Source organism: Hyalella azteca, unplaced genomic scaffold (assembly GCF_000764305.2).
Source record: "Hyalella azteca isolate HAZT.00-mixed unplaced genomic scaffold, Hazt_2.0.2 contig4874, whole genome shotgun sequence".
Classification (NCBI taxonomy): domain Eukaryota; kingdom Metazoa; phylum Arthropoda; class Malacostraca; order Amphipoda; family Hyalellidae; genus Hyalella; species Hyalella azteca.
In genome coordinates, this window is record NW_025935084.1 from 117,122 (window position 1) to 231,580 (window position 114,459).

Consider the following 114,459-nt stretch of genomic DNA (forward strand, 5'->3'; position numbering starts at 1 on the left):
GCAAACTATTATTTAGGTAAAGTAACATCTCTACTTCTCTAGCTTCTAATAATACGAAAAGTTTGTTTACAATAAACAGATAAGTGGATCAAGTTAATTAATGTAGCTAATTATATACTCTACAGATATAATACTCAACAACAATTTCTACTGACCTAAATATTCTCTAGCAGTTATCTTAGATTAGGCGCAATTATTGGAATGCAATGTGATAAATTAAATTTAGTGGCAAATGATGTTCACTACCTTACTCGATCCGCTATGATGCAGACCAAAATTCAAGAGTAAGCAGGCAGATGGACTGGCCAGATGGAAAAGCTTGGGATTGCTGTAAAACGACTGGTAAACAGACTGCTTATTTAGGACAGTGGCAACACGCTCTTTGCATTGCATCAATTGTTATAGTGAGATGCAGTCTAAATCGCACCAATACCTTGTTGTTTGGGTCACCTTAACATCAGTTATTGGACTGCTGACAGCAGCTGTCAGCCAATTATTCCTGCAAACACCAGACAAGAAAGACTGGTGGATGGCAGCCATGTACGATGCAATGTACTTGTGAGCCAGCATTACATTGAAAGATGAACCAAGGTTCATGTGTCTCACTGCCAGGTTAATGAGCCAAATAGAGGCTGCTGAGCAAGTGCACTCTTCCATGCATTTTTCAGCAAGCAGGTGCAAGATGGAAGGAGCGTCTAAAATAACACAATCAGCACCCGCTTTACCGATCAGCACCCACTTCACTTATCAGTACCTGCTTCACTGTTCATCACCCGCTACATTATTTACTCATTTTATAAAAATCTGCTGGAATTCAATTTAAATTTTCATTAGCTTCAATATTCTGCATTTCTGGCCAGTCACAGGCTGAGCATAAAGTAGAATCATAGTTAAAAGCATCTTCAGATTTATTTCACCATCCTTACTCCACAGGGCTCCCTCTTTATTGGAACTTTGCATAGCAGCTCTCGGACAGCATTCTTGTAGCACCTTAGTTTGGCCACAGACCCACTCTCTTCTGGGTCTGATGTCATGGTGGTTCAGCATGAGCATGGATAGTGAACCTGGCCCCCTGGGGCAAGGACATCCTCCTTCTGTGCTGCAGTGACGTGCGCTACTCTCCTTGTCAAGCTCTGGAGATGTCAGAGACGAGGCTTGTTTCTCAGCCAGAACTTTTCTTACTTTGCGCCCAAGTAATTTTATTAAAACTGGATTATCCATTAGAACTGGACCATTAAATAATCTTTAAATCCACCAATTTTTTGTTGATGACTGATATTAGTATTCTGACTCATTTCTTCATCTGATTTTCTCAAGTTTGGGTTTGTCTACCTACAGGTGCAATGTTTGTAGCCAGCCAAGGATGACCACGTCAGCCATGAAACTTTCCAGTGAACTCAAAATATAGCCTATTCAGGTTTTTAGTAGTCAACCTTTTCTTATTTTACTGTAACATTGAGTTAGTTACAAAATTTCACTATAGGGGAAATTGCTATTGCTAGCATCTTTTTTATTTAAATTTACTGTTAAAAGATAGTTTACTGGACATATGATCAGTGCCAACTGTCAGCAGGGCTATGAGTTCTGTGCAACTGGCTGCCCCAATTGATCAGATTGAGATTATTTTGCATAAATTAGGCAGTTCATTGGCTTCAAAATGCTCATTTTGCATGAAAAAAATTTCATTACAACCTACATCTTCCTGAGCTCAAGTTGAGCTCTCATGTGCTACTCAGCCTTAATGTTATTTTCTCTTTCTGATATATACAAACAAAGCTATCCATATTTTATTTTTGAATCTAATTATTGTATTTTGTGAAATATTTTTTCTAGATGTCTTAGCTCTGAAAAGAATTACTTCAAAAATGTCAACACCTAACATTACGGCTCATCTTGTGAAAAAGCTGCGGCAGTTGATGAAAGATGCAAGCTTTGTCCCTAAAGCATTGCATGCCTACATTATCCCATCCTGTGATGCACATCAGGTATGTTTCACTGGATAATTTTTTTAATTGATAGAAATTGAGTGTAGAAATCCATGATTGTATATACCTATACAAGGGTTGGACAAATAAGGGAAATGCCTGAGAAATCAACAAAATAGGTACATTTTAGTATGGTGTAGGTCCACCTGTTGCAGTAATTACAGCCTCAATTTGTTGAGGTATTGATTAATACAAATTTTGATTTATTTCTGAAGGAATTTTAATCCATTCTTCAGCTGAAACTCTCTTAAGGCAATCACATTTTACCACTACTTGAGGGACCAATTCTGGAGGTTTTTGCACTACTCTAAAAGCTTTAATGCATTTGTATTTGAAACCAGAGGTTTTCTAATTGCAGCTCTTCCATAGAATCCAGATCTGTTTAGCCCTTTGCAGACAATCTGTATGGAAACTAGGTTCTGTAAGTGTCCATTGAGGTCTACAGTAATTTCAATAGCCATGGTCTTTCAATTGTCCCTCATAATGTGATTTGGGTACTACCTATGGTCTCTCTTCTGACACCTTTGATTTTCAGTCAGACCTGTGGTTTGCTGAGGACGTTTTTCTTTTTCTTTCAGAAGCAGTCATTACTTTCGAGACAGTTTCTCTAGGAATGTCAAGAATTTGGGAAGTTTCTGTCACACTGACACCTGCCATATGGCATTGACAATTTGGCCTCTTTGAAAGTCAGAGAGTTTTGCCATTTATAGGTTATAGACACTAGAATTTACTATATGTGCAAGGATCAGGCATCAATTGGCAGCATCAATAAACAGTAATATATAAAAATATGTCACATTCACATTGTTTATAACATGTTCAAAAGGAACAGTATCAAAACATCCGGTGTTTCCTTTATTTTGTCCAGCCATGATATATAGGTATATATATAGTGCAGAAATTATTATAAGATGGCAGAAATTTCTTGATTATATGCGTACAATTTATGACCAGAGAGTGCATTTGAATTTTTAAGGAGTTGAACAATTCTTAGATGACGTTGGTAGATCAAAAGGCAGATTTAGCAAATAATAATATATTAACGATGTTTCGAATGTAGCAACATTCATTCTCAAGTTAAGAGAAGCATTGAATAGTAAAATTTGGTTGGACATAAGTACATAATACACGTAAATAGGATACAACACAAAAATTTTGAGCCAGAAAGTCCTTACGCAAACAATCTCAAATTTTATTTTAGACAAATCCGGTAGCTTGGAAATCGATAGCTGGGGTCCAATTCAAAATTAAGACAGTTCCAGCAATCGTTGGTCGATTAATGTTGTGCACCTCCGCATGATGACGCTGGTGGGTTTCTCCAGCACGGTGCAAGCGACAGTCTTGTGAGTTTGTCTCAGGGGGCTTCTCTGCCCTCCAGGTTGAAGATGACAGGTGAGACGGTCTCAATGTCGTGGTTGTTAGTCCAAATACTCCAATGTAGTCCAAATGATGACATGGCCCCTGCCAAAAAGCTCAAGTTCTCAAAGAGGCCAGTGTAGTTCATAAATTTTGCTTCAAAGAAGGTTGTAGACTTCTTCATCATTTGGACTACATTGGAGTATTTGGACTAACAACCACAACATTGAGACCGTCTCACCTGTCATCTTCGACCTGGAGGGCAGAGAAGCCCCCTGAGACAGACTCACAAGACTGTCGCTCGCACCGTGCTGGAGAAACCCACCAGCATATCATCATGCAGAGGTGCACAACATTAATTGACCAACGATTGCTGGAACCATCTTAATTTTGAATTGGACCCCAGCTATCGATTTCGAAGCTACCGGATTTGTCTTGAATAAAATTTGCGATTGTTTGCGTAAGGACTTTCTGGTTCAAAATTTTTGTGTTGTATCCTATTTACGTGTATTATGTACTTTTGTCCAACCAAATTTCACTATTCAATGCTTCTCTTTACTTGAAAATGAATGTTGCTACATTCGAAACATCATTATTATTATTATTATTTGCTAAATCTGCTTTTTGATCTACCAACGTCATCTAAGAATTGTTCAACTCCTTGAAAATTCAAATGCACTCTCTGGTCATAAATTGTATGTTTATATATATAGGTAGGTATATAAATATATATCATTATGTGTACAAGTAATGACTATAGAATGCTCTACAATTTTCATGGAGTCTAAAAATTCTTTAGGTTACATTGGTAGATCAAACAGCAGATTTAGCAAGTTATAATAACATATCAATGACATTTCAAATGTAACAACATTCATTTTCAACTTGAGAGAAGCATTGAAAAACGAAATTTTGAACAACCTTCTTTGAAACTAAATTTACAGACTAAATTGGCTTCTTGGACAACTTCCACTTTTTGGCAGGTGCCATTATTGTTCTCCAACAACAATGTCTTGGAGAACTCTGAAAGCTGTAGTCTTCTGTAGTCTACAGAGAGGCCAGTGTAGTCTATAAATTTTGCTTCAACGAAGGTTGTAGACGTCTTCTTCAATTGGACTGCATTGGAGTAATTGGACTAACAAACACAACATTGAGACCGTCTCACCTGCCATCTTCAGTCTGGAGGGCAGAGGAACCTCCTAAGACGAATTCACAAGACCATTGCTTGCACCGTGCTGGAGAGAACCACTAGGATTTTCATCATGCAGAGGTGCAGAACATTAACCAACCAATGATTGCTAGGACACTCGTAATTTTGGACTGGAATCTGGCCATCTATTTCCAAACTACTGGATTTATCTAAACTTTGAGAGGGTTTGCAGATGGACTTTCTGGCTCAAAATTTTTGTGTTGTATACTTTTTACATGTACAACAAAATTTATTTATTCAAGGCTTCTCTTAACTTGAAAATGAATGTTGTTACATTCAAAACAACATACTATTACTTCCTAAATGTGCCTTTTGATTCACCAGTCACCTAATGAATTGTTCAACTCCAAGAAAATTGTAATGCATTCTCTGGTCATTAATTATAGGCATATAAACAAGAAATTTTTGCTGTACATATAATACTGATATACTGTTATTTAAATGCTAAATTTTAGATCTTTGATATATCTTTCTATATGTTTTGTAATGAAATTAACCCAGAACTAATATTATAACCCTATTACCAAAAAACTTCAATATTTTGCTTGCATATTGCCAGTCAGAGTACACAGCCGAGTGTGACCAGCGTCGAGCCTTCATATCAGGCTTCACCGGATCTATGGGGACAGCAATAGTGACTGACACAGCTGCTGCTCTATGGACTGATGGCCGGTATTACTTGCAGGCTCAGCAAGAATTGGATCAAACCTGGGTCCTCATGAAAGAAGGTGTGTTTACAATAATTGAAAAAATTTGCCTTATTTATGTTACAGCAAAACAACTTATTATATAGGTACTAGGGCAGTAGAGCAAGGTTACAGGCATGGTTACCATGGAAATGTTATGCCAGTAACCTGGGTCTTACTCCAAATGTAATATAGAATAAAATAAAACATCAGAACATGATATTATTAGGAAAGAAATTGAGGCATGTTAATGGGCTTTATGAAATATTCTCAATAGGCATGAACATTAAAATTGAAATAAATGAGTTTTTTTACAGATTTTCATGGAATCATGGTTGATTCTAGCCAAATGTGATAAGTGTTCCATGCTTGCTTAAGAAAAGTTTACTGCTTTAATAGTTTAATTTGTAGAAATAATGATTTTAGCTTAATTTGAATGACAAAATTGCATTAAGTAATGTATACTGCAATTGCCTTCTTCTCCACTTGATAACTGTCTTGAAAATACCATATATGTATAGCCTTGATCATTTGTTTTTTAACTCCGCCTACTGCAGTATTGTTCTTATAAAGTTATTGCTTTGTGAATGAAAACATAATTAAGAGTGATTACCTGCAATCATTTGGCCACTGAAGTTTGATTAAATTTGAAGTGAACAGCACCTGACAAAGTTCTCAATTGATTGATGTCTCTGTTTCATAGGGCAGCATGACACTCTGAGAGAAGGGCCATGGCTCGTCAATCATTTTAAAGGCTATATGCCTCAGCAAGGCTGTGTGGTGGGTGTAGATCCATTGCTACTAGATCAAAAGTGCTGGGTGGAGCTGGAGAAGGAGCTTCTGGGTGCTGGTCACCAGCTTGTTGCTGTTACATCCAACCTCGTTGATGTCGTGTGGGGCGCTGACAAGCCTCAGAGACCCAACAACCCTGTGCTTGTCCATGATGTGCGTTGCATGTACAACTACACATGTACATTATAAGGAATCCACCAAAGTATTTAAGAATTAACAACCAGAGCATATTTTTTATCTTACTCTTCACTTGTTTACAAAATCCTGCCCAGATGAAAGTTGTCATTATATTTGCAGAGTAGATATTATCTTTTTATTGTATTTAGGATCTTTAAGGAATTGTCACAATCGGAATGAAATGGGAAGCGAAGTGCATTGAAAAAAATTTAATGGTTTAGAAATGATCTTCTATTAGCAAATTTAATTAGTTATAAGCAATAGTACCTATATAAATTTATTTTGTATAATTTTCAGAAACACTGGACAGGAAAAAGTCATATAGACAAAATAAATGAATTGCGCAACACAATTAAGCAGAAGGATTGCTATGCTGTTGTCCTCACAGCTCTGGACGATGTTGCATGTGAGTTTCACCTAATCCTACTGCACGCAACTGTACAGTAATCCCTTGCTATATTGCGCTTTACATACCGTGGCTCAACTTCATTGCTGGTTTTCAAGAAATATTAATGAGAAAAATCATTCATTGATCTTTGACGGTTCATGGGCTGAGAAGTAAATATGCAGAGTTAGAGAGCCTGCAAACTTAATTGGCATGTAGGGTAAGAATTTTTAAACACTTGGAGCAAAAAAGTTACCAAAAAATTAATATAGAAATAATTAAATAAATACTATCAGTTGTACAATTTACCATCGGGTATTTCACCTATTGTCGCTGAGGTCTTAATGGTAACACCCACAATTGGTGAGAATATTTAATGATTATTGATTAATGTTAGTAATTGCCCACATCCATGTTTTTACTATTGCCAGTGTTTTAAAAAACGTTGCAAAAACGCCGATAGTAATGCAATGCAGTGCCCCCAATTTCCAGAGTAATAAATTTTATTGTTTGTGTGTAATCTGATAAATTACTCTGTATGTATTATTATAAGATTTATGGGGCAAAATTCAGTAAAATTTATTTTAAATGTAGAGCTAAGTTAAAGAAGATTGATCAGAGAACATCATCCACGTCTTGCAGATCTACTGAACATGCGAGGCAGCGACATCCCCTACAACCCCTTGTTCTTCTCATACATGATCGTCACACTGGAAAGCGTCACCATTTTCGTTGATGTCTCCAAGTTAACGGCTGAAGCAACGCAGCATCTGCAGCAGGAACCCTGCCCTGTTGAAGTTGCTCCCTATGAAGATCTCCTGCCACGCCTCACGCAGGTCCAGCATTAACAAAATTTTAGATGCCGTTATTCATAAGCAGTTTTTATATTTTGATTTAGTTTTATTTTAACATGCTTTTCCACCCACTCATTCAACAACATATATCGATGTTTTCAGGCTCTACCATCACCTTCCCCATAATTCATAGCAAACCCTCTCCATAATTCCGCAAAAGAACGTACTAGTTGTTTGCACTCCACTCTGCCACTCTTACCCACCTCAATACCAAGCCCAGAAGCTGGTGTACAAGGTCCATACAATCAAAAATACTTGTACCTACGAGTCAGCCAATCACTGACGGCTTTTCAGGCTAAACCCGCCAATCACAGACCAAGAATTCACTTGCACTTTACTTGCCGTTACTTGTACTTAGGCCTCTATGTGTACTTAGGCCTTTTTGCTTACTTAGGCCTGGCCTCTACGTGTACATAGGTCTCTATAAGTACTTAGGCCTCTACGTGTACCTAAGCAAGTTTTGCTACTACGACCTCAGGTGTGCTCGAGTGTGCCACCGGGGCAGTTCGTGTGGCTACCCACCACCTGCTCCCAGGCCGTAGTGGGCTGCGTGCCGCCCCACCAACGTCGCCTGCTCTGCACGCCCGTCGCTCTGCCCAGAGCTGTCAAAAACCCTACAGAAATACAAGGTGAGCGCATCTTGCGCAATGTATCTCTGGCAATGCTTTGAAACCATTGAGATAGCGTGAGGTGTGGGGACGTGTCGGGCAGCGTGGGGTGTCGGGCAGTGTGAGGTGTGGTGCAGCGTGATGTATCAGGCAGCGTGATGCCTCAGGCTGCATGAAGTAAGAGACAGCGTGAGGTCAGAGTGATATAAGGCATGTCACTCACGCCGCTGACGACTGCCACCGCAGGGCTGGAGGCTTGCCACGTCCGTGACGGTGCGGCGCTGTGCAGCTTCCTGGCGTGGCTGGAACAGGAGGCGCCGCAAGAGACGCAGACGGAAATGTCCGCGGCCGCCTACCTCGAGCAGTGCAGGGCGTGAGTCGGCAGCTGCTAACACATTCCATAATTTGAAGTAATTTGAATGCTGTATATGGTTTTACGTGTTATAAAGTTTCTCATGTCATTTAGATCGTGAAATATTTAGCCCGGTTCCTAATGGGATCAAGCTATAATTTTTCACATACAAAGAAAAATTAATATTTTAACATATTTTTTATTTACTACTATCACAAGTGATAATAGTATCACAGGAAACCAAAGAAAATTTCAGAAAATAATTCTCGGCATTAATGGGTTAAAAATAAAATAACATCGCGTGGCAGGAAGCAGGACAACTACCGCGGCCTGAGCTTTGAGACGATCACGGCGGTGGGCAGCAACGCGGCCAAGACGGAAATGTCCGCGGCCGCCTACCTCGAGCAGTGCAGGGCGTGAGTCGGCAGCTGCTAACACATTCCATAGTTTGAAGTAATTTGAATGCTGAATATGGTTTTACGTGTTATAAAGTTTCTCATGTCATTTAGATCGTGAAATATTTAGCCCGGTTCCTAATGGGATAAAGCTATAATTTTTCACATACAAAGAAAAATTAATATTTGAACATATTTTTTATTTACTACCATCACAAGTGATAATAGTATCACAGGAAACCAAAGAAAATTTCAGAAAATAATTCTCGGCATTAATTGGTTAAAAATAAAATAACATCGCGTGGCAGGAAGCAGGACAACTACCGCGGCCTGAGCTTTGAGACGATCACGGCGGTGGGCAGCAACGCGGCCATCACGCACTACCGCACCAGCCCCGCCACCAACAGGACGGTCACCACCCGCCACATCTACCTCGTCGACTCCGGCGCCCACTACAGGTGAGCCCGCCACATCTACCTCGTCGACTCCGCGGCCCACTACAGGTGAGCCCGCCATCTCTACTTCGGCGAACCAAGAGATCAGAATTTATTGACTTCATTTCCCGATTATTTATTTAGTGGACCCGAGTGCACTCGCGCTAATTTTAGTCCGTGTTATTTTATTCTTATCTTTCATTTGCCAGCGAATATTTGGCCGGCTTTTTACGGAAATGATTGATCCGCAGTGATGGCACCACGGACGTCACGCGCACGCTACACTTCGGGGAGCCGACAGCGGCGGAGCGCGACGCCTTCACGAGGGTCCTGAAGGGGCACATCGCTCTCGCCACCGCAGTCTTCCCACCCAAAATAAAGGTCTTGCCTCTGCTTTGTGGCTTTAAGCCATTGACACGAGTTAGTTACTTGATGTTTGCATCATTTGTGAGCTACATGAGTAATGCTGTTCATTATTATCTCGGTTCTGACCTCAATAGTAAGCTGTACAAGTAACGCTGCTCCTTATTGTTTTATAGCCTTTGCCCTCGGCCCTGACAGGGCAACCGTCTGGACAGTTTTGCACGGCAGTTCCTGTGGTCGGTGGGGCTGGACTATGGCCACGGCACTGGCCACGGCATCGGCATGTTCCTCAACGTACATGAGGGCCCCATGGGCATCGGCTGGCGGACCTACCCTGACGACCCTGGCTTGGAGGAGGGCATGTTCCTGTCTGATGGTTCGTGATGACCATTTGATGGTTGCGAGAACGCGTATGATGGTGTGGTCCTCAACTACCTATATTTCCTATGTTCTGTTTCGAGTCAAGAAGCAGTTTACTGTGTTAATGGGAGCGTCTACCCTAAATTTTATCTCAGTAATTTACAGAGGGATCAATTTGAAATTTGGTACACATGTGTAAACCCTAAAAATACTCAGGTTTTATTCGTGTCAATTTTTTGAAAAATTGAAAGAAAACGTGAAATTCTTAGAAAACGGCCAAAAAGGGGTACTTTAGCAAACCTATCTCCTCCTAGGATTTTCAAGCTACGATTTTCTAAGACCAGTTTGTAGCCATATCTACAAACTGGTCTTGAGGTTTTTTTTTTTTTGCATTTCTCTTTTTTGTGGGTGTGGGAGCATTTTGTCCGAAATTTTTCGAAATTTTCGATTTTACCTCCACTTTCCCCTCCTTTTTGCAAAATAAAATCCGAACTATAACGAACTTGGAAAAAAGGCCAAGTCCAGTTTGTAGATCTTTTCTTTGCAAATCGAACGGTATATGTCTCATTGATGTAGCTTCAAAACTCTAGGAGGAAATAGGTTTTCCGTGACAATAAGTGTGAATATTGAGGAGAGCGCGACAAAGTCCCGCGCGCACCACAATAATTGGATAGGCCAGAATGTCAGCTTTAAGATGAGACTAAACACGTAACTGCAGAACAACTCAAGTAGACACTATATTTAAAGAGCTCAGCAGCTAATTAATTCCTATCTAATTACTTGAAGAACTCCCCACCCGCCCCCCTTTCATGAAATGTCGTGAAATCATAAATCAACGTACAGAGATGGCAGTGGTACCGTTGGATAGGGCTGAATGTCAGCTTTAAAATGAGTATAAAAACCGAAAAAGGGAAAATTTTTAATTTTAGGGTAGACGCTCCCTTAACCATTCTACAATTATTCATGTGTACATTTTGGCCCTGTTGAATTGTCTCTTTTTATTTGAGAGCTTCTTAAGTGGGACCTCAAGAGGCTCTAAGCCTCTCGCTCCTACCTTTTTTCATTTGGGTTATCTGAAAGGAACCAAAACTTAGAGACTCTTATCCTGACATAAAATAACTGCCCAATGCAATTAACGTACAATGGCTTTCAAACACCTGGTCTCAAAAAATCAGTTACGTCCAGACAAAGATGAGCAGACGCCCTGTAACCTAATCCGTATTTGTCTGCGCTTCAAACATGTAGCTTTTCTTCTTAGCATCGTCTCATTGCCCAGAACCCGGATACTACAAAGCGGGAGAGTTCGGCATCCGCATTGAGAGCATCGTGCGCGTGGTGAAGGCGGACACTCCGCACCGCCACAACGATCAGGACTTCCTCACCTTCAAAGTGGTCACTCTGGCACCCATACAAGCCAAACTCATCGACGTCTCGCTGCTCACTAATGCTGAGGTTGCTTGCTTGCTTCCACTTCATAATTGCTACCGTCACCATTTTGATGTTATGGTTATAAGAAACCTCAATTTATGCCTTCGTTGTGATTTTATTGTCTGTCTCTATAACTTGTATGCGCGTGTGTCAGTTTACCGCATTGAACTACACAAATTTTCTTGAAGTATCATGAAAGATATTTTTAGGAAGTTTGAGAATGCGTATTTGCTAAGGATTTGAGTTGCAAATTCAATGCAGGTGGCTTGTAAACCGTAATTTTATCTTTCGATGGTTGGCGGACATCAGCAATAATCAAGGACAAAATACTATTTCTTCCACACTGTTGCAGTGATAATGCCGAGTACAACTATGATGTTGGTCTTTAATCTCCGATAATTAATTTTTATCAGCTGGATTGGCTGAACGCGTACCACGAGACCGTGAGGAAGGAAGTTGGTGCTGTTCTGAGTGCGCAGCGCGACCAGCGCGCGCTGGAGTGGCTGATGCGGGAGACTGTGCCTATAGCGCGTCTCGCCTGAGCTACTCTCCGCCGCACGTAGCATGGCTCATCTTCGTCATTAATGCGTGTCGGCACCTTATACCCAATCCATGTATCTTCAGTAGTATACGCATTTTTTAAATTTAGCTAACTATTTTTTCAGATCAATGAAGCAAATGGCAGGGTAACAGTTTTTACAAGACGCGACTTCGAAATTCTAACTTTGCACATTATAATTCATTTTACAGTATGCAGAAAATAAATGATGGACATTAATTGAGCGTTATGGCTTATTTTCCCCCAGTGTTCCTTCAAAGTTGTGTGGACTCATTTGCAGGTGGCACGTTTAAAATACTCATTTGATCGTTTGTTTTTTGTGCTCTCTATGAAAGTCCGCCCTTGACACGAGCTGAATCCAGTTCCGTGGATGCCCAGGTCAGCGTGTTTGCTACCTAATTCAAAATATTATTTTTTTAACTCACCGGCAAACTTCTCGGCGGATTCAAACGCAAAACGTAATGTTTGACGGATTTGAAAGAAATTACAAGTATATGTTTTTAACACATCTGTTAATTTGCGAATTTTTTCAAATTTTTGCTTTGTTTAGTTTTCTATTGATACGCAAAAACGCTATTTTTGCGTTATTGGAACGACCTGTAAAATTTCGTTGTAGTTTTCTTTGGATAAGTTATTTCGAGTTTCGCAGTGGGTTTCCCTTATTGTTCGATCTCAAAAGAACAAATTTGGTAAAGGAATTTACTCTAGATGTGAGTCGGCAACGCGTTTACATCCCTTCTTAAATCTCCCCTTAAGTTACTTTTTTTCGTGTCCATGTAAAGAATAGTCGATTTGGACTTCACACATCTATACAAATTAGTTGTTAAACTTTTATTTAGCGTTATTGTTTAGAGATCTTTTTAGCAACTTTCCAGTATAAGCGCGAATGAAAAGTAAAGCAGTTTTCTGCTGGGTTATAATTTTTAATTCAAATGGCAGAAAAGAATAGTGGAATGACGTTGCTGCTGTTTATGAGGCTCGTGCAGATCATTTTTGATACTTTATGTCAGCGCATGTGAATCATTCAATGTAATAGTTGTTTCCTATGCCCAATTTTTATCTTTTTGAGCCTGTTAAAATCTTGTAAAATATAGAGCTGGACGGATTTGAAGAGAAATCCCATTCTTGAACAGTGAGCACCTGGTGTACATGTTTTGTGGCCTTTTTAAAATAATATAATAGTGGTTTCAGCGTTTATTAGGCCGTAGGCCTTTCGCCGATTCTGAACATCGCAAAACGTTCACAGCATTTTGCGGTCTCGAAATCGCAACTAACTGCTTCAATTTTGCTTTACTTAACCGCCCGGCCTCCTTGCCGATTCTGACCAGAAACTGGCGCACAGAGCTGGGATCGAACCCGTGCCTCTCTGCGCCAATCCTGATACTCTGAACTTTAACCACTGATCCTGAAGAGAAAACTGTTAACAATATCACAAATATCACTGATTTTCACACTTAATTAACGAGTTGTTCAACCCTAATAAATTTCGATTTCGGCTTATGTTTCATAAAAGTTCGTCGAACTTGGCGATGATAATCGTTGAACTGAAAAATTATACTATCAATTCTTTCTTCTTTTAACAGGAACATAAGCATGATCATCCTAATAACTCTGTCTCGTGCCTCAAATTTGGAGGCATTGCTAATATTTAAATATGATCTGAATTTTATGAAGATCTGTTCAGAATTTAGGGACTTGAAGTAAGCAAAGTTCCGAGGACTGTCGATCATAGGCGTTTATGCTTCCAATGACATATTGTAAAATATTTGATTCGAGAAAAATAGTCATTCCTCACTAAAAATTATACATTATTTCTTATTTAATGAATGAAAAACTTTTCGGGAATTAGAAATATCCTTTTCCTCAACGTAACGCAAGAAACATGACTTTCAAAAACGTATCTCAATTCGGTATCCAGACTTTTCATACGTTTACTTCCATCATCAATAAGCAAATCATAGAAGAATCGAATAATAATTCGGTTTCAATAAAGAAATGATAGAAAAAAAAGATTACATCTGAATTGCTGCGGCATTGTTACATGTAAAAGCCCAAGTGAAAGCGTGTGAACATGTTGAAATACTTCTAGTTCATCCCTATGTGGGTCAGCGTTTGGTGTTACTAAAGTCCGCCAATAGTAAACAACGTCGTTTTTTATCCTGAAGCGGTTTGCGCCCTCTTCAAATCATTGAGATTATCTAATGACTCAGATACAGAAATTAAATACTTCACTATGAAATCAATAGTACTTGGATCTGACATGTTATAATAACTACCACCTGTACTACGTAGTGGTTTCTGTGAAGACTGCACTGAAGAGATCGTGATGATTGATCATTCGATCATTTCGATGAAGTGTTAGTAATACTAATAGTATAGTGGCCTACCTAGTTGTTTAACTTGTTAAACGAAAGTTGGTATTTTCTCCAGGCACATTGAACATGGAAAATACCATTGTAGGAGAATGGCTTCGATCGCTACGTTTAGAAGAACACACAGAATCATTCATAGATAATGGATACGATGATTTAGAGATTTGTAAACAAATTAGTGCTCCTGACTTAGATGCTATTGGCGTCATTGATTCTCACCAGAGAATCATTTTGCTTGAAGCAGTACAGAGACTGAGAGAAGAAGGTGCTGCTTCTGTTTATTTTACTGTTGAAGAAGCCCAAGCAGCAAGAGGATCTAATGCTAGATTACTCATATCTAGTAAAAGGTAGGTAGAATTTTTTATTTTAATGATTTTTGCTTATTTATCATAGACAGTAACTATCTAGCCTATGATAAATAAGCAAAAATTCATAGTTATATATAAGTTATACTTATACATATATCTTATGTAGTTATTAAGCAAGATTGGCTTAGATAAGTAAATTCAATTATTGGTAATGACATGCAATTACCTATTAATTTATTATAGCCTAATGAAATTCATGGTTTACTCAATTGGGTGAATTTTATCATGCTAGTGAATAAGTGAAATGAAGATGAAGCAATTTAATAGCTAAAACTAAAAGGGGTAAATTGCATTTAACATTAAGGCATAACTATCAGATATCTTTTTATTGGCAACTGACACTGAACTCACAATCCTTGACAGCTTGAGTCAGTGCAAGTAAGTTGACAACTTGGCAAGTTGACACTGACAGAGTGACAGACTGAAGGTTCTAGTAAAATCTGAAGACATGGCAGCAATAACCTGTATTTTTGGAAAAAAATTTAATATTGAATTATATTTTGAACATCAAAGTTTAAAAAAGTAACTGTTATTCAGATCATCAGATGTAAAGATTTATGTTGATTCTATCACTTCTATCTTTAAATAAGGTAGTTTTACTCCTCTCTGATTGGGTGATTGCTGTGCTGGTAATGTTCTGATGTTGATTTTATGTGAAATTCTGATATATCAACATTGCATCATGAAACTCAAACCACCCTGTGATTGATGTTATTTTAATGTCTGATGCCTGCTGGCAGGGCTGCAGGATTGTGATTTTCCTACTTATTTATGAAATCTCATGGTTTAAAAGTGACAAATTTTCAATACATCTGGCATATTGTGTCACTTTTGTTAACAATAAAATAGAAGTTAATTTATCTAGTGGGAATCTTGCGGCTCCAAAAATGACAGGAAAGCTTTAGTTGCAGTCATAATGGTTGATAGCTTCAATACCAGCGGTGCTGAGAAGTGGACTGCAATGAATTCTAGAGTAGTATTAAATTGAATAAAACTTATAGCATATTGAATAAGCCATCATCCAACCAATCCCAGTCTGGATAGGATGACATCGCAATCACAATTTTTTTTTGCAATATGTTAAAAGCTGTCTTGCCTACAAAGCTACTATTTTTGGAAATATTTTTACTTTTTATCATTGCAGACTGCAGTAGCCAAATTACTTACTTAGAATTACTTGAAAATTACTTGAAATTGTTTGAAAATTGCAAATCTTTGAAGATCTTGAATGGTTTTCAGCTTATCAGAAATATTTTTCAATGAAAATAAGAACTTCTTCAAATTCATCAATGAAAGAGAATAAGAAGTTAGTTTTCATTGCAAAATTGTTACTGTGGGAATTGCAGTGGGATTTTTTGTAACTTTGAGTGTAGGAAGACTTTATTTCTTATTGTGCAACCAAAAATGGATTAAGAGAATGTAATGTAAGAGAAGTTAAATTTTTTTATGTATTGGTACTGTCTTAAGTTTTAACTCAAGATTGTCTTCAGATTTTTTAGAGTACCATTTACCATTTGCTTTAAATTGTTGACCTTCCAGGTTTTCAATAATCACTGAAATCTGCAAATATTTTGTATCTTGTGTTGACTGCAGCTATATAAATTATTAATTATACTTTTTGAGGATTTGGCCATTAACTTTATTGAAGTTTATACTTTTAGGTCATGATTTGTATGTTCATAGTACTTGTTGTGAGAACATTATACTTTTAATGTATCAGTGTTGAAATTAATATTTCTTCATTTAGTGTGCAGATTATAACTGACTTCAACTTGTTTCAGGAACTTTCATGGTGGAATCTGTAGCATTTCTGGCAGCTCTGCGCTAACTCCTGGTGAAGGCAATCAACAGAGCCTCAGTGAATCAAGCACTGGTTGGTAACTCAGTTCAAATTAATTTTTTTTAATTTCTGTTGTATACAGTGAGATAAAAATTTGTTATTTATCCTGGTAGTTTTTAGTTTTAGTTTAGGTTTGGAATGTTTTTTCCTGCTTCATGCTTTAATTTAGGTATTTAAACTTAGTGTTTAAGTTGAATATTTCTTTACTACCTTGAAATGCAAATAAGTAGTTGGCAAGGCTCATCATTATGATTCTCCCCAAGTATTCCTGAATAAATTTTACTTTCACTTACAATTTCTAACATTTTTTCTGCCCCTATGCTTTTTGTACATGATTAATTCACATTATACATTTTTGATTTTTAAAGAAAGATTTTATACATCAAAGCTGAACTCTAATTTGAAAATTTTAGCTTTTTCTTTCAATTTTCACACACTTTGCCTGATTTTGCTTTAATTTTGCCCTATGATTCTGCCTCTGTGCATGTCTGATATTGCAACTCATGACTCAGGAGTGAGTCGTTGCGGCAGCCCGAGCAGTATTGATGCCTATGAAGCTGGCAGAGCCGAGCTGGTGCGTGTGCCTCATGGGCAGCTGCGCAACATGCTGGACAGACTACTGGAGAAGGACAAAGTCAACCTGGCTGTCCCGCCCTACACAACTTGTGTACGTGCAGGGTCATAAGTCTAACTTCTGATTGTTGCTCTCTCTCTTGCTCATAATCTCATTAGTTATATATTTTCTTTCTACTTATGAGCTTTTGGATCGATGCTTTTGCAAACCAACTAAAATTAATATTTGAAGGTTAGAATGTTGTTCAACTATAAAAATTATAAAGTAAACTATTATTAAACAAAGGTGAAAGTAACAAAAGTTTGTAACTCTTGTGTACATTTTATTCTAAAATATGAAGGAATGTAGAGGTGCTGGATGACAATGGCCTCGGATGCTGGTTCAGAATTTTTTTAGCAGCTAAGATGAACTATATACAAGCGTTGAAATTTTCTGCTTTTCTCATTTATATTAACAAATGAATTCTGTCTCTTTTGCAAAGCTGATTTATTGCTGTGTTGCAGGATGGCAGCAGAGGTGTGCTGGAGGGTCTGGCGTCGCGCTATGCAGACCAGTTCAGCACGCACTACCAGGACGTACTAGACCATCTAGAACAGCTACGCACGAGCGCGGTGGTCTCCACACACCCTGCCCCCGTGGCGGGAGGTGACCCTGGTGACATATTGACACCCATGAACATGGGTGGTCGCGTATCTATGTCATCACCCGGTGCCGTGTCGTGTGACGCGGTAGGCAAGACCTGCAGTGTTACGGGAGGCGTCGTCACGTCGGCATCATCAGGGCAGCTGTCATCACTGAGCTCATCGCCTGAGCACCAGTCCACCTCTCACTATCTTCCCTCGCACTTCTCGTCCACAGACCGCGCCATTTACGTGCCGGGCAAATATAATGTTAGTTGTCTTAGTTTCGATTTTGCACTTTCAAATCTTCTTGGTTTGTCATTCAGTGTAGGTATTTGCAATTATTTTTGGAATATTATGAATCTCAATGCACTGAGCGGCTCTTGGCTAAATTTATCTTAGTGGCTATGAAAATCCTAAAGAATCATAGTTTGCCTTTGGTATGTTTCCTTGCAAGTTTGTATTAAGCATTATTTTTGTACTAATATTAACTCATTTGAATTTATCTAATGAGTTCAGCTTATTTTCCCGGAGGAAAAAGACCTTCAAATCTCCAAGTTTTTTTGCTAGTACTAATGGTCACCGGTCACCAAAATCATTAGATTTGTTTCTTTTTTTGTTGCCAGAAGAGTTGGTCAGTAAAAGGCAACTTCTCATAATAACTTCCAGTTCAATCAGTCGCACTCTTTATAACTTTTACCATATAATTTAATTTAAAAATTGTTTTAATTTTGGCGTGGCCAGCCCTCGAGCTGCCTGTCAAAAAAATTGCACTGAAAACGGATTGGGAAAGCATTTATTTCCTCTGTAATATTTTTTTAACTTTTTCGCCCTAATATGAAATGAACTTCTTTTTGATCTGGGAGAATTTTCAAGTTAAGTAATAAATTACATGCGTATTTATGTTTCACGCCTGAAAAATTTACATATACTACATTTGGAGCTTCAAAATGTCACTAATTAAAACAAAGTTCTCGTTTATTTTTGCAGATATTTGAACCCGCGCTCGCAGTACATCTACGAGCTGCCGCCTGTTGGAGGTAAGATTCCCCACAGCTTTGACAATGAGCTGTGATGGAAAAACTCTGCTTATTAATCTTACTTCTTATTCAATAAAAACACGTTTCAATTAGCTTTTATGCCTCTCATTTTGTTTCTTGTTGAGGACTTGATGCTCATTTATAATATTGTTTAACATACAGTCTAAGAGGAATTATTTAACGAGGCAAGCAAAGTAAGAATGAGGTTATTTAATTGTTTATCCTCACACATTTCAACTGCAGTTCCTTTTTACTTAATTATAGTAGGAGAAACAAATTCTTTTGATGATATCATGCTGCAGTAATGTAGCATTGTTGGTTATAAAACTTAGTTCTTTGTACATACCAAAGAATCATCATTATTTTTAGTGCTACCAACTCTTGGTCCGTGAAAGCAACACTGAATGCGTGTATGATGGTGGCAGAGGCGGGACATATCAGTTCGGTGTATAGCAGGGAGCACTTGGGTGTGAATATGGAAAGGGGAATGGTTTGGTGTGAATGTGATGGGGTGTGAAGAGGTAGCTGTGGAGCGCCTGATGGTGGAATGCGAGGAGATTGAAAGAAGAGATATGATGAGGTGGCTCATAATGAGGTGCGGGCTAAGAGTAATGGCGGGGGACAGGCGAGGAGTGAACTGCAGTGGTTGTGGGTTTGTCAGAGGGAGTAGCTGTGCCTGTGATTTAGAGAGCGAGAGATACCTGGAGGGATGGATTAGGCTGAGCGGAAGAGGAGGGTGGCAAAAATAGAGTCATGATGGTTGCTGAAGTGAAAATAAAAATAAACGATAACCAAAACAAATCTCAATTTTTTAATCTACTATACATGTCCGTCTTTTGAAATTTAATGTATCATGGTCTGTTTGGAGGTTGGGGATAATAATGCTATGCTAGTGATTATAGGAATGTTTTTAATGTATGATCTTGAGTTGCGTAGGTGACCGATGCACCGGTCATCACTTCTTCTATTCCTCATCGTGTATGTATGTGATAATATATTTACATGATAAGGTGGTTTCTTCATGCGGGTGGCATTGCCAGTGTAAATGACAGGTTCTTTCATTGGTCAAATTTCTTCTAAAATTTCATTCATGATGCCCGTATTTACCCGTTTACTTTCAGCATCTGTAGCTACGCTAAAAAATTTTTGATAGCAGCAAAGTTTTCTCTGGTACAGTAATGTATTTATCATTTGCTTAGTTTTGATGTTTTTACATTTGACACATCCATCTATTATCATTTTCAATATCTTTGAACGTTGAACCAAATTCTATTCTGTCAATGAGAGATCCAAGTCAACTTGTATGTTGACTTAATTCAATATTTTTATGAGTTTTTGAGATTAATTGATTGCAGTCACTTCTATTTCTAAATCTCGTGTTGCTGAGCTGCTCCGACCCTAATCTTGTGTTGCTGGGCTGCCCCGACCCTAATCTTGTGTTTCTGTGCTGCCCCGACCCTAATCTCGTGTAGCTCAGCTTCTCCGACCCTAATCTCGTGTTGCTGGGCCTCCCCGACAGGCCGTGTAGGGGGCAAGCGTCGGCTGGGTCTGAGTCGCCTAATCAAGACGCTGCGTCGAGACCTCAAGAAGGCCACCCCGGGGCGCCTCAAGGGCCCCAGCCTCGCGCCTGCGCCCACACTCAGAGTCAGACTTTTGTTTATATTGGAATATTGCGATGAGAATATTTTTCATAGTATGAAGTTGTGTTAATTTGAAATGCAATCATGCTATCGATTTGTGGAGTAACAATAGTGCAATAGAAATTAGAAGGTTATAATGGGCAAATTTTAAAGGTCAAGAAGCTGTCATAGCTTGTAATTCTAAATTTTTGTGTTGATTGTTACTGCGTTACTGTATAAGCCATGGGGCCATGAGGATGGTGTTGTTAATTGCAGACGGAGGCCACACAACCTGCGTTAGGCACCAGCGCCAGCAGCAGCGGCTGTACCTCGAACACCACTCCTGTGACCGTGTTACCAGGCTACTACCATCACCATCACCAGTCTTCCTCATCATCCTCTACCACCACAACAACCACCTTACCACCTCCTCAACACCAGCACCAGTACTCTAACACCACCAACACCACGAGCCTCCCTGCCACCGACAGCACCAGCAGCTCCCCCCGAGGCTCGCAACACTCATCCCGCTCCAGCGGCGCACAGTCGACGGCTGCGCAGGGCAGCGCTGCGGCAGGGCATCCCAGTGGGTGTGTGTGGGTTAGGAGCACAGCGCCGCCTCCCCACACGGCACCCGTCACCCCAGCATCCACGACACCCCGAGACTCGGGGCTGCAGCTTGCCATAGCACGGCACCCGTCACCCCAGCATCCACGACACCCCGAGACTCGGGGCTGCAGCTTGCCATAGAGAAGGTCAGTGGAAAACTATCCCTACAAGAACAATGGGTTTCTGTTAGCTTTCTTAAGAATGTTTCCATGTTTTGTTTTTCATCTCAACGTGTGCAATGGAGGACAATGCTCAGCCAGGAGAACTCTAGAAATTTAAGAGGTCTAACATTTGCTACTGAATCTCTTAAGAGTCCTATATACAGTGGCTGCAAAAAAGTATCAGACACAAAGGGAAAACTTGATTTAATTAAAGCTTATTTAACAAAACATAAACAAACACTATTGTATTGTATTCACATGTGAAATACAAATATCATATCAATACAACAATTATCATCAAATGTTGACTTAATAATTGCAATTTCGTAAAAGTCGAGGTTCAAAAAGTATCCAACACATGGTAAAGAAGAATTTGATTCACCAATAATTTCTCATCCATTATGTTCGGGAGAATATTCTAGAATCAGAAAACGTTTGAATATCCTAGACTGCAAATGAACGTCATAGACATCTTTCTAACTGCAGTCATTCATTACTTAAAATCGTCATTAGAAGGTAGCCTAAATTTTTCTCTTCAACAATGCCTAAAACTGCAGAATTGTCTGAATCAACTAGAAAATCAATTATTCAGGTACACAGAGATGGTTTGGGATACAGAAAATTTTCATCCGTATTAAATATCCCAAATTCGGCAGCTGGTGATACTGTTGGAGGTGGAAATCATTCCATCTTTCTACTAGTCTGCCTCGTTTAGGGCGTCCTACAAAAATTTCTGATCGTACAGCTCGGAGTTAAGTTCAAAAAGTACAGAGTAATCCTCGACTGACTCGCTCTGAACTGCAAAAAGATTTGCAATCAAGTGGAACAAATGTTTGCAAGAATACAATTAGGACAGTTCTTCGAGAGAGAGGATTTCACTCTCGTTCACCAAGAAAAACCTCGCTCTTTCAGTAAATTCACGCGAAAAACCGCCTGAACTTTGCTAAAGAACACGTGAAATAACCTTCAAGTTTTGGGGATAAATATTATGATCAGATGTGACTAAAATTGAGCTGTTTGGTCGGAGCTGTGTCAGTTGTGTTTGGTGACAGAAGAACTCTGCGTTTCACCCGAAGAATACCGTCCCAACATTGAAGTTTGTAGGTGGCAGCATAATGCTTTGGGGTTATTTCTTTTCTTCAGGCCCAGGAGAATCGAAAATCATGGAAGAAAAGGATAAACTCTGAAATGTATCGGGGCATTCATGAGAGATGTCACGTGAAATTAGCCAAAAAATTGAACCTTCCTCGAGGTTAGATATTCCAACAAGACAATGACCCGAGCCCACGGCTGGGGCAACTCTTGCATGATTTCAGGAGGAGGGACATTGAGTAATTGAAATGGCCAAGCCAATCACCTGACCTCAATCCGATTGAAAATGTGGCGGTAATGAAAATTGTGGGTACAGGAGAGAGATCCAAGAAATCTTATCCAATTGAAAGAAATATGCAAGGAAGAGTGGGATAAAATTCCCATTAGCATATGTGTTAATCTTGTAAACAAGTATTCCAATCGGTTAGAAACAGTGTTGGCTGCTAAAGGTCACATGACGAAGTATTGTTTATTATGTGTTGGATACTTTTTGAACCTTAACTTTTACAAAATTGTAATTATCAAGTCAACATTTAATGATAATTGTTGTTATGATATGATATTTGCGTTTCCCATCTAAATTTACGTTAGAATAGGGTTTATTTATGTTATTTTGTTGAATAGGCTTTAATTTTTAAAGTTTTTCCTTTGTGTCGAATACTTTTTTTTTTGCACCCACTGTAAATACGTTCATATCTATATCCACATCTGCTCAGTCGTAAGAGCGTATTAACATAATAGAATGTAGAAGGGCAGATTATGTCAAGTGCTGCCAACATGAACAAGGAAGTTAGAAGTATGAGTGTTGACACCATGTTATTTCATGTCTTCGCATCGGTCATGCGGGGTTAATTGTAACCGAAACTGGACCCTGGAGCTCGCATGCAGCGCCGCTATTGTACGAGCCAACGAAGGGCACTGCTCTCTTGTTTGAGGGAACATTGCTAAGTAATGGCTCTCCTGAGGCCTTTGCTTACGTGTATCCGTGTTGACTTCAAGTAAGTCATAGGTTAATATTTCAAATATCGATATTTGTCTTCAGTTGATAATATTTTGATATTTTTGTTTGCAGTTGAAGGAGCAAGAGGTTCTGAGGCGTCGTCACGACCAGCTCATAGAACAGAAACAGGTGAGTTCTGCGTGTACGCGAACTGGTGAGTGCTGCGTGTACCATAAACAGGTGAGTGATGCGTGTACGCCACGAAGGTAGCTAGTAATAATGTGATTCTGTGTTAGTTAATAGTGAAGATTTTGGCAGCGCCGCCGCTGTGACGTTAATTTTCGAAGAGATCAACCCCTAACCTCTCACAATCTACATATTTAACTAAGTAATTAATTCATGAAAATTGTAAGAATTTGTCGACAATTGTCGTCTTTAAAAACCCATGGTTCGAGAAGTTAGTAGTGCTTAGAAAAACTTACTCGTGATTTAAAAAATGGGATTTTTTGCCAAGAGAGTCACGGCTGTTATCTGAACATTTTTTGCACCCTCAATGTTATGCAATTCAATGCAAGTGCTGACTGATGTCTCAATAATCTCGATTTGCACTCGTTGACTATAATGATCTTCTATCGACTGCAACGTTGAAATAATATGTCGAACTCATTTTATCAGTGCATGGTAGCGCTGCTTGATGCTCGCATGATTGTGTTCGTTTCAAGCAATTGTGTCGTGATGGTTTCACTTTAACGAAATTTCTGTTTCGTATTTGCCCCTAGATATTACGCTGAACAATTTATTGTACAAGTGCAATTTCTAACAATTTTGACAGAATACCAGTTCATTTTGATTTAGGTATTAAATAATTAAATGCTTGCGAGTTAAGATCGAATGAAGTGAACGACTGTAACAATTTACCAAAAATGGTTGGTAATCTTGTGGAGAAGCTTCTGATGCGCGATGAAGCGTTAGTGATGAAGTGAAATCCACTTGCCACAGTCGACGTAACATTGTTGTGTGGCGCCACCACTTGCCACAGTTGACGTAACATTGTTGTGTGGCGCCATCACTTGCCACAGTTGTAACATTGTTGTGTGGCGCCGCCACTTGCCACAGTTGACGTAACATTGTTGTGTGGCACTACCACTTACCACAGTTGCGTGTATTGATAAGCCAAGCGTTCAATTACCCCGGCATCTTCAAATATCACAAGATACCAGGGAAATATTTAGGGTGAATGAAGATCCCCGCCGTCGCATGAGCTCTCGATTGTTTTATAACAATTGCCGCCCTTCAAAATCTATAGGATGCAATACCCACATGAATTGTACTCTTTTGAAGTTATATAATCTCCTTACCGTGTGTTTGATATATAACTATAGTTATTTTACAACTGTTTCTTGCATAACCATCTTAGTGTTATAACCATGTCAGTGTTATAACCATGATGGTGGTGTTATAATCGTTATGGTTATATCCTAATGGTGGTGGTATGACCATGCATGGTGTGTTATAACTTCTGCCAATAAATCATCATGGAGTTCAGCAAGCAGTTCTTTTATTTACAGCGTCAGTGCCGATAGTCGCTTAGGTGCAATTGTACCAGTATGATGAAGTGTTTTGCAGCGATGTTATATCTCGCATACATTTATTGTATTCATCATTTGATAGTTTCGTCGTGGAAGAAAAATAATTTCCAACACTTTCAATGATGCAAGGAAGTAGGGACGTGGCAAAATAATTGTGATTGGCAAATCACAATTGGCAAAAATAATTGTGAGCCAACAAAATACGGCAGATAATTTTTTATATAGTATCACTAGCTAGCTCACGAAAAGGACTTCATGGTGTTACATTCAACCCAATCTAATTAAACTGTCACTTTTCAACAACTTGTTATTGTTACTGAATTGTAACTGATATTGTATGCAGAATAATTGTTGCCAGTTATGCTTATCGTGTTTGAAAATGTACCATCAAGTATGAACTTGATTCGAAATCGACAACGAACGATTTAAACCTCGAGCGCTTGTCATGTGTCTGACACCGTCAAACCAGTTCACTCCAATGGTTTTACGAAAGTATAAAATTTTTCCTCGTGAATCTAAATGAGTATGCAATGCACGATCGTATGTTTTTCATGTATTTTCTAGATTTATTGCAGCGCTAGCAGGATGCGGCTTTACCAGTCTTGTATAAATAAGAGATGTAATGCAGTCGAGTTAAAGCGATTGGGAAAGAAGTCTTTATTGTCCATTGGCTGTATCGCTGGCAACAGCCCCGCGTTGCTTGTCTTTCTTGTGCGTGTTTTACCGCTATCGCTTGAGCTTTTTATGGAAGGGAAGAGGTTTTTGCGTGCCTCCCCTGGTGTAGACGAGGGCTCTGGGCACGTCCCCCCAGTGTGCGGTCACTTGCTGCTCGGTCCCCTCACTTCCTCCGAGGGTACGAGGGCTTCCCCTAGCACGCGTCTTCTGCTCCCCTCTTTCTTTACAACAAACCCCTTGCCTTTTTCTCAGCGTCCCTTCTTGCGAGCGTTATTCTCAATTATCTCTCTATCTAACTCAGTGTATTTCTTGTCCCTAGCCATGCTTTTTGCCGCCATCCCTCCCTTGCTTGCGTGTGCACCTGCACTATTGATAGCGCGCGCACCAGCTGATCTGCTTTGTTCAGCGCCGCGCGCCCCTAAGACCGATGCAGTCCCCTGTAGCTCCGTTGTCGCTACCAGCGCTCATCGACCGCCAGTAAAACATTTCTCCCGTCGTCTTAAATCTTTCCACTTATTTACCCAAAGTTTTTCATTAACCTGTGGGGAATACTTTATTTCTTTATATTTAAAAGTCATACCTTTAAATATGTACTACTCATGAAGGTGCTGAACTATTCTTAATGTTTACATTATTCAGTCGGATCATCTTGTTCTTAGAATTCAAGGATTAAATTAAGCCATACCTGGGGACCAATTTTGATCTACATATTCGTCTGCCGTACATACCCATGAATGCGGTCTCGATACAAATGTTAAAAATATGCCCATCTGCGTTAAAATTCTGCTTGTTCGTCAGCCTTTTCCTCGCATTATGTGATTCTTAATGGAAATTATTGGCAATGATGGTCACAAATTCCTTATCCCGACCTTCACTTTTCACTAAAATGGAATTTGTGTGTCGCTGTGAGAGCGCTAGGTTCAAAGTGTAAGTGTGGCACTCTCTAAGTACCGAAATTTGGTTTTGACATAAATTGTTGTTAAACTGAGTATGGTACTGATTCTTTGATAGATCAAAAACCTTTGGTTGAGCTTCGTTTTAGAATGAAACTCTCACGCGTGGAGGCAAAAAGAAAGATTAACTGAGTTTGAAAGACGCTTTTGCACAGGTTTTGCATTACATGTTAGGTTTATTTCATGAAGCTTATATATCATTTACTGAATGACAGTTATCCTGGAACATGATCTAACTACAGTTTTGATGAGTAAAATCATGAAACTTCTTTTTTGTAACCGCCGTTACTGTAAAGAATTCGCTACTCCAATTTTAACCAGAGTTTCAAATTTATCCTAGATTATAGCCGAGTAAAAGCTTAGTTTCTGATGAGTTGTACAGCATTTTAAATCTTTTCATTGATCTTTCCTTTCTGTGAATCTCAGTTTCTGATGAGTTTTACAGCATTTTAAATCTGTTCATTGATCTTTCCTTTCTGTGAATCTCAGTTTCTGATGAGTTGTACAGCATTTCAATTCTGTTCATTGATCTTTCCTTTCTGTGAATCACTTTTAAAAACCCAGGCCAGATTTTTTGACTGGCCCTTACTTGGCCTACATGCGACGGTGCCGTCACCTTTAATCCTGCGTTCGAAGGCCTTCATTTTTCCCGTCTATACCTGCCGTTGTTTGCATGAGATATCCTGCTTGTAGATGAGTTTTTGAACATTAAATAGAAATTCATTGAAAGACGTGCACCTTTCAAGACTTTCATGATCCATAGTCCCTTTTATGTATGATATTTATTTTCACATTACCAAACCAAACCACCTTAGCCTAACATTACTCGACCTGCACAAATAAAGCCAACACGATCTAGATTTAACAGACGATTACAACGCACTAAAGCATTAGTGTTTGTTTGCGTCACTCGAACGGTGAGCTTGAAATAGTCTGATCAATTCATAAGATAAGAGCTGCTTGATGACGCGTGCGCTGCGTGAACAGGTGACAACAGCCTTTTCCTGTCCCTCTTGTTGCTCTTTAGTGAGCCTCGAGTCCCTTTGTGTTCGTAAAATTTGGTATGAGATCAGCGAATATGTGTGCAAGCTTCGTAATTCATGTTGTATGTTATTTTGTAACATGTACCGAATTCATTACTGACAGGATTGTGTGATTGTCTTCTTGCTCATCATTGAAGCTTATGCTCTAATGAATGCTTTCAAAATTTGAGAGATTCCAAAATAAACATTGACTTTTAGCTAATGCTAGGAAATAAATAATTAAAAAAATTTACTTTTCTGCTTGATTTAAAAAAAATGTGCCAGTGTGACAACTTGGAAGGTTTATTATCCATATTGTTGCAAGAAGGCAAATTACTGCACGAGAAACCGAAGTCGTTGCTTGCATGGCTGCGTGGAACGAAATGATAGCACGAAGGTCATGGTGCTGGGATAATCGATTTTAGTTTCAGTCCTGAAGGTCATTAACCTTCTCATAAAATCAATCGGCATTGCTCTTGAGCTTACTTGTGTGATCAAGGTCAATAACCTTGATGCAAGGTCGTCGTCCTTGGTACGAGGTCGTCGGTTGCAGCGCAAGGTCGTTGTATGTTGAACGGAAAAGCCAAGGCCGTGGCAGCCGCACTGTGATCGACCTCGGCAGGCGAGCGACCTTCGGATGTGCAGGGCGGCCGGCGCTTCTCTGTGGAGGGGTGAGTGACCTTGTACGAGCGTTGTGGGGTAAACGACCTCGAATATGGTGCTGGTTGTGGGAGAGCAAGAGAGACGGATGACCTCGCTGCGCTGGCCTACCCAAGCTTGCGCGCAGTCGTCCTCTTCTGGCCAGCCTCAGCCTCCGAAGCGCCAAATGTGCGACCTTCGAGACCGGCGTTGAAGCAGCGCTATGCATGTGCCACCCTTGAGATACCTCGGCTGCTGCAGCCTCCGTTGCTCTTGCATGCCGCACAGCTGTGCTGCAGCCCACGTTTCTGCCGTACAGCCAAGAGCCAAAGCTGAACTGCTGCGCTGCCAGCGTCGGCCTGCTACGCTCCAAAGTCTTCATGTCGGTAGCTGAAAACATTGTGATTAAGGCTCGTGCTGAGCAAGTTAATGAGTTTCTGATGTCTCATTAAGTATTGGTGTTACGTGATGGCGGAGTGATATCTCTTGGGTCTTTGGGTCGTAGAAGCTACTGAGTTGGTTGGCAATTATTCCTTCTAAGGGCCTAAATGAATATGTCCAGGTTCTGCTACCTATTGCTGCGTTCAACTTTCGTTTTTAGATTTTTCTCGTTTAACCCAATGTCTTTCAAAATAATCTTAGCATGCAAAAGTTCATCTTTGTTGGCAATGTTATGTTTTCCATTTATTTTTGCACCCCCAAGACGCCCTCTGAACACATTCACACGCCTCGTGGCCTTCTGACCAACGCCTTGACCGCCTTCTCCCGCCTCACACTCGCGGTGTCCGCCTTTCTCCCGCCTCACGCACGCCCTTTTCCCGCCTTGCCAACACCTTTCCCTCCTAAAATTCTCCCGCCCTGTGCCAGGGGGCCGCCTCGAACGTCTCCCTTGTTTTCAACGCGCGTCCGCCGTCTTCCCGATCAATGCGTTAATTATTACGTTGTATCTTAACTATTAAGCTATCCTCCACACGTATATCATGCTTGCTCACATGCATTACAAGTTTAAACTCCCCATGATTTCTTTGGGTGTTGTAATCGCTTGTGATAGTTCACACGTCTGGCCAGCTTTCCTCATCGTCTTTGTTTAATCCGTCACCAAGCTTTGGGTGTCGGGCGTGCGTACTGGCAACGTTGGTGAGCAAGAGGAAGCCTGGCAACGTTTACGGGTTAGTCCACTTTTAGTGACCACACTTTAGTAATGAACAAAGTAATGCACATCTGTCAACTGGACGTGACAAGCTTCGCAGTTGACGTGCTATCGGACGATCGGTGATAATGCTTACTTATTTTCGCTGGCATGAATGTTTATTAAGTTTATAATACGAAGAAAATTGCTGCATTTATGGACAAGCTTCTTCCCCCACGGCGTCTCGAGATTGGACCTGCCTGCCACCGGATGTAGATCGATTGCTGAGCTCCGCCTCGGCTCGAGCTTCTTGTACAGCTGCTCTCTATCTGGCGGCGCGCCCTGAGCAACTGCGACGTCAGCCGTGAATAATCAAGCTCTACGTTTCACTGCTTCATTCATAGACAAATCGTACTGGTAATGACGCATTATCGCATTTGTACGCTTGTGTCTTCATATTAACTTTCTTGCAAGTGGTAGAATCTTGTTTGCTTTTCATGCAAGATGCCAGTAATGTTTGCAGCCAATCAAAATACTGGTTTGAAAATAACTAATCTTAAAATCGCAGATAAGATAACAGCTTCACTATTCGTCCTGTGGCCCTGTCACGCATCATATCTGCGATGATGCCTGGCTTAAGTAAATTTAAAACTCCATGTAATGAATCGACACTGTTTTCGTTGATTTAATATTCTGATGATTTATTTTTGCATGAATTATAGTCGTTCGCTGAAATTAATGCACTTAAAAGACGTAATTTAGTTTACAAGCCGTCCACTGCTAGCTTGGAATGTTAAGATAATTACTGTCAGAAAAATCAAAAGTCGCTTCAGACAAAGGGACGGTGAAGCCGAGCTCGCTCATCATCTGTAGCTTCGACTTGAGGTAAATTTGGATACCGGAGGGGGAGGGGGGGGGGGCTGTGAGCTATCAGCTTTCAAAGCGCCCGCCAAAACGTGCAAAGTGGACTCGCCCGTTCTCTAGCCGAGTGACGGACGCACTTATCGGTTGGAAAAACCGAATTTTTTTAATTTAACTCGTGAAAAGTTACTTCGAATTGTAATTAGTTGGTTCATGTAAACTGTAAAACGTGTCGTCTTCATGGAATGCCTGCATTCAGTTATGTATTACCTCCTTTCACTCTCATTTCGCGGGTAACTGAAGACAATTTACATTTATGTTTTCAATCTTTTCTTGCTTATTATTGCTTCCAATTTGCCTACCATTGAATCAGTTAAAATACCCACTCTGTAAAATAAGTTGCGTTAACAATGTCACACTATCTGTTTCCAAGATGTTTCTTCCCCCTAATTTGGACTCGTCCAGCCGTTGGCACCTGCATTGGCACTGCTCTCTTTTGCTCTCCCTTGGCACTCGCATCATCACATGGGGCCTCCCCCACTCTCACCGCAGGTGGACTCTCCCCTCACGAGCTGTCATTATTGGACGTCTCACTGTTGGCGCGAGCATGCGAATACAATGATATTTTTCTTGGGCATCAATGATTGTATCATTAACAATTCACCGTGTTTGTTTGATAATATTTTGCTTGCAAGAAGAACGACCATCATTGTAGTTTCGTTTATGCATTGTCAATGGGAGCTTGTGATTTTATATGGATCTATCATTATTAGAGGTTAAGTCATAATAATACGGCGCAGGGAAGCATATCATCAATCATATTTTACAACATTTAATGGTATAAATAAGTTCATTAAGGTTAGCATTGCCCTGCTGCTGTTGCACCCGGAAATTGCGCTGGTACTCGGATAATTTTTCTATCACTTTACTTTATTCGAGGAAATTCCAGTCAATTCCAGTCAACATCCAACTCTCGACGCGGTGCATAGAAGATACAGGAAAAACTATTTACAAATATGATGAAAGCTGCCAATGTTAGAAGCGAAGCTGCGAGTGTGAATTACTTGACATATAATGATATAATTAGATATAGTTTGAATGAACTTCTTATTGACAGTCTCGTGCATAAGGGATTGTCATTAAATAGCCTTGTGAGGGTTATAATGGTTCCCACAATGGCCGCACTCTTGTCTGTACAGATGCCTCGCTACCACAATACTTGGCTGCTTGTTTTTATTTCTTTTACTCCTCGGAATTGTTGCTTGTGTTATGCATGACAAGTCTTATGAGTAGCACTTGCTATTGTCCGCGATGAACAATATTGCTATTGTCACTGAAACAAATATTTACAAATACATATTTGTATAGCAAAGGCTTTGATACTCGATCAAGAGTTGACATGAAGTAGAAAATTTTTAGAAATACGTATTATTGCATCTAAAGATGGGTAAAATCTTTTTATCCATCCAGCGAACTTTTTATTCTATTATTAGCTCATTATAAATTCGTTTTATTTTGAATTAAATTTGTCATATACTCGTATTTTAGCCTTTTTTATTAGCTTTAAATTGAAACGGTTCTATTCTATTGATGTAAATATTAACCATTTAGTAAAATTCCAAGACATTTTGAGAGTTTTTTAAATGGATCGAAGCAAATTAAATAAAACGTTTACTTAAAGTAAATGTTGATATCTCTCAAGGTATCAGCAGAGTAACTTAATGGTGTTTCCAGTTCTCCTCAGCACTTCTCGTCATCTTTATCTCGTGTTGCCTCTATCTTTCGATTCCTATAGCATAGCTAATTTTTTAGTACAAATTTCGAAATTTCGAAAGAAATGGCCAACATGTTGAGATGGCTGATATTAACCAGATGGCACCTGATCATAATGCAACTATTATGTGTTTAAGAACTGCAACTGTTTAAGCTTAGAACATCATTGAACTTTAAACCTCTTTAGTTCTGCCCGATGGCTGGCCATACATTTTTGGTTTAGCAACGAATTCAAATCAAAGGAAACGCCGAGTAGCATATACCACATCTTATCGGAACGTTTCAGCTACCAGTTTTTTTTCAGTATAACAAAATTTTTAGGAATACAATGATCCCCGAAACGTTTTTTTGTTATGAAGATATGGTTAATTTACTTAGATTCATTCAATATTTTTTTCAATCGTCAAATATGCGATTATCTCGAAAGTGTGCGATTGAGATCTATACTCACTGTTCTGGCCATGCATTTCGTTTCATCTGCCTTTCAAAATCAATAATTTGAATTCAATTTGAACTGAATCCTATATTGAGGTACGAATTTTTTGATTTAATGAATTTGTGCGGACCTCGTCTTCAGTTTTAGATGTCAGGGTCGTGCCATTCGTCATCAAGCGCATTTGCCTATGACTTGTGAAACTTTGTATAAAACCACGCCACTTCATATATTGTTGGACGTTTTCGATGAAATGTTTATTTATCACTTGCGTTAGTGATCGTAAATTTCACGTCATGTCCTCCCTATCAACAAGTAATAATTAATTGAACTAAAAGGAAGGTATTCTCGCCTATACGATCTCCATTTTTGTCGTAGCTATCTTAAAAAACTATATTAATTAGTTAAGTCACAGAGCACAAACAAGATATTGCGCGCTGATTTTTTTAAGGTTTTCATTAATTTATTGATTTCTTTATTTAAAACAACTAGGATGTTGAACGATTAGTTCGGAATAACATTTTTACTGGTATTGAGATTTAAGGAACTGCAAATAACGTCGTACGCTCGCGTTTTGTTTTCGACAACGCTATGGGTCCTGTTTTTTGGGGCGCGGCATTTCCCGTCGCACGCGATCCTTGGCGCGCTGCAACCGTTACACCGAATTAAAATGGCCTTCAGGAATACTAATATGTTCTCATTTTTTCATCCTTAGTCGCTCATACTGATTTCGTACCATCATGTACTTCGAAAGGCACTTGGAAGTTATTAATTTAAATATTTGATTACGATGCACATCTCGCAACACGACGCACAAATTCCGCCTTCTCATGCTGCTCGCCGAAGACTCGGGATTCGTAACGGTACATGAAAATCGCACTTTAATTTCCTCGATTTCACAATCGTACTTTGGGTCAGAGTTATTTTTAGTTTTGTGAGAGGTTTATGGTTCCGTTCGTTTCAATATCGTTGTTACACTCGTTAAAGAGTTGAATCCGCTTTAGGCGCATTGTTTTCAAACGTGACATTATGTTTGTTTTAACGTAGAGAAATTGTCCATCGGTCATGCTGTGTCTCTGGAGCTGCGTTGCCATTTCGAGAGAAGATGTGATGCATTCTCGCGGTTAATAACGTCTTGGGATGGTGGAAGAATGATGAAATTATTACCGTTAAAAGGTTATGGACAGTTCACTTGCATGCAATTGTTATACACAGGATCTTTTTATGAATAACACAAAAATATGAATGAAAAGTCGATTAACGCACTTGAATGAACACTGCTTGATGTACTGGAACCGCGGCTTAATAATGTGTTAGGTAAATATCCTGACACAAGATAGCCTCTTTTGCTGTACAATAAAATAAGGAGCTTGAAAATTATCGAGTTGTGAGCAAGGCACCTTCTGTGCCTTGGAGCTTGAAAATTATTAGTGACCAAAATTATTAGTGACCAAGGCACGTGCAGCCGTGACTACTTGCCACCTCAGCTGTTGGTTTGACAGGGCCAACGTTGGGAGGTTGACGTGAGGCGGCCGCGTGTCATCTGATGCTGCCAGTCATGCGTTGGTGTCGGTGCTGCTATGCAGTGTTGCGTTCTGTGCGCTCAGTGTTCCTTCATCGCGTCATTCGCGTGATAAGCAATGAACTACTGAAGTGATTTATTAAATTGTCAAGTTAATGATGTAGTTCGCGACTTTGCGTAAACTTGCATTTAATATCGTTTCTGGATCGTTGAAGTTTTTGAGGAGTTCTGGTCACTCTTTTGATTTGTTAATCAGTAGTGTTAATAACTGATGTTAACCAGTGCGCTAAATAGTTAATAATATTCAGACTGAATTAGTTTCATCGAGTGATCCAAAGGATCATGCTACGTCAAGTTCGCAATGAAACGTTTCCTCCAAATGATGTGTTGATTTCGAAATTGGCAGTGAATTTTAGGCTATTCATTTGACTTATAGATTTTCAGCCAACTTCTCTCCCGTGACATATATTATGAATGAACTGAGAGTAATAATTCAATGTTGTAAGCCCGACTGTATACACGTCGAGTGCCGTATGACTTCGCAAGAGGACACTATACAGAGAGAAAATGTCAGTGCATTGCATTTCTACGGAACGGTGTTGTTGCCATAGCGTTACTCCTGCATTGCCGGCGTCTAATTAAGTAGTAATTCTGCTAGCTAGCCCACTGCAGCATCGCATTTATTTAGCGCTGTGTTCACTTGAATCGATGCTTAATTCGCTGGTATTCGTGGCTTAGAAAGTCTCATGCGCTCGCTTTCGACCATTCACTTCACTCCGTTCTCTTTCTGTAATTTCTATAGTTCATTCTTCCTCTACTCCCGCTTTCACACACCTTAACTTTAGCTAATGCGAATTTGTAGTTAACTTTTCCATACTGCAATTGTCGCAGGTTAGACAATTGTTGATTGTGAAGTGGTGAACTGAGCCTCTTGATGATTCTTATCAACTGTTATTGAAGTTGTGCTCGCTCAAATTGTGCGCCGAGTTTATTAGTTATAGGATCTGCCAACAGTGCATTTTATGAATAAGAAGCGGCTTCTATTTTTACGGACCAGTTCAGTGCTATCGTATGATGACTAACATGCGTTTCACTAAGCTGAAAATATTTGATTATCGATGAATAAACGACTGGAAGAAGTCAGTATATTATATGTTTGTCAGTATATTATATGGAGGCTCAGTGACTCAGTGTAGTAATCGAATGATTGTGTCTGATAATAAGTGTACTCGGCGACTTGTGATACCCATACAACGAGACGAAGAGCACACTTCATGGCGGTTGCCAAGGTAAGCGCGACATCGAACTCGTGTTAAACCCTTGTCACACTGCAGAATTTTACAATGTTATAATCGTACCGAGTGTTGTACGAGGTTTTATAAATTAGGAATCAATTTTTCACGCTTATTTGTGAAAACATTGTAGTTCTGTCAATTTGTGGGATATTTATTTTTGGGATTAATTGCATCATAGAATCCGATTTCGAGGCTATGCCTGGTATCTCGCTGTCAAACTAATTAGTTTTAATGTTATGCCAGCAAATTCATAACATATTATTTTCTGGGCACCGAAAAACTTCCTTTTTGACCCGTAAATTTCTCCCGCATTGAACTTCATCGTAGTATTGAGGCACGGCAATTATAGTTGACTTCGTTACTAAGACACAACAGCCGCAGCTGCACTTACATTTAAAAAATATAACTCAGTACTCACTGCAGTGAGTGACTGAGAGCGCATTTTCTCCTCGACGAAAACGTGAAGTCACGGACGGACAGACGGACGGACACGGCGAGCACAATAGCGCCTTTTTCCATAAATGAGAAAATGCGCTAAAAAGGACCAATACACGTATTTCCAGATGAAAACCTTTAATTTTAAATTAAAATTATCAAACGACCGCTGAAATAGATCGTACACCTGCACCGCCGAGCCTTCCAAGCATTTCCAGCCATTCTTGTCACCTCACATCAGATCTGCCATCCTCGCCACCTGCAGCGGCGGTAGCCATGATACACTCGCTTCCTTCCTGCGTGCCGCTGAGATAAATGCTGGATTGTGATTGGCTGTTCTGGGGAATTCGTGGTGGTGCCGTGGCTTCCAGTAACTGCTGAAATAATTATTGTACTGCATTTCAGAAGCTTGGATGTTATCGTTCAAATTGTGATGAGCGAGAGAAAAAGCTTTCCTGCTATATTTGATTGCTGTTTTTTTTATTTGTACTTTCATTTGATTGTTGTGTTCATGTACGACCACTCGCAATTTGCCATGCAGGAAGGACTAGCATTAATCCCTCTTGCGTAATTGCGAGAAGATGCGCTATGCACTTTGATTTCTTTGATTTTTTGTTGCCTTATCAGTTGGAGGTTTTCCTCTTTTACTATATATTCAGTCTTAGACACTGACACTTCGGCCTGATTCAATTACTTCTCTTCAATTTTTTTGCTACGTGTTTAATTTTTTACTGTGACGAAGTTTGTTTGCAGTGTTTTTCGGTGAACTCCAGGCTGCTTTCGCCGGCGCTAATGTTATCTGCGGTTGCTACTAACGATGTATAATGCATGAGGAAATGTTAACAACCTCTTCTACACGATGAAAACAAGTCAACCTATACTATTTTTTAAATTTTATGTTCATTGACTGAAATTACTAACTTTTATTGCGTGTTCTTGTGTAGGAAATATCCTATGATACATTAGATTCATTCAATTATTTCTGAATGGAAAATCACAAATCTCGTTTTTATGGGAATAAACTTTCAAAGTACTAGGATTCAAATTTGTTGATTGCTCTTTACTTGGAGCCTACTTGCCTGCGACATTAGATTGACGAGTGCGCCTGTGGCATCACTCAATTTGCAACGCCCTTTGCGACGGATCAGCTTCGCTTTTTCCGGCTTACAATTTGGTTATTTCTTCTGTGCGGTGCTAATTTCATTGCTTAACTTGATACCTACTGCTAGTTGTTGGAAATGTTTTAGCAATGTGCTCCCTCATCATCGTATTTAATTTTGTTTAGCATTGTAACGTTTGACATTTTGAATCATTTTATGTACAATTATAAGTTCGTTTTAATGCTCGTAGGTGTTGTCGCACCAGTATATTCACTGCGTGAGGGTCAAGCTAGAGCAAGGTTGTAATGTAAATGCGCGTCGTTCACTAACAAATTGAACATTTTCCATAAAGAAGAACAGTATTCTCATTTACCTATATAACGGTTAGTAGGCTTACCCTTATTCTACAACTTCACCAAATTAACATAAATCGTGTTAATTAACATCAATTAGAACCAGATTGGTTACAACGGGCCTGTTTCGCCATTTATTGCACTTGTTGCTAATGCAGCAAGGTCTATGCGATGCATGTTCATATTTTGGGCCATTATATAATAATGATCTGGGCTGTTCTCAACATTAATAAATAATCTAAGACCTTCGACATCCATGTACTCTTTGCTGTAATAACCCTAGACCACCGAGGATCTTTAAACTTTGTAGATTATAATTGTATTTGTCAAAGTAAAAGGATTTTGATTCAATGCGTCAAAGCTGCTGTATGCTGCTTTATATTCACTAGGCAATCAATACACGTATAGAAGGATCACGTGCTGAACGAAGTTCAAAGTACTAATTTTGTATGCTGTATTCGTATTCATGTGAACAAAGACTAAACTGAATACTTGAATCAAAACACGTACGCTCGTGATCAAAATATATTTATTTCGTAATGAACCCAATTAACAGAAGAGACCCGTGACAGGGAAACTTAACCAGAATCTTTTCAGACCCATCATGGATAATGGATATTAGAGAACGAACTTAATGCGCACTATTCGCTCTAAGCCACCGACGTGCGGCGATGGAGTTTCGATATCGAGATCTTGTGGTGTTTTTGTGGGTACGTCAGCAAAATTTGCGAGTCCACGTTAGGAATGTCCTCATTCCGTGTCTGAGTCGTACGGTTCTGAAAATGTTTGGTAAACAGTCTATAGCGCGGTGTCTTCTTTTCGAGATTTTCGGCTTCGTTATTGACACTAGAACTTGAAAATTGTTGTATTTGCATCCGTGCTGTTTTCGTTTGTCGAAAGATACGTCGAAGTTTCTACTTGATTTTCTTTCTTTGTGCATTGTTCAAAATTGTTGTTCTTGGAAACCCACAACTTGGACCAATGTTATATTGTACATCGTTGCATGCTTCAAACTTTTTTAAGTTCTGCATTTTTTCTTTTGAATCCAAACTTTATTAGCTTCTGATTGTATTTGTGTTCTAGATTTATCGAACTGACGAGTGACGATGGAGCTAGACTCTGAAACGTTTTCAATAGAGATATGCTGAATTTTCTTCACTTTTAAATTTTTAGTGCATGCTTCATTTACAGTTTTTTTTAACATCTTTAATTTCCTGTTCGTACAAGTTACGTGTAAGCTTTTTCAGTAGTACATTTTATTCATTTATTTGAAGTTATTCTTGTTACAGGCCTGCGCTTTGAAGCTGTATCCAGCAGTCAATTAGAACGTATTGAAAAGTCCTTTGAATACAGATGTGATTTGAATTATTATCCGATGTTTGAGTACTTATCAGTATTTGGAGTATGTAGAGTGAAACCAATTGAATGATCATTAGCAGCTTTATCCTTAATATTCAGTAGCCATATAGTTGGACGTTCGTTATAGCGAGGCAACGCCTCGTAAATGAGCCCTCGTTTATACTCCGTATACTCGCTCCGCATTTCCGCTGGTCAGTACTGAATCAGACGTATGGCGAGTTTGGTTGAAAGGCGTTAACTAATATCGCTGGAGCTACATGGACAAGTCTTCGAAGCTCCAATAATCACCAACCAACCTAACTAATATCGTCTGGGTTTCTTTTAGTATCGTCTGGGTCCCAGGAGCTTTTAGTCAAAGCTTTCTAGTTCCAGCATTGGCGTACGACGTCTCGCTCTTAGTGTGGAAAATTTAATGAGCATTTGTGGACACGTTTCATGAATGTAGCCGAAGTCATTGCCAACACCGCTCATAGATCTGTCGGGCTTTTATTGCTTCACTGATTCAACCCCCTAACGCCGGACATGAGTAACCGGAGCAATATTGTCACAAGCCTACTTCCCAAAAAGAATATGTTGCTAGTGAGCGCAAAATGACTTGCACTGATGGTTGTTGCCACGTACGACAACTTTAAAATATTATCTGTTGCGTACCCGGAGAGTGACATGCGGGTATTGAGAGTAAGAGCGCGTGCGTTCCTCCTATCGGCCAAGTAGTATCAAGGTGCATAATCTTTTATAAATCACTCAAGCTTTAATGCCTCGATTTGAATGAAGTTTAACCTCTATTGTTAATGCAGCGCAGGTAACAGTTCACTTACAGCCCTAGTCATCAGCCCGCAGGTTTCAGGTCAGCTGCGAAAATAAGTTTGATATGGAACTTGGTTGGCAAGATTTTGTGTTCTTATCATTATTCCATTCGACGCTCATTAGTTTCCCCGAGTTGCTTTCAATAAGTAACATCAAAAATTACTTGTCAAGTAAAATTAATGGGTTTCTGCATATTATGATAAAAATAATCAGAGCAGTTTTTTATTCCTGATTTTCCGAAAATTCTGTTGAATTTTTCTCAATTCGCGAGACTCGCTTCGAGGTATCTAATGCTTGCATAGTATGTAATCAACAATCAATGATTTATAATCCTTTTTTACTGATTCTTCCTTTGACGGCTTCGCGTCAGTTTTTAGATAAATTACTGTTCCTTAGTATACAATCAACCAGGTACCGACTTTGTATTAGATGGGTCAATATTTTCACAAACTAAGAGTATTTAAGCTATGCCAGCAGATGACCACGTATTCTAAATATGCAATAGCTTATTCCCATACTCGAGAACGCTGCATTCGTAAAGCCAATGCATCTGAACACCTGACATGCGTCAGAGTTCTCGTTAAAAATCTCTCATCACTCTTCGCTCGCTTGCCGATGCTACGCTATTTACATTCCAGCCTTCTAGTTGAAGAAAAGGCTGCTGTTCATTTTTCGTGATCCCTTTTAACGGCGTATATAAGAGCTTTCTCGCAATTATGTGCAATGAATAGTTATAAAAGAATTTAAAGGTAAATAAAACGCTCATAAATTTCACCATATCTTTATCTGAATGTTTCTTTATTTTACGTAAATTTGGCTTTTCTCCGTTGATTTTACTTGTGAGTTCCAGGTTTTGGAGCTGGTTTTCGTAACGTTTACGATGACGATAATTAAGTGAAGTTATATGGCGTTTTCTGTACGTTAAGTACTTGGATAACTTGTGATTTAATCAAATAATTGAGTACACTTTCAATTAAACTTGAAGTTTAAAAATAACGGTCAATACGCGCGTTTTAGCTTTTTCACCCAATATTCTTGTTGAATTGCTGGAATAGAGATGAGCTTGACACCTGTGGTGATTCCAGGTAACGGAACACGGTTTTGAGTGCGTCACGCAACCTGTTGCAATACCTATTGCGCTATATAGACGCGACAGATGCACGAGTTGCACCACGGAAATACGAGTAATTGCATCATGGAAACTCATAGTATGCTTACATCTTTCATCGATGCAGCTGTTCAGGGCTCTGAACACCTGTTACGCCTGCCCTCGATGTGTGTGGTCTTACACGACTTTTATTCATTTATTTACATGAAGGTTTTCGTTGCCGTTTAGATTGTGCTTCAAGTTTTGATTATTTGGTTTCCCCTTAACTTTTTAGCCTTAACTTTAACTTTTTACTTTCAAATGGAATTACTAGAAGGGAAAGACGATGATTGGGCCTTTCATTATTCAATATCATTTGGGGGCTACGCCGTATACGAACCTCCATTCTAAGCTTCCAATCAAATTTTAATGCAAAGAATTCGGTTGATTAACTAATTTTTGATCCGTAATTAAACGTATTTCCGAGCAAGCTTGACATTGATACAACATCTTATAGCTTGTGTTTCAATTTTAAGTTTGTTAAATATAAATGTGACAACGCCGTGACATGTAGAATTTTTGTTAAAATTCATGCCAAAAAGGTGTTGTATTTACACTGGTTTAACCGGCGCGAGCGTTGGGTGCAGTTCCAGGAAACTTCCTGTCGAGCACGCACTCCGCCCAGGGCTGTTAGAAATTCGTGCCGCAGTCAGTGACTACCTTCGTTGGCCACTCTAAAACCGCCTCTAATGTTAGTACATGTGCATGTGCAGTTCATGGAAATGTGCGATTTGCGCTAATACCGCTGACAGGGCGAGCTGAACGCAACCTACTGTCCATGAGAGGCCGTGAGCATGCAGTCTGCTGAATATGCAGCGGGATCTTCCTGACACTGCCAGCGCCAGCGCTTAATTTTCTCCCGCTATCGAAAGCCGCGGCTTGAATACTTACATCTTCACGACCTCTGTACCTTTTGTGGTCTATCGCTTTCTGATGGAAACGTTGCATTCTCATATTATTTTACAGGATAAATTATTTTACAGTGTTCACGAAAAGAGTGTTTGGCCGGCAAGTCTAGAGCTACCTTGATGCTTGCGAAGCACCGATTGCGCATCGGAATATTCGACTATTATATATTATTTCTAACTTGTCACTTGGACACATGAGCTGATTTTAATTTAAATTTATCGACGCATAATGTCTGATGAGGTTGAAAAGAGTCTTTGTGATTGCAAGTAAATGGGCGAGTCTGTACGCGTTAGAAAATCTGATATGATTATGGTATGCTTTACATCAACGCATTCTTGTAGCTATGGCTAGTTTTTCGATTGATGGGCTGTGCAAATAACGCGTTGTTGGTCGTAGCAGTTTCTTGCTTGATGATGGTAAACTCGGAGTGCCTGATTCGGCCACTGCTTCTACGAACCCACAACGAACTATGATTAACGAACGACTGTGACCCACGACAGATTATGACCCACGACAGATTATGACCCACGACAGATTATGACCCACGACAGATTATGACCCACGACAGATTATGACCCACAACGGAGTGACCTCTCACTGCGCAGGACAAGTGCAGTGCGCCGCACTCCATATCACTCCCTGCACTCGTTGCACTTTTAGTCCTGTACTTGCATGCGGTTCCCTCGTCACGCGGCTTCCAGGTTTTTCTTTCTTCTGAGATTTGGGCAACGTTGTTTATTTTTTCTGTATGCATCTGCGAAAGAAAAATTTGTCAAGGGAAATCAAATTTTATACCGTGCTCGTTTTGTATACGTCTTGCTGTGGCACTATCCTTTTATCTGTTCTTAGTTGTAAATGGACTTAACGATTTCTCTCTGTTATTATAGTTTATGTCCATGTCGTATTTAATGCATCTGTTAAGGATGACAAGCTCTTCATTTGAATCTGTTAACAAGCTCCTCTGACAGCAGAATGTGGTATCCTTACCTGCACCCGAGCTTTGACGGTGTACTCAGATTAAGAATTTGGTCGCCTATTCTTACTCAAAGTTATTGTTGACGATTACGAGGCGCAATAGTTGATTCGTTTTTAAAAACGAAATTAAAATACATTTAAATTTTACAGCCGATGTAAAATTTAAATATAGTCGGAGACTGGCGCAGCAATGTAACCGAAATCAAAGGAACGCGTACCGACGCTGGGTTATAGTGTTTTGTTGGGGCGCTAGCTGTTCCACAGCGTACGACGAAGTTCCTTTTTTCTTTGGTTATTTTCATTCCAGTATTCTGTGCATACTTTTATTTACTAACGATTCCGGTAAACACGCTTATAGAAGCAAATTCTTTGCCGACGGATAATTTATCTGTAGACGAAGAGCCTTCACGTCTGCTTCCTTTATTTTCAATTTATTTTCTTATTCCATAGATCAATTCCTTAGATCGTGCATGGAATGAGTAACTGTATTATTGTATAACACGACCACAGTCAATTAGGTTGGACTTGACGTTGTTCGCTAACAATAACCTTGACTATCTAGTTGTCGAGCTTGCTTTGTATTGACAGCTTTCTTGTTTTCAGCTCCTGCACGACCTGAAGCAAGGCCTGCAACGGCGCGGTGGTGCAGAGCATCCCAGCCGACGCAGCAGCGTACGTCACGCGTTACTGATGTGTTGTGTGTACCACACACGCATCACGCGCTACTGATGTGTTGTGTGCATTATACACGCGTCACGCGCTACTGATGTGTTGTGTGTACCACACACGCGTCACGCGTTACTAATGTGTTGTGTGTACCACACACGCGTCACGCGTTACTAATGTGTTGTGTGTACCACACACACGTCGCGCGTTACTGATGTGTTGCGTGTATCTCATGCCAAGCAGCAAGTGCATATTCCTAGCCGTACATCGCAGTCGCATTTACTCTGAAAATTTATTCCGTCATATTTGACTAACGCTAGTCTTTTTATAACATATATCCATTAATTTAAATTTTGCTTCTAACTTAGTTATTGATTATCTATTCCCATGTAACGAGTTTCTCCTGAAAATAATTCATTTGCCTGCAAAATATGAATTACAGTTGACCTAGTCATGAAGTTTTAGTCGAACGTTATTTCAATGTTATTTGTTCGACGAAATGTAACCGGTGTTTTCATGTCTGTTGTGCAGAGAGCGACAGAGAGGGTGAGGTGCGGTGTACCGAGGTGGGTGTTAATGGTGGTCGCGTTGACGCTGACCGTGGTGGTGGTGGTGGTGGTGGTGGTGAAGGTAGTGGTGGTGATGGTGGTGGTCAGGTTATGCCAGGTCTTCCACTGCACTGGTACGACGAGCCGCCCTACGAGAGCGACCCTGAGGACTTCCTCTTCGGCTCCAGCGACTGCCACAGGTGCGGCGAGTCTTTCCTTTTGCCAGTTATTCTCCTGGGAAATAAATACATTCCATTTCCCTTAAGATAATCTGATTGATGATCTTTACACTCAAACTCAGGTCATTATTGTGTATACGTAATTTGTATGGCATGCAGCCCTCACGTTCTGCCTTCTCTGAGACAATGTCTTTGAAGAGCCACTTACCATAATTATGGGTGACTTTCAAAGGAATATTGGCTAATTTGAAACAAAAACTGCTTAACTATACCGATAAAGACATTTATCATCCTACAAGATCACATTTTTCATAAATATTTGTAATCAAATCATTCATTGTGTAAATTATCCGTAAATTCACACTTACCTTCACACTTATCAGTCGTCTCATAACGTACCTGTACCTTAGTGACGATGAATTTGTACAATATCGTTTTCCTCCGACGAAAGATTTGCAGCATATAATAGTGTTAAGATGTGGCTAGGCTAACTTTAAACGGTATGTTCAGCGGCGAGGACGAGAGCAGCCGCAGTTTACGGGACAGTCTGCGCGAGGAGGACGTAATATCGCTGCGCACCGCAGGCGACATTTGCCTGCCACGCACTGCGCCCGAGTGCGTGCCTCTGCTGGACGGCTCTGCTGCGTACCTCGCCAGAGATGGTCCTCCTATCTCCTACTACCAGCAGACGCCCTGTCACTTCAAGGTCTACGACGGCCGAGCGCTCGACCACGCCTACCGACAGCACCAAGAGTGCGAGACATACAGAGAACATTGGTCTGGTAACGGCTCATTGCGGGATCCGAGGACCAAAAGTAAGGCGGATAAGCGAGACAAGGATAAATTCCATAAGATTGACAAGGAGAATGATAAATATTACTGCAAAAACACTTCTAAGAAAAGCAATAACAAACATCGCTCCGTACGAGGGCTCAGTAGTCGAAGCAGCCGTCCTGCTGGAAGTCCGCCTGGGAGTGTCTGCAGCAGCGCACCAGTGCAGCTGCTGTCACAGCTCAGCCAGCAGCCGGTCTATGACAACATCAGTGGAGTGTGTATCTCCAGACCTTCCATGCCCATCCACACGTCCTCGAGAGGCGGAACTGTTCTCACCAGCTCTTCTTGCAACGCCGCTGCCAACCTACACCAGTATGTCAACGGCACCAACTGGTCGAGTCATGGCCAACCTGTCCTGCCTCATTACCGACCATTCCCTCCGACACAGCAGCAAGCGCTGCATTATCAGTCCCAATATTATTGTCCAACGCAAAGTGGAAGTAGCAATAATCGCTCGGTTATGAACGGTACCACTTATAGTACTGGTGACCAGCAAGTACCTGCCGCCCCTTCCCGCCACAACCTTCAGCTGAGAGGTCTCTCCTCGTCTCAGTCTCACTACCTGCACATGCAGGGGCAGCACGCGCCCTCTGATCCTGCCATGGTGGCATCCACTTCTCCCGACTATGAGCTTCGTTGGGACCTGCATAACGTGACCGCCGCGTCAGGACCTACACGGCTCTCTTCGGCGTCTGTCGAGAACCATCGGTCTGACCCGAGCGGGCTGTGTCTCTCGAACCTCATGGTGAGTGACGGTGCTGGCCTGCTGCGGTGCTCGGCTGGCTGTGAGGTTCCTCCTACTCCTGTTGCTGGTACCACAGTCCTAAGAACGGCAATGCCACCACCCGTCAATTTTGTCCCTTCTACTCCTGTAGCAACGGCTACAACGTCGCATGGTATGGTGCATGAAATTCCTTTCCTTTGTTGTAATAATAGAGTGAGTTCTTGTTGTTGCTGCCTCACTGCTACGAGTAACGCCAACGTTTTGCAGCCGAAAAAGGCTGATCCACTCACTTTAGGCGAGTTGCGAGGCAGTCGAAGATCGTACATGAATTTCTCCAGCCATCCTGTATGGCCAAGCAATTTTCAGCCTTCTCCTGTAGGGAATAAACTCGTGGCGGTGGCGCCTCTGAGCAGCAAGGTGCTTGTGCCGCCTGCTAGACCGCAGTCGCTGATGAGTGTGTGCAGCACGACGGACTGTCACTTGGACATGAGACAATCCTTGTGTCCTGTACAGTCCATGGCTGACCTCACAATTGGTACCGGGAACACTTCATCCTGCGATGGCGTCTTCTGCACCAACGCTTTCACCAGAAGCTGTTTAAACGGCAAGCAGCAGTCGAGCCGTGCGTCAACCACTATATTAAATCACGGCTATCCTGTCTCTGCCGCGGCATATCCATTCACGCGTACGAATCACCAAACTCTAATAAAAGGAGTCCATTTGGACATGAGTATTAAAACAAATGCCTGCACTAGCATAAACTCCTGCACGACCGCCTCCAGTTGTAATCTGACTTCTAATTCAGTTTTGACTAACGACCCCTACGCGTCGTACGTTAATACTGGTCCGACAGCAGCATTTCAGTGTCCAGAAGTCGCTGCGAGCAATCCTTCATTATTATTAACCGATAAAGTTTCATTGCAGCCTGTTACCTCCTACACAATTCAAGATAACAAAGCATCGCAAGATCATAAATTTCTTGAATGCTGTTCTGAATTGAAGAATTCCATATTGAATTCAAATACTTTAAAATCCATCGAAGACGACGTTCGTAATTCATTGAATATCACTACCAATCGTCCGGCTAACTCTACCTCCGTAAGTGCAAACGGCGCCCTCAATACCGTCAGAAGTTCAGTGGCCGGCACAGAAGGCATCAGTGCGCCAAATACATTAACTGATTCTGCGCTTAACGCCTTCGCGTGCGCTGATAGCGGCGGCTCCTCCAACTGCGCAGTGAAAACGAGCGGCGCGGCGCAGAATGTTTCTGCGCCGCAGCCGCAAGCACCGGCCGTATCTTTGTCGCCTTCCCTGATGCATACGCCTGCCCATATCGTCTAGCCGCGCCGCGTGTCCTCGTTACGTTATACGCAAAAGAGGCGTTGATAATCTCGTCGTACTCTTTCTTCTCAATAACTTTTTTGTTTCCAATAACCTTGAGCTTTCGATTCTGATCGTAGTTCAAATTTTATTTTCCTATAATCAATTGTGCAGACGTCCTACTCTTTCAGTCTTACTCTTACTGTCTTTATACAGTCATACTCCTACAGTCCAGCTCCTGCTCCTACAGTCCTGCTCCTACAGTCCTGCTCCTACAGTCCTGCTCCTACACTCCTGCTCCTACACTCCCGCTCCTACAGTCCTGCTCTCAAAGCTTATTTCGTGAACTTTTCAATAACAAAATAAAACTTGTATCCTCAGTAGTCATACTGACTTGCAATTTCCAACAATTTTCCTGAAAATTATTAGTGCCCTCACAATTAAGTCCATATGGAAGCGGCTCCCATTACAAATCCTGATGTTATTACATTGTAAATGAAATTACTGTTACAAGTGATTTACATGATCTTTTCAACGTCATTTTAAGACATGATCTTTTCAACGCCATGTTTTTACGTCCCACAATTGCTGTCCCAAGCAATCTCCTGAAGGAATAATCCCACTTAATAATCCATGATTTCTCTCTTAATGTTGTGTTTTTTAGTAAGTTAAGTTTATGCTACGTATTTATTTCAGATTACTTTACTTTAAGTTCTCTATAGAAAAGTTTTATGTTGTTAACTTATAATTTGCGTACGAAAAGCGCACCTTTAAACGATTATAAGTTTTATGCCACCCTTCTTACATGTTTATTATGTATTTTACATATTAATTTTATATGTAAAAATATAATGAAATAAAATAAAAATATATATAATCAATATATATACATATATATTAATTATGTATATTTTTCTGTTCACAATCTTCGATAATTTTCTTATGAATGTTATTTCACTGGAAAGCATTAACTTGTTTCCCCGCATAGATCATTTTTCATTTCAGTTTGTTAATGACTTTGATGTTATGTTGACAATGGTCAAGTATGAAGCGCATCGCAACTTTGATACATCCAAAATCTGGCCACCTGCAGAACTCGGCTCTCACCTCAATTCTTAATTATAATAACTTGATATGAGTATATTTGCGTGGCCTATAATTATAAAGGTAGCCGCTTACATCCGGATATTAATTATTTTCATCAAGTTTAATTTAAGCTTTTGAAGATGTTTGATTTTAGTTAGTCGTTACGTACTCCCCAATTGAACAAGTGCAGCTTTACTTGAACCAGTGCTGCTGGTGCAAGCGACCTCAGGCAGCTTACCTGGTGGCTCTTCGTTGTATTTCATTGCGACGACCTCTCATTGTGTACTATGAATCTCTTGATATTTTATTTACGGTTCAACATTTTCACCATTTGTGTAAGCTTAATCTAACGGGAACACGAATCTCTTGTTTATGTTTCTCTTATATGTTTGAAAACTCCTTATTTTCTTCGTTCCTATTCCGTTGTCAAAATATTCTGACCTGGCTTGTGACCGAATCAATGGAATGTTTCAAATTTATTCATATTCCTCTTTCCGTGTATATCTTTAGTTTTCAATTTTGACTGATATTGTTGCGCTGACGGCGATGATTGATATAAAAATGTTCATTTTGTTCGTTATGTTCTCTATGGTAGAAGCTCGAGTTTCATCGATATGATATTCAATTGAGCTGTCAACATTCTGTCGGGTACAGCTTTGGGTAGCCACAGCATCATTTGTGTGCTGCATTGCTGGGCCGAGAAAGTATTTATAAGATCGTTAATGATCTCCTTTGATAATAACAACATAAGTGTCCTCCCTCTTCATTGGTCGTGACGACAGAGGTGTCCGCTAATTCAGAACCTCAGTACAACCCGGATTCTCAAAACATATTGGTGCAGCAACTTAGTTGAAAGCTGATAGAAATCACGTTCCTCCTTTATGAAGCGTTATTTAGCACTGCAAAAGATGTAACATCTTGATCGGGCTTCCACCGAGCGTTATTATTATTTGTTTTTTTGCCTCAATTCTTTCATTATTTCCTGACACTTTTTCTCAAAATATGCAGGACTAATTAATCTTTGTTTTTGTTCTTCTCATTTAAGCGCCACTGCTTTACACATTTTAACTTTCCTTTGGATCAGCGTGACCGTCATAACGGCTGCCACACTGGGCAGTCAAAACTTCGTTTGTAAACTTTAATTAAAACATTAAATCTTCCACAGAGAATAATTAAATCTGTGTTTATTTTACAGTTTAGCGGATATTGTCTTCATTTTACGAATCGACTGCCCAGTGTGGTTGATTCGTTCCGGTGGTCATCTCGGTTTAGTTTGAACATGGCAAGTTCTAAGAGATAGGTTTATCAAACCTAAGTTTTTTGTCACCAAAGATTTGTTTTCAAGTAAATCATGAAATCCTTTTATTTGTTATTTTTTCTCCTTTTATTTTGTTTAAAGTTATTTTTTACTTGGTGTTCATGCGTTTATTTGACTTTTATTTTCGTTTGAATTGCGCACCTCATTTCGTCGATGAGGCTTTATTTTTTCTATATCTGTAATATTTGCGACTTAACAACACCCACCTTCATATAGACAACACAGTTAAAGACTCACGAGTATTGAATGTAGACCTTATTTAACAAAAATTACTTCAGGTCACTTATCCGCACTGACATTTGTCAAAACTTGACATAATTTTTTGTACTGAAGCTTTTGATGTGAAGTTACTCAGTTATTAAGTCCGATTATTCGGCGTATAGTATATTTCAGCTACGAAGAGCATCATTATCAATGCGGTAATATTGTTCATCTTGAGGCTGTGAGGTGGTTTTGAAGTGAATATATTGTTTTGTTGTGACCATCATGGTATAAAATGTAGTTTCCTTTATTCAAAAAAATCTTTCAATCCATGACTACGTCGCATTTCTCTTCGTTCTCTGTCAGGTAATGAGAAGATTTGCTAGTGAGCACAGAGCCACAAGCAGCCGGCCGGGAGCTATTCATGTAATTGCTATTTCAATTATTGAGTGAGGGATCACCGATCCTGTTATACACCATGCAGTGCCCCCGGGAGCGTCCTGCAGGCGTTTGGAACATCCGTGCTCTGCACTCGGAACATTTACTGGCAACTTAGCCGTTCATCTTGGATTTATTTGAAAATGATTGATGATTGAAACAACTGACCAAATTCAAAGCGGATTATGATTGACCTTTCTAAATCTCGGAAATACACTCAAAGAAACGAGTGAGACTTTGTCCAAATAGCCATGAACTTTTTTGTATGGGTCATCTTGACTCAGTGTGGACAAAAGCACTTATCAGAGCTACGTCCGCTCTGTGCTCGTGCTGTGGATAGAAAAATATTACCCATTTGTTCTTTATATTGCCTGTACTAATGTCCAATATCTTCTTTCGTCGTAGAAGATCTGCTGCTCTGGTTATTGCAGCGCAGTTTTTGCGCTGAGCTTAGTCACACGTCAGTTGCAATGTCTACTTCGTCGATTGTGATGCTCTGCAGAGATACAGACAGAAGCAAGTGGTCTTTAGTGTGATGTATCAGGAGTCATGCTTGGTCTGCACGCTTTCTCTTCGATGACCCGTCGAGAATTAGTATTGCGGTTAAATTCGGACTAAACTTCTGTAGAAGGCATTCGTATATCGAAATGATATCTCAGTATCAACTGAACGTATGTAAAAGATTATTTAAATTCATCCGTTGATCTCAAGCGCTTCAAAGTTGAATACTTCAACTCTGAAATTAAAGGTGGTCTTTTCGTTCAGTGCCGCAGCTCACCTTACTTGCGCTGTGGACGCTCTGGATGTTGTGATAGCGACGGTCGCGTGCGCATTTGCGCGCCTCACATGCGGCAAGTGGAGCACCGCTGCGTGCGTGTGAAGCGCCTTCCGTTACTGCAGTCCTGCCCCGTGTCTTATGGTGAACGATCCCGAAACACCCTTGTTGGGCGCAAGTTATTCGGTTAACCTGAATTCAGATTTCTGTTCAACATGAATGGGTAAAATTTATTGCCGGAATAATGATTAGCTGCTGGATGACTGTAAACGCGGACATTTGGGCAAAATGCTCGATAATTTTGTTAACTGCCGTTTCTGGTACAGAAGAAAAACCGACAACCTGTTAATCGCCGTATTATTATTTTTTTGGGTTCTGACTTCCCTAATTGATATCGGCGAGGCAATTCTCTCAAAAACTGTGATGAATAAAAAACCAGACTACGATTTGCTATGTCTTCTTATATATCTGGTGAATCTCTACCAAGTTCTATGGTACCGTTGTTTCATGCTTGTTTTCGTGGAGTTGTCCTGAGGCCGCGATCGAGGCACTGCCTCTGCCTGCTAGTAGCCTCAGAGAAGGAGCATTATCACGTCCGAGTCCTGACTCTTGACGCTTCTCTGCCGGCAGTCGTTCCAGTGCTGCCGTCGCGTGTGGTTGGGCTAGTTAGTGCGAGGTGCGGTCGCCTGGTGTGTGTGCTACTCCGCTCAATGCTGATGTCTGAATTTAACTTTAAGTACATTTCAGTGACGGGTTTACAGACGCAACACTTTTGAAAATGAAATGATCAGTGTGGTTGATAGTCAGTGGAGAGTTATATCGTATCGATTATGTTCCCAATTGAAAAATGATGGTGGTCAATTTGGGCATCAGCTATATCTTGATAATCTTGTACACCAGTGGTTCCCAAACTTTTTCAGGCTGACGCATCCTTNGTTGTGTCCCATCTTCAGTTGACCGGATTTAATCGGTTCTCTCTATAAGAGTTTCGTGAACAAAGTTCTATTGTGTTTAACGACATTTTTGTTGGTCAGTTGTCCTTACTAAACATTCTTTGCGCGTCATCGGGTTCCGGGAGATGACTGCTTCTCGCCGACATTTAAGAGGACGCAATAGCTGCTCGAGTTCTTTTCAAATGCATGCTTCTCGGAATTTCCTTGCTTGCTGGGGTCAGCTTTCATAACAATAAAAGACATCCAAGGAAACTTTCAATCTCACGTGATGTCCGGGAACATTCTGTTGAATTGGTTCAAGAGAAGTTTTATACACTTAAGTTTATGGTTAATTTGTTATAGAAATTAAGGTTGATGAAATATTTCCCATAAAAAAATCAACAACTCTCTTGCTGCAAATGTTATCAACTTCCAGTCGTTTGAGAACATAGAATAGGCTATGCCATGAAATGTTCACAGTTTCTACTGCACTACAATTCACAGCGCCGATGACGTCCGGTTGTCACTTGTCAGAACCTCAAGTCAGAGGCAATTGTTACACTCAAATTTGCAACTATCACCAGTCTCTCGTGGTTCTACCTCAAATATTGCGATTGTCGCTAACTTGTATTGAATTCGGCCATAAATTACATAAAAATTGAAATTTCATGAAAAACTTTTTGCGACAAAATCGATCATTCATCTTGGATACTATGCTGCTTGTAGCCTATTCATGAACGTATGTAAATACTACAGAGTTCTCAGTTAGGTTTGACTCAGCCGGTCGGTAATCCCTATTACCTGCCCTCGTCTGTATTCAAGACTGACTGATAGAATTCCCAGTAGAAAGGTCACTTGTGGTAACTCTGTACTGAATCACTAAAGACTAATTTTTAATACCGAGTGGAGTATTCTTTGCCGTGTTATTCCCGATGTGCTTTGAATTCCACGCGTTCTATACTGGACTTTCAACTAACTCGAAGGACCGCATACAGATAAGGCAGGCATCGCTTCCAGTTCTGCTGCATGATGAAGCAATGCAGACAGCAGCTGATTCTAAGTTTCTCGCAGCAAAGTTTCTTAGTTTGGTGCGCTTGTGCTAGCTTGCATGATGCATCTTGTGCACAGTTTGTAATTTTTGCCAAAATATTTAAGGATTGTTGGATGCTAGTATATCATGCTACTTTCCTTTCAAAGCATGATTGCATCTTGCTAAGATCGAGCTGTTTTGTCTAAGCGCCGAACAATATTTTCATCTTGAATTCCACGGTGTTCGCTCGATTAACCACTATTTCAACTGAGTATCAGAGTTCTCAGTCAGGTTGTTGCAAACACTCATATAATTTTGTGTGATTTTGTAAATAAATTGTCGCTATATTTGAACATGATTTTTATCTTCAAATCAAAATTTTGGCATTGTTACGTATATACGCGTTATAGGTAAAGAAGATGGGATCCATGGTAATGAACGTATGTTCAATCCTTTGAGAGTGGTTTCATAGCATATTAAGAATGACTGGTTCGAGGAACGATTGATAATAATATCTATAGGCATGCATGACCTGACGGTGGAAAAGGTACATATAGCTTTTGGCCTTGTGGGTATATACGCAGTATATATGTATATGTACTCTATATACAGGGGCCTAATATGTTAATGTTGATCAATGTTTAATTTCACTTAATATATCTCACTTCCATGTAAAACAAACTAAAATTCCTGCAGAAGCTCGTTGCGTTCATGCTTGCTGGTGGTGCGCATCTGTGTCTGTAACATCGAAAATTTCTCATTCGTTCTCGTCACGCATCAGCAACACCACAACCCGCAAACGAGGATATGTTTGGCACTTTGCTCGTTCTTCATGCGACGAGGCCTGTGTATGCTGAGGCAATCAAATTTTTGCGGTTCCAACATGCCTCTTTTAAATTAATACGTGATGGCACGTCAAATAAATTGAATAACTTGTCTCAAATTTACGTCTAACTAAAGCTAAGATGAAGTTTTTTGAACGATGCACTTTCTAATTTGCGTGCGGCAACAAAATATGCGCCTGGATTTTACTTAAAAGTATTTTAGTTCATTTACGTCAATGTATACAGTATTTTTGTGTTCTTTAGCTATGTTGCAAGTCATTCATGTTACGTCGTTACGAGCATTGACAACAAACACGGTACCTTAAGGAACCATACCTGCTTTGCAAGTGCGATTCTCCTCATTATTTTGTCAGCATTTACCTGAAGTGCGCAATTCAGAAGTTGAAATCGAACAAAATTAGTTACTGATGTGTTCATGTGATCAGTATTGATGATAATTAATCAAATAATATTAAACTAATTAAATAATAATAATAATGTTGGAACATGTTGGATATTATTCAATTAGTTGTAATAGTACCTAATTCATGAATTAAATTCACATCAGTATTCTCTATTTCAAGATGAAGTTGCCGGCGGATGTGCTGCTGGCTATCCTCCATCAATGTATTTAGGTTGGCTGCCCAAGATTTCCTTTGCATGCAATCACCAGCTCCCTGCTGCTTCTAAATACTCGGTGCATCTAAATTAATTATTGTGCAATTGTTAAGTTGTAATGACATTTGGTGTTATCAGCTCAGCGAGCTTCGCTAATGCGCAACCGGCAGCTCATGTCGCAAATAAAGTACACATTCTCATACTTAGCGCACTGCTATGCGTCTAACTCGTTCCTAGCAGTGGCAGGTGATAGTGAATATCGGTTGTTTGACATCACATACGCGTGCATACGCGCTGCAAGACTCGCGTTATCTTAGAGGAGGTACGCCCTAATGTAACGCAGCTCCTGCTGTGGCGATTGAACGCGCCCCTGGTGAGGTTTCAACTGCCTCGAGATATTTCTGAGCTCCTAGCCTCCTACGACCATGTGTGCGCTGTGTAGTGGCTAAGATTCCTGTGGATTGATCTAAGATTGAGTGTCGAGATGCAGGGTCTTACATTGACAATAGACTGGGTTAAAAGTTTTTCATTTCGTCCTCCTGCTTTCATTGCGTCATGTATATTTACGAGATAAGCACTGCATCTATAGGTATATTTATCACGCAATCAATTGATAATAATAACAACAACAGACGCTATAATGCAATTTTATTTCTGCCAGCCTCATCGCGCTGCTTATTTTCAATATTCCGACAGCAGTTGGTGGTGCACGTTTCGGATTGATGGAGATCTTTTGTGACCTTGGCGGTAATAAATAATAGTTAAATTTCTCCTTAGGGCGTGTTTTCTCGGTCATTGTAAGATCTGTGTCGGCTGAACATCTGCTAAATTTTTTTGTCATGATTCTTTGGATTTTTTATTTTGGGACGATAATAATTTTCTTGATGTCAGTTCTTCAAGGGAAGTGACAAAAACTAAACCGGTGCCCCACCTAGAGCAAGACTTGACCCACTTGTGAAGCGTGTCTGCCGCGCTGTGTATCCATGGCAAGCTCGCGCGCCGCCTCCTGCTTTTTATGTCAACGTATTTTTTTCCCCTCATACCGCTGCCGGCCGATCAAAAGGAGCGTTATTGAAAACCGTTACGTTATTGCCGCCAATAGTGATCATTTTTTCCTCAGACTCTCCAGATAACTGCTTTTTCCGCTTCAGATTCCAACTTGGATCTCAGCATGAGGTCTACGGAACTTGTTTCTACCTCACTTTTTTGTGTGCCAGCGGCCTGCGCTAAGTGCCTCTTGACCGACCTACTTGTACCACGTCATCGCCAACCGCTTTTTTGGGGCATAAATCCGACATCACCCGAAATACTTATGCATGAGAATTGAACTTGATTCTGATTTTTATTTCTATTTTGATTTTAATTTTTTTCGGCTATTTAGTACGCGTAAGATTATTCAATCTTTTATATATCTTAGAGACATGGAAACCGGTACTTTTCGAGCGTTAATATGTTCCAATCTCTTCACTCCCGTGGTCCCCTATGAAAACCAAGAACTTCAACCAAGTAGAGGTGGTGTCATGATCCCCAATTTAGTATCACCTATAATGTAGCTCTATCGAAAAATGAACACTACTTAAGTTTTATTGGTAATTGATTAGCTAATAATACGATCTTGCGCTTCACGATAAACTTTTTTGTGTGGCTCATTATAATCCTACTCTGCTAGGCTCGCCTGCAACGACTGCGCCTATTCTAGCCGAGCCGCCTCTAAACTAGTAATGGCTCAGTATTGTTGCTGAGCAGCTACAATTGCACGTTTTCGATGTAAATTCGTTATCGATTTTCTCAATCCATTCGCTAAAATACTCTGCTCTCTCTATTTATACACGATCAATGTCAAACTCTGACGGCCAGTTAGAATGCAACAATCTGCAGAATACGAGTTGGTATAATATAGAAAGAATATCAGAATCTCATAATCGATCAAAAATATAGATGCAGTGCTTATCTCGTAAATATTCAAATATTTTCCCATATATCAAATGCTATTGTTACAATAATAATTTTTTTCTACCCAAACCTCCTACACATAATTTGTGTTCGTCAGTGAGCATATATCCCAATATGAATCGTGAACCCATCCCTTCATGGTAATCGAACTTGACTGCTAATGAGAAAGCAAGTGTTTATGAATATTTTACGCTGGCTCCATATAATGCACTGCTCTCGATTTAAATTATTCTTTGTTGTATCGTCCCGACGGGTGCGAGTTATCGCCAGCATCTCGGTCGCGCTGCTGCTTCGTGGCAGCCGTGCTCCCTCGCACAATCGAGAACCAAGAACAACACAGTTCTCTGTTGGACCTGTTATCATATATTATAAACTTTGCAAAGTACTGATTAATCTATTAATTTTATTTTTAATTGAATTGTGCATGCTGGTTTAGAAAATATTAAAACATTTCACTGCCAGAATTAGCACTCATGCTTGAATCATACCAATAAAAAAGTATAGATTTGAGTCATTGAATAATTCATTTACTGGTCGATATTCTTATTCCGGCTGGTCGATATTCTTATTTGAATAAACGGATGCTAAAGTCTTGCTTTTTGCGGCTGGTAACGTGCTTTGTATGAAACTAAAATTAACTTAAGCCTGCTTATTATTATCTGGCTACGAAGTGGTCGTTTGCACTCAGAAGCCAACCTTCGTGCTGGTGTCTTACTTGATAGCCTTCAAAACTCCAGCGCGGCTTCTGCTTTTTATATCGCGGGCGTCTTCGTATTATAGATGTCCTCTTAGTCATGACGCCTACGAGGCTAATTTTGCAGCAGGTTCTTGTCGAAAAGTGTTGCTTATTTTCCAGCAATGATTTAAAAAAAATTTGTATGCTTATATTTCTTCTAGAACACTTCTCTTTACTCTATGAAAATACTCCTAAAGAGTTTATACATAATAATGTCGTCATACCGTTCACAAGAACCAATACAAAATACTTGGAACATTCTGCTAACAATAAATATACACTTATGCCAAGGATTAGGTTCATCTATTGAATCATTCTATTAAGGTCAAATAAAATCAGATGTCTAGACATCAGAAATACGTGTTCTTGTTGATATATTTGTATGATAAAGGACAATATTTAACAGTTTGCATTAATGTCACCTTAACTATAATTTTACGGGAACTCTTTCAACTCAGCCCCCATTAAATGATACGTTTTCAGAATTTGTTATTGCCACCAGGAGCTGCAGTTGATGTGTTTAGTTGTGTTCTATATATATATATTAACCTGATACAACCGTGTAGACTGTATAGCGTGAACGTCTTCCCCGGCCGTTGTGCTGTGTTGCGCTACGGCTGTCAGCTCAGTATAACGGAGCTCGGTAAAGCTAATTAGCTGAGGTCACGTATAAATAATGATACAGTATTAAAGTATGTATGTATCCGCACTAACCGTAATAGACTTGAATGGCTCATTTTATATTAATATGTTATTTTAAATATATTCGAATATTTAACTGATCTATCTCTGATAAGAATAATTTTAAAAATTAAACTTCAATCAGTTCAGTTTGTTGTTGGTGTTAGTGAGTTGTATTATTGATAGCGTAACTGAAAACGCCGCCGCGAAGCTGAAATGGTAAGGGGTGAAGTGCTGATTTTGAAGAAAATTTTCGTATTGGTTTTAAACACAAGGGCTAACTTGAGTTTAAACAATGGTGTTAAAACATATTTCAACTGAACGTTATCAATGACTATTATCATATTACAAGGACGTTCCTTGTTTCCGTCGTGGGATAAAAAATGTCGACGCATTATTTAACAGAAAAATTTTAAATAAAGAATTTGAATCTTTCAAGTCCAGCCATTACTACATTCTTCAAAAAAGATATTTCACAAAATTCGTGTTCTGCCACAATAGCATGTGTGTTTAGCTTTGAGTTATAAGTTTAGGAGACCTTAATGAATTGAGTGTTACTTACAAGTACTTGATACACTATGGTTAAAAGCTATGCAAGTGAAGAAAATGGAAAACTCTTGCAGTTCATCTTTGCTTAAGAGGTCTACCACACTATGTAGAGCCTCATTTGCACCACCAACTTGTTTATTCAGTCATACGAACAGCGGTCATAGCTGAATTGATGTTACCTTGACTGTGACTAATTTCTCTTTCTCTTTCCGTTCTTCCTGCGATAGCGAAGCTACAGTGCCCTCCGGGCTCTGATAGCTGCATGGTTGCACGTAGCATGCAATCACAACTCTTCTTTGATAAAACCAGTGAAATTGTGTATATACCCAGACTCAATACATTAACAGTCAATTGTTCCATTATAAGATAATTTGCGATAAATGGTTCTATCATGCATTTTTAAAGGGGTAATCACGTTTTAAAGTATGAAATCAATAAATGCAATCATTAAAAACTGAGCATTTAATTATGACAGAACACCGTCTCCAGGTCAACTACTGGCGCCTCCATGGTTGTTTTGTTCAATGATGATTCGTTGTTCAGACAATGCACGGTCGAGGTTCTGACGACACTTACGTAGTATACGTAGTATTCCTGCGAAATATATTACGGAATATATTTTTATTTTGAAGTGCAGCGCATTCCAGGAGTCAAGGCCGCCTGCCTTCAAATTGCTGCGGCCGTTTATTGGGAGCCTCACGAAACAAGTGCCGCTTATTTCCACCCTTTGCGGTCACGGCACACCTGCTTGCCGCGCACACGCGTGCATCGCGTTCGATGGCATTCTTGCACTCAAGCTTCATTTCTGCGATGGTAATATTATGTTCAAACGAAAAATACATTTTGTACGTGTTATGATGATTGTCCACGATTATTATTACTGAATCTGTTCGTTCCCGAATTTTAAAATGCGTTGCTCTGCAGTATAAGCAGGCATACTCAGATTTAACGAAATTCACGAAAGTCAAATTAGCAATTTATTTAAATAAAATGTCTTTAAATTTTACTTCCATTCAGTTACAATGTCAGTACGTGTTATGTTGTGGATCATCACCTGAAACGCATAATGGTTCACAGTTATACCGAAAACATTGTCCCAAATATCATTGTTCGCGTTTATTTTTATTGAAGTATTTAGCACCCACCTTGAACCCACATTTTGAAACACCTGATCGTAAGCCTCAATATAAGTGCTCGTGCAATGGCCTACATCACCAAGCATATTGACTTGAATCTTCATCAAACAATGGAAGTACCTTAACCGCAGCTCCATGCTGCTGTTGCATTGCAAGCTTGTAATATATACCGTTAGTATAGAGGAAGAAGAACCTCGCATGTTGTGCAAGCTTTTCGAATTGAGCTTTTCTAATACACGGTCCATTTCAAAATAGTGTAATTTTAGGCTTCAATTTAAATTCCTATCGGTGAATGTTATAATTTATATAGTTATGCTTATGCATGAGCTATGGATTATTATGTGTTTTATTTCTTTCTTAAATGCACTTGGGCGTATAGCGCCTGAATTGCAGCTCTGCTGTGTTGATCATCATCGACATTTTAGCGACCGTGTTGTCCTCATCCAAAACTCCCAAATTCCCTCGGGCCAGGCAAAAAAAAAAACTTCTATAATGGATCTTCCTACTTTCGGTAATGGGTAGCTTGGAAATTTTGGACTTGTTTTTACTCCACAACTTTCTCAGATAATGTCAAGCTATCGCCTAATGTTCGCTCGTGTTTACCCGCTGTTATGGATAGCTCTGAGATATACATGCAGACGCTCGGCGTCAGAGCAATGAATTGATAAAAAGAACTCCGTCTAGTGATTGCTAGCATTCCATTCGCTGGCGCATGTCACGTAGTAGTATTCCTAGGCGTGAATAGTTCTTTTGCAAAACTATTTTAGGCACCGAACTAAGAAAACTCAAATAATGTGAGATAGTGATACAAGAGTCTAATGATGCAAATTTATTTCTACAGACTTTAAATAATTTAGCAACGAACCGCATTGCTCGCAGGAAACAGATTTTTTGATGAATTAATTCATATCCGACCTTTAGGTGAGAGTTTGTTTGCCCTCATTCTAAACAATTTTCATTGTCTGACCCTCTTGTCCAATACTCCACTACATGGACGCTTGCTGGAATTATCGTGAGTTGTGTTAGGAGCGACGTATATACATGCAGCGGCAAGAGTGTGATATCTGAATGGCCGGTGTGAATAAGACACTCGTCTCGCACCGATGCGCGTGTATATGCGATCTCGTCCGCGTTTTGGGGGAAAGGAACGCTTGGTAGCCATCATTACAAGTCATGCCTTTCAGATATTTCATTGTCTCCTTTTCGTTGCAGACGTCGGCAAATTGTCTGGAAAGAAAGAGTCAATAATTAATTATTCTACATCACACTTAGATCATATATCAAACATTTATATACTGCTTTGATAAACTCCAGCATCTGCAGTACGCATGTAATTCTATTTCCGTATTGATTCTATTTCATTACAAATAGGAAGTAAATTCTCGATTCTTTTATCACCTAAATCGAGTTATTCAAGGTTTGTGCTGTGATAACATGTTTGTCCCTCAAACATCGGGCTAGCCCACAGCGTTTGGTTGATCGTATGTACAGTTCCCTCTAATTTTTCGGTGAGAATATCAGTCGTAATATCGCCGTAAATTTCCTAACTAGAAATTGTATGGCAAAGCTACGTTAAATATATTTATGTCCTTCAGTTTGCGCAGGCATCTACCGCGAGATCGGCGCTGTCGTGGTCATACAATTGCATAGCTCGCTCTCGAACGCAAATTTCACTGGTGGAGCACGGAGCTTCATAATAATGATTTCTCTGACAAAAACGAGTCAAAGTTTGCGGTTGGAGTAAAGACTAGATGCTTACAGTGAGCCTCGAATACCGAGCTTCGGTTCAGTGCCTTATCGAAGAGTCAGCAGGAACGCCGTGGCGAAGCGTGACGTTCGTCGCATGCGCTCGTTCCTTCTCACAACTTCACAGACGAAAGAAAGTGAAGCGAACGTTGAATATATAATTCCTTGGCGCTTCCTGGCTCGCGCCAAGGGATGGTCACCGGTTTCGGGGCTGCTCGTAAGATCACCACTTTCCGGCAAATTTACGGTCATCGGTCTAAGCTTATGGCTCGTATTCGATAATGAAATTACACCAGATCCCAATTAAAGCAGGACTGTGATTAATTTTTGGCATCAAATGCCCTTGTTACTTTTACTTTTTAGGAAACCGCTGGAAGACAATCTCATTTTTCTATGATATGAGAGTTTGTAATCATTATTGTAGTATTACATACGATTGCCCGTATGATGCTTGGAGTCTTCTTATAAATGCTAATTGTTTGTGTAGGCCGCGTCTGTAATAACGTGCATACGACCGTAAGCCTCCAATTGAGTAATTGAATTCTTTAATTGATGTGTAGGCGTTTTCGTTTTCCTCGTGGATTCCGTCGTCACTCTGAGGATGTGAGTGTCCAAAGGAAACTTATCTTCGCCCAAGTGAGCTAACCGCAATCACCGACTGGCGTCGTCGTATTCTAAGAACATTTCCCCCTCAAGACTTTATGCTTGCCAGTTTCTGTCAATTCAAATTCGATGGCAGATTCTTAGTGGTAACTATGCAGGCAATTAACCCACCGCGGCGAATGATTATAGACGCTCTGAATGCTTACTTAATTTGTTCATGACAAAGTTATTGTGTAAGCTTTTTGGAAAACAATACGGTTAAAGTAATCCATAGAAGTATAATTCGCAAGATATGCAAAAGCCTAAGCTGCCGCCGCCCCCATGTCTGACGGAAGCTTACAGTTGGCGGAGGTCCAGAGGCACTCCCATATGGATTTTAGTCTCGCGCTTCGTCAGCAAACCGGCGATATTTGCGGCCCACGCGAGACCTCTCGAATGCGATCATGATCATGCAGTTACTACAATATGTAAATGTATTAAATTTTGTGGATAAACTTAAAGTATTAAAGGGGTGAATTACAAAAATAAGGACTCGCACATTTGATAGACGGGTCGAACAATCGTAGCTGTTTCTTCCACTTAATCCATTAGTCCGGTGCAGTTAGAAAATTAGACGATGACTTCAATTATAGTAAGACATTAAAAAATCATCGAATGCGTTAGATACTCGAGTGATTTAGTGCGCCATTGAAAGCCACAAACGATCTGGAATAAGTGATTATAACGGCTTATTATTGCAAACTATGTAATTTTCATTTCATTAAATATCTGCCAATGCCTCGTGTAATTGGTCAGAAGTGTTTGAGTGCTCTCGAAGTTCTCTTTACAGATCATAACTTGTAAAATAAGTGTTCTTAATCGATCATCTATTGCCATAAACAAGGTGCCGCGAGCAGCGAATCTGTTCAGCTTATGATGGCATCGGCATGAAGAATTACTGCAGTTTAGTACCTACGTTTTTTCTCCTCTCATCAACCGGTTGGACTCCCGAACAATTCAACTCTCTAAATTACTTTGAAAAATGTCAGTCGATTCTCGACTACAGAACCCGGATACTCATGAATCATGTCTGCACAGATAAATTTTTTTCGTTTATTTGTAATTCTCATTTACTTAGTTTTATTATTTTTTTCACTCCCGTCATGACTAACTCTTCAAAGAAGTTCACTACCAATGTTCTCGCAGAATATAATGTTTAATAACTTTTTCCATGATTTTTTACCGCGGTTTAAACTGTTGGAATGCCACGACTGACGCCTGACACTAATTTTCTCATGCTCTCATATGTTGAATGTTTCTGCTTCGGATGTTTCATTCCGAACAATATTTCATCAGTTGTCGCTGACTATTTTGAACATTAAAAAGTAATTTAAGTTCTTAAACAATTACTGCGCCGAGCATAAACGAGTGTTGATGTTCAAAACAAAAAGCTTACTTGGATACCTTCTTTTGTAACTTTTATTATTTAACTATTCGTCGTTTGAATTGATTAGGGAAATATTAATGCTCAGCATATTTTCAATCTTGACGTACAGACATCGTTGGCACGTCCGAGTGCATTTATGTTTCTTTATAATGGAAGGCTACATCTTGACGAAGCTCTCGGTTTCTCTTGGCTAATGCAGCGTGTGATTGCACTTCTTTACGCCGCAGTTCCCATTTCTGCTGCGAAAATCAGGAAACAGCGGGCTGAATATGGACCAAACTCTTGGTCTTCCGTTGTCTGTGTGGAAACATTCTAGCACAAGGTTCGTTCACCTACGAACATGTTCTGGAATGGATTCCGTCGCCGTCTCTGGTGAACTTGAAATTTTTAGCCAAACAGTCGTCATTAAAACTGCAATTCGCTTTCGGTTTTACGTGATTGCTTCACTATTTGTGAGGAATTGTTCTCATAAATGATGTCTCTTCAAAAGAATCATTGCAGTTTGAGATCCTGCATGCTCATGAGTGCTAAACATTGAAATGTTTTCTACGCTAACAAGGCAAGAAATAAGTTATCAGTTTTATTTTCTAAGTACAATCTACTAAGAAATCTGCTTGGCCGAAAGTTGACTTTCAATGCAGTTTTAGTCATGGTTTATTTTCTGCAACATTAGGATTTGTTCATTCCCTGCATGCAACTAGTTCCACCTTAGCTTTTACAGTCTGATGTACCAAGCGATTTTTCTCTGTACAATGCCACCTATACACTCAGTGAAAGTCATGCGCAAAAGTTCTAGATTGCCATCGTCGCTGCGTGCGACAATTATTGTTCTTTGCCGGTTTACCTCTTTGAACTCTCGCTGTTTTTATGAAACAGTCATCATTAGTTCTTATGCATGATTTGCCTCCAATTGATGCTTCCTTCGGGAAAATGATGAATTTTGTATACTTGATCAAAAAATCTCTGGATTTTTACTGCACATCGACAATTTAGAATGTATCAGTAAGTTGCATGATTGGTTTTCGTCGGACAGAAAATGCAAGTTAAATGTATTCAAGGTAAATTTATGGACAGTGAAACCAGTTTTTTTCCTACGGCGAATTTCGGGATCTAATTGCTATTGATAATATTTAATTCTCACTTACCGCAGATCTTAATATTGTTATCGACCGTCATGATGCAAAGTGTATTTTTTAATTTGCCGTGTGTTATGTTTCTATATTATTTCAGATAAATAAGTAATTTAAAAGTTTTAGCTCTGAATATAATTGAGAATTCATTTATTTTTATTTGAATTCATTTATTTTTAGAAATTGATCCTTGATGATTCTACGGCGTTCGTAACTCCGGACAAAACACGCGTTAAAGTTTCAAGAGTGAAACCTGTATCAAGTGCCTAAGTGGAAGTTGAAATAGTTATAAGTAACGTTTGGTAAAGTGACTATCGTACATTTGGAGGTTGTTGATGTGTTGGTAAGATGGTGCTTGGCGCGGTGGTGATACCGAGGTTCCTCAATGCCGAGGAAGTGTGCGAGTCTCCAATCCAAGATGAGAGCGCGTCCCGCTCTGGGGACCAGGATCCTCCTCATTACATTGACAGCGAAGAGTCCGAATGTCCCGACGCAGAAATACCCGGCGTTCATTCCCCAGAAATGACCCCACCGCCCCCACTCAAAACAATTGCGTTTGACTGGTCTACTCTCAGTTTCGGCGACCTTCAGTTTACCCCAAGCGTCCGACTTCCTGAGGTGGCAGAAGAGTACTCGCGAAATTCTTTGGACTGTAACGCTTCCTCCAGACTTATGCCCGATGCCTTATACGGTGATGATTTCCCTCATACTATCCTCATCTCAACAGATGAAGTTCACAAAGATAAGAGCAGGCATCCGAAAACAATGTTCAGGAACTGCAAGCGTAAACTTATCAAGAGCGGCAAAAATTTCAGGGACCGTTCACGAAGCGTGGAAGTTTTTCAAAATTCTAACAAAATCAACACAATCTTCAGAAACCGCAGCACTGAAAGTAGGCAAAGCGATTGTGAAGCCTGGAGGTCGGCTCCGCACGACGGCAGCTTGCCCGCCGCGCGTAAGTCTGGCAGGTCCAGCAGCGTCACGAGCTTGCCTCCTGCCATGAAGTTGAGAACCCGCATCCGTGACTCGGTGTGGGTGACGGGCGTACGACGACGCGAGAGTATCGGGCTTCTCACCCAGCCCATGATGTCTGTGCTTAGGGGAGCGGGGCGTAAAGTCAAACACAGGGCCCGCAGCATGAGCAAGGTGAGTACCCATTTCACTTAAAATGGTCCTTGCCTTATTTATTAGGCATCGTGTGTAACTAAATGTTTAAGCATCATATCGAATTAAATTACTTGTATAAACCACTTACTGTATTTATTCAGAGGTGTTTGGCATCAGTTTCATGTAATTTTGTAAATCAATGTGCCTTTCACCGAATGACTTCTATTTAGAACTGATATGTTTTGGGGTTTTCCTTCCTACGCCAAGATTCCAATTAAAATTTATTATCCTTAAAGTAAGAGATTTATTATCAATAAAATGGATAAATTATTGGTAATAAATTCGACGGTCCGTCACGTTTGAAAATGTGTTGCGGTCATAGGAAGATTTAGTTCTCAATAATCTGTCCATAATTCTCCACGGCGGAGGAGACAAGCATGAGAAGATCTCGGCAGCGCTCGTCCAACAGGTCCGTTAGAGGAACAGATGCCGGCCGTTAGTATACTGACTGGACCTCACGTGCACAAACAGGCGTGATTGTGTACCCGCGGAACTTCATCCGAGATGTTCCACCTCACGGAGGTGTTCTGAACGTGGGCCTACGCTGCCAGTTCCGTGGTCAGATCTTTTCATAACTGTTTACCTATAGGGGCGCTGGGCAGAGCCATGTGGTCACGGACCAACCATATGAACCGAGTGCTGCCTCTTAATTTTGCACCGGAGTTTTCAAACCAACCATTTTCGATGACAACCTGGTCTCTATGGGACGTTATGTTCAAAAGCAGCCAAAAGGTCCAACAGTCTCGCGTGATTTAGCCTATTCCCAGTTTGAAGATATTTGTTTATATCTTTTCATGAAAATTTGTAGTTATATAATTACTATTGAATGTGTCGATGAATGTAGAAGTGGGTCAATCGACATCGACTTTTTCGCGTGTTTCACTGTTTGTTACTTAAACCATCGAGATTTTTAGATCGTTATTCTAGAAATTTGACTCCTGGTCGGACCAAGCTTTTCAGTTTGAATATTATTGTCGGAGCGTAAATTTTTTTCGTTCATGATAAGTCCGATCTGAGAGGAATATTGCCCAACCATGAACTCCAGTATTGAAAAATGACTTGCATTTCTTTTCCTGAATTCACCCAAGTTGTTTTTAATATTCCCTCTCGAGACACAATTCTATAATAAATTTCTAAAATGGTGTTTTTTTTATCGTCGCTTTTTTATTCAATTTTTTTTTCTTTGAACGAACATGATATGTGTACCTGTATTTAGGTAAAGCAATGAAAAATTAACTTTCTGGGTTTTCTCTGCTAAACTTTTGCTGCATGCTTCACTATTTCGACTATTTACCGATTAATTGTTGTTCTTGGCGTGCCAACGATACTTTGTCAGCACAAATTTCTTGCGGCAAATGTGAGCCGAGAAGCCGGGACGGTGCCAAGACTTAGTCGCAAATGAGCTTTGTGAGCGAAAACATGGTGCTTTCTCCGTCGTATGGTTACGATTTACCCGTGTTTCTGTAAATACATTTTTATGTGTTAGTTTAAGCTGTTAAATTTAATATTGAAATATTATGTATTCTGTAATATATTATATAAGTTTATATTATAACATCGATAGCTTTTTACTTGAGAAGCCCATTCTCACCTACTAACCACTCGAACATATCTATCGCACACGGACTTTTGAACTTTAAAAGATGCTGAGGTTTTAGATATGGAAAACTATGCGTCAGTTCTGCAACCGCGAATATAACAAATTTTGACTTCTGATTGATTTCGAGCGAAGAATTTTGCCCTCTCAGTTGTTCGATAAGTTATATACATCGCGCGATTTTTGTTTAATGGTTCTTCCTTCCCTTTGTTTTTGGATTTATTCCTAACGGCGTTCGCTCACTTCCTACTTTGAATTAGTTTGTATGAGCGCGCCGCTTATGGAATGATAAGCTTGATGCGGTGCAGCGCCAAAACTCAGACTATAGAATAATAAAAATCAGTCAGGTTTCTAGTTACATTCGAAGAACGTTCAAACAACGAACTTTTTGCTTGAATGGCAAACTACTTCATTTCATTGATAGGCAGTTAACTCAGCCGGGAACCTCAGTTGCAATCACTCGCAGCACAGGACGAATCTTCTGTACGTCGAGCAACTATTGATTTGTCATATTGTTTTTCTTGAAGCCATTCCCATTGAAGTGAATTCCATTCGTTTTTTAATCCGAATACTAATACTAATTTTTTCACGAAATATATTTTGATTGTCTGGAATTTTTTTTAATTCATTTGTCATGATCATTTTATGCACAGATATAGGTATAGGAGATAATCATAGAAGATATTCTTTCGGTATTTAAAAATCTTGCGTGATTGTAACCCTAGTCATACTCTGTATTATGTTTCGTGTTTACTTCAGTATATTTCTGCAAGAAAAAGCTAGATTTCCGGCATAAAATGTTTTCTACTTGCGAGAGTTAATGCGGAAAATTTCACGAGGCTTGCACGTTCCCTCTCAGTGACAGCAGCGTTTCGTTCGTCGGCGTGAGGGTCACGTGTGAGAGTCTCAAAACGTGCGTGATCTCCCGCCGGTCATATACATACACACCCGCGTGCGTGTCACCGGCAGAAATGAGCTATTCTTTTCTCTAAAAGTTAGCTATTCCCTTTACTATAGTGAGGGATTATTAGTACACAATTGAAAGTTATACGGTAATCAGAACCCGCTGAGCATTTACGCATTAGTTTAAATTCGTTTGAACATCCCTATATAAAGATACCAATTTTAGAATAAAAATTCGTTGTTCTGGAGAGCAAATCTTTATACTAGATTTTTCATTTTCGACTGCATCGCTTATTGCTGGACACGCCAAGCCAATTATTATTTGCTTTAATAATACAACAACTAAATTAAAATATGGTCAGCATATTAAAGCACATATTCTGATGGGTATCTATTTTTTTTTTGGTTAAATGAGCTAGGTTTTTTTCATTAAATCTAAATCAGATGGCCAGTTGATGATTCTGTCAAAACCATAACGCGGTTGAGCATCGTTTTAATTTTAAAAAAGAACATTCTGTCTCAGTTCATCACTTCGGTCGTCGCATGGAGACTATTTGATCTTTTATGACTCAAATGGTTTGGCGTTACGATTAGGAAGCCTTAATTACGATGTGCAGACGTATCAGGCCTCACTGACTTAATTTGAAGGGTTGAAGCTCGTGGTCGACGCCCAAACTTCCCATCATTAAACGCCCTCTGCTGTTTCCACATGGACTCGCAGATTGTGCTTTCTTTTCTCCTTGTCGAGCTGGACGACTTTCCCTCCCAAGCCGCGCTCTCCTCATTGAGACTTAATTGCTGTAAACCGTAACAGCTCTCGCTGGCACATCCGTCAACTGATGCCCTGTTTACTATAATCTTCACATGCATACGTCATGCTTTTCCTGCCATCGCATTCCTACTTCTTGCGCAAACCAATTAACATTTCAATACATAGTAAACACTGATGAAATCCATTTGCCATTCGTATCATTCTTGTTACGATACAATTCGCCCGGTCGAGCTTTGCCTGGCGTTCACCCGTATCAGGTTATCGGTGGGTTGCATTAACCGCTTCATTCAATGTTAAAAGACCGAGTGAGGATTAGAGCAGAGGTATTGGTTGCATTTGAGACGATGATGATGCAACACACGATCTGGTGCTTGGCACGACCTCGCTACTCAGTGACTCTAGACTCGTGCCAGCTGTTTGATTTAGGCCAAGCTTGCACGATCGCCTCAAGCACTCGACCAATATTATTAGCTTGGCTTAACTCTCTGAGTAATTATGTTTATGGAAATTCGATGCAATGAAGTTATTTGAAGGCATTAAAGCTTTTCCTGTTCCGTTTGTAAGATATTACAACAGTATTCTTATTTATCTGGTCATTTAATTTAATTTAATTTAGATTGAGTGTGACACAATACCTAAAGTTATTGATATACCCTTTGAAGACATGGATCAAAATTTAGTCTGGATTACTCAAACATACTTTACGCTGCCTCAATTATGTTATTCAGGGTATTCGGGTGATTCATAAAACGTTAATGTGAGCTATTTATTAAACCATATACGACTTCGAGGATGCATTAGATATTTTTTCGGTACTCCACTTCTCCATCGTATAATGATGGTACCCAGTCAACCATTCACGAGGCAACGAGCGACCTGACTTCATTACTGTCCTGACCTGTCTTTACGGTTGAGTTGAATTTCTCAGGCCAGCATGACCGACTTCTTGTAGTTTGTTCATGCACGACGCGCGCCCCGCAGGCTTGTAATGCCGCCCCCGTCTAAAGTCGATACCGTAGCGACTGCCGCAGTCCTTTCGTCAGTTCAATATTATTTCTAACTTCCATCGCTATCTACGATCACTGTAACCTTTTGATCAAACTAACGAATTTTCAAAATCTTTATATTACCGTTTCCTCGAGCTAGAGACATGAAGAGGCTGATGTTTGTTGTTCTAAAATGAAAGTGCAACATTCTTTTCAATAATTATCAACTATTCGTGAATATGTCAGCCTAACTTTAAATAATTTGCTACTGCGTGCATTGTCGAAATTGTCGATTTTGTTTTGTTTAAGTTACGCCAAAAACCTGTTATTGTAAACGGCATGGATGCATGCAAGTCATCTCATTTCAGTTCCTAGTGTCCTGTTAGCTCCACTGACCTAGAGAGGAACCTGTCTTGTTAGTACAGCGGCCTCGGCAATGCAGGCTTCTAAATCTACTCGAATTTGCTGCTGTTCTGGGCAAAGTTTAGCGGGCGCTAAGTTCCGAAAGATAGAGATTGAGTAGAGAGTCAAAGCAGTACTTTCTTGATTTTCAATGTCCAGGAACCTGTAACTTTCTTAAATATCAATGTTTTAAATATATGCATGAATATATATGTTATAAATATATGCATTGAGGTTCTAATAAAATACTTGGCAATTTTTTACATACGTTCCAGATGCTATTCTACATCCAAGTTCTTGAATATCGTGCGCTGCATAGCTTTGTCAGATAATATTCAGGGCATGATTGTTTCAGTGATTTTAATCCATCTCATGGCGGCGTCACGAGTATGATAATCTTGATAGTACAATTTTTATTGTTATTTTAATAACTGCAAGGGCATCACTTGTCCAACAGTAAAATTGAATGGGAAGGAAAAAGCTTCGTAATCGCAAGAAAACCCGCTGTGCCACTGAACCTCCAACACCACTGGTCTGCTGCCTGCAACCCTCTGGGGAATCAGACGTGCCTTCTGCTGACCTGCTTAACGTTACCTGGACTTGGGACGTCCGAGGTCCCCGACGTCCTCGTACCCTAAAACGTCATCGCACCGTCAGAGCCTCGATGAGGAAATGTAAAGTTTTTCGCAAGCTTCGGTCTGGGCTGAATCCAGAACTCGAACGTCCCCGTGACTCCCAATGTTCGAGCGATCGGTCGTCCGAATACTTTGATGCTCTCGCAGACAATATGGAGGGCGATAACTTCAATGACAATTGGCCTGATGAACTTGAGTATTTTACTGGCGCAGACGATGACATGGGGCATGTGCGTCTATATGAAAGGCGCCGGCTTAATACCATCACCAAAACCTTCTCTCATTTCTATCCTGGCCACAATAATTCTAGAGGTCAACTATCAAACATGCGCAGCATTTCTCAAGAAATTTCTGCGGGCAGCGATCCTCTACTTAATTCTTTCGAAAATTCTCAGAATATCCATAACAACTTTTCTGAAAAATTGGAGTCTCCTGTGTTGGCCCGTGAAAGTCGATCAAGAAACAAATCAACTTCCTACATGAATTCCTTAGCGAAAGTATTTCATTGGACCCTGAGAAAATTTGATGCGCCAGTCGCAAGATCTCCTGCTGAACGAGAGAATAAAGTCTCGACTGTAATCACGAGGAATGATTTCTCTTTACCGGGGAGTGATAGTAATGTAATGGAAGGAAAGAGTAACATTTTGCCTGCTAGACATAGTTACGGCAGGATGTCAGAAATTCAATCTGACAGCAATTTACCCACAAGTACTTGGGATCCCTCGCTAAAAGCCGATCGTAAAAATGTCAAACGTTTCATAACTAAACTATGCAAAAGGATTCTTGATCGAAGACGAAATCCGGAGGAATTATTGATTGAAAATAGTCAGAATAAAAAATGTAGAGAATTTTCATATCCTGGTTATTCGTTTTTCCCTTTTGCCACTTCAAATCAAACCGAACGACGTCGCAAGAACACTTTGAGAAAAGGGAGTGTTGTTTCTAATGAATATAATGTGCTATTGAAAGGAAAGTCCAATGGCTGGAAGAATAAATACAAGAAGAGTATTTGGTACTCGACTGAGTGGAAATATGCCGACAACCTCGTTCAAAGCTCCAATTTGGATCACAACCCACAACCAGAGTGGGTTACTCTGAACCTGCGCAGAAACTCGTCAAATAATTCAAGCTCAAACGAGGATTCTTTTTTGAAGCGATTTAATGTTCCTGTAAGAGATAGGGTAGAATTTTTCGACTTGAGAACGCCACCGAACCATGAAGAAAATCAAGTCACAGTCGTAGTGACCGACTGTGACTCAGCGAATACTCATGACAAGATTTTAAGGGAAATAGAACACGATAGCTCACGCAAGTCTCAAGAAAGTGATAGAAGAAAACAAACAATTCCGATTGCAACTCCTCCACCGAGCCCTTTGCGTAGGAAATTTCATATGCCTTTCAGAGATTCCTCTATGGTAAGTTGACTGCACATGAAAAGAAATTTTTATAAATTTATTATGCTCTCTATGCTAGTAGTTTCTGGAAAGTTTGTTGGATGCCGTTCTCAAGATATTTTCAGCGTTAGCCTTGCAGTCTTTGCGATGTAATGTTTTCTCTCTGGTGTGAAATTTAAAAGGTATGAACACTTGAACAACAGGAGCGATTGTCTCCTTATAGTCGATCTCCAAATTCGCAAGTTCCTAGGAAATTATCAAAGGTGAAGGTTTTTTCTACTCACGACGTTCAGTTTGATAGCTCAATCGTCGCACATGTCTCACGGCGTGAGCTAACGACGAGCAAGTCAAATTGCCGTGATTCACAGTTCCAAGCCTGATGTTCAGTCAAACGATTCAATAAATTCTTGATAATTTTAACTATAAAACAATTGACATTATTATTGAGAGGTTAGAAATATTTGGCATCGTTGCAGGTATCACTAATTTTATCGACCGCTTATTTTCTAGGCTTCTACTCGAAAAGATTAAAATTTATTTTCGCTTATTCATTGCGTAGAGCGTCTATTCTACCTGCAATTTTGTTTAAAAAAGCAATATGCGCCGTAAAATGGCAAATTTAAATGAGTTGTGCAATTTATTTTCTCAAGTTGTGCGGTCGCGGCAGTGCACTCAAAGCGCATCCTGTAGCGTACGTGACCAGCATCTGGGAACCTTGTTAAAGATTTCTCCTGCATGGGTCCAGCTCGTCGAATGTTAGATGAACTTACTGCCCGTGCCGAGTGTAACTGGAACGAGAATATAAGAGTGGCCGGAAACACGGAACTGGTCTCATACCTAAGAAGTTTAGAATAGTACCTGTGAAATACTGAAATTACATGACGATTGTTGACACGCGGCTCTCGTAACATAGGGTATTTTTTCTTTTAGATCAATTGGCTTCTTGCTTGTTAGTAAGGAATCATTATAACTTCTTTAGCAAATGAGGAAATATGTTGTTGAAATAATAGGTGCTATTTATATATTTATACCTAAATTACTAAAATTTATCCCTAAGTAAAAAAAAGACAAACCTCTCCCAATATACAGTGGGGGGAAATAAATATTCGTACACTTGAAAAATCGTATTTTAATATATGTAAGTACACAAACTTAACAGGAAAAGTGATTTAAATTATGTATAGAGACGCATAGTATTCAAAAATACTATCAAAAGAAATTAAATCTCAAATACCTAAGAAGTTTAGAATAGTACCTGTGAAATACTAAAATTAAATGACGATTATTGAGACTTGGCTCTCGTAACATAGGGTACGGTACCTATTTTTTCTTTTAGTTTAATTGACTTCTTGCTTATTGGTTAGGAATCATTATAACTTCTCTAGCAATGAGGAATATGTTTTTGAAATAATAGGTGTTATTTATATAATTATGCCTAAATTACTCAAATTTATCCCTCAATAAAATAAAGCCGAACCTCTCCCAATATATTTTTTTACGTTAAGTCATACTTAACTTAAATGCATTCCATTGCAATCTTTTGCATTTTTGTGCTCATAGCGTGGTCCCGGGATCTATCAATTCGACGCTTTTGACATGGCTTGCGAATGAAATTACCAGTTTAGTTTTATTTGCCGCTTTCCTGACTCCGTCTAATCAAGTACTCCCCCAGGCGAGCGGGAGCCGCAAATCAAAGTTGCCTCAAATTCTTTCCGTCGGTTATAACCCGGCCATCCTGAATTTGAAGAATGGAGTCAGTAGTGATGTGATGTTTATTATCTTGTTGAACCGTTCTGAACGAGCATAAAACAATTAATCATTTCCGGTTTTACGTGCGCATGCTTCCTCGTGTGCCACACGCGTCTTCAAGTTCGTGACGTATTTTTCTTTCTTTTTTTTTCCAGAGCCGCGGGAGCATCAGCGGAGGTAGCGATGATGGCCACTCTGCAGCGCCTTCGTCAGATTGCGAAGATGGAGAGGTTAGTTGTGGAGTTTCTGATATATTTTAATTGGGCCACTTTTCTAAATAAATTTCTAACTAACCGTGTTGTCAATCGATACTTATTTGATTGAGTATTCATCAATCGTATGAGACTAAATCAAATGATGTTCTCTTGTAAAATTGAATTTTCTAGGTACCTAGTATGCCACTTTCTTCTATTAGAGGTTCGTGCAACTTGCACACTTCTGCTCCATGGAATTAAACGCTCGCTTGTAAGGTAGTGAGACGCAGTCTTTCTCAGTTACAAAATTTCGCGATCTGAGTACAAAAATTGGTATTCATAAGCGAGATTGGTTTACCTCATATGTTTCTAAGGCTTTCGTGTGCCGGGACTTGCACAGTTTACAGAGGCCCGGGTTCCGCATGACAAGACACTACGCAGCTTGACCGTCGTTTCCGTTCTCCGGCACACTCTTGACTTGAATCAATGATTAAGCCTTTCCGAAAGGCCTGACGTTTGATTTTGGGCTGCATATATTAGAACTAACTTCTTTGCTGAATATTAATAACATTGTTACGTACATAACTATCACACTGAATATCAATGTGATTTAATAGCCTGCGGTAAGTATTGAACAGGACACGTTGTGGTACGTAGTACGGAACTTTTTGAGATGAAATTCAAGCGTAAGATTTTATTCTCGGGATAGCATCCTTATTCAGATAATTAAAATTGCAATCCTGCGCTCAAACTTCTCAGAATGGTCATTTGTCATTACATAAATGTAATTCAACATGCTGCAAAAGTTCAACCTAATCAACCACAACTTCCCCTTGGGTTAATATGAGAGCAAGCTGATCATTCCCGTAACATTCGAACGGATTTATTTTGCTTGTAATTAATGACCTCGTGATTTTGGTGATGTCGAGGATCATCACGAAGCACAGCGACATTTTCTCACCGCGTGTCATGCAAGCGCAATCCCTTGTGAAGTGTACACCCTTGTTGTCTATACACGATTCCTGTCGCAAAATACTAAATACGAGAGAACATAATTGATTCCTCTGCAACTTCCTTGACAAATGTCTTGGATGTTTTATGAAACTACCGCAGTGAGGTTATAGTTTAATGCCGATAAACACGTTTGTACTTGCTGAGTCATTATTTCGCATAGTTAAGGATAATGTGTATAATGTGGGATACTACATATGTATACTATATATAGTCATACTTTGAGGTCAACGAAGTGACATCGTTCGTAACTGTGTCGTCAAAGCCTTGTTGTTGTGCATGCGACAATAGGAGATGAAGAAGCGCGCTAACACCAACACTCTGCCTTGACCCTTAAAACCTCAACCTTCACCTGCTCGTGAACGCTAAGATCATCCTGCAAGATGGAAATTATTTTGTGCCCAACTTGAAGCCCATGTTGAGGGCGAGATGCCACGAAGCGACCGCCTTGCACTATTGGTCTTATGATTGAACAGAGATTGTTGTTGAAATTAAGTATAGGTTGTAAACAGTTTTGCAATTTGTTTTACTATCGAAATAGTCTAGTCATTCCTGTTTTTCTTCGAATTCGAAGCAAATTTTAGTAGAAGACCCGTACCTTGCAAAACACGTACCTCAACGCTTTTGAAATTATAAATTAGAAGCATCACGCGTAAGGCACGAGTTTGATATGATTAGTTGTTGTTCGCACACATCAGCTCCACGTTTCTAATCATGACTCTGTAACCAGCTTCAAAGAGTTGCTGTCGTCAGCATCAATGTAATGTTGTTGGCGCGCAGTTTCGTTGGGTCGTGACTGCGAATATACGCAGCGTTCACAATGCCAACACAACGCACCCACTCGACTCATAAGTTCATGCTTATTGAAGGATCAGTCGTCCGTTCGTGTATAAACAGTAAATATTTTCCAAGCCGCCCAGAAAGTAGGAAGTAGTCCAAGTACTTTTCTTATTCCTGGGTTCAATCATTTTTATTAGTGCTTTGATTTCTTTCACTACTTTCTTTTAACTTTTTTTCAATAAAGCAAAAGGTGCGTTTTGTTCGCAGTATTTCTTTTCAACTTCGTACGCGTGCTGACCGAATTATTAAAGTTTCTAAAAGAATTAATTTTGCTGGAGAAAGAGCTCACTGGCGGAAAATTTTCTTTACTTCGTTAAGTAGCGCGTAAAATACGCCAAGTCACCACTGGCTCCCATTCATCATCTACGGTCATTCATTTTTCAATCTGCCTCCCATGGCGCGATTCTCTTCTGTCGTGCATGGTTGCGAGAACTCTTATCGATCAAAAGTGTCATCAACTCGTCCGAGTTGCAGGGCTTGCTGTCTATGTATATTAGAGTCGTCACCTCAATAAGACCACTGTTAAGGCGAATATGTAAGAAGAACCTCTAGCTGTGTTAAATAGCTAGCTGGTCAGTATTCACATCGCTCATGTCTGAATTATTCCCGTTAAAATAGGTGAAAAAAACCGTGTATACGCAATATGCTAACGATAATCATAAAGTTGCTAAAATGATCTTCCTGGTTTCCTATTGAGAAACTCTTTTTACCACTTACTCGCGTTGCGAAATACTTCATAATATGTATTCCTGACACATAATTAATTGAAAATACGCGTTCTTTATACTAAGTTAAAAGCGTACGTGCATCACTAAGACGGTTTTTATTTTAAAAATCCTACTTTTGTACTTTTTGTTGACCATTCGGCCTCGCTCATAACAAAATAAATAGCTTCGAACTCGATAGAAACAAATATAAGGTCTGGCTCTCATCTTCATGCCAACAATCCACAGCTTTCTTTATGCTGCTGTTGTTTTGGCATCATTTGCTTAAGAATAATAATAGACCCTCCAATTATCATTTCATTATTTGCATCTCTTGTCGGCAAAGAACAGCTATTATTAAAAAAATACATCGTAATTTACAAAATTAAGTGTACACCGACTGGCCTAGATAAAGTTGCGTGAGTGATGCCCTGGATGCAACGAACTTCTCTGGCACTGATGAGACGAAGCTGACGTTTGTGAGATTAAAATTGACCGGCACTCACAGAGGTGCGATTGTTGGTCAGTGGCAAGCTACTGCGCAGCGCCCCGACCACACTTGCGCTTGCTAAATCTTGAAGAACACTCGAGTCGTCCTCTTTATGAACGGAATGCGGTCACTGCTCCTCCTGAGAAACGATGCGGTAGTTATCTAAAGCTGTGCACCGAAACTTGTATGTTATAGAAAAATAACGTATATTTATAATTTATAATTATGTTTCCTTAAAAGAATTTTCCATGGAGAAACATCTGCACATCTCTAAAGAAAAGGGCCTTAAAGAAAATTGAATTTTTGTCGAAATGAAAACGCCTTGTCCTATCCCTGAATTTTTTCCCTTCTTGATTGATGTGATAATTGAATTAATGGATTTTAACTTTCACCATTTGTTCACAGAAGTCGGATTCGGCGTCCCTGATCAACAGATTTCGAGGCCTACACAAGGACATGTTACACAAAATAGCAAAAGTGAAAAGTCCTCGTGGAGCGCCGTCCACAGGTGATGGTTAGTAGCAAGTTTTTAGTTAAGTTCTCTACAGTAGAAGCATGCACGTAAGTTATTTTAGGAAAAACGGGCACTTGAGTTTTCCGAAGTAGAAGAATGCACGCAATATATTTTCAGTAAAACGGGCACTTGAATTTTTCGAAGTAGAAGCATGTACGTAAGTTATCTTAGGAAATACGGGCACTTTAGTTTTCGCCAGTAGAAGCGTGCACGTAAGTTCATCACATTAGACGCATGTACGCACTGACCGAAAGTAATCAGTTTAAGATTAAATATTTTCGTGTTACAATTGGCTTTTGATGGCATGATGAACTGAAATTATAGAATGATGACAGCACTAATCCCCTGAATTAACCTACACCCCACAGACGAGATACATTGAAAAGAAAATGATCGAATTTGTTTCTAAAGAGCTTCTGCGTTATGCAGACAATGACACCTCTGTATGTGCGCTCCTGACTTCTAGCAAAGCTTCTGATCTAGGAAATTCCTCGAGCTCCGTCCTCTTCAGAGCTTCGAGTTTCCTTTGAATCCTGAGACATTATTCTTATTGATTAATTCTTATGTACTCTTGAATCTTCCAACGCCATTCATATCGGTAGGAAAAAAGTAGTTGCCATAATCTTGAAGTTTTGGTGTAATTTAATTATTATTTGAGCGTTGCCGATGATCGTGTACATTAGGCGTTATGCAACAAATGATCACTGAATAATGATAGTGAACCTCTTTTCTGTTGGCATCCAACTTGAGATGACCGCTGATTGTCTGCGAATGACAGAAAAGACTGCAATTCATATCTTAAATAGCCAGTCCTTTGGTGCTGATTTTGACCTCAATTCTTCTTTTATTCATGTGCGCGTGACGCGTGCTTTGCTATGAACATGCAATGCATTCAATTTATCTTGCAGATTTGCAAGTGGACGGCAGAGTTGCGGACGGCCGTTGTCATGCTCCGTGTTCCTCGGACGCGGACGGTGTCACTCTACGAAGTGAGTTTATGGCAGGACCTAACATTTTTTTCTTCGACTCCAGAGATAAGCTCGATTTTACGTTTAAAAAATTCTCTTATGTTCGAATGCATTGAAATTGTAATAAAATTCAATTAATTAACGCCGTCATTAAATTTAAAAAAAATTAAATCAATCGAATGTCAAAATAAACATCACTCTTAATGGCACGAAAAAATTTGCAGTTTTAAGTAATAGATTCAATTACACATGACAATACCATCTAATAGTGAGGAATTTACGGCAGAGCGTGCGAACAGTGAGAGTGGACCTCAGTCGCCCCCCTCCCCGGCGCCCTACACCGGCCCCTTCATTGGGCGCGCCGTGGCGCTCACAGACTTCCAGCCCTCGCCTTACGACGTCGACCTCCTCAAACTTAACGTAAGAGTTGACCTCAAATTTAATGTAGGAGTCGACTTCCTCAAACTTGATGAAAAGTTTTTATACATATCTGTATGAGTAATATTGCTCTGATCTATCACTTTACTACCTATTAGCGTTTTTGATTGATATTATAAAATTGATCAGATAATTGTTTACAGAAAGGTGACGTGATCGACATAATATCGAAGAGTCCATCGGGTCAGTGGAGAGGCTGCGTGGACGGTCGAGTAGGAAACTTCAAGTTCATTTTCGTGGAGGAGGAGACTGAGCGCGACAGGCTGCACCGCAAGCTGCGAGGGCAGCGAAGCTCCCCTCTTGAGCAGTTCCCTCATGCGTCCCTCGAGGCTCTCCTACGGCACTACAAACTCGGGCATCTCCTACAAGTATGTCGGTCGGGAATTTGTGCTTGGACTCTAACCAGGTTTAGTTGCTATTTAAGAATAACTCTTTTTTAATGCTTTTTTGACTTGTACCTTTGTTCCTAAATTACTTAGTGGTTTGCGCCATAAAAAGTGGTTGAATTCACGCCCGATAAGGAATTAAAGTTACAACTTTGAAAATAAATTCAAATCCATTGATAAATATTTGCGGTGTTTATTTAACGAAGTATCTTCAGTAGATAATTTTTTGTAATCAACGATTACATTTTATTTCACATTTATAAATATAATACAGCAATAAAACTTACCGGTTTGTCATCATACGACTCGCTCCTGAACAATGTGAAACGTTTAGCCATGTATAATATATTCGCGGTTTCAGCGTTTATTTGGCCGTAGGCCTGTCGCCGATCGCAGAACATTCACAGTTTATTGCGGGCTCGAACGCTCAACTCACTGCTACAATTCTGCTGTGCTGACCGCCCGGCCTCCTCACCGATTCCGACCAAAAACTGGCGCCCAGTGCTGGGATCGAACCCGCACCTCTCTGCTCTATCCTGATACTTTGAACTGTAACCACTGAGCGTCATCGGAGCTCATATAATCACGAAATTTACTCCTGATGCAGTTCTAAATCTTGTATTGATACGTAAAGACCCATTTTTTCCATTTCTCCTTCTTCTGTCCGGCCTCTTCTTTTCCACTCTTTCCTAGTGGCACCGCAACGACAAAGGCCCATTGACGCCCGCCGACAATTGTTTGCAAACATGATTCCGGTTGTTGCAAACACGCTGTCGTTCGAATGCCCGAAGGTGTTTAGTATTTCTTGAACGCGCGGTGCGATCGTCATTTCTAGAAATGAATGTACGCGGGCGTTATTGAAGGGATACATTTTTTGGAAAATTAAACAAATAATAGGATATATATTTTAACTAAGACAATTGTTTGAGCACTTCACTTTCTGCAAGTTCAAAAGTCGACCACTGAAAATTGCGAAAAAAAATTCTGGTATTTAAATGTTTAGTTGAGAAAGTTTTGACAGCTCATTTCATGCCGGGAACTTCGTCAAATGTGCGAGAATAACCGTTCGCCCTTCTGTTAGTGAATGCTTTCCCCTGGTTAAAACTATGACAAACATGTGTCGACGTTCGTAAAAATTGCTCTGCTGGCGTAATGGGGCCTGTTCATTCATTCTTAATTTGAAACACTGGAACTGTTTGGCTTCGTTACTTTTTAGCGCATTTTCTCATTTATGGAAAAAATTCACTATTGTGCACGCCATGTCCGTCTGTCTGTCTGTCCGTGACCTCAAGTTTTCGTCGACGAGAAAATACGCTCTCTGTCACTCACTACAGTGAGTACTGAGTTATATTTTTTAAAACTATGAAAGCTCGATCCTTGATCCATTCATATTTAACATGTTTAATTTATCTTGTGCAGTTATTTATCCTGCATGGTTACGAGACTCTTGACCAACTACGTGAGTTGGAGGAACAAGATTTGGACAGTCTGGGCATCCGAGACACGGACACTCGAGCTACGCTGCTCGCTGCCGTCACCTCCATCCTAGAGTATGAGCAAACTAGCATCGTGTGTCACGTCTCTGAAGCCAGCGTCACCAATAACACATCATCGTCGTCTAGAGATTCCGGCTTCATGGATCATAAAACATTGAATGCTGGCTTGATACCTGAAGTGGAATACGGCAACGCAGACGGCCGACAGTCTTCTCCATCTACTGATAATTCTTCTGGGTACCAAAGTAGAGGCAACTACAACATCGCTCATCCGGGAGATGTTTCAAGCACTCTTCAGGAGGTTCCTGACACGACCTTAGATTCCACTTCTTCCACCGAAGAAGACCTTACCTCTAAAGAATTTAAAAAGAATAATATCGCTAGGGCGCCCTCTGACCTGGACACCAGAGAACCCGACTCGTACAGAGCGACGCCGGTCCTTGTGCGGCCCGGCACCCCGGATTCGTCCCCGCGGCTGCGGAAGAAAGTTACGGATGACCGCGACGGTGATGCGTCGGCGCGCTGCAGCAGCGACACTGGCGTGTCCCTGCATTCAGATGCGGGACAGTAGCAATAAGCGCGCAGCTCAGTCCTTTTATGATCTTTATTACTATTTCGAATTATTACTATAGCAATTATAAGAAGTAAATATTTTATTCGTATCTGCAATACTTCGTACAACACGCTTAGTCATCAGGTCATTTCCTATTAATGCAGTCTATGATAGAGGGTAAGAATAAATTAAAATTTTGGAAAGGAGGTATAGGAACGAATGAATTTATAACTTAGAGTTTAACCAAGAATTTTTATTTTATTAGAGGAATTGTTCTCAGCATGGACAAAACTCAAAACTAGTGTAGTTATAATCTAAGCGTGACTGTAAATAAATATATTCAAGATAAAAGATGAACTGGTGCAATGCTCCGAACAGTCACATCGGTGCGTGTTACTGATGTGTCGTCTCAAGAGAAACAATCCGGTTTTTAATAACTTACAGACCCAACCGGTTGCTGCTGTAGCCTGAATGGCGTAATTTGTTATTTCGTGTAGATGATAACCAATTTGTGGCATTTTATCTCAGCTGAACAACGATCAAGTTTTGAGTGATAGTCAAGTTCTCGTAAATGTTGGAGCCAAACTCGAGTCAACGTTCCTCAGTCACGTAGTCTTCCTATCTATTAAGAATATTACGAAACGTTCATCATGTTAGATTATTACAAATATGTCAAAGACAGATCACTCAACTTGATGTACTCTGTACTCGTGCATGTTCTTCGTTCTCAACCGATGTAGGATCTTATTGAGAATTGGAGTTCGGAAAGTTTGCCTGGTATGCCCGTCTTAGATTCCGAGATGATCTGGCAGTACGGTACTCGTGAAGCTCCTTCTAATCTGCCTGAAAATATTTCAATAATTTGGCCCTAGAACCTCTCATAGAATCTTTCAAACTGCTTTAACTTGTTAAATTATGGCTGCAATCGTATCGATGCGGAAGCAGTTTTATTAAAGATTAGAAACTAGTTTGTAAGTTAACTTTGTGTAGGTCGTGATTTCTCGCTCCTTCTATGCAAAATAAAAATAGATTTCGTGAGTTCGGGCTTGTGCTGCTCGACATTCTGGATGCCAAATCTAAGCTATGCATTGCTCAAGTGCCGATGAAGATTGCATGTTGTATTCCTCCTCATATTCGCAAATGCGATTTTTCACACTAAAATAGAATAATTATATGAACACGTGACGTAAAACAATGGCAAAATTAAACTACAAAAAAACGTTCCATAGTTTCACTTTGCGAGAACCACACACTTGACTCGCAGCAAAGTCGAGCACGAAATGATCGTGCATTACATAAGCCTAGGGCTCAGACGCATACAAAAATGTGTCTTCATTTTTGTCCCATATTGCCGAACCAAAACAGACACGCACTAAATGATGTTTAAACTATGAAATGATGTTTAAACTATGTGATGTAATCCGTGAACCTAAGAACACAGGTTAAAACTCGACACAATCAGCAGAGGTGACATTCATGTTACCGACAGACACGGAAACATGTGGTCTGCCCGCCCATTTGCGTTTGCCGATACCTCGAATAGACTTTTTCGCCTGCAATCAATAATTCTTACGCAAGACAATTATGAATGATATTCTCTCATTTCTAGCATAGTTCTTGTTCTTTCTTGTAAATAAACGGAATAAATAACTTTGTTTTTCATAGCCGTTTGTCCTTTTATAATTACCTAAAGAAGAGCAATAAAAATTGTTCCACTCGACAGGAACCGAGACGAGGCTTCATTTACACACAATCTTGCTATCTGGCCTTCCAGCGTCTATGCATCTGCAGCTTGTAAGTGAACCATCGTCTAAACATATAGTAGTAAGCGTATCAGGACCGACAAGGCTAAATCAAATAAAATCTTAACGCAATCTATTAGTAAAATTTACAGCTTAAAAATAGTTCAACATTTAATTCTATCTATTAAAAAGCTCGAAACATTTTTCAGAAAGTATGGGAACAAGAATGAAATGTCAGCCATTCAAATTAGAAATGAAATACGTTGGGCTAAGCAAATTTTTAATCTCAATATACGCAATACAATTCAAATGGTAACTAAAGATACGTTTTGATCGGAACTTAAATAAATCATGCAATCTCGCCACGCTATCGGGATTAAACATTAATAGAATAATTCGAACGCGTTGAGGAACAAGGTTAAAATCAACAGAACAACAAAAATGAAATGAGGTAGAAACTAGAATGCAAAAGAGTTCAATTTGAGAGCTCGGCTCAGACATCCAATTTCCAGCCATGTCAATGAACGGAGCCTAAAATAGGACGAAATTATCTCACAAATGATAGGTAGTATTAACATAAATAGCAACAATCTTCTACTTGCTAATGATGAGCTAAGGGATATAATTTTTTCGTTGACATTCTACAAATTTCTCTAAAGATCTTCGATGTTTACATTACAATCCATAGAAAAAAAAGCACGAACATCGTGATTCTCATACTACCTCTGAGTCTGCTTTTGATCATGAGCTGCGTAACATCAAAAATCTTGAATGCTCAAGCTTATCCCAAGCTCTGCACTATTGATCGATGTTCTTCCGCTTCTTTGCCGTTATTCTCATTCAGCATTTTCAATTGAGAAATCGTCTGACATGGAATGGGTATTATCTAACTACTTCCTCGTTGTGTGAGCGTCTGATTCTTTTCATCAAGATAACACAGCCCTGAATGAGCTCTCTGATCAAGCAATTCGGATCCAGTACATTCAGTCACGTTACGAGTCGAAACATTTGACCCAAGCACAACACAGCCTAACCATCGTCAAATAATAGTAAATAAAAATATCATGGAAAGTAATACGATACTGAAATATTAATGGTGTTGCTCAAATGAACTCCCAAGAGACTTCAGCTAACGTCCACTTCCAACAGCCTAGTTTGATAGTAATGCAGCATTAACAAATGGGAACCAACACTAGTGATCCCGAGCTCATTGGTCACTACCATAGAATCAGAGTAATTACATCCTTGACGACGTCCGAGCAGTCCAAATATTAAAGATGTGTATAATTACCGACAAATAGCATACGGAAATTGGTGAGGAAGTTTACATTAGTAAACGATGAAAATTATCGATGTGGAATACAATACAAAATTCTATGATCCTATGAAGTTGTTGAAAGAACTTCACTGGCATCTCTTCTATTCGCACTTTCGTGGGAACCTAAAAGCAATTATACATCATCCATCGTCTTTGAATGAAGGAACAAGTCTCAGAAAATACGAAAACAGGCCTCAGCATAACGTGACAGCGCACAAATAAACTCTTAATTCAACAATAGTTATCTATTAATTAAAAGAATGAGAAAAAAATAAACATATCAGAGACGGAGTAGGCAATCGAGATAAATGTACGTCAACTGCGATTAACCATATCATGAGATGCGCAGATAAAATAAAACATGGGATATCAACTATCTCAGTAAATCTCAGGAGCAGTGAAAATCAGAACAAATATTCAGTAACAATGGTGACGTATGTATAAGGGCAAAAGTATAGTATAAAATGAAGGGTAAACCAGATAAAATACAAAAATAATCTCTTACGGAATATATAACCACAGACATTTGCGAAATGTGCTGAAGTTATTGTAGATACAGACATGCCAATTCATTGCAACTACACAAAAATATGGAAATCTTGTGAGCTGCTTCCGAATCAACTTCTTGATCACTTCATTGCGCCATAACAAAACCATACGAGCCAAGATACTTTTTTCTCATGCTCACTCCTGGCAGTAAGATATTCTGACACGTTCAAAACCTGGTACCCGGGCAATGGTGCCAAGTCTTGGGAGGAAGTTACAAAAATAAGGCACTCCAGCACGGACCAATATGAAGCATGACGGATCAACTTTCTTACCAGCCTCCATGCCGGATGTAATCATTGAATGCAAGACAAGCTCATTCACCAGTTCATTGTAACGCAGCTCAGGTAAACATTATGTTCACAAATTTTTCGTCTGGTCGAATTGATCAATGTTGCAGAGATGCCAATAATTCGAGAAAAAAAAACGCATCAAGATTATTATTGATATTGAGAGTTTGGTTTCTGTAACATTATAATTGTCATCAGAAAAATAAAGGAATTGCGGAAGCATTAAATGAATTATGAGTCCATGCTCAATCGCCAAAACATCCATGCCGTCTAGAAACCGAATTTAGAGAGTAAACAAATTAAAATGTGTCGTCAAGTATCCAGGAAAATATTCATATATCGTTAATTGGGTATATACTATTAGAAAAGGTTATTAATTGAAATAAACTGTCCACGCACTTGTATTACTACGTAATATTCAAGCCAAACAAACATCCGATTTCGAAACTATGATTTAAATTACACTCTCATATAAACTTAACACAATATTAGTTGAAGGTGATCTATAAAGTGTGCATCAATAGCAACCACAGGAATTACCCAAGGTATCACAGAACTTACAAATTTCAAATCTACGGTTGAGGGAAAAACTTATAAATAAAAAAATCATCAAATTATCTAGAATATTGCATACACACAAAGTTGGATACGAGACAGAAGTTCAGCTACAAAGCTATCTCAACACAATGTGAGTATGGCATCGTGATGCCATAACTATTCTAAAATAATGAAAATTTCAAAATACAAAATTTTTTATGAAACAGAATCGGTCATTCAGAAATTTATTATGGTGGATGGAGAATAACGTTCAATACCAATACAACTGCAGTGCATCATTCTGCATTGTTACATGGATACTTCATTCAGTGAATTGCTCATGAGCTTTGATATTCTCTCCAATGAATTTGTTGCAAGAAGCCCCCCTCATCAACCTAAACAAAACGTTCCTCGTGAAGACGTTCCTTTCTTACAATGCTAGGAAAACAGCGGTAATCAGATAATTTTCATATCTTAATGCAGAAATGCTATATGAAGAATTTGTAGAAAGGACTCAACTTCACACCACGAATACGCAACGTCCCACGTTAATATCGTGTCATGCCAAAAACTTCAGCAGCAGCTGCCAGCTTCCCTAACACAGAGCAAGGCAACAATGAACTTCGGTGCGTTTACCTGCTGCGTTGTAGTTTTTATCACGAAAGAACCTATTCAAGAATAATACCAGGTTGTCGTAAGCAACATCACATGCTCCCAGACAATGAGTACACAAACGCAATGTAATCACCCAAATCTCAAATGACATAGAAGATGTTTTTTACACAGTCATCGCCAGACATCTTGTTCACAAACAAAAATTTAAGCCATGAAATAGTTGGCTCCTGCTAGTACTTTTACTAGTAATACTTTTTGATGGACTACTAGTAAAATTAAAGTCCCTCTGATGACAAACAGTCCCATTTGAGATGCACTTCAGGCGTGAAGTTGACAATCTCGACGTGCGTTGCCTGCATCTTCTCGCGCTTGGGTGGAATAGGACAGAGTCTGTAGCGCACCTCGTCGCCTTCCAGCGGCACATACTCGCCCTCAATGCTGCAACACAATATTTGTCTTTACACACAAGGTAAAATCAGTCTCAAAGTCAGGATAAACGTTTTACTAGGGGATAATTCGTCTTCAATCAATTTATCTCTGATCAAGCAATTAATCAAAACATTCAGATCCAGTAAACATTCAGAACATACATAAAATTGCTAACATTTCAGCTGCTAATGCGCAAAACATCACTGTAATTCTTCTAAATGCACTCAATACAGTAGCAAGCTTCAGAGTGAATGATAAATGTTGATGAAAATAAGGTTTCCATCCATCTAATCAGAAAATAAACTTTAAGAATAGTTAATATAACAATTAATAGTTAATTTTTTAGTTATATAATTTATAAAAGAACAATATACACTTTTTAACATTGAATAGCTTCAGAAACATATCTACAAAGAGACTCACTCAGAAATGTGTACAAAAAGATCTTCCCCGCCATCATTCGGAGTTATGAAGCCGTGGCCCTTCTTACGGCAGAAAGACTTAATCTTGCCCATCACCTCTGGGTTGCTAAGGGCAATTTGACACCTGCAAGTAATAGGTTTGATTAGTTTCAGCTTGAAAGATGGAAACGGTGTTGAAGTTATGAAGTTGGCAACCTTATATTATGATCTATTCATGGATTGGGGACACCTGTAAAATGCTTTCATTCAATCATTAAAAATTTGTATCATTCCAAATACAAATTAATTGGCTTTATGGGCAATTAAAAAAAATGCTTGTAGAAATTTTCTTTCTAACATAGTTTTTCACAGACTAAACTAGGCATGGGGGCCATAGTTATGGATGATAATTTACCAGAGGCACATTTATTTTTTGCTTATTTACAATTGGCATCTGCCGGCATCAAATTTCTAGTCTGTTACAGGAGACTGACATTAGGCAAGGTGACCAAGGTCCCATTCTTCCATCTGCATTTATGGATTTTGGATATATATATATATATAATATATACCTATGCAAAATTATAGAAACTTACGTGGAATGAGTGCGAGTGCGGCGCGTGACAATAGGAGATGGAAGTTGGAGAGTGAGTCCTCCAGAGATGGGGCTGCCAGGGCTCATTCTTGGAGGTTTAGTTGGGGTATTATTTTCTGACATTGTTATTCAATTACTTCAATCTGCTAAGCAAATACAGTTATTCAGAGAGTGGAAATACAAAAAGTGAAAGTGGATCTGCAAAACGGAAGAATATGATTTGCATAATAACAAAGATGTGCACTTACATTGATAAAATAATGACATCAATAAATGGGCTCCAAAACAAATCTTATCTATAGAGGCAATGGGAAAGTTAAGAAAAAAACATTCTCATATTATCACCAAAGGTTGGTTTATGTTGCCTCTCATTAGCACATAAATAAACAGGCTAATGTTATAGGGAAACATAAAATTTATGCATGAATGCAAGTTAAAACTATTCACATGAAATTAGTTTTTGAGCCTTAAATTTTATGTGTGTCACACAGTATTACTTACACTAGTAAATATACAGCTTAGCAGCTCTTTTTAATCAATTAGTCAAAGCAAATTCTTAAAGTTGTACTCTGGATGACTGGACTCTGCAGGCAATAGGTTTATGTATACTAAACTCCAGCCTCTGGGGCTGGTAAAGTCCCATTTTTTTCTGAAATATTGTGGCTCTAATATCATATAATTTCAGTAGGTATGAAATATTGCGGCTCTAATGTCATGCATTTGCGTTTGATTAAAAAATTGCAGTTTGGCAAACATGTTGTTTTATAAAATTTTCAACTTCCACAATCCGCACTACTTCAGCAATCCAGCCAAAATATCCTGCACAACAGAACAACAAGTCACCCTAAAACATTTCCTTATAGATCAAATACTTGTGGTCAGGTCAGAGCAGTCAGACACTCAAGACTGCATTATCACGTGATCAGTTGCCACTCAAGTGAAGACAAATTATGTCAGTGTTGACTGTTTTAGGGTAAAATTAGGAAATAGGGTAACACGTGTATATATATGAGACTTAGTAGAAAGTTTGCAGCTGCCGGCTCATAAATGGCTTTTAATGGCTGACTGGCAGCTGAAACCTGGAATTCACAGCTCAAAGACATTGAATAACGGCTCAATGAAATGGAATCATGCTGGAAAATCCATAAAACCACGGCTACCAAAATTCAGTCGCAGCTTGCAGAGTAGACTATAGATATATTCCATCATTTCCATGCCTGTTGCCTGCTGAACTCCTAAGTCATGGACCACTGTGCAGAGAGTGGATGAATATTGCAAGATCTTTGGTGACACTTCAGTAGCAAAAATTTACGCCTTGAAATCTTGCCGACACACTTAGATTGAAATTCTTACATTCAATATATTTGTCAGTCTTCAGCCAACTATTTAGAAAAAAGTGAGGTTTCCGGTATGTTGGATAGATCAGGATGCAGTGAAGCTTGTCCAGAAATCAGTTGCGATGAGTTCCTGCCAAAACACCAAATGTAAACAAGTTTATGATTGCGTAGTTGCGGTCACATTAGAGCGGTCAGCCTGCATTATCACATGTTCAGTTGACACTTACTGTACAATCGGACTGTTTTTAGGGTAAAATTAGTTTTTTGGGGTAACACGTGCATGCAACCTTGTAAATAAGTTTGTGGCTTGTTTTTCATTAAGGTACTCAGCGTAAAAAAATAGTTTTTCATTACTCAGCCTAAATGGCTTTTCATTAAAATTTACCTGGCAATGCATCTTGAAAATGGTTGGCAATGCTTTGGGCTTAAAAACCCATATATTGGTGACGCTGCTTCCACCCTCTGCACCCTGGGTCATGGATGATGGGTATTGCTGTATTGGGTACCTATGACATACGAATGCCAAGAAATTCCATTTAATAGGACTTGTATATACCGTCAAATGGGTAAAAAGGGCAGTTTTGAGCATTTTTTGTTGGTAACATCTTACCATGAAACATTTCATAAATGGGTCTGGGCTCATTTTAAAGGTCTTTCCAAGGGCTATCATATGGCATCTCCAAAAATTTCCAAATGCTATTTGTAAGGTGCTAGATGCAATATAAAAGGCTCCCGAATTAATCTGGAAATGGGGCAATTAGGGACACTTGAGATAAAACTCAATTTTAAAATGTTTGAAGCACGCAGAGTGAACTCATGTATTACTAACAGTGCTTTGAAGTCCTCCTCTTTCATTGTAGTTGATGTAAATGTAGAATAAATAAATTTTCTGTGATTTTTACTTGTTTTTCCTTTATTGATTTGATATTACCATATTCATTAATTATTGTATTATTAATGTGATATTACCGTATCCATGGACATGCCATAGAGCATTAACATCAACCTTGTCCACTGCAAGCTTAATATCAGCAGCCATGTAGCATTTCTTCTGTCTCTGTAAGCTTACAGGATGGCTTGTAATTTTGCACAATTTTAATTGAGTCGAGTGATTTTACTATAACAAAAAATATTGTAAACACATACCTGAATCAGGAAGGAATTATTTAGTGACAACCATCATATTTTTTGAAGAAATAAATCATAGTTTAGGTTATTATTTTTCATTCTTTGTTGCCCAGTGCTCAATTCTATCTATGACATTCTTATGTACAATTTGGTGATGAGTGATGACTGATGCAGTAATTTTTTGTTGAGCGAAATTTTTTTCACTGAGCAAGGTAAATATAATCAAATTTTTTTGTTGTTAATTGATTTTTTCATTAACTGGAGCCTTTGCTAACCAAGGCTCTACTACTGTTACTGTAAATGCAGTTTAGGGGGTGTTCCTAAATCCTAATTACCCAGTTTTGCGGAAATGGCCGCCATTTTTTCTTGGAATGAGATGTGCAAATTCTGTCAATCATGTTTTCAAGCCAACACTAGTGTGCAACTTTTATGTAAGTAAGGTTTTTTAATATGACAAATATTTTTTCTGCTACAGACCTTAGTTAGCTTAGTAGAGGTCATAGTGACAAAGCAGAGACCTTTTTAGACTCTCCCTCAAGTTCATTTTTGAGTCCTATAAGTAAACCAGTAAAGTATCATGGATACCAGCATTATCATACTTAAGAAATTGGTTTAAATCTTGAGTTTTGGGAAAATTAAAAATGAACTGATTACAAAAAAGCTCTGGTTTGCCACACTAGTAGAGGTACTTTTCCAAAATCTCACTTTTCATACTTCTTTTCAGGGATTTTTTAGAGGTAATCAATCTATGATTTCTCAACTTGCTTTATGCTGCATAGATAGTAAAAATGTTCAAATTTACGCCACTATTTTTAATTTTGCAATTGTTTGATTAGTTTAGCTGCTATAGCATTTCTACAAAATGTTGGAGGACATTAATATGACAAATATTTTTTCTGCTACAGACCTTAGTTAGCTTAGTAGAGGTCATAGTGACAAAGCAGAGACCTTTTTAGACTCTCCCTCAAGTTCATTTTTGAGTCCTATAAGTAGAACTAGACCAGTAAAGTATCATGGATACCAGCATTATCATACTTAAGAAATTGGTTTAAATCTTGAGTTTTGGGAAAATTAAAAATGAACTGATTACAAAAAAGCTCTGGTTTGCCACACTAGTAGAGGTACTTTTCCAAAATCTCACTTTTCATACTTCTTTTCAGGGATTTTTTAGAGGTAATCAATCTATGATTTCTCAACTTGCTTTATGCTGCATAGATAGTAAAAATGTTCAAATTTACGCCACTATTTTTAATTTTGCAATTGTTTGATTAGTTTAGCTGCTATAGCATTTCTACAAAATGTTGGAGGACTGTCCCTTTTTACCCCGTCTGTCCCTTTTTACCCTGTTGCCTGTTTGACAATATATACAGAGACTGCCTGAGCAGCCTGAGACTGGGAATCAATAAATAAAGGGGTTTGACAATTGGACAACAAAATAGGGAAAACTAGACACTTAACACTTTGATATCCTAATTTTTCAACATATCATAAACAATGGAAAACAATTCCAGTTCATTTCTGAGTCTTACTCCTATAAGTAGACCAGTCAACAACAATGAGTCAACTTCAGTCAAGTACCTAGGTAGTATCATGAACATGAATCATGATTCATGGATGCCACTTGCCAGCATTATCATACATAACTTAACATAAGAAATTGCTTTAAATCCTGATTAAATGAGGAAATTTAAAAATGAACTGATTCTAAATAATCTGAGGTTTGTCACTATGCATGCACTAATAATAATAATGCTGGCAGGGCAGATACTTTCATGTTTCAAAACATTGCCAACTGGCAACTGCCAAGTGTATTTAGGCCTGACAGCCCTTACTTCTTCTTGTAGCCTGTAGCTCAGTAGCTGTAGGTACATATATGCTATCGCTAACGCACAATAAGTTACGACTGTTACGTACATTTAGCGATTATTTGAAAGTACGGCCCCAGACAAATGACAACACACGCCTTCGACCGGTTCTTCGTACTACTCGTACTCGGTACTAATACCGTAATACGCAGTAGAGTACGGTCTAACCGTCTAACTAGGCTGGTTACCGCTGGTAGTATGGTTTAAGTTTTAGTGTTTTACCAGTCACACGATTTTTAATTTGTTTCTTGGACGCTTGGGCTCAAAAGGCTGCTGCCCTAATTCCATTGATAAAAAATAATTTAACCAAACGATTAAACAAGAAGAATGTGGCGTTAGATATATAGTATTTAAACCTTTGTGAGTTTTCTTCTACACACGGCTTACATGCTTCCAGAAAGACGAAAGATTGAGCACTAATGCCGTAATGGCCCAGCTGTTCCGGAATCACCAGGAAATCCATGGTGTTTAACCATGAGGCAATTTTTCAACAATTTGATGACGTTGAAGGAAAATAATGTAAATAATTAAACAAAAAATCAAAGTATCCTCAGGAAGCAAGAATATTTGTTTGAATATATAGATTCATTCAAATTGTATATGATGTATAATGCTATCTAATCGAAAATTGTTCATTAATGAGCTTAATTAATTGGCTGCGCAACTATTCCTATTACCAAAATGCAATAGTGCTCGGTAACTATGCAAAAAATCGCCCAAGATAAAATGAAAAATCAGGATTCTCTAGCCTGCATGTTAGAAGTGCCGTTCTGTTAATAGGGTTTCTTTGGGGAGGACATAGCCTCAGACATAGGACATAGCCTCAGATCATTGAGCTGTGGGTAACTCCGGCTAACAGTAAATCCGCTTTGTACAACACAGCCACTGCTTCACAGCGCCGGAGCACAACTGGCCGGAGCGCAACAAGTGAATGTTGTGCCTTTAAATATGACTTTGGCGACCGTTACTGTTCCGAAACCAATCAGCAATCTTGGTTAGTTCGGGCCTCGAGTTTGAAGCTATGTCGCGAATGAGTCGAATCGTCAGGAAGAAGTTCTTCTGATAAAGAGGACTACACTTTGACAATCTTGTGAGTTCTGACGCTGAATGCCGTGCCTTTATATCCGTGGCGAAAGTTACCGTTCCGAAACCGATAAGCTATCTTGGTTAGGTCGGCCATCTTGGTTCGAATCTGAAGGTGGCTGGAGCGGACTTGTTACCAGGCTCTGTCTTCGTCCCTGGTTTTTACATGCTACTCACGTAGCTTGCTTGACGCAAACTTCGTCGACGTGTGTTTTTTGTTTTTGACAGGGAGAACTATATTATGAGGATTCGTTTTGGCTTTCGCTGTATTCAGTTTCGAGCTGACTGTAGACGTGCGTCACTTTTTTATGATCCAAGCAGAATGTAGCTGATATTCATAGCGCCGTTAGCTTACTCGGCGACGCGACTGCTCGGTCTGCGGTCAGCTGCTGCAGCCCTTGATCCATCCGTCAGTGAGAAAGTACGTATAGATCATGGTTAAACTATATACGTTTGACCCACTATGATTTCCGTTTTTCAGTTCAGCTTTCTTGTTACGTCACTGAGATCGAGAAACATAAACAATCCCGTCATTCCCATGACGGATTGATCAACTGGTTTGATCACATTTCGGTAAATGGTCAATGCCCGAGAAGTCACTGAGATCGGTAACGTCACAGGCGAATAACAAACTACATCCGCAAAAGTGAGCTTCTCATCACGACCCACTATACCTATGTGCCCAATGCACTCGGTGACCTCATTCCTGCAGGCACAGTTCCGGTATCCCAACGAATCTCCGACCCATGGTTTGACGATGAATTTCGGATCTCGAAGCGGGGGAATCGACTGTTTCAGCGTATGTTCGCCGTTTACCGGGCGAACAGATGCGGTAATCCTGCTGCTGCAGCTGCTGTGGCGTCCCATCTGGCGAGATGCGCGGCGCAATTATTCGACCTTCTTCGATCTAAAAGTCATGTTGGAGCAGAGAGTAGATGCGCAACGAAGCGACCCTCGAGCACTGGCGTTCCCTGGATAAACTTATAGGAAGTGGTCATACAGGTGCTTCGGGTGACATAAGCGTGCAGGAATTCAATGCAGTTTTTTAAACCAAAATTCCTGCTGTGCGAGCGTCGTCAGCCGATGCTCCATCGGCTACATTTGCGCCGTGGCCGTTCGACCGCGTGCTTCAAGAATTCGCATACGTCACTGGTGACGATGTCATCGATGCAGTGCGCGCGCAGCTTAAACAAATAGTGTGCCAGCGATCCGCTGACGACGTCATTACTTAAGGGGAATGCCGTAACCCTGACACCTTTCCAGGTCGAACTTTTCAACCGCTGCCTCGCTGACGGTGTTTTCCCAGAGAACTTCAAGTTAGTTTACATTTCGCCTCTACTGAAAAAAAAACAGACCTTGACGCTTCTGATCCCAAATCATATCGACCCATGTCCAATCTGTCGATTTTGGCGAAACTCCTGGAACGCGTTGTGGCCCGACAGCTGAAAAACCATCTTCGGTAGTCCGGTCTCATGCCTCGCCTCCAGTTTGCATATACAGTCATCTACACTCGTCGGGAACCACTGTGCTGATAGTCTTTTCAGATATTCTGCGAGCAGTAGACCGCGGCGACATTGCTCAGCAATAGATTCCAATACGTTCGACGCAGGAACTCTTCTTCTACCCCTTCGTTTGTCACTTGTGGCGTACCACAGTGACACCACAACTTTATATGAACAATCACCTTGCCAAAGTCACCACCGCTTGTTTTGGCGCTCTGCGAAAAAATTTTTCCGAGTCATTTTTATCCGTTCTCCTCTTTTCTTGTTTCTATTTATTTTTCGCATGCTACTAAATTTGAGTGTAACGTGCCCTCGAAGTTCGTTTGAACCAGATGCCTCGATAACTGCCTGATACAGGGGTGCGCCACAGAAACTTACTTATTTGAAAGGTCAATAAAAACAAAAGTATTTCAGTTATTGTTTAAAATTTTTTTTTATTCGAGAAAACAGTATACCAACTTTTTTTCATACAGTTTTGAAAATTAAATCTCATAAATGACGGCCTCCATTGCGCATAAACTAATGAAGTCGCTTTTTTCATAATGGTTTCCACTCTATGCAGCATATCAATCGGTATTTTGGCAATGACGTCGCGAATGTTGTTCTTGAGGTGTGCTATGGTCCGTGGTCGATCGACATAAACCAGAAATTTCAAATATCCCCATAAGAAGAAATCGCATGGAGTCAAACCTGGAGAGCGTGACTCGATCATGTTCCTGTAACGAGCTCCATTAACGGTAACTGCGCGTTCGTTTTCTTAAAAAAATAAGGACCAATTATTCCCATTACCGACGCCGCACACCAGACAGTAACTCGCTCACAGTTAAGTGGCTTCTGGTGAAACTCACGTGGATTTACACCACACCAATAACGTGTATTTAGCTTGTTAACGCAGCCGGAAATGTGGAATTGAGCCTCGCCACTGAAAAAAACGACCGCGTCTTCAGGCAGGTTGTCAACCAGCAGTTTACATGCATTTTGAGGGGAAACAAAATCGCGTTCAGTTAATTCTTGCACTACAGCAAATTTATTTGAGAAACTTTGAGAAGCAAACTTGGGAACTTTCCCCTTCAGATGCACCCCCTCTCGCCCCTCTACCCGACCAACTAACCGCACAGGAATTTTTTCAAATAAGTAAGTTTCTGTGGCGCACCCTGTACAATAATAAGAATAAAAAATAATAGTGTTCAATGTTTTTGATCGCGATGGATTTGAATCGTGATCAATCCAACACCATCATAAAATCTTCAATACATATATCCACAACACTCAGAATACATGAAATTTGAGTCGTTCCTTCTGTCCGGTTGAGGGCAAGTAGAGGGTAATCGCGCTCCGTATATGGTCACGTGTAGGACTAGAAGTTATGAGGACTCCATGTCTGTTGGCACGTTAAGAAATTCTATAACGCAGTGGCTTTGAATAAGTACCTATCTTCTACCAGGCAGCTCACGAAGAAGTACGAAAATCTCGGTCCAGAAAGTAGCTATCGTGTTTTGCTGGCAACGCTGAACATGATGCAAATTCGTTTCTGAAACTTATTCAGAAGCAAAAGATGATAAAATTGGTTGTATAACACATTGAATATATTTATCTACTATTTTGTTCAATGACAAATTAATTCCGTGCTCCGCTTGATGACAATAATTTTGATTATCAAATGCTGCAAAATGCGTTCTTCTGGGACTCTTGATATGGTCTTATGTCGTGGTCAAATTCAAAAATGAATTTAAAAACAAAACATTCAGTGTCTGTGGACATTAGATTATGATCAAACAGCCAACCATTCAATTACTGAAAGGAAGGATGAACAAAAGTGACAAAACTAGAACTTTAACAATGCTAATTTCAACTACGAAGAATACACCATGCATGGTATTTTTGTAGCCAATACCTTCTAAGCTTACTTTTCAACGTGACTTGGTTGAGCATGGTCAATTCTAATTCACATACATTGAAGGGATGGGGGGTCATAAAATGAACCAACATATCTGGTGGTTTGATGGTCTATCCATATAAAAGACTTGGGTGGCCTTATGATTACGAATGACGATACAATCCTCTGTTTATACATTCTTAAAGGCTAATTTTCAACCAGCGTTGAATGAAAAAATACATTCTATAGAAAATTCTTGACCCTCTGGATAATGAATTATCTCAAGCTGCAATAAACTTTCAGAAAAAAAAAAGATTCTTCGCAGTTCGTTTATTGACGAGAGCGCCCTTTTCTCCAAATTAACCTGCACAGAGAATCGGTGCAGTATATTGTATAGGCACATTTGCCTGCATGCCAAACACTTGCAATTGAAAAGAGTCCCAGAATTGAAGAAAAATTAAATCTGCTCAAGGAATCACAGTGGTTGTTTTAACATAGATAACCCAGCTAAGAAAAAATGAATTGATTTTAATGGTAAAAATGTGTCTTGTCTAATATAATTAAAGATGTTGTAAGAGACAAGTGCATGTTGTTTCGGCTAAGTCGTCGAAAGAAAAGAACTTAGCATCTAAATTATTTCCCAATTCAAAAAGTTGATATAGGAGCGTTTCATGTGTTGGTATTGATGTGTATAGTGCAACTATATATGCGACAAGGTAACTAAATAAAAAAAGCATACATGTGTTATAAAATGTAATACTTGTAAAAACGCTATTTATGAAATGAATTTTTGGAAAACAATCCGGCTTTTCACATATACGCCTTCAACAATTATATCGATAAAGCTGTTGTCAACATGTAAATTTATATTTATATACATAATAGGCAAATGAAGCCCAACGAGCTATACAGCGATGGTCGCGATACTGGTGAGGCCAAGATAAGGCCTGTCTTGGCAATGACACGCGCGAGGAATGAGAGCTGCACGAGTCCGTTCCGTAGGAGGATATACCTATAGCGTGTATCAAGCTTACGTACGTTCGCGCATTCATGAAATATGCGGCGTGACGCGCGTGCTGCTATTTCTACTGATAACATTAATTACTTCGATTGAAGCAGTTCATCATCAACGCTGATATTCATCCTGAAGTCGGGACAGCTAACGGAGTATTACTTAGGGCCATTCAAACGCTGAAACGTTTGCGCGTGACGTCAATTTACTACGCGCGTCTGCTTTTTCGGGCGCATAAAGAATGCATAAGAATATACGTACCATTATTGAACAAATGGTCCACTGAAATGAAATATGAATATTAGACTTTTTATTTTAATTTTATTTTGACCTGCAGGTACATTGCCAGCTCATTTGGAATTTTTACGAATGCCTGTTGATGAGAGAATAAAAATTAATAATCATAATATCTTTAGTTCCATCATTATTCTAAAAATTTAAGTATGGTAGTAATTAATTTACTGAATATCACAACGAGCTCATTTATTAAAATTAAATTACTTCAAATTGCGGAACAGTGTCTTGTGACCACAAACTAGCTACTTCATCCGTAACACTATAGAGATATTATGCATGTATGAGCATTTTTGTAAGATTCTAGATTATTTTCATATGTCCTAAAACTGAAATTTAAAATTTTTTTCGTCTGCCTTGCATTACGTAACGAGACGAGCAACTTGCGCTGAGAGACATTACCTCAATTACATTGACTCAGAAACAATTATAAACCTATCCATTATTTTGTATACATATGAATTATTATTAGTTAAGTGCAAACCAGACTTTAAATTCTCATGCTTGCCTCAAAATTTACTGCGCATCAGATGAAGGCCCACCCTGTTAATGATATATTTTTGTATAAAATGGAAAAATAAATTGATTTCCAAAATAAAATTTCGGAAATCAATAAATATTGTCGAAAGCAAGAGTGGAGTCTCAAATAGACGGCCTATTTACACTTTCGAGAATAAAACCACGTTCTATCTCGTAAAATTAGAGATGAATATTGGATACAGACTAGTGAAAATCAGCAGAAACGAAGACACTCGAAAGAGAAGCGGCACTACGTTATTTGACTTATTTCTAAGCACGAGACTTCATGAAACGAGAAGTGCGAGAAAGCCTGCCAATATGACAAATTAACTGGCCAGCCTACACAATAATCTACCCAAAACTGCACTACCTACACAAGAACCTACTTCTGCAACTGAACTTCATATACAACAACCTACCCTAAAACTGAAACACCTAAACAACGACCAACTCTAAAGCTGAACTACCGGCACAACAACCTACACCTACGACTGAACTGCCTACAAACAGCTGCTACCCACAACTTTCCAGCGTACATGACAGTCTATCCCCATAACTGAGCTGCCTATACAACTGACCCCAACTGCCCTGCCTATGCAACTCACCCCAACCGCCCTGCCTATACAACTCATCCCAACTGCCCTGCCTATACAACACACCCCAACTGCCCTGCCTATACAACTCACCCCAACTGCCCTGCCTATAGATCGCGACCCATCCCTACATCTGGCCTACTTAGCCCTCCAACTGACAGCCCTGCATGACTAGCTGACCCTCCAACTGACCGTCGTGCGACTGACCTGCCTGCCCGAAAACATGACCTTACGACTGAGCCCGGCAGTCAGTGCGGCGAGTTTCGCGACGCGGTGCTCAGGAACGCCGTACGTGGGTACGTTATATCGCTTGACTAGCCAGGATCGACACGCGTCAGTGAGTCCTCTTGGTGGACTTGCTCGGAGGGAAAGCTAAAGCTGATTTTAGAATTCCACGTTACTTTGAAGTTTGTGTTGATGATGGTCAAGTTAGTCCACAATTTATTGTTACCAATCAAATTGTAAAAATTAAATTGGCAATGTGGTTTCAGATGAAGGAAATGACGATGAATGATGATGAAAAGCGAGATGAAGATGAAGCGTATGAAGAAAAGAAGGAAATTATGCTCGTATTGGAAACCAAATTTCTTATTGCAAATAAATTTATGAATCAAAGAACTTCTCTGCCTACACTTGCGTTTTCTAGACTTCAAACGTGCTCGAACAAAATATAAATTTATAAAATGCGGCACACGCTTTTAGGCTGCAATTTTTTCGTTACCAGCCATGAATATTGTCATCGCCCACCAGTCTCTTACAATTGTATTCACCTCGAAGCAACCAACTTGAACCACATGGAGAGCAAAGTTTGGTAGAATTTTCTCGGAAGCAGGTTGTCTTTATGGAGATGTACCCAAATCCTGTACAGTTTTATGGCAGTTTGTCGAGCTTTTTACAATGGGCAACTCGCTTAACGCTTCGTTCACACGGCACACTGCAGGATAAAAGGTAGTAACAAATTTTCGTACAACGAACGAGCAATCTATACATGATTACTTCTACGAAGGAATCCCAGCCTCGTCGTTGACCACGAATGTCGCCTAATCCATTCCTCCATACCTCCTAGCGAAGGAATTAATGCGCAACTGGCATTCCTTTTTCATGGGCACACCTAAAATGCGTCCATGGCATTAGAAGGACTCAACTAGTCCTGGTTTTCAATTTCTTTCATTTTCAAGCATTACATGGCATCAAAAGCTGTCGTTTAAGTGTAGGGTTCTTTTACATAACGGAAACTTTGAAGTTATCTCTTGGTTAACGCAGCCTATGAGGCTATGACGAAGCTGATAAACTGCAGGATTCACGCGCGTAAAACAATTGATCAGCATTTATTGTTTCGCGTTTCCAAGCACATTTTAAACGGTTGTCAATTAATTAGGTTCACAAATACTTGTGGTGATAAAGTTCTTACAAATCTCACTACCTAGTGCCTCACTGTTCAGAAATTTCGAATGGTAATCTAAGTAAACAGTAAACTCCATGCTGCTTATATATATGTCATGCTTATTATACAAATAAGAAAACTTTTGTTCGTTTCGATGCTCGAAATAAAACATAAGTGGCCCCGCAGTTCAGTAAATCCTTTAAAACTTACTTGATATGAGCCGATAATGCATATTAATTGTCTAAGTTGATTTAGTCAGTCAAGAAAATATAAAAATGTGTCTCTTGCAAGTTCAGCCTCTTCCTAATTCGCAACTCCTACCCAAAAATAATCTAAACTCTTCACGTCTTAGGTCGTATTGAAAAACTAAAATATTCTCAGTTTCTTACCTTTGTATCTTTTTAGCATTGATATCAATTTATATTATCACTAAATAATATAAGCGCATCTGCAATTTACTCCTCAAGTTTCTTTGCCAAGACAAGTTTTCCCCTTCTATAATTTTCATTTCTTCTCTGACGTATTTGAGCGCTAGTCGGATACGTTTTCGAGAGGTCCGGGTTCGGCATTTAATCTCAGACAAACGCAAGACATGACGAACATAATTAAGAGGAGAAGGTCGAACGCAACAGGTCAACACTGGTATAAATACGACGGGCCCTGTCCAAGCGTACCACACTCACGCAAACTGTTACAGGGAGAGGTTAACGTCCCACTTTACTCTCTCCCTGAACAGGCCCTTTCGTGTGGTCGCTATGTATCTACAGTTCATATCTTGTAAAATAACCAGTTTAGGCTCAATTTTAACTCAATTGCCATAGACGATTACTGAACATTAGTCTAAAATTTAATGAATTTTTTAGAAGCTCTCGACTATAGTTAATTTCGGAGTATTTACCACAAAAAATGCAAGAACCGAACAACATTGATATAACACAAAATTACAGTGACTTCGTTATTTATGTTCGTATTTACTACACTGAGGACATTTTTTGTTATCAGCATTTTTGTTTCGTTATTTTTGTACTGGTTTTCAATAACAATACATAGAGTGATCACAAATCAAGAGTAAAAACAACATTTTGACTTTGCTCTATTCTTTTGCAGGTACAAAACATAGCCTTGTCTTCAATTTCACCTTCAGATTAATCGAGCGTTTATTCATTCGAAATTTTCATTAGTAGGAACCTCCGTTACATCCTAAATATCGACGCGTGAGTTTTGCTGCATTCAGGGAGTCAAATTAAGCTATTTTGCGTGAGTGTCCGTGACAAGATATTTAATTAGCTAACAATAAAGTGATCAAGGGAAGATGTTGGGAAAAATAATGTGCCTGCTTTTGGTGTTGGTCGCTGCCGTCGATGCCCGAAATGTTGGTGAGTTGAACTTGGCTAACATTTACATCAGTAAATCATTACAATTTTATTATTGTATCGCATTATCGCTTTAGTTTTTCAAGGATTAATAATCAGTAAAATTGCATTATCAGATAATGGAGTGTGCGGTACGTGTTAAACATATAGGTCGTATTTTGAGCAATGCAGCGATTTAATTTAGATAAAGGAATATTGTTGAAATGCCTACCGGGAATGAGTTAGGCAAGTCGGTATGTAAATTTTTACCAATTTCCAGACTTTGAAAATAGAGCTTGAGTGCCCGAACACGTTCGATCCCATAAATATTTTGCATGGACTTGCACCAGGGCAAGTACGTAATATTCATGGAAACCCGCTTGATAGGAATGAAAGATATATGCTTTTGAGTTTGTTCTAAAGCTTACATATAACCTAGACCTCGTAGACACTAGGTATTTAAATGAAGTTCGATAATCATTATTAATTACACTAACAACTGATATCTAGAATCGATTTTAAATCTACCGTCCGTTGAAAAGATCTGACCAAAAGGCCAGTCTAGTCAAGTATAGCACAAGAATCGGCGACAGGTCTATCCAGGCCTATTCTTTAATGCCGAAGATACTATACTATACTAAAGTCATAATACAAACTTATATATAAAATAGCCTCGTTGATTGATCCAGTCTTTCGATTTGCACAAAAATTCAGAAAAAATTCTTTTCCCCCAATTTAGTTATTAGTCCTGTGACAAAACACCGAATCATTGTGGAATGAAGCCTGCTTTTGAGTTGAAGAAGTGGTATGAACTGAATTTGTCGGACGCGCAATAGTTTTTCACGCACCAGAACGTTAACAAATTCAGCGAAAGTTGGTAGAGTTCCTGCGTGACGTTCAACAGTAGATAACACGTTCCGGGAAACTGATAAGCCTTTTCGTTATAAATAGAAAAGTGAGCAAATTGAAAGCGTTACTGATGAGGGTAGGGAGTTAAAAGGGATTGATTGCGTTTAGTTATCGTGTCATCCAACAACATGAAAGTCATCGAAATAGTTCAGATCTTGCCGACGGCACTGCTGTGTTTCTTTGTGCAATTTGGACATGCTTAGATATATAAACACGAATATATGCATGACTTTGCAGATTTGCAGATGCTTTACAAAAACTTGCAGGACTTAATGGCTTCAGGCCTGAACAAGTCATGTCCTCTCAGATAAAATTCAGGGTTATTTAAGCGTTTTCTGAAAAAAATGTGATCAATTTTGTTCGATCAATTACCTACTGTAATGAAACACTTGAACTTAAACCTTGTTGGAAAATTGACTTTATATTAAAAATACTTGTTTCGATCAACCGTGGAATGATGTTCATTTTAAGTACAGTCAACTTGAGAACCTAACTTAGAGAGAATAAAAAATGTCATGCATTTCAGTTACACTCTTTAAATATAAATAGAAACTTAGCGGCCACGATAATTGATAGTTATCATGTTTAACCAACACGTGAACTTCACGGGCTTATGCTGGTGCCAGATTGCTGAGCCAGCCCTTGAGTAACCGATTATAGAAATGAGAGTGAAGTGTTCTTCTGAAATGCCACGCAAGATGTGCACTGCCGAGTTACAGTCGACCTGCACGCAATGTCGGACCGACGCTGTCTCCGCTGCTCCACATTTTTGTTGCGGCGGCGACAACGAACCGCAATAAGTTTTCAAATTATTTGCAATTATGAGTTTTCAATTATGTAAATATGTTAGGCTTTTACATTTCTCTATCAGCCATATCGCAGGCTTTGATATCAGCGCGAATAGTAACCAAATATATAAAAAACTACTGTGTTTCATAAACCCTAGATTTAATGACCTGCAACTCTTACTAGAACACTAAAAACCTATTAAATTTTTCTTTAGACCCTAGCCACAATAGTCTTTTCCTTCCAGAATCTTATATTCAAATATTCATCGATATTTGTGAAGCAATAAAGTTGGTTATAGCGCGTGCCGCCCACGCAAAGCTCTCACAGAAAATAAGTTTCGGAGCGTCATTTGTCAACGACGCGAACATATTTGAGACCGTCAAGTTATTTAAACAGTGCACACTTGTCGTAGCATGAATGGCTGCAAGAAATGGACGCCTCTCAGATTTGCACTAATGCTTTCTCAAGCTTGACACTTTAAATTGGTAAATGGATCGTTGATGTAGACAATTACAACGGTTTAATAGTGCGGTGTGATGAACGTTTAATATTGCAACAGATTTGAAATTAATGAAAATACTATGGATACAAATTTATATGTATTTGAATATTAATTAATTGTAATTCTTTTCAATTCCAAAATGATTCAAAGAATTTTTAATGAATCCCTATAGACTGAATGACCTTTTTGAAATAATGGTATCCTTCTCCGTAGACAGTTTCGCAAATGAGAAAAAATTGGTTGATGAACAAAAAGAAAATAAAATTGTTGACAATTGTACTCAGGTACAACTGTCACTGCGCGGCCTTCCAACCTCTGGCTGTCGTGTGAACCTGCCTTAAAAAGCTGTTACTGATACAGAACCATCGACCTTAAGAGCACGGTCGTGTCTAGCCCCACCATTCGTTTCAATGAGCAGGAATTATGTGACGGAACCGAGTAAATGTTACCTTCGTTAAAATGCCGTAATTCGACGATGCCAAACCATTGTCACTAATAATGATAATGAACGGCCTCGATAATGGTAAGAATTTCGCTCCCAAAATTGCATGTCACTTTATACCTGGATATATCAAGCGATGAATATAGCTTTGACGAATATCGGTCGTTCGTTTTCTTCTCTGAAAGCTGTGTTAATTCGCACAACAAAAATACCTGACAGATCCATCAAGTCATGAAAATCATTTCTGGAACCTGAGTAATGAACTCTGACTTGCGGAGCAAGTAAACTGGAATGCATTCCAAGCCTTTTTTGGCGTGTGAAATTTGAACAAAATTAATATACAAGTTGTGTTTTGTTTAAAACCGTTAAAGACGCTTAATTAGGACCAATCGAATATATGTAAGTGAACCCTACCGACGAAGCGGCAGTGCAAGGCAGATCGTTTCAGCTCAGCAGAGGTGAAAGGTCACCCACGCTCCACGTGGTAGATCGGCCTGCCTCACGCAACTGGCCCGTGATCCGGCGGACGTCAATGTTGCAGAATTGTTCCTGTAAAACAAATGAAATATGCTTATATAAGGTGCAAAATTTTCCAGTCCGTGCCAGAGCATTGGTGTGTAGAAGCTCAATTTCCTTGAAAGCTCCACTGCAGACGTCCGCTGTGAAATCCCTGCAATACGGTTTTCTTTTCGACGCCTTTTCATGTAAAACCAAACAATAGCCTATTGAAATACTCGAAATATCACTGCCTCTGCAATGCTCGTTCATACTCGACGGTGTCAGTGAAATAAAATCATCTCTTCCTTTCGTTAAAAATAGAAACAAATGGGACAGTCGTCGTGGTCTCTCGAAACGCGTATTAAATTTTTAAGATGATGAAGACTTGACAGCTTTACATAGACTTTTAAATGAAATATCGTTACTTTCTTATGTTGTTTTATTAAGTTGAATTCTGCTGAAAGTTTTTGTTGGCTATGTGCCTTGATGGCATGCATGAATGCCCACTTACAAATACAAAGCTAATCCATCTCAACCAAAAACTCTGTGATGAATCACGAATACTTATTTGTGGTCCTCTCGACCCCAAACCAGAGAACTTGCAAGCCAACAGCAAAAGCTTTATCAATATCATGGACAATCGCAGTGACTGACTTCGATCATTTATTGGGAATAAATTCATTTTTCGAAATTAGGTATACATTCCTTTCTGTTAATGAAACAATATTTTCTGAGTATTTGAATGGATTTATTAAAAAATAAGAAATATTATCAAAATTAGTGGTAATTTCCTACCATTGTCAGCTTTCAAGTTTTTTATATTAGATTGAATCGTTTATCGAATGACGCTAAACTTTCGCGTGCGCTCACTAGATTAAGATTGTAGGCGCTCATGCATTTCCGAGAAATGTGGTAAGCAAGCAAAAATGATTTACCAGAATTGCAAAGCTGTGAATGCGCATTAAAACTCGATGAACGGACTCCAATAAGATCACTGACAATGCTGAATTTTTAAATTAAACGTGAATTATGGGATGCTGTCTGGTCTGTGATGTAATTTACTGATGATTAGATTAGCGTGGGTTGACACTTTCATGCTCCTGTTCCTGAGTGTCGGCTGTGTTTAGTAGCTTGCATCATCGATTGGTGGCTCATGCCAGAAAACTCGGCGTACAAATGCCCAATATATTAATGATGTGCCTTATATATTTGTACTCGGCGTCCAAAGCCCAATATACAGGTACTAATGATGTGCCTTAAAGAGGGTGACGGACTGAAAACTTATCGTCTGCAGTCATCGCAGAAATGAAGTGGTGTGTTGTGATAAGATCTATATTAAATACTAATATTACAGTAACCTAATCACGCAAGTTAACAGGGTGGTGATTCACGGAAACTTCCTGTTTTGTATTTTGATCCAAGCAGCTATATGTTGTAGGAAAAGAGCGGGAGAGTACTCCATATGAAAAGCAAGGTCATAAAATTTTGTTTACCGCCTATATGCATTGGACAAGTGAGCACCATGCGTTTGCTGCAAAGGCGTACTTTTCTAATGGCCGTCCCATTATCGCTACCCAAAAAGCATTCCATACTCGGTTCCGTATTCGTCCTTCAGGTCTGGTTCCCGATCTGATTGATCAGGTCCAGAATTGATTGTTACGTGGGTGAAGACATTTAGGGCAAGTTATCTCAAATCGATTGTCTAAAATGACTGTTCAAGGATCCTACCTCAATGAAAGAACAACATATGCCAATCCATCGCCAACATACCCGTCAATATGCTTCAGCGAGTTGAACAAAACAGAAAAAAATCGACTAACTGAATGCATTGACAATGGAGGCCGCCATTTGTTCGATGTCATCTTTAAAATTAAAAAATACAAAAATCTAGGTAGTGTCTTTTTCAAAAAATTTACATTGTAATGATCTCTTTACTAGTTCTTTCTTTATGTTATCGTTGATTTTTCTGATATCGTTTGGACGTCAAGTTGAGTAATCGACTTAGTTTATAAGTGTACAAAAAATTGTGATCATTTATTTATTTGTTCAAATCTGGAAATTTCCGTGAATCTCCCTGTATTTGCAGTCTGGTCACTGATTTTTCGCCGACAATTTATTCTTGTGTCGGGCCATTTGCCGCTTCCATATCCACAGTTTCCCTGTCAAGCATCATTGCACCTGCCGTCAGCCGTAGGCCGCGATTATTTCTGCAGGAAGGAGGCAATTGACCGAAAATAATTCTATTTCAATTCATGTTCCTAAGAAGAAACATGTGGACGAATGCGACTTTTTTATGAATGGAAGGTCGATGTATACCGCTACAAATGAATGAAAACAGTTCATTCATGTGAACAATCCCAGAATTCCATATCCAGATGCCTAACATTCCCCGCATTTGTTTTCCAAAATTAGAAGCTATATATAATACGACCTTGAAGATGGACCAGATTCAGTAGCTACGTCGCTGAACATTTCAGCGCGAAATTGCGTCTTGTGCGTCAAACTACGCAGTTCCCAAGGCAGGGTCCTCCACTTTTTAATGTGATTCGGAGTTGCGCGCTTTAAGATTGGTATCCTAAGCCTAGGCGAGGAGACTTTGCTCAGAAGGCAGATGAACTCTGGAATGGAGGGAAATTCCTGCCGATGTCGCAGCCATTCCAGTGGTAATTGATAGAAGACCCGGTGGGTGCAGCGCTAAAGGACGCGCACACCGGTTTGTGCGACATATATTTCTCTCCAACGATGTTGAAATTGTATGCAAATAAAGAAATATGATATTAAGGAACCTTAAAAAATTTACCTTGAATGATAAAAGCTGGAGAATGATGAATGATATGCTTCATAAATCAGTTACTTTCATATAGCTAAAAATAGAGAGAGCCAATTATATTCGAGTCTGAAGTTGCTTTTCTAACTATATTAATCCTTGAAATTAATCGCTTTCGGTTCAGCAAAACAAAGGTAGTCAAGGCTCTATCCAAGCCCTTGAAACATATAAACTACCTTTATGAAAGCAGTACATGGCCCCAATGAGCGGCAAATGAATGGCCGGCCATTCCTGCTTCAACTTTAAATTTCTACACAGGGTTGCGAAATAAAGGTGGCTACAGTAGGTGTGTTTTGTCGGAGCAGATGTGACTGAGCCACCGATACAGTTCCTTTAAATTGTTGCTGCTTTAGTTTTGTGCGGCATGATGAGCGAGTTGTCAGGGACGCGTGGGCGTCGTATCTCGGTGTTTGAAATGACTGCCGCGCTCCCGACTCGGCGCTGCCTCGTAGCCTGTCACGCGCTCGCTCTGCGTACGCCCGCCCCAGGATCAGATCTCGTGTGTGCACCAGATGCAGATGCACCGCGTTCGCACTTTATTCACAGCAATAGTCATGAGGATTTGTGGGATATTTTTTGCAATTAACAATTTCGGAGCATATTTCTTTGAAGTACGTGAACATTTTTCATGTACTTTTTGCGGGATACATTACTAAAGCGTTTCGTTGGACAACGCTTCAACTGCGTGGCTATAAGCTGCAATGAAGTCTTTAAGAAATGTTTGTTCAGTGTAATGCCCATCGTGCGTTAAGACGATTTATATTTTATGCGAACTATATTACCATCGTTTAGAATCATTTACTCTGTAAGATATCCTAGCTCATAAGTTTTCGTTTTGGGGCAGGTCGTTCGAGATTGAGTGACAGGTCACCCTCCTTCCACGAAACGTTCTCCTACCAACTCTACGACTATGCTATCCCTGACGACTCACAGCCAACCTACAGACTAAACGCGAAGAAAAATTCGCCTTCAAGAGTAGTATCAAATTACCGGCAACGAAGTGAACAGGAAAACAGGCAACGCATTGACCCGAGCCAGGAGGATGTTGATATCAGCTTGCTAATCAACGCTTTGGTGGCTCACGAAGCTTATGAAGAACTCAAAGTCATGAGGCAGCTGGAAGAAGCACAACTAAACTTAAGGACAGCGAAGGAGCATGGACAGCATCAGCCTAATTCAAACTACGGCCGTAATTTCGACTACGACGATGATCAGTACGAGAGCCAACAGAGGCGGCTATTCGCAGGACTCCGCCGTAAGTATCTTAGCTTTCAGTGCAAGATGGATTAATTACACACAACAACCAAAAGCAATTGAGTTATATTCTTAGGTAGTTAGTATTATCATCTGGTAATATTGAAAGCTTCTTCATGTCATTTAATATTTTATGAATATGAATGAAATTAAAATTATTTTAAAATTGCAAATGCGCTTAAAGAAAAATCGTTGGAAATCATTGTACAGGTAGTAATTCTACTCGTAATAGATTCTCTTCTGTCCATTATATTGGCCACATTCATTTTTCATTAATCCTATTTCAAATAATGAATTATTCATCCGATCACAAAAATCATTTTACCCTCTTGTTCTGCATACAAAATTAACTAATATCATAGGATAATATGATTTACAGTTTGATTTGAAACAACGTTCGCCGCCAGACGAAGAAATTTTTGAGGGGACTTTAATACGTTTTGGGAAAATACGTCACGTGATAGGCGGTTATTCATGTTTTTAGATAAGATAATTAACTTTCTTGCAAATGTTGATAATAAATTATAATTCAAAGCCTTAATTTTGGTCAACAGAAGACGAATTGAGCCAAGATTCGAACATCCGCTGTCCGCCTCGTGTAAATCCTTCAGGTGAGCGAGGCAAAATTGTTCTCAGAAATTACGATGAACATAATTTAACAGAATTAGAATTTCTTTGATATTATTTTGAATGAATGAGCGTTGATTTTTCTGATATTGTTTGGACTTCAAGCTAAGTAATCGACTTGGTTTATTGGTACACAAAATTTTGTTCATTTATTAATAAACGAAAGGATTTTAAAATATATGTAAAAAAATGTGCAATTATAATTACGCTGAGCAAAACAAAATTTGGTTCTTTTATTCCTTTCCAACATCGTCTATGTGTACTAAAGCTGAAACCTTTGTTTGATTAGCAATATTAAATTTTGGCACAGGCAATTGTTTACACTCAGTGTTTCCGCTACATCTGGTCAGTATCGCGACCAAGAATAACATGCGGCAATGAATTTCATTGCGATAAGTAAAACTATTTCCTCACGAGGCTTTATTCTGCTCTGAACAATTATAGGATTGAGACTGAAAAAAAATCATACCCAAACGTCAAACGCTCAATTCGAACTTACCAGACGTTAATGGCCATCGTTTCTTTGTAGGTCAAACGAGAAAGCGTGAGGATTCTTGCATCGACTTGTCCCTTCAAGTAAGTATGATTACCTAATTTTAAAACAAAAGCGTACTTCTCCGATTATAATTAAATGATTTCGTAATTTAACAATTTAATGGCGATCATCAAATCAGTTTAAAAAAATAACCACTTCAGTCAAGTTAGTTCTTAAATTTATCATTCTGTAATTATTTCGTGACTTCATAACTGAGAATCACACTGTCTGACCAAATAAATTATATTGAATTGAAATAACGTGCGATAACCAGCCACTGAACACCAGCATTTCTCTACAGATGTGGGGCCCAGGCGTCTACCAACACGAGCACGTTTGCCCATACGAAGAGTGAGTAAACGTTGACTAATTCGCCTATCAAAACCTGTAAAAGAATTGTTTTATTTTTTTTTCAAAACCAGCTGAAATCAGTTTAGATTGAATGATGCCAATGATATTTTTATGAATAGAATGCATATTGTAATATCACCACCTGCGACCAACGAGAAGTGTTCCGCAGTCTTTACAATAAAGCTTACATCATTGTCAGGTTTGAGTTGACACCAGACGAGACTGTGACGGTCGGGAGCCAGACAATAACCCTAGTGAACCAGTTAGGAACTCCGGTGAAGGTTGAACAGGAGCTTCACACGCAGAAGATTTGGGTACGCTGGTGCACTGGAACCTGCACCAGATGTAGAGGTCAGTTCCGCAGATGTCACAAACTGAACTATGAAACCTCAACGTGTAGCTTAGAATGTTTATGTAGCTTAATAATGTATATGTAGCTTAATAATGTTTATATAGCTTATTAATGTATATGTAGCTTAATAATGTTTATTTGAATATTATAAATCCCACGTAAACATAATCCATCTTATCCTCTCGCAGGAGTGATGGGCAACTCCAAGTGCGAGACGTTGACCATGAATTATTTCCTCTACTATCGCGAGAAAACTGGTGTAAACTCGTGGTCACAAGACGTTATTTTCGGTGAAGTGAAAGTTCCATCGTATTGTTCCTGTATGCTCTATCCCAATTAAAACCAATCACAGCAAATGACATATTAATACTGCATACTTATTAAAACCCAGATTCTGTGGGTAGGCGCTGGCATTAGAGCCCAAAGAAGCTAGAATCAACCAGAAACAAAGCTAGACTTGGAGCCGTGAACGACACTGGAATTTAGAGACGAACGGAATCTGGAATTGAAACTAGAATTGTAACTGGAACCAAAACCGAAAAAAATAGTGGAATTGAAGCTGAAAACCAGTCAAAACGTTGGACATGAATCCTGAAATGACGATGGAACTGAACCAGAGTGAATGATTAAATGCTAAAACGAAATGACCTCGGGATTGAAACACATGAAGACGCTGGAATTGTCCAGAAGACAGAAAATTCAGAACCGAAGCTAAATTCAGAGCCGGAAACGACGCACCGACAGCGAACATGAAAATGAGCGTGAAATACAAACTGAACTGTCTACAAAACTCAAATTGAAATTTAAATTGAAGTGTGCTACAATGAAATGAATCAGCAGTCCGCTGGCAATCCTCATATCGAACTGCTACGAAAAACGCCATCAAATTTCATTGTCGAAAAATCAAGTACGACAAGAGCCATGAGTCTCCACGAACATTAATTATTTTTTAATTTTTTAGAGCAGGCAAGCTATTGCCAAGTGAAGGTTGGAAAGCAAGAACTAGCAATTCTGGATACGACTTAAAGCATTTGACGGTACGAGGATTGTCACCAGTCCTTGGGGTGAAGAGGATACTACCTGACCGAGTACGAGGATTGTCACCAGTCACTGGAGTGAAGAGGATACTACCTGACCGAATGCGAAGATTGTCACCAGTCATTGGGGTGAAGAGGATACTACCTGACCGAGTACGAGGATTGTCACCAGTCACTGGAGTGAAGAGGATACTACCTGACTTAGTACGAGGATTATCACCAGTCATTGGTGTGAGGAGGATAACATCTGATCGGGTACGAGGATTGTCCACCATCGTTGAGGTGAAGAGGATAGCATATGACCGGGTACGAGGATCGTCACCAGGCATTGGGGTGAAGAAGTTCGCTATTCATCCCAAACGATGCGAGGTTGAAATATTATTTGCTTATTGGAATTTCTCATAAGAAATTGGAATAGAATCAATATTCTTTTCAGATTTCTTTCGTGATCTTTGCCGGAGATGTCCTGAAAATGTTAGTCTGACCTGAAAAGGATCCATAACATGTCAAAGTCCAAGGATTCTTAAGTTTATTGTTATTTTATTTATAGTTTATTGTGTTCCTCGAACATTTATAAGAGTTGTTTACTTGATGTGTAATTGTAAGCTCTCGAAATGTTTCATAACGTGAGATTATCTCAATTTGTTCAATTTCATGCAAATGAATGACAACAAAAGTGCAAAGCGAATTTTATTTACACAGTATGGTTATTAATTCAATACAAAATATCTTGGAATGGGATCATCACCCCATCTCCCATCAAAACGGAAGCTTCGTAATGACAAGAACGCGATTCATCGGCCGAAATCACGTCATCAGAAGACCATTCCGCTACCACAACTGTAATATAATAGAGTTACTTGGTTCGCTGGACGCGACGACATCGTTCTGCATTCCTTAGTGCATTGGTTTTCCAGTTTCTTCATGAACATGGTACAAGAAATTCTTCGGCCATATTAGAGACCGCAATTCAAACCATTTTTCTCAGGGGAGCTACACCAAAACTACACTGCGGTTTTGCTGGTGTCAATTCCAACTCTACTCTGCGAGAGACAATCTCAACTTTACCTCTTAAGCTATTTAACATATTTATTACGTGTATTGTGTGATATATCGTCAATAAGATGACTGGCGCTCTTAGGCAACAGAAGTGCGCTTTACCTCATTTGTCGAGTCTCCGTAAAAAGAATTAATGATATCTTCTATTTATTTCGCTGATATTCATTAAATCCAATTGTTTTGTCAGAGCAATTTTTTCCAAGCGAGTTTTCTGAAAAATTTGAATGGTACACGAAGAAATCTAAGAGAAATGAAAGTGTTCCGTTCTTAAGGCTATTTCATTGTACGTTTGAGGAGTTTTCCGGTCGTAAAGCTCGTATATATTTAAAACATTATTGATCAACAACCAAGAATTAATGACTGTAAGTCTGTAACAAATGTCCCAAATATTCTCGGACCAGATCTCAAATCCGTTAATTTAAGAAGTAAGCCATAGTCATGTACTTATCATTGCTTCGAACGTTGGCTGCCATTTTAATTGATGAACGATTACTCATTTCATCCTTTCAAGCGCGGAGAATCTTTGTCTAAGTTTCGATAAAGTATTTAAACTCGCCATAACGAATGATAATTTTTTTCAATAAAATTCATGATTTGAGCTCGATCAAATATTTGAATATAACGTTTCTTAGACAAGCAGATTTTTGTGATTACCTGGAATTTATGTGTTAATTTGTATTGAAGCGAACATAAATGACAGCAAATAAAACATGTGCAATATGTGCAACCTTGCGTTTACTTTACCGATTTGGTTTTATTACTACATAGTTTAATGTAGTTTTAATGACTAATTAATCCTAGAACCCAAGTATACTATAGATAACTAAACTATGTATACTCCACATTAGGTCCATATATAGCTTTAGACTTTTAGTACACCTGAAAATTGCGATGTTTCTTTATTAAAATGCATCAGCTGCTGCACATGAAATGGCTGACATTTTTGATGAGTAAGTAAATTCATCAAATAATTCTAAAAACTTTGAGGAAATCTTTTTGTGAAACCGAAGGTTAATTACCCTTTACCGCCCGAATCAAAATCGCAAATTTCACTTTACCGGTTTTTATTCTCACCTTAAAGCTGACATTCTGACCTATCCAACGGTACCAAAATCATCTCTGTACGTTGATTTATGCCTTGACGACAGTTCGCGAAAGGGATGGTGGGGGAGTTCTTCCACATTTAAGATAGGCGAAAATTACCGGCCGGGCACATAAATAGACGACCTGAAGACGTTGATCTTTAGTTACCCGGCTGCTGTCGTGTTGGATGGTGCTCATGCAGTCGTTCCCACCATCCTTGACTGAATTTCAGCTCCAGTAACGTCTAGTCTTGTATCCATGCCACCTTGAATGCCTATTTCGAGGCGCTCGGGACTTTGCCGCGCTCTACTGAACACGATGTTGTAGCTTGAGAATCCTAGGAGGAGATAGATTTCTACAGTACCCCCTTTTTAGCTGTTTTCTAAGAATTTCACGTTTTCTTTCATTTTTCGAAAAATTCACACGAACAAAAAAAAGTCTTAGATTTATCTTTTACATATGTTTACCAAGTTTCAAAGAGATCCGTCTGTAAATAACCGAAATAAAATTTCCACAATAAATTGGTAATTGCCAGTGGAAATCGGAAATTATATTTCGGTTATTTACAGACAGATAACTTTGAAACTTGGTATACATATGTAAAAATTAAATCTGAGACTTTTTTGTTCGTGTGAATTTTTCGAACAAATAAAGAAAACGTGAAATTATTAGAAAACCGGTGTTTTTTTTAAAGGCGACTTGGAAGTCCGAATTGGCGGTAAAGGGTTAAAGAAGCAATCAACTGAACACCCGTACGTCCTTTGCCTGATACCTCTTCTACAGGTATAAGAAATTTAATTGAACATTTATTATCACATTACATAGGTACTAATTTTATATTGTCGATGTTCTTTGGCTTGTAAGATCAGCATGAGAAAACTCACTCTGCAAACTTCGTGCTTTTATCAAAGTAAACATTAATTTCACTTCGGCGTCGTGCATTCGAATACATGATTTGAACGGTGATGG

The 114,459-nt window shown here is 39.5% G+C and overlaps 5 protein-coding genes and 1 long non-coding RNA gene across 6 annotated transcripts; 5 read left to right on the forward strand and 1 right to left on the reverse strand.

Annotated features, from left to right (window-relative positions):
• The first annotated feature begins 832 nt into the window (after positions 1-832).
• Positions 833-12,163, forward strand: LOC108675859 (xaa-Pro aminopeptidase 1). Its single transcript, XM_018163907.2, has 12 exons — positions 833-1,985; positions 5,111-5,279; positions 5,941-6,182; positions 6,504-6,612; positions 7,234-7,427; positions 7,924-8,074; positions 8,300-8,426; positions 9,109-9,258; positions 9,486-9,615; positions 9,796-9,973; positions 11,234-11,409; positions 11,799-12,163. The coding sequence occupies exons 1-12, from the start codon at positions 1,866-1,868 to the stop codon at positions 11,925-11,927; spliced, it is 1,875 nt and encodes a 624-aa protein (XP_018019396.1). The 5' UTR covers positions 833-1,865; the 3' UTR covers positions 11,928-12,163.
• A 1,894-nt stretch (positions 12,164-14,057) lies between these two features.
• Positions 14,058-21,065, forward strand: LOC108675848. The gene is made up of 8 exons (XM_047880182.1): positions 14,058-14,663; positions 16,466-16,557; positions 17,037-17,191; positions 17,602-17,988; positions 18,463-18,476; positions 18,709-18,758; positions 20,278-20,402; positions 20,739-21,065. The coding sequence occupies exons 1-8, from the start codon at positions 14,386-14,388 to the stop codon at positions 21,063-21,065; spliced, it is 1,428 nt and encodes a 475-aa protein (XP_047736138.1). The 5' UTR covers positions 14,058-14,385.
• Positions 21,066-21,072: 7 nt separating this feature from the next.
• On the forward strand, positions 21,073-42,826 carry LOC125177786. The gene is made up of 3 exons (XR_007156662.1): positions 21,073-21,132; positions 23,312-23,368; positions 42,759-42,826. It is a non-coding gene; the product is annotated as an uncharacterized LOC125177786 (long non-coding RNA).
• A 227-nt stretch (positions 42,827-43,053) lies between these two features.
• On the forward strand, positions 43,054-82,457 carry LOC108675850. The gene is made up of 9 exons (XM_018163892.2): positions 43,054-43,063; positions 43,353-43,569; positions 44,059-45,127; positions 73,369-73,443; positions 76,858-76,966; positions 77,875-77,955; positions 78,221-78,354; positions 78,516-78,740; positions 80,178-82,457. Exons 1-9 carry the CDS (start codon positions 43,054-43,056, stop codon positions 80,823-80,825), a joined length of 2,568 nt encoding a protein of 855 aa, XP_018019381.2. The 3' UTR covers positions 80,826-82,457.
• A 359-nt stretch (positions 82,458-82,816) lies between these two features.
• On the reverse strand, positions 82,817-87,482 carry LOC108675851 (cold shock domain-containing protein CG9705-like). The gene is made up of 3 exons (XM_018163894.2): positions 87,282-87,482; positions 86,708-86,830; positions 82,817-86,293 (listed from the first exon to the last, which is right to left on the reverse strand). Exons 1-3 carry the CDS (start codon positions 87,401-87,403, stop codon positions 86,131-86,133), a joined length of 408 nt encoding a protein of 135 aa, XP_018019383.1. The 5' UTR covers positions 87,404-87,482; the 3' UTR covers positions 82,817-86,130.
• A 20,817-nt stretch (positions 87,483-108,299) lies between these two features.
• Positions 108,300-110,766, forward strand: LOC125177785. The gene is made up of 6 exons (XM_047880183.1): positions 108,300-108,447; positions 109,001-109,057; positions 109,603-109,649; positions 109,910-109,959; positions 110,159-110,273; positions 110,716-110,766. Exons 1-6 carry the CDS (start codon positions 108,300-108,302, stop codon positions 110,764-110,766), a joined length of 468 nt encoding a protein of 155 aa, XP_047736139.1.
• The last annotated feature ends 3,693 nt before the right edge of the window (positions 110,767-114,459 follow it).

Coding starts and splice junctions, on each gene's coding strand:
- LOC125177785 (XM_047880183.1), top strand. CDS start 108,300: ATGAGGCAGCTGGAAGAAGCACAACTAAACTTAAGGACAGCGAAGGAG. Junction 109,650..109,909: donor GCATCGACTTGTCCCTTCAA/GTAAGTATGATT, acceptor ATTTCTCTACAG/ATGTGGGGCCCAGGCGTCTA. Junction 109,960..110,158: donor CACGTTTGCCCATACGAAGA/GTGAGTAAACGT, acceptor CATCATTGTCAG/GTTTGAGTTGACACCAGACG.
- LOC108675859 (XM_018163907.2), top strand. CDS start 1,866: ATGTCAACACCTAACATTACGGCTCATCTTGTGAAAAAGCTGCGGCAG. Junction 9,616..9,795: donor TCTTCCCACCCAAAATAAAG/GTCTTGCCTCTG, acceptor CGGCCCTGACAG/GGCAACCGTCTGGACAGTTT. Junction 9,974..11,233: donor GGGCATGTTCCTGTCTGATG/GTTCGTGATGAC, acceptor CTCATTGCCCAG/AACCCGGATACTACAAAGCG.
- LOC108675850 (XM_018163892.2), top strand. Junction 43,570..44,058: donor GGCTCCAGCGACTGCCACAG/GTGCGGCGAGTC, acceptor CGGTATGTTCAG/CGGCGAGGACGAGAGCAGCC. Junction 45,128..73,368: donor TGTGTCTCTCGAACCTCATG/GTGAGTGACGGT, acceptor TTTTTTTTCCAG/AGCCGCGGGAGCATCAGCGG.
- LOC108675848 (XM_047880182.1), top strand. CDS start 14,386: ATGGAAAATACCATTGTAGGAGAATGGCTTCGATCGCTACGTTTAGAA. Junction 16,558..17,036: donor CCTCAGTGAATCAAGCACTG/GTTGGTAACTCA, acceptor CTCATGACTCAG/GAGTGAGTCGTTGCGGCAGC. Junction 20,403..20,738: donor CGCCTGCGCCCACACTCAGA/GTCAGACTTTTG, acceptor CCGTGTTACCAG/GCTACTACCATCACCATCAC.
- LOC108675851 (XM_018163894.2), bottom strand. CDS start 87,403: ATGTCAGAAAATAATACCCCAACTAAACCTCCAAGAATGAGCCCTGGC. Junction 86,831..87,281: donor CGCACTCGCACTCATTCCAC/GTAAGTTTCTAT, acceptor TATTACTTGCAG/GTGTCAAATTGCCCTTAGCA. Junction 86,294..86,707: donor CTTTTTGTACACATTTCTGA/GTGAGTCTCTTT, acceptor ATTGTGTTGCAG/CATTGAGGGCGAGTATGTGC.